The 144,179-nt window shown below is 49.5% G+C and overlaps 1 protein-coding gene across 5 annotated transcripts; it reads right to left on the reverse strand.

The window, feature by feature from the left end:
• Nucleotides 1–39,278: 39,278 nt before the first annotated feature.
• Nucleotides 39,279–116,564, reverse strand: PFKFB3 (6-phosphofructo-2-kinase/fructose-2,6-biphosphatase 3). Of its 5 annotated transcripts, none has more exons than XM_019972932.2 (16): nucleotides 64,821–65,042; nucleotides 57,774–57,899; nucleotides 56,694–56,790; nucleotides 56,015–56,081; nucleotides 55,504–55,578; nucleotides 55,096–55,152; nucleotides 52,401–52,525; nucleotides 51,735–51,942; nucleotides 51,020–51,166; nucleotides 50,795–50,899; nucleotides 49,298–49,427; nucleotides 48,686–48,748; nucleotides 48,508–48,572; nucleotides 46,694–46,867; nucleotides 45,184–45,206; nucleotides 39,279–41,791 (listed from the first exon to the last, which is right to left on the reverse strand). In XM_019972932.2, exons 1-16 carry the CDS (start codon nucleotides 64,894–64,896, stop codon nucleotides 41,785–41,787), a joined length of 1,545 nt encoding a protein of 514 aa, XP_019828491.2. In that variant the 5' UTR covers nucleotides 64,897–65,042; the 3' UTR covers nucleotides 39,279–41,784. The 5 variants fall into 5 exon arrangements, with proteins under 5 accessions (XP_019828491.2, XP_019828490.2, XP_070656868.1 ...); XM_070800766.1 differs by lacking the exons at nucleotides 39,279–41,791; nucleotides 64,821–65,042 and adding exons at nucleotides 41,802–42,985; nucleotides 116,434–116,564; XM_070800768.1 differs by lacking the exon at nucleotides 39,279–41,791 and adding an exon at nucleotides 41,803–42,985 and having other exon boundaries at nucleotides 64,821–65,228.
• Between the last annotated feature and the right edge of the window lie 27,615 nt (nucleotides 116,565–144,179).

A 144,179-nucleotide genomic window follows, 5' to 3' on the forward strand; every position in this document is an offset into this window, starting at 1 on the left:
GTCTCTGGCTCAGCTGGTAAAGAAACCACTTGCAATGTGGGAGACCTGGCTTCAATCCCAGGGTTGGGAAGATCCCCTGGAGAAGGGAAAGGCTACCCACTCCAGTATTCTGGCCTGGAGAACTCCATGGGCTATATAGTCCATGGGGTTGCAAAGAGTTGGACACGACTGAGCGACTGTCACACACACACACTCTATTCACATTCGGTATGTGCACCGTATCATTGCTTCCACGATGATCTTATTTTGGAAACTCTTCTGCAAGGTCACACAGCTAAGATGGTATTTGTGGCATAACAAGGAACAAGTTTGGTCTTTTTACAATTTTAATTTCTGGCTACACTGGGTCTACGTCGCTGCACCCGGGCTTTCCCTAGCTGCGGCAAGACAGGACTACTCCCCAGTTGCGGTACTTGGGCCTCTCATGCAGAGGCTTCTCTCCTTGCAGTTCACAGACTCTAGTGCTCAGGCTTTAGTAGTTGTGGCGCATGGGCTCATTCGCTCTGCAGCATGTGGAATCTTCCCGGACCAGGGATCAAACCGGTGTCCCCCGCGCTGGCAGGTGGATCCTTTACCACCGGACCACCGGGGAAGCCCCACTTTTGGTCTTTGTTTCCACTCCCGGGACACAGCCCCTAAAACCCGTGGCAAGTCCTGAGTGATAGGAGTGTCTTCTGTCATTCATAAGGAGCTCCCTTTGATCATACCTGAGTTATTCTAATGAGGAGACACCGGTCCGGCCCCCAGATGCCGACGGGTGGGGCTTCCAGGATGGGGCAGTTTCAGCCCTCCTGGGTGACCCTTGGGAAAGGGAGTGGGACTGCGGATCGAGCTCTATCAAAACTCTTAACAAGATGTGCTGAATTTCCTGGTTGGTGAACATGTGAGGGGCCAGGACCTCCATGCCCCCTCCGACAAATCTCGCACTGAGCCTCCCTTCCTTCTGGTGCTCCTGAGTTGCAGCCTTTATAATACACTGATGACAGCAGGTGAACTGTTTTCCCTGGGCTTTATCAGCCAGTCTGGCAGATTATCGGACTTCAGAGTCGTGAGTCAGAAGCCAGGTAACAACCTGGGATGTGCAGGCGGTGTCTGCAGTGGGGGTGGTCTTGCGGGACAGAGGCCTTAGCCTGGGGGGTCTGCACCAGCTCCAGAGAGCATCAGAGTTGAGCTGAAATGTTGGTAACCAGCTGGTGTCAGAGAATGAGCTGTTGTGCAAAAAAACACACCTGGTATAAGAAGCAACCTGGAAACAGACCAGAACCGAGCCAGGAGGGGAGCTCAGGCACGGCTGATTCAAACCCCGGGTTCCACCGGCTCTTGGTGCAGCCACCTGGTCCTGGCTTCATGGCTCTGAAAGGACTTTGGCTCCCCAGCCCTGCTCTGAGCAGTGAGCCAGAGGTGCAGGCCGCCACCCCACAGCCACAGCTGAAGCCTGATGGCTTTCTCTGGGCTCGCAGTCTCCCTACAGGTAGGCTGTGTTCTGAGTCCTTCAGGGGCTACAGGGCCTCCCAGGCTGATTCACAGGAACACAGAAATACATTAAGAGGCAAAACCGATGTTCAGCTCTCAGCCCCAGTTTGTCTGGAGTGTTAGACACACACCAGAAACAACGGTAGTAGAACCAGCCTGTGGCCTCGGCAGAGAAGCAAGAGCAGGGAGGTCTCACCACTTCCCCCAAACACCTGTGTCCTTCCCCTTCCCCCAGTGCCTCCTCACTACAGAGCCCACAATTAAAAAAAAGAAAAAAGAATGAAGATCAGAGATTTTTCATTCACATAGCCTAGCTTGGCGATTCCAGCCACTGCACTCCCACTGGTGTTTCCAGGAGGATCGGTTAAAATCCTAAACACGTTTTCTCTTGGCACTTGCCACCAGGTTCCAGACAGCGGGAGCAGTTGAATACTAATTACTTATAGACAAGGACATGAGAAGACCATCTTTCACTTTCTTCACTATTTAAACCATCTGTTCCTGGCGCTTCTTGTTCCGACCTACTTTCCAGAAAACAAGCGGATAAACTGGCAAAAAAATCTCTACTGAGGATGAAATTCATAAGATTTCTTTCCTTCCTTATTTGGCAAGTAGGTATTGGACACCTCCTGCTCCTGGGCAGCAGGCTGAATGCTGGAGAGACTGATGGGCAAACACCACACTGTCCCTACCCCTACGTGCTTAAGCCTGGTGAGAGAGCAGACGGGAAGCAAAGAATTACACCAATAAATGTAAAAGGACAAGTCTGGGAATCCTGCAGGAGAGATGCATGTGGTCCAGGGAGTGCATTTCACAGAGATTTGAATTGGTCATTGTATGGATGTGAGAATTGGACCATAAAGAAGGCTGAGCACTGAAGAATTGATGCTTTTGAATTGTGGTACTGGAGAAGACTCTTGAGAGTCCTTGGGACAGTAAGGAGATCAAACCAGTCAATCCTAGAGGAAATCAACTCTGAATATTTATTGGAAGGACTGATGCTGAAGCTCTAATACTTTAGCCACCTGATAAGAAGAGCCGACTTATTGGAAAAGACCCTGATGCTGCAAAAGATCGAAAGCAGAAGGAGAAGGGGACAACAGAGGACGAGATGGTTGGATGGCATCACCGACTCAATGGACATGAATTTGAGCAAACTCCAGGAGATGGTGGAGGACAAGAAAGCCTGGCATGCTGCAATCCATGGGATCGCAAAGAGTTGGACGCAACTCAGCTACTAGACAACTAAAGGATGTCTCCCCTGAGGACATGACCCCAGATGCATCAGGAGCTCCCTGGATGAGAGGGGGAAAGGGACACCAAGGAGCAGAAGCACTAACAAGGACAAAGACCCTCCAAAGGGCACAGACAAGGGACGTACAGAAAGTCCACCCAACGCTGGAGGAGCACAAGTTCTCAGATGAAGCCAGGGAGGCGGCTGAGGGCCAGGCCATCCCGTACATGGTGAGCTGTGCTTCTCAGCATTGTCATAAGCCCAAGAGCAATAGGAAAAGAAAAAGTGGTAGGCCTGGGAAAAGCCCCAGTGGAGGGCTTTAGTCACTGGGGTAACACAATCAAACAGTTCCGTCAGAAACGTTACTCTCGCTTCATGGTAGTAACAGTGAGTAATGTCAGCCATACTGCACTTTGCATACAAAATAGGAAAACGTATGAACCAATATCTCCTCTGGGGATGACAACATTGATACGCAGAAGGAAAGCAGCTCATGCAGGTCCTAGCGTACTAGAAGCCAAAGTGTAAGACCTGGGACTTCCCTGGGAGTCCAGTGATTAAGACTTTGCCTTCCGGGCTTCCCTGCTGGTTCAGTGGTAAAGAATCCTCCTGCCAATACAGGAGACACTGGTCGATCCCTGATCCCACCTGCCTCAAAGCCACTAAGCCCATGTGCCACAAGTACTGAGCCTGTGCTCTGGAGCCTGGGAGCTGCAACTACCGAGCCCACACCCCACAACTACCGGAGCCTGCACGCCCTAGAACCTGTGCTCCACAAGGAAGCCGCTGCAGCGAGAAACCCCTACGTCACAACTAGAGAGCTGGCCCCATTGGCCGCAATAGAGAAAAACCCACACACAGCAACCAAGACCCAGCACAGCAAAATAAATGCATAATTGCATGCCTGCTCAGTCACTAGTTCATAGCCAACTTTTTGTAACCCCATGGACTGTAGCCATCCAGGTTCTTCTGTCCAAGGGATTTTCCAGGCAAGAACACTGGGATGGGTTGCCATTTCCTACTCCAGAGGATCTCCCCGACCCAGGGATCAAACCCATGTCTCCTAGCATTGGCAGGCAGATTCTTTACCACTGCGCCACCCGGGAAGCCCACCCCAAGTAAATAATTACTTTTCAAAGAAAGACTTCCCTTTCCAATGCAAGGAGTGCAGGTTCAATCCTGGTCCAGGGGCCAAGATCTCACATGCCTTGAGGCTAAAAAACCCAAACATAAAACAGAAGCAATATTGTAACCAATTCAATAAAGACTTTTAAAATGGTCTACATAAAAAAAATGTTTTAAAAAATTAAAAAACACCAAAGTGTAAGACTCTTGTCACATGTTCCCAAGTCTCTAAACAGCCATTTTCAAAAAAGTAGATGAAAACTACACTGGTAATCACATTAGGTGACCTTCTTCTCTTATACATTTGACACACTGACTCTTAAAGTTGTGTGGGTATAAATGACTCTGCCAGTAGCCAGAAATACAAGCTGCATAAGCCCACCCCTAGGGATGGTTAAGCCTCCAACCGCCTCTCTCCATACACATCTCCTCTTTCTCCTCCAATTTCTCTTCACTAAGTCATTCCTAACTTTTTAACTGCAGTGGCTTTCCTCTGGCAAAGATTAGTTCACTGCCTTCTCAGCATAACCTCATCAGCAAAGATAAGAGAGAACCCAGAGTCCTGTAGAGGAAAATACAGTGTTATGTGTCACTGCCTAAAACAAGTCGAAGTCATCCTTGACCACTGAGTCTATAATTCAGCCTTAAATTTGTTTAGGGGAAGTTCTTTATACCAGGCCTCAGTCTTTGCATCTGTAAAATGGAAGTAAGACCTCTACTCTCAGCAGTGGAGGACAGGTCATTCCAACCAAACACCCTGCTGAGAACAAACAGTACAGCTAAAAATGTGAACAATGTCTACCGGGACAGAGCAGGAAGCTAAAAATGCAGTGAAGAATTGCCATCTGGAAAAGATAAAAGCCCAGGAGATAAGCCCATGCATGTGTAGAACCATTTTTCTCCTGGAGGCATCTGCTTGTTCCAGGGAGTTGACTGAGAGGCTGAGCAGTGATGCTGTAGTCTCACCTGGCTAAGGGCTTGGGGATTGGAGTCTAGGGACAGAATGAGGAGGAAGACATTGTGAAAATCCCTCACTTTAGATTGCAACCTCACAGAACTACATGGTAACAGGGTAGGGGACAGTCCCATAGGAAAATGATGCTCAGTTTCAAAGGAGCTGAATCACTGAAACTGGACTGATGTAATCAGACTGTTTGCACCCTCAGGCACCCAGCAGAAGAAAATGACAACATTTGGGGGAAGAGAGCAACATATGAATGACCTCTGCAAGTAAGTTCATAAGAATAATGCCCTGTGCACATCCAAAAGTAAGAAGGCACGTGAGGAGACAAAATCACATGATTAAAAACCTGCAGAAACAATAAATAGTGAAAGTTAACAAGCATAAATTGTTCCATGCTTAATATGTTCAATGAGATAAAAGACTAAGAATTTCAACAGAGAAATGGAAATTATTTCCTTTAAAAAGAACAAATGGAAATTCTAGAAATGAAAATAACCAGTATTAAGAACAACCCCATTTAAGAGTTCCCGGGACAGGTTTAAGAGAAAAATAGTCAACTAAAATATAGAAGGCAGGAGGATAATAAATGAAGCATAGAGTATCAAAAAGATGGAAAACACAGCAGAGCTGAAAACAGAAGTAGAACAAACATTGAGAATGTCTAGCATACGTGCTTAATAAATTCTTGAGGGAGAGAGGAATGGGGGGGGGAAGTGTAATATTTAAGAAATAATGATTGAGAATTTCCAAAAACAATGAAGAACATAGAATCCCAAATTCAAACCACTCTAAAAATACTGGAATGATAAATTAAAAAAAGAAATCCACCCCAGGTACATCATAATAAAACCACTGAAAATCAAACACAAAAGTAATATCTTGATTGCAGCAAGGGGAAAAAATGGCATATTACCTTTAAAACACCTAAAATGAAATGTCAGCTGACTTCTCAACAGGAAGACGGTAGAAGGGTATCTTCAAAGTGCCGTGAGAAATATCACATATATACAAGATCAAAAATTTAAAAAGGAAATAGCTTTACAAATCTTACAGACATTAAAAATACCCTAAGAAGGTATTATGAACAACTCTAGGAAAATAATTATGAAAAATTGAGATAGATAGTCAAACCACCAAAGAAATGAAACTTACCAAAACTGGCCTGATTACACAGAAAATTACAGTTGAATCCATCATTTCAAACCTCCCCAAAAGAAAGCTCCTGGTCCACATGGGTTCACTGGGAATCCTACCAAACACTCAGAGGAGAAGTAACGCTCCCCTTATACAAATTATTTTCAAAAAGAGAAATGAAGCCATCTCCAACTCAGTTTTCTGAGGCCAGCCTAACCATGATCCAAAACCTCTTAAGAACGTTATAAAGACAGAAAGTTTCAGGCCAATCTTACTCATAAACACAGACATAAAAATCTTAAAGCAAAGTGAGGGTAAACCAAAGGCAACAATATATAAAGAGGTGAATATACCCCAGAGAAGTCAGGTCTATTCCAGGAATGGCAGATTGCTTAATATTCAAAAATCAGTCAGAATCATGAGATATCTTACTAGCTGCAGAAAAGGCATTTGATAAAATTCAGCACGTATTCATCTCTTTTTTAAAAACTCATAAATATCTAGGAATAAACGATAATTCCTTGCTTTTATTTTTCTTTCTAAAACAGCTGCAAAAACTATAATATCTCTGGTGGAAAAGGAAGCACTTTCCTTCCAAGATCAGGAATGAGATGAATGTCCACTCTCACCAGTTCCATTCGACGTTTTACTGGAGGGCCAAACAGCAATAAAACAAGAAAAATGGAAAAGCATAAGAATTGGAAAGGAAGAGAGAAAACTGTCATCATTGTCTGACCTCATAATAGGTTTAGGTAGAGCGTCCAAAACAAACAAGCAAAACACTACAGGAAAACTATTAGAGCTAGTCAGTGAATGCAACAAGCTCCCAAGATACCAGGAAATTTTCAAAAACACAATTGTTATTCCTATGTAACAGCAGTAAATAAAGAACGAAATTTTGATGATGCCTTTTAACCTCTTTATGATCTTTGTAAATGTACCATTCAGTCCAAAAAAAAAATTGTGATGAAAGTTTTTTGTTGTGGAAAAAAAAGATAATTTTTACGACATCCTCAAAACACACACACACACACAAGATCCTAGTCTGAGATAACAGCAACCTCTTGAATTCAAAACTCTCCAAACAACCTCAAAAAAAAAAAAAAAGTAACCACCAAAGCCCCACACAACCTCCAAAACACTGCCAAAGATAAAAAAATAAAAAAGAACATTAAAAAAAATAAAGCTGAAGATTATCAAGGAGCAAAAATAAACCACAATGCTCTCAGCATCCCCAGGACAGAGAGGAACTGAGAATTATGCAGAGAAATATGTACCTCATTGCAACAAAGCTACTGCTGGAGTTCTGCTGTGTGTTCAGGTCCTTGGGAGTAAAAGTCTTAAGAAAATCTCCTAAAATAAGAGACCAGTGAACTATGCAGTCACACAGGGGCCCGTGCTCAGTAGGACGCTGTGCCTGGATTAAGGCTGTGTTCCTGCCATCGTGAAATTCTTAACTTTACCTTTGAACTGAGGTTTTAGAAATGAAGTCTGGGCCTTCACGTCTCCTTGGCCCCTTGGCGTCCTGCTAGACTGCAGGAGGGGTCAAGAGAGGGATTCTGAGAGTCAGGAGGAGCTCAGGAGCGGCTTCCTCCTTCCCACTTTGCAGTCTGGTCCAGAAGCATCTCTGGGCTGCAGCCCTTCACCCTCGCTGTCCTCTGTTCTAACCTCCAGCATCATTCAGCACACCCGGATCCAATCTCATCGTCCGCCTAGCCCCGCCCTCAAGCTCTCAGCGTCTATCCTTCTCAGCTGTGGGCATCCCCTCTCTGAGCTTCTAGGTTCTCATAACCCCAAGTTCTTCCCTTTGTTCCTCTAGCCTTCAAGGCAGCGCCTGTTCTTGGAAGCTATTACTCCCTGTTACCCGAAGGTTCCTTCTTGGCTTTCAGTTTCTGAAACCTGGGTAACCATGTCTCCTTATTCAACTCTTGAGATAATGTGATTTCTGTTCTCTCAATTCAGCATATATGTACAACACACAACACATATTCTTGTGACCTCAGGGTAGGGAAAGATTTCCTAAGCAAGACACAGAAGTGCTAATCAGAAAGAAAACATTTGGGAAGTCAGATTACATTGAACATATCAAAAGACAGCTTTTCAAGTATTAATAGGCAAGTAAGGGATATTTGCTATTCATTGAACACACACACACAAAAAGTAGGCCTTCTATCCAGGAAAAGACCCTGATGCTGGTAAAGATTGAAGGCAAAAGGAGAAGAGGGGGACAGAGGATAAGATGGTTGGATAGCATCACTGCCTCAATGAACATGAATTTCAGCAAACTCCAGGCGGTAGGAAGGACAGGGAAACCCGACATGCTGCAGTCCATGGGCTCACAGAGAATCAGACACGACTGAGTGACTGAACTACAACAATCCAGGCATAGAGAACTACAAGTCAAGGCGGAAAACCCAAGGAACAAAATATTGTAACTATATACAATTTTATTTGCCAATTACACCTCAATAAAATTGAAAAATATGAGCAGACTTCAAAATGTACTTTACAAAAGATAATATCCAAAAGTCCAATAAATGTATGAAAAGGCACTTGACTTCATTTGTCACAAATGGGATACAGATGAAAATCAAGATATCACTATACATCATCATAAAAGCTGGAGTTAAGACTGATAATGCCGTGCGCTGGTAGGGATGCATGCCTCAGACTCTTGTACTCTGTGGGTGGGGATGTGAATTAGTACAACCAGTGTGGAAAACCGGTTAGCATCACCTACCAAAACTGAACGCATGCCGATCACCCAGCAAATCCACTCTTATTTACATAGCCAACCGAAATGCATGCTCTTTGTCATTGAAAGACATATGCAAGGATGTTCATTGCAGCGTTTTCCTTAATAGTCCCAAATTGGAAAGACACAAATGTCCAAAAGCAGGAGAATGGAAAATAAATCGTGGTATATTCATAAGAAAATATTATATAGAAAATAAAATCAACTAAAACTGATGCAACAATAAGTATGAATCTTAAGAATTTAATGTTGAATTAAAAAAAAAACCAGACACCAAAAAACATACACAGTATAATTTTGTTTTTTAAAAAACAGCAGGCAGAACCAAACTCTAGTAGTTTAGGGACATAGGGTTAGATGGTAAAACTATAAAGAAAAGCAGGATCATCACATGTGTTAGAATGGTGGTCACTTCTGGGAGGCAAAGAGGGTGAGAATTAATAGGGGGATGAATTGGTCTTCTGGGTACTGGCAATGTTTTATTTTTAATCTCATTTATGGTTTTTGCTTTTTGATAAATTATAGAATGCTACTTCATTTTTAAGGACATTTTTTATGTAAGTTGTATTTCGTAAAAAAAAGCTAAACTGTAGATAATAATGCACATTTCTTAGGATCATTGTAAGAATGAAGTGAACTAAGGGGTATAGAAGGCTTTGCAAACTGCCCATCATGTAATAAGTATTTAGTACATGCTTGTTATTATTATCAGGTGTACTACAATTGAGAGACAGAAATAATCATGAACCCCTGGTTAGGAGAAAACAAAACGCTAACAAGAAGTTGTCAAAGAGCCTAACATGGTTTCCAGTATATACTAAAGACTAGGTACAGGGTGGAGGTGAGTTTTAAGTGTATTTGCTACAAATTAAGGGTTTTCCAGGTGGCATTAGTGGTAAAGAATGTGCCTGCCGATGCAAGAGACACAGGTTCAATCCTTGGGTCGAGAAGATTCTCTGGAGGAGGGTATGGCAATCCACTCCAGTATTCTTGCCTGGAGAATCCCATGGACAGAGGAGCCTGGAGGGCTACAGTCCATGGGGTCAAAGAGTCGAACATGACTGAAGCCACTTAGCACACACGCACTCTACAAATGAATGCCAGGAGACAAGGAACAGTGCCTACCACAATGTCTACTTTATAAAATTTTCTCAATAATCATTAGAATTACAGATGATGGATGGGTGTGTGGATGGAAGGGTGTGTGGATGGATAGATAGATGGACAGGTGAATGAGTGGATGGGTGAATGAATGGATGATGGATGGGTGGATGGACAGGTAGGTGGACAGATGGATGGATGGATAGATAAGGGGGGGTATGGATGGATGGGTGGGTAGATGGTTAGATAAACTTAAACAAGAGTTAGACTAATGTAAATTCTGAAGCTCCAAGAGGGTAGACTTTCTCCAGGCAGTTTTCCTTGCTTGGAGCTTAACACACATACAATAAAACTTTAGGCTTTGTGATAACAGGGAAATCGGTGACCATCTTTGCAGGACTTTTTTTGGTCTTTCCTGGCTGTTTACTAGCCAGGAAAAGGGCTTAGGATCTATAATATCTGCCATCAAGTGGGTAATTTATTTTACCTACAAATTAAGCATTCTGCCAGGGCTATCAATCTAGGCTGAAGGCAGACTATCCCCCACAGGGAGCAGAGTCTACACTGATGCTCATCCGATGCACCTGCATTTGCTAAGCTAAAAACATGTTTTCCGACAACAGCCCAAAATGACAACCAGGCATCCGGAATGGAGACCACTGAAGCCACAATTTCCAGACCAGTATTATAGGTAATTGTAGTCCTCAAGGTTCTGTTCATCACAGAGACAAGAAAACATCATTACATTCACCAAGCAGTCACTACCATGCTGTCTGGGTCTTAGAACTGCAGATCAAGAAGGCTGTTGAGACACAGGCTACAGTCACATGGCAGAGTTGTGTACATTGCATTTTTTCCTATTCCAATGATAAGGCATAATAGGCTCTCTCAGGAACCCTCAGTGTCTCCATCTACCCCTCTATCCCCAACCCCAGCCACTTCTGTAGTAACACAATTACAATTGAATCTGTTGCCTTCCAGACTTATTTCTTGCACACACATTTCTTTTTATTTTAAAAATGATATCCAACTATATATGTATAATCTGCTAACTCGTGTTATTTGGTCTCTGTCCCACGTTCCTGACACAGAGCTCCTAAAACCCTTGGAACTTCCTGAGTAAGAGAAGTCTTTTTTTTTTTTTATTCAAAGAGAGCCCTTTTTGATCATACCTGAGTTTATGCTAATGAGGCTATCAGGGTCTGGCCCCCACATAACCTCAGGATGGGGCTGGTCACTAGAAAGACCCAGCAACGAAAAGCTTGGAACTTTCAGCTCCACCCACTGACCTAGGGCAAGAGGGCAGGAGGACTGGAGAGTCAGCTTGGTAAGACTCTTGAGCAACGAGATGTGATGAGCTCCTGGGCTGGTGAACATGTGGAGGTTCCAGGAGGGCACACCCAGAGAGGGCAGGGATGCTCTGCGCTCTGTTCTGCATGCACACCCTCTGCATTTCTGCCATTTGTCCTGACCTGCTGTTGTTTAGTCGCTATCTCTGACTTTTTGCAGCGCCATGGGCTGTAGCCCACCAGGTCCCTCTGTCATGGGAGTTTTCAGGCAAGAATACTGGAATGGGTTGCCATTTCCTACTCCAGAGGAGTAGGGAACCAGGGACTGAACCCATGTCTCCTGAGTCTCCTGCGTTGGCAGGCAGGTTCTTTACCACTGAGCTACCAGGCTGTACCCTTTATAATAAACCTGTAACTGCAAGTAAAATGCCCTTCTGAATTCTGGGCCATTCTAGCAAACCACTGAACCAGAAAAGAGGATCCTGGGACCCCCTGATTTGTAGGAAGTCATCCAGAGGACAAGTGGCCCCTGCGTCTGGCACATGAAGTGGGGGGTGGCTTGTGGAACTGAACACTTTAACTTGAGGCATCTGACAGTTAACGCCAGGCAGTTAGTGCAGGGCTGCGTTAAATCTCTGATACCCGGCTGGTGCTGCAGAACCGATTGGCGTTGGGAAACACCCAGAATATACCCTCAGCACCTTGCTTTCTCTGCTCAGTGCTTCTCATAAACAGCTTCCATGGGAAGGGCTCTGGACTGCACTTCACTCTTTCCGTGGGAAAGCAGACACTCACCACAACCCCTTGGCTCCCTGATTATTCCAGCGTGTCTCACCCCCAGCTCACGGGTGCGTTCCTGCAGCTCCTGCCTTCAGAGCTCTCTCCTGAGGACTGCCCCATTCTCCCTGGAAGTATCGAGAACCAGGAGGGCCCGCAGGATTAAGAAGGCCCAGCACCAGGGCCTTAGAGAGCAGACATAGAGAACATAAGAGACATAGAGAACAGACTTGTGTACACAGCGGGAAAGGACAGGGTGGGACGAATTGAGAGAGTAATGCTGAAATGTATATTACCATATGTAAAACAGATAGCTAGTGAGAAGCTGTTGTGTAACACAGGGAGCTCAACCTGGGGCTCTGTGACAACCTAGAGGGGTTGGATGGGCTAGGGGGTGGGGAAAAGGTTCAAGAGAAAGAGGACGTATGTATACTGTGCTGTGCTAAGTCACTTCAGACTCTTTGTGACCCCATGGACTGTAGCCCACCAGGCTCCTCTGTCCATGGGATTCTCCAGGCCAGGATACTGGAGTGGGTTGCCATGCCTGCCTCCAGAGGGTCTTCCTGACCCAGGGATTGCACCCACATCTCTTGTATCTCCTGCACTGGCAGGCCCTTTACCATTAGTACCATCTGGGAAGTCCCGGACATACAGCTGTCCCATACCTACAGCTGATTCATGTTGATGTATGGCAGAAACCAACACAAGCAATTATCATCCAATTAAAAATAGATTTTTAAAAAACAGGGCCTAGGGCCTGCAGGTGGTACACTTTACACTCCGAGTTCCCCCACGGGGATCGGGCATGCACTGAGGCTTCATCTGAACTCACCCCCTGACCTGGTGTCTTCCCCCCCACCCCCTGCTCCTGCCCCACTTTCCTTTCTGTGGTTTCCTAGCAACACATCCCTAGTAAGTCACATCGCGGGTGTGTCTGAGTAAGATGACTCACCGCACTTACTATTCCACGTATGGGATATACACTCATCCACCCAGTCTCCCGTAAGTGGGTTTTTGTGTGGCTCCTGACTTTACCTGTCCCAGACCATACCATACACATATCTGCACACCCATCCTACAACAGAGAGCTTCCTTGCCCCCCGTTCCCCACCCCGACTCTTAGGAGCTGGCCAAGTCAGTGGCCTGGCCTCCCGTCATCAGAGTTTGAAAGACCAGAGGCCCCGGGGAGGCATGTGGCCCTCCTGGGGCACCCCAGCCCCGGGCACCCGCCACAGCCCCACTAGCTTCTCAGTCATGCAGGTAATGTAGGCACGCCTGATTTGTCTCCCAAATCTTTTTCTTTCCCTGCCGCCCTTTATTTATCAAGCACAATATTACATAGTAAAGGAGAACAAATAAGAACTTTGTGGAATTCCACCAGGGCTTTGCTAAGGATGACATTTGGAAATGAGAACAATTTTCTGGAAAATGCCAGCCACAGTGGCACTGTACACACACATGGCCCCCACACCCCTGGGTTGGCTTTTGGTTTTAGGGGGCTTTTTCAGGTTACAACCATGTCTGTATTGGTATCTTATTTGTTTCACTCTCAAGTGTATCATGGCATGTGTACAGATCTTTTTTGTTGTTGTTAATAATATACTAGGATTTGCTTAAAACACACACACACACACACTAACATAGAAACCCTTTTGAGTTTGCCCTAGAAAAAATGAGACTTTATTCAATTTCCAGAAAAAGAAAAAAGAAGATGTATCTACAAAACAGAAATAGACTCACAGACACAGAGATTAGACCTGTAGTTGCCAAGAGAGATGGGGTTACGGAGGGGTGGGGTAGTGAGCTGGGGTTTAGCAGATGCAAGCTGTTATACACAGAATGGATAAACAGCAAGGCCCGACTGTACAGCACAGGGAACTATGTTCAATATCCTGCGATGCGCCATAATGGAAACGAATATAAAAAAGAAGGTATACATATGTATAACACAATCACAGCTGTACAGCAGAGATTGGCACAACATTATAAATCAAGTATATATCCATTTAAAAAATAACATGAAAAGAAGGAGCCCACTGAGAAAACATAAGCATTGTAAACACAGCAGCAAAGAACCCACTACCAATATTAGCCGCTGAGAAGACAGGTGACTCAGCAAGCTTGTTTATTTTTCCTGGAGTTAAGTTAGGATCAGAGGACTCGGCCCACACAACTTCCGAACTGCTCGGCTCTCAGGTTCCTAAGTAATCAATGGTTACTATTACACACCCTCCCAGAGGCTGGGCCTCGTATTTCTAGATCAATGACTCAAGAGTCCTTTTGTCAGAGAAATTACAAGGTTTTACATCCCAGTGTCTAATCTCTTCCTAACACCTTGCTGTGCCATGTTAAGTGGCTTCAGTCATGTCCAATGCTTGGTGACGCCGTGGACTGTAGCCCACTAGGCTCCTCTGTCCGTGGATTTCTCCAGGCAAGAATACTGGAGTGGGTTGCCATGCCCTCCTCCAGGGGATCTTCCTGACCCAGGGATTGAACCTGCATCTCCTCTGTCTCCTGCATTGGCAGGCGGGTTCTTTATCACTAGTGCCGTCTGGGAAGCCCCTCCTAACACCTTGGATGGTCCCAAATGAAAAAAAAAAGATGAAATCCTGATGCTGGAGAGGCTTCGTTTATCAATGCAACTGTGAAATTTTCACAAGGAAAAGGCTCCAAGTGGGTTGAAAATTTCATTTTGAAACGAACAGCGAGGACATGGAAATCTATTTGAAACTCTTTTGTTTAAGAAACCTCTAAAAATGAGCTAAACTATCTTAGTCTCTGGGGAATCACTGGACTAGAAACTTCCTCTACACCGTTCTCTTGATAACAGAACCTAAGGCAGGAATCTTTGGATTCCTTCTTGATTCTCTCCTCGTGGGCATACATTTGATCTCTCAGTGTCTGAAAGGCCCCCTCTCATCTCTGGCTGTGTATTTCCACTCACGGAATAGTCCCAAGTGACATTTCATTCCGATGACAAATCTCTAACACGTTAAGTATACCTGCTAGTAGCCCCACCTCTTTCTTGAAGCTTTCGAGACAATTAATGAGGTCAGTCCACTTAAAACCCCGATGGCTCAAGAGGTAAAGAAACCACCTGCAGTACAGGAGCCACAGGAGACGTGGGTTCAATCCCTGGGTTGGGAAGATCCCCTGAAGAAGAAAATGGCAACCCACTCCAGTATTCTTGCCTCGAAAATTCCATGGACAGAGTAGTCTGGAAGGCCACAGTCCATAAGATTGCAAAGAGTCAGACATGACTGAGCGCACACACACACACCACTTAAAACACACAACCCCCATGCTAATAGAAGTGTTGTGGTTGCTGGCTCTGGGTTGTGTGACAGAATTTGAGAAGGTATTGAACACATAATTGCATTTCACAACTCTAGGATGAGAGAGGTCCAACCATAACCATCTCCTCTGTGTATTTTAGTCACATCCGGCAAAGACTCTTTTTCTTTTTTTCATAAAACAGGCTGACTCACCTAGACATCTCACCATCTCCTGCTGACACACCCCTTCCCATTCTGAAAAAAAAAAAAATCTCAATTAGTCTCTGGGAATTTACATCCTCTGGTGGGAGGTATACCTTCCAGGCCAAACCGTCCACAAAGAGGAGATGTTTTTTCAGGAGAGCATCTCAGTACTGATGCTAAGAACAAAAGACAAAGTTAAGTTCTGAGCACACAGGCGCTCAAGTCTTAGAGAGGGGAGGGACTCAGCTAAGAAGTGGGTGAGGCGAGTGGAATAACAGTGTTTCGGAGTTTAGGTGGTTCACCCCAAACCTTCCATCAGTGGCCAAGTCAGAGGTTGCAGCCAGTTCTCCCAAATCCTGGCCTGGGGTCTCTTTCCACCAAAATGTATCGCTAATGTTATTAGAAGCAAAGACCACAGGAGGGGACAGAAGGTCCACATCAAGGCTCCCATCACCTGCCAGTTACTTTTTAAATAATAATAATCATTGTTATTATAATCACAAATGTTGTCATTTCTGAAGAAGCAACTGTATCACTTCCCCAGCAGTTTCATCATCATGTGCCCCCCAGGCCACCCCTCTGGGCCTATGACTCAGAGCATCACCAGCCAGACAAAGCTCAGAACCCATAGCCTTCGCCTCCTGAAGTCCACACATCCCAGGTGGCTCCCCGCAAGGCCTGTTCATCCAACACCACCACTTACTCGGCCTGGTCCAGATCTGTACTCAACAAAACTAAGCCAAAAAAAGTACTCTAGGTCTGTCAAGTTTACACAGTCAGATAAGGGAGACACTTGCTGAAATTATCCAGAATATAGATATAGATATATAGATAAATATAAATAGATTACATTTTTGCATAAAAATTGATTTAAGAAAGAGAGGTTGAGTAAATTGTATTTCATTTGTATGTGGGTCAGAAAGAAATAGAAATAGATGTAAACCCTCAACATAATACTGGACATGGAGCCCAAACAGTATAAAATGCCAGGTTAATGGAAAACAATCATTTTCAATCGGTCTGTATTGGCACCAAAGGCATGGATGTGAAGACACTAAAACTTTCATTTTACACAGCTGTCGCTGATCTCAAAGTGCCAGGTGACCCCAGAGCTAGGAAACCTTCTCTCGGGGGCCAACCTTTGTCTCAGGTTATCTTTAGCAACTGCTTCAAGGAGCCACAGCAGTGAAGAAGGAATCTAAGCCCCAGTCCGGCTCCAGGTACTGGGCGTGGGTACCAGCCCTGAGGCTGGGTGCTGGGCCCCCTCTCCACACACCTACGGACTACCATGCCGGCCCAGGGGCTTGAATGGGGTGACCCAGGGTCCCTCCCGGAAATTCCACTCTTGAACTCCTAAATACGAAGGGAGCACATTGTAGATGGATTTGCTTGAGTGGATAATCAGAAGAAGATGAAGAGGAAAAACAAACCACCTGCGAGTATGTGAATTAAGATACTCTGCTCCTTGTCTCGCTTGAAGCCATCACCTTTCCATGTTGACTGCCCCAAGACTGTGCTCCTTCTCTGTCTCGATGGTGCACCGACTGCTGTCCTGCTCCCTGGACCCCCAGCGCCAGGCTGGGGCAGCCTTTTCGGTCCTTTCTCTACGCCAGCGACCAACGTGGGAAGACAGGCTGGGACCTGGGAGCCTCAGAGGCAGGGCTGCAGTGCCTGCACCTGGACACAACTTTCCTCAAGCAACAAAATACAAAACAAAACAAAACCCCAAACCTGCATGGGACTAAAAATAACCATGTGCATGCACAGTTGGGGCAAATTCTGGACCAAAAGATACAAAGAGACCAAAAACCCCAACTGCCACTTTTAAGGGTCTGGAACAAAAACAGGGGGTTGGGAGCAAAAGCAGGATACTGAGCGTGCCCCCTGCACTCAGCACTACAAAAGGGTGGGCAGATTACCTAAGCCACCCCTCCAGCCAGACCCCCAGACACACCCCTACCTTCACCCCATGTAAGGAACAAGCTTGCCCCCTCACCACAGCAGAGGCCCCAGTAAAGCATTGCCTGGCCTCTGATCAATATCTATTGATCGGGGAAGGCTGAGAACCCTGGTTGGTAACAGTAGAAGGATGTCGGAAGCAAGGCTGGGGGAGCTTTTTCTGAGCTAAGAAATCTGTCACAGAACACACGTCACAGTGACTGCTGGGTGATGACACGCTGTCACCCTGGCCTGGAACATGTCCGTGCCCCTGAGGGGACCACATCCTGCCACACACAGCCCTCCACCTCCACGCAGCGCAGAGGGCGACCTCACCGCGTAGGCAATTCGCCTCGGGGCAAACGCCCAGTTAGTTAAACTTGCTGCTACCGATTTAGATTTGTGGAAGAAAGGATAACATTTTTTTTTAACCCTGCAATAAGCAAGCAAGCTATAGGAGAAGGCACACACACACAGGAAGAAAAGGAAAAGTCAAATTTTCTGAAGATTTTATAATTTGTAATTATGTATGTAATAGAAGTAATTGTTCTCATTGTAAAAGAGTCAAACATAGAAGTTTATAGAGTAAATCATAAAGGTCCTGCTTTATCATTCCCACCCATTCTAACTTACCACTACTATCAATTTTATATGTATCATTCAAGTCTATTTCTATGTATTGGCATATAATATACATATAAATTTACACATTTTATATAATTGCTATATAGTTATATTATTAAATCATGTTTGTATAATTTATAATATATTTCATAATGTTATTAAATTATAATTATATTGATTAAATATAAATGATATATAATTAACATAACTATATATTTATTTTTGCATTATATAAAATATTTTATATATTATATATAATTTATGTATGATGACATAAGTGGTACCATACTACTACTAATAAGTATTAGAGACATTTTCAAAACTGTATGTTTATCTCACTATTTTTAATTGTAGCACGGTTTTCCATAGTATGATCATATAATTTTTTAACCAGTTCCATATTGATGGCCATTTAAGTTGTTTCAGATATTTTTATAATCATATATCCATGCATATGGGTATATGACATATATCATTCCTTAAGGTAAGACATTTCTATCATTTTTAAATTTATCCATGTTATAAATAACTTTCTGTACAAGTATTTGCATTTATGTCTTAGGGCAGATTTCTAGAAGCTGAATCACTGAATTGAAGACAAACTTTTAAAACAAACGTCTTACATGCTTAATTATCCAACTACCAATCAGAGAGTAAACAGCACTGTTGATCACAACACAACACATACACACACACAGAAAATCGACAGAGGGTGTTCTGGGTGTCTGTTATCAACTATACCATGAGTTTTGACATGAGTTTTCTGAGCCATCTCATTCATTCTCGTAAAACAAAGCTGAGTTTAGGAGTCCCAAGAGTATATCCTGCAAATACACCAGGACAGCAACTTAAGCCAAAGAGAACAGACTCTCTACTAGCCACACAGCAGCAGGAGGAGCTCCCTACAGCCAAATAACACGGGAGATACAGACCGGAGGTTCAGGTTTTGGAGTAAGACACAGATTTGAATCTGTGTCGGACATGGGCAGCCGTCTATGGGGTCGCACAGAGTCGGACACGATTGAAGTGACTTAGCAGCAGCTACAACGTGAAGCCTGTTCTCTCATGATACCTCCGCTCGTCAGCTTGTGTTCCCTTCTTGCCATAGCCTCCCCTTGCCTCCATCTTCTCCTAAACCTCAGTTCCTTTGCCTCTGCCCCCAGACCAACCTTCCCCTACACCAGTCCACATCCCTCCCTTCTAAGGGCTTCCATGCCTGCATCCCATTGGAACACAGAAGCTTGTAACAGACCATCACACCTACCCACAACACCGGAAAAAGGAGAAAACAAAAACTAAATAACAAAGACATATTTTTAAAAAGCTATGGGCCAGGGCTTCCCTGGTGGCTCAGTCGTAAAGAATTTGCCTGCCAATGTAGGAGGCAAGGGTTTGATCCCTGGACTGGGAAGATCCCACAAGCCACCGAGCAACTAAGCCCACGCCTGTGCTCCAGAGCCCTGGAGCCACGGCTACTGAAGCCAGAGAGCCACAGGGCCCACGCTCCACGAGAAGCCACCACAATGAGAAGCCCTTGTGCTGCAACTAGAGAAAAACCCACACAGCAATGAAGACCTAGCACAGCCAAAAATAAACAAATAAATAAAATTGTAAGAAAAAAGATGTTGGCCAGCAGAAACCAACACAACGTGGTAAAGCAATTATCCTCCTATTAAAAATTAAAATTATAATAGTAATAAAAAAGCTATTGGGAACCACAGATTCAAAAAAAAGTCTAAAGGCACTAAACTGCACAGAGAGCCAGGGGCTCTTCTCCGTGAGCGCAGATGGCACTTTGTTCCGGAGGTGATGGCTGGGTCAGGAAAGGTGGGAGGATGAGTCTGAGGGATGGGAAGTGGTGGATAATCCCTCTGAGGACTAACTGAGATCAAAGATACAAATGTACCGGTTCCCTCCCATCCCAGCCCTTGACCCTGGACACCCGAGGTGTACTAACATCCCTTCTAACTTTTGCAGTGAGAGCTGGAAAAAATAGTTTAGGTTATTCTAGTTGAAGGCTCTCAATTTTGGCTGCATGTTAGAATCACCAGGGAATTTTTAAAAATACATCTATGGTGGGGGCGGGGGAGGGGGAGGGCAAGGGGATGTCTGGACCAATTAAAACAACAGTTCTGTGGCAAGACCCAGACCACAGTGCTTCCTAAACTTCTCTAGGTGAGTCTGGGGTGCTGCCCATGTTAAGAAGCGCTGGTTTAATTCCACCTGCTTCTTTCATCCCTTAGACTTTAGATTTTCACATGTTAAACCATTTCATGTCTTTCCCACTGTTGAGGGCTCAGGCCACTTCTCAGCCACCTTTCTGTCTTTACAGCTTCCAGGGACTTCCTTGGTGATCCAGTGGTAACGACTCCCCACTTCCCCTGCAGGGGACACAGGTTCAATCTCTGGCTGAGGAACTAAGGGCCAATATGCAGCTTGGTGCCACCAAAAAGAAAAGGTTCCATGTGTCTCTACAGCACCCACCAAAGGGCTCTGCGTGCAGTAGGTATTCCATAAACATTCTCAAGGTGATGAATTAAACACACGCCCACAAGAGTTAGTCTTTAGGCACTCAACGTCAAGAAAAAATTGCATTTCTTTAAAAAAAAAAAAAAAAAGTCAGAAAGAGAAAGACAAACACTGTATGTTAATGCATATATATGAAATTTAGAAAAACAGTACCAATGATCCTACATGCAGGGCAGCCAAGGAGTCCCAGATGTCAAGAAGAGACTTTTGGACTCAGAAGGAGAAGGCGAGTGTGGGATGATTTGAGAGAATACCACTGAGACATGTGTACATGTGTATTACCATATGTAAAATAGATAACCAGTACAAATCCCATGTGTGAAGCAGGGCACTCAAAGCCAGTGCTCTAGGACAACCCAGAGGGATAGGGTGGGGAGGGATGTGGGAGAGGCATTCAGGATTCGGGGGGCACATGTATACCTGGGGCTGATTCATGTTTATGTATGGCAAAGACCATCACAATATTGTAATTATTCTCAAAAATAAATAAATAAAGCAATATATAAATATAAAAAAACATACATTTAAAATATTCATTTATTTGGCTGTGTCAGATCTTAGTTGTGGGATGCAGAATCTTTTATCACAGCATTTGAACTCTTAGTTGCAGTATGTGGCATCTAGTTCCCTGACCAGGGATCAAACTGAGGTCCCCTGCATTGGGAATGTGGAGTCTTAGCTACTGGACCACCAGGGAAGTCCCCCAAGTGCATTTCTTACAGCTTCAAATTGAACACTTCAAATATAGGAGAGGGAGAAAGACATTTCCAAGGCAGAAAAATTCACACCAGCCCAGGAAAGTGGAAGTGGATACATTTCCAGGGAAATCCCCTCAATGAAAATGAAAGAAAAAGTCGGTTTTCCCATCCCAAAAGATTGCTCCCACCGTTTCTTCTCTTTCTGGAAACTGACTTTTGTTTAATCAAGTTGGATCCAGAAAAATAACTAAGACATTGACCACTTGGTAACCACGATCAGCTGGTTTGACGCCCCCTCTAGCTGTAACCATCTGTGTGATTCAGGGCAAATTATTTAATCTTTGAGCCAGAGTTTTTTCATATATACTGTTAAAAGATAAACTGAAGCATATTAAATTTTTGAGTTTATTTGAGCAAAAACTGATTTGAATCAGAGTAGAGCCAATTTAGTGGAAAGAAAGTTGCCCGAAGAAGCTATGTGAAATGAAAGATTATAGCCAGAAGGGAGCAGAAACAAGGAAGTTATTCTAGGCAAAAAAAAATTGGGCTGGTTATTGCAAGGCTCCTTTCCTGCGAGGGACACAGGGGTCTATCAGGAGGTGACCTAACCAGAGCAGATAAGGTGTTTCCTGACTAACTGGTTTAAGACTCCATTTCTGGGACAGCTGAAACTGTAATTAAGTTTGGGTTTGGTGCTGTGGGGCTTAGCATAAATGATTCCATTTTGGACCTGTTGCCTTGTTTTTAACAATATAAAGTGAGAAATAAAACCCCCAAAGAACCAGCTTGTAAAGTTGTGGGGAAGATTCAACGCAATGTTCCAAATCTAAACATCTAGCCATAATGGGCATTCAAGTATTACTTCTTTGTATTCTTGGGGACCATAGAATATTACATGTCTTAAAAGTCAGTATAGTCAAAGCTATGGTTTTTCCAGTAGTCATGTACAGATGTGAGAGCTGGACCATAAAGAAGACTGAGCCCCAAAGAATTGATGCTTTTGAACTGTGGTGCTGGAGAAGACTGTTGAGAGTCCCTTGGACTGCAAGGAGATCCAACCAGTCAATACTAAAGGAAATCAACCCTGAATATTCATTGGAAGGACTTATGCTAAAGCTGAAGCTCCAAAACTTCGGCCACGAAGAGCTGCAAAGAGCTGACTCATTGGAAAAAGCCCTGATCCTGGGAAAGGTTGAGGGCATGATAAGGTGGTGACAGAGGATGAGATGGTTGGATGGCATCACTGACTCGATGGACATGAGTTTGAGCAAACTCCGGGAGACGGTCGAGAACAGGGAAGCCTGGTGTGCTGCAGTTCATGTATGGGATCTCAAAGAGTCTGACATGACCTAGCAACTGAACACAACAATATATGTTATTAATATTATGAATTATATATATATTATTATATATCTTCAGATAGCCTCTAGTAAGAAAATCAAGTTAAACCCTTGCCTCTAGTTTTGATTCCTGGAACCATCCAATGACAAACCTGGCCCCCAAAAGAGCTGGGCGATCCCCGCCATCAGGACTAGAGGGTTGAGTTAGGACGGGTCTGGAAGATGACACGTCACAGCAGGGGAGCTGCAGCCTGGACTGGCCAGGGGGAAGAAAGATGGATTTTTCCGTTACTGAAGGGAGAGCTGAACTCTTGAACCAACCGGATGTGTTTTCCTGTGTTTCGCCTTCCCCCAGACTCTCCAAAAGCAGTGGGTGGATGGATGTCTCTGCCGATTTCCTCCGGTTGTTTTCACAGACCTACACTTTGAGAGGCTGATTGTTGAGTCCTCATCTTTCTTCCCCACAAGAAGAGGGCTTTGTTCAGCGATTAAGTCAGGCTGAGAGGCAAAGCCTTCTTATTTTAGATCAAAGTTTGGGCCCCCAAGTAAAACAGCTCTCACCTCCTTTTCATTTAACTGACAATGTTTTCTCCCTCAGAGACTGAACTGGAGATTCCCACCAGACAGAAAGCCCCTGCCATGACTTGTATAGATGTCAAAATACCAGGAAGTGAGACCCCAGCTGCTTCCCAGGTGGCAGTGGTAAAGAATCTTCCAGCCAGTGCAAGAGATGAAGGTTCAATCCCTGGGTTGGGAAGATCCCCTGGAGAAGGGCATGGCTACTCACTCCGGTATTCTTGCCTGGAAAATTCCATGGACAGAGGAGCCTGGTGGGCTACAGTCCATGGGACCACAGAGAGTTGGACATGGCTGAATGCACACACACACACTCTGAGACCCCAGCTAGCAGAGGAGAGCATGAGGACACTCATTCAGGCATCTTATTTCTACTGCCAATGAAGGGGCACAAGCAAAGATCACCTTTGGTTCCTCTACACGATGACCTCAGCTCTCCCCCTTCCTCTGTTTTGGGGCAGATTGCATTTAGACTCGGGGGAGCAGCAGCCCTGCCAGCAGGTGGGTTCTGTGTGCTCACTGTCACCTCCTCTGGAGGTTTTCTCGGTGCCTCTCTTGGCAATACTGACGGGTTTTTCTCTGAAGTTCCAGAGCCATTGAGAACATCTCACTGTCCCTGTCTAAAACGATTGCCCGCTCTGAGATTCAAGGATTGTGCTCTGTGGCTTTAATCTCAGTATGAACGTCTTCAGTCCTTTCTTTGGGAATTGCTACCTGAATTTCTTAGTACAAGTTACACGGCAAATTCACCCCTAAAACAGGAGGTTCTAAGGACCTTGAGTCCATCAAAAAGCGACTCAGGAGAGCTCTGGGGCTGAGGGGAGGAAGGAGAAGGCTCAGGGACCCAGGCAGCATCTTTGAGAAGAGGGAAGAGGGTCAGTTTGCAGAAAATGAAGGAAGGTGTCTTCTCAGCCGTTAGTAGTAGAGGGGAGTAGCTGTACCTGGCAGCTTAGAGCTTTTTTCTTAATGCCACACAGAACTTCTGAAAATTCCTGGGGTACTGTTTTCTCTTCTCTCTCCTCCTTTCCAGGAAAGTAACTCACTGGAAAAAGAGCTGGGTCAGGAGTCAAGTTGTTTCAGTCCCAGCTACTATTATGCCTGCAATTGCTTCCCCTCTGTGAGCCCCCGTTTCCTCACCTGCAATATGTTAGGGTTGAACTGGAGGACCTTGAAGGGGGCCTCCCCAGTCACTCAGCAGTAAAGAATCTGCCTGCAATGCAGGAGACACAAGTTCGTTCCCAGGGTGAAGAAGATCCCCTGGAGGAGAGTATGGCAACCTACTCCGTATCCTTGCCTGGGAAATCCCATGAACAGACGAGACTGGCAGGCTACAGTCCGTGGGTTCACAAAGAGTCAGACTTGACTGAAGCAACACCCTGCAAAGAGGACCTTGAAGACCCCAGCTCGAGCCATCAAGGCTTCAAAGACTAAAAAGCTCATATGATGATGTGTTTATAATTCTCTTTGACAGGAACTAATGTTTTTCTCATTCATTTCCTATAAAAGTTTCTCCCAGGATTTAGCATGTCTTGGACCATAATAGGAACTCCATAAAACCCACTGAGTGAGTGAATGAATGAATGAATGGGCCTGATTTAAGCCAGCTCTTCTCTCTCCTGAGAAGCTCTGCCTCTGACTGAAGAGGCCCACGAGCAGCTCAATATGCTTTTGTCCTTAACTGCCAATTTCCCACTTCTCACTCACCTAATCCTCTGTGACCTGTGGGTTTAAAGACCCGGAATTACTTGTCCAAAGCCAAATGACTCTATTGGCAAAGTACACCAAGCTTCCGAAACAGAGAAAGAAGAACACTTATGTAATTTTTATAAAATGAGTATAAGTCAGGGTCAAAATCAGAAAAGAACAGTATAAGAAACAACTATTATAAGCCAGTTTCACTTCTTTGGATGTGGACAATTTGTAAAGTCTTCATTGAATTTATTACAATATTGCTTCTGTTCTATGTTTTGGTTTTTTGGCCATGAGGCATATGGGAACTTAGCTCCCCGACCAGGGATCGAACCTGCACCCCTGCATTGGAAGGGGAAATGTGAACCACTGGACCACCAGGGAATTCCCAATTTCACTTTTAATATACTGTGAGGCTAGGTTTTGGTTTCAAGACTGCCGAGAATGATGGCTGAAATCTAATTCCTGGTGACTTTCATTTCAGGTTCCTGCTGAATCAGTAAACAAAGAAAACACAAAATAAATGAGATAAAGACACAAGTTAGAAAATGGGTTCAGCTTCCCAACTCCTGCTGAGTTTCTCGGAGACATGCTTCCTAAGTTGTGTTTTCTGTTTATCCCCAACTTTTGTTTTCTCTGAAGAGAGGGCAGGATGAAAAGCCTACCACATCAAAGAGTTCAAGTCACCGGCTTTCTTCTATTTATGCTTTAGAAAAAGGAGAGGGGCCATAGCATCATCCGAGGGTCTCTCCACTACCATATAAAGCAATTCATTTTCCCACTGTGATGACCACAGTTTTGTGTCATCAAAACACTGTGTTTTCATTGCATTACTGGGTCCAGAGTAGGCTTGACCACAATCTACAGCAAATATACATAAAGCTCCTAAAAATGTCTACCTGCACATTGAAATCTACAATATATCTTAACACATTATTGACCGGGGGATATTTGCAGAAACTAACGCCTGTAGCTGGTGATTTGTTACACAAGTGAATATTGAAATGTCACCTGTCAATAATGTTCCAGGAACGAAAGATATGTTAAAATGTCTCTGCTCAATAAGCTGTTAAAAGTAAATAATGACCAGGTTGGGTATATCTTAGAAGAGGAGGGATGATATAAGATTGAAAGCTCCCATAATGTAATTTAACACATCAATAGATTAAAGGCCAAAAGGCAGAATTTTTGTACATGCAAAAAAAAAAAAAAAAAAACCCACATTCTCTTTAATCAACTCCAATTTACAATTTAACATTGAAAACTTACAAAATCAGAAAAAAAAAATTACTTGTCCAAATGTACTCTGCTTGTCATAGAACTAACCCTATTCCTGTGTAAGAAAGCCCAGAGTCTGGACTGGGCTTAGGTCCCTCTGACCCCAAGCCTCCAACCGAACACAGCTTTGGGGGGTTCTGTGCCAAGACCTGCTCTGAACTGGAATATGGTTAGTGACTTCCTAAAATGGGCTTTCTTGGTGGCTCAGATGGTAAAGAATCTGTCTGCAATGGGGGAGACCTGGGTTTGATCCCTGGGTCAGGAAGATGACCATTCCCAGTAAAGAATGGCTACCTATTTTAGCATTCTTGCCTAGAGAATCCCATGGACAGAGGAACCTAATGGGTTACAGTCCACAGGGTTGTAAAGGGTTGGACATGACTGAGCAGCTAACACACTTCCTAAAACACTGAGCAACCACATTGCTCCAGAGAGATCAGCTTCTCTCCAGAAAGTCCCTCTCTCTTGACCAAGTTCGTCTTCTCTGGCTGGTGGTGGTCGGACTGCCTTGGAGAGCAGAGGGTTTGATCTGCACTAGAGCACTTGATTCACACTCCCTGAGTACGTGCCTTCTTATCCTGGTAAGTAGTGGGTGCCATACTCTTCATTTGGCACCTGGGGGCCCAGAAAGACCCTGACAACTGAGTTGACAAGGCCACGATGTCCCCTCAATGGGCAGAGAAAACAAAGAGCTAATGTGTTTAACTCCAAAGCCTTGGAGTTACAAAATGACAAATCACAATCTGTCTCACATGCTCTTTTCCACTCCATCATGGGGAGATGCAAAGTGCATTAGAGGACAAGAACAGGCTCCAGTAAGAACAGCCCCAGGCCCCCAGGGAGCAGCTGAGGCAGACGTCTGCCTTGGGTGGCAGCTCAGATGGACAGGCAGATCAGAGGGACCGCAGCCAGAGGCTGGTCGGGCAGACACTGTGTCATTGCTCCGTCTCAGTGTGAAGGGGGGCTTGTCTGAAGCTGTCACCGTGCGTTTACTTCTCCTTCCATATTCTTCCCTCCATCCCTGTCATTCCTCACCAACTTCATCCACTCAGATGTTCTGGGATTTAATAACAAAGTAAAGAGTCTTGGATGGAATTACCCTCACATCTCAGCACTAGACCAAAGATGTGTTTGTTGTCCTGGGACCAACTGCTGCTCCACTTCCGGTCATGGCAGCGTGGTTTGTAAAGGAATCTTTTTCTTTCTTTAATGAAATAGTGAAGCTCCTGTCTGCTTCTCTATGCTCCCGCCTCAGGCATCCTGGGTCTCAGGACCTGGGCATCCCCAGTGAATGGATTAGATCTCTGGCTCAGAAAGGGTGCTGCCAAGTCTTAAAACGTTTTCTGTCTCTAATACTTAGAACAGTGACTTGCACATAACACACCTTCAGCAGATACTTGGGACATGGAGCTCTGTTCCGTGCTGTGTGGCAACCTGGATGGGAGGGGAGTATGGGGGAGAATGGATACATGGATACCTATGGTTGAGTCCCTTTGCTGTTCACTTGAAAGTGTCACATTGTTAAATCAGCCATACCCCAATACAAAATAAAAAATTTTTTTAAAAAATAATACTTGTTGAGGGGATGGGGATGGATAAACCCCTTCCAAGTAATATGTGAAAGCTTCACATTTTGGTGAATGAACCCTTCAAACTGCCCAGCAACTGAATCTGCTGGGGGAACAAAGAGAGACAAAGGGATAAATTGGGAGCTTGAGATGAATGGATACGCACTACTGTTTATGAAATAGATAAACAAGCTCCTGCTACATAGCACAGGGAACTATTTCAATGCCATGTAATAACCTATAACGGAAAAGAATCTGGAAAAGAATAGATACATATGTACATATGTAACTGAATGTGTATATGTATACGTATAACTGAAACCCTCTGCTGTACACCTGAAACTAACACAGTATAAATCAACTATACTTCAATTTTTAAAAAAAGAAAACAAACACTGTTTTCAGAGCATTACAGTGAGATTGTTCTCATCCTGCACGCTCCACACAACACCAGAAAGAAATCATCCAGAGCAGTTACAGCACACGAGTGAACCATGATGGTGATGCTGACCTCCAGGTTGGCATGGAAACTGAGGTCACCACCTCCATCCCAGGCAGGATTATCAAGTACCAAACATTCTGGGCAGTAGAAGGCAAATTGTTCTCAGAAATCAAAGAACTGCAGAGCAAGTAAGAAACTCAAAAACTTATCTGCAGAGGAGTATCTGTGAGTCCGTAGTGATATAAATAGATGATTGAATGAGTAAATGAATGGGGAGAAGTGACTGATTTTCCTTACAGGAGAATCACAAACAACAATTAGAAAGGAAGGAAATAGAAAGTTACCATCAGACATCACAGTAATAACAACTGCAAGGAAAGCACATGAATGGATGCTAATGTCCAGGAGTGAAACTTTAAGAAGAAACAGGGTATTTTGTTGTTATTGTTCAGTCACTCGGTCATGTCTGACTCTTTGTGACCCCATGGATTTCAGCATGCCAGACTTCCCTGTCCTTCACTATCTCCCGAAGTTTGCTCCAGACCGAAAACTGCAATCACAGAAATTAGTTATTTGTATATCTTCAAAATGTCTCCCCTCCAAACCTTGGTCAATTACTGTGGTGATTTTAACACATGTCCACAAATTCTTTAACACTCCTCCCTTCAGAGATGGAGATGATTCTCCTCCTCTGAATGGGAGCTGGACTATGACTCATTTCCAAAGAACTATAAATTGAAAGGGAAAAAATACCAACCCGACAATGGTTAGAACTGGCAGATAGCACCCTCACCAAATGACTGGTTAACACCACCGGCAACAAGTCATGTTGTTATTTTGTCCCCCAAAATGGTGTGATGAGAAAATCACTTGCCCACAAATGCATTATCTTAGTCCCATCGTGAGAAAACCTAAGACAAAACCAAATCAGGAGCCTTTTACAGGATACCAGATTAGCACTCTCCAAAAGTATCCAAGTCATTTTTTTTTAAAAAAGGAAAGACTGAGAAACTCACAGATTGAAAGAGGTTTAATGCCATCTGAGATCCTGAATGGGATTCTGGAAGTGAAAGTGGATATTAATGGAAAAACTTGGGAAATTCAAATAAAATCTAGTGTTGTTGATGGTATTATACTAATGTTAATTCTTAGTTTTGATGAGTGTATTGTGTTTTTATAAGATGTTAACATTAGGGGAAGCTGGGTAAAGGGTAGATGGGAACTCTCTGTGCTATCTTTGCAACTCTTCTGTAAATCTAAAAATATTCAAAAATGAAAAGTGTTTGTGAAGCTATCTAGTCTACTCCCTTCATTTTATAAGAAATCTAGGGATGCTAATGTGCAAATGTTCAGTATCTTCACACCAGGCACATGCTAAGTGTATGATAATTACATGATAATTACACTTACAATTACAAGTCCTTTAATTACACGGACTTGATCCTAATGGCCACAGAACCCAGATATCCTAGCCATCTAGTCCTGGGCAAGTCCCTATAGACATTGACTCTATAAAGTAATGATAATGTTAAGTTTTGCTTTTGAAAGATAAAACAGAAATATATAAAATAAAAATAGGAAGCAGCTCCATTCCTTTCACTAACCACCAAATTTAGACTTTCCCTATCTATATTTGTTGAGGCAAGGAATATGACTTTATTCTGAGAGCCTGCTGACCAAGAAGATAGCACACGAACGTCTCAAAATAAGCATCTTGTCAGAGTCTGTATCCCAGGCTCTGTTATAGAACAGAGATGGGGGAGCTGAGGAAACAAAGTAAAAAGACCATCAGTCTTGCAGATATTTCCTAGAATGGCAAGTCTCTGGCAGGGGATGTGTTAATTTCTTCCTGCTTGCCATCCACAGGTGGACAGGGTCCTGAACAAATGCGCCTTAGTCAGACAGAGGCCACAGAATTCTCTCAGGCAGGCCTTCATGTATAATTATAATAACAAAAGTAACAGAAAGCAAGTCAAGGAAAGTTCCAGCATGGAGTCAGAATTGGCTTTTCTCTGCTATGACATATTTTAGTAAAAGAGAAAGGTTAACATGGCTGAAATCTAATCTGTCTGGTGGCTGGCACATCATTCTAATTTTACCTACAAGGAGGTAGACTTCACTATGCATTTGAAGATAAAAGAAGGATTGGTGGCAATCAGAATAAATATTTCATGATACAATTTGATAGAATTGTATTGCAAAGAAGGAGCAAGTCTGACTCCATGTTGGAACTGTTTCTTTGACTTGATTTCCATTGCCTCATCTCTGATTCACTGGCCTGGCATGTGGCAAGCAGAGTGAGCTCAGACTCAATAACTGTTGGTTTCAACCTTCTAATTAAAAGACACAAGACTTTTTAAAGAATTCTGGAAATTCTTCATGAAGAAATTCTTTCACGTCCTTTACATGTTTCCATGCTGCTGTTCTCACTCTTTCTACTCTGTCAGAAGCACTGAAAAGAGTTTTTCTTTTTAATCCTTGTTAGACTACTGATTTCAAGAGGGGAAAAGAGCAACTCCTTAGACACTTCCAGATTTTGACTTTCTAGTAAAAATTGTTGGGATTCTTAGACCTTGACACTTCTGAAGATAAAATAAACATGTCATCTTCTATTTTATTTTGCTCAATAAAATTGTTCAGAATATCAAAAGTGGTAAAGACAATGCAAAATTTAATGTTTTGACATTGATGTTGGATATTGTTTAAGATTTTGGAGAGTACCTGCCCCTGACTGCAACTCGAGGAAATTGTTTTGCTAGTAATGTAATCAGTTTTTGTTTAATGACATCAGCAAAGATGTGTTTATTATTTTTTTAAAAAACACATGAAAACATATAATCTTTTACCTTTTTCTTTGAAAATAATTTCAAAAGTACAGAAAAGTTGCAAAAATAAGAATAGAACCAAAAAGACTGTATAACTTTTACCTAGGTCTCCTTATTGTTAACATTTTATTCCTTTTGCTTTATCATTCATTCTCACTCTCTCCAGGTAAATCTTCACTCAGCCATTTTTACAGTAAATCATAGGTATGTCGACATCACCCCCCTGAAACCAGGAGTATAAGAGATGATGTAGAACTTTCATATGTGGGAACTTTTTCCAATGTTTTCTACAAACTGTTTTAGCCCTAGAAAGCATTTCTGCTATGTTTTAAAGAATGTTTATGACAACCTATATTGCTGCTCTGACTTTTTAAAGGTATTTTTCTCTCCAGATGGAGAATATTGAGAATAATTGAAAATAATTGCTTATGTTTAAATTTTTTAATGTTAAGCACTCAGTATTTCTTACCGATAGTCTTTGCTTTGCACACAATGGACTGTTTTTCAAGAGGGCTGTATCTTGGATGGATTGCTGTTGCTGTTGTTTAGTCACCAAGTCATGTCTGAGTCTTTGCAACCCCATGGACTATAGCCCACCAGGCTCCCCTGTCCATGGGATTCTTCAGGCAAGAATACTGGAGTGGGTCGCCAGGCCCTCCTTCAGGGGATCTTCCTGACCCAGGGATAGAACCTGCATCTCCTGCATTGCCAGGTGGATTCTTTAATGATGAGCCATCAGGGAAGCCTGTATGCTTGGATACCAATGGAGAAATGAAAGAAGCCAAGACACTGAAATAAAATTATTATTTCCTCCACTTCCTTTTACCATATGCCATTCAGAATAATGTAACAAAATGAATCTCCTTTTAAAGAAATATCTATAAAGCAGAGAAAGGCAGGAGGTCCAGGGTTCAGGGTATCTTAATTAATAATTGATAAAGTCTTACTTTTTGCTTTGTGGCATAGAATTTTTTTTACGTACTAGGGCAATGCAGCTAGGTGAGATTTAACATGGGCAAGAGGCATGTTTTCAGACACATAACTTTTGCAAAAAAAAAAAAAACACATGAAATTTAAAGTCTTGGATCGCTAGATATGATCCTATTTACCTTACATGTTAGAAGGTCTTTCCTTAAACCCCCAGGGGAAACCTTGTGTACTGTTTTAAATATCACTGTCCTGAACAAGTCAAGACTCTGGCCAGAGAAGGTATTAAACTGGAGGAAGGAGGAAAATTGAATCCAGATTCTTGGAGACGAGATTAGGGAGATGGGCCTCCCTCATCACCACCCAACATGAGGATGAAAAGTCGAGATTCAGCAGATGGCCAATGGCCATGAAAAGGTGCTCAGCATCATTGATTACTAGAGAAAAGCAAATCAAAACTACAAAGCAGTATCACTTCAAGCTGGTCAGAATGGCCTTTATTAAGAAGTCTACATGAAATGCGAGGTGGCTCAGATGGTAGGAAATCTGCCTGCAATGCCAGAGACCCAGGTTCAAAACCTGGGTGGGGAAGATCCCCTGGAGCAGGAAATGGCAACCCACTCCAGTATTCTTGCCTGGAAAATCCCATGGACAGAGGACCCTGGTGGGCTACAGTCCATAGGGTTGCAAAGAGTCAGACATGACTTAGCAACTAAGCTACCACTAAAAAGTCTACAAATAATAAATGCTGGAGAAAAGGGAAATAATAAATGTTGTGGAGAAAAGGGAATGCTCCTACACTGTTGGCGGGAATGTAAATTGATGCAGCCACTATGAAGAATAGTATGGAAGTTCCTTTAAAAACTTAAAATAGAGTTGCCATATGATCCTGCAATCCCACTCTTGGGTATATATCTGGAGAAAACTCTAATTTGAAAAGATACAAATTTACAAACAGTTCATGTGACTTAACATCATCAAAACAAACAACCCAATCAAAACATGGGCAGAAGACCTAAATAGACATTTCTCCAAAGAAGACATACAGATGGCCAAAAAGTACATGAAAGGATGTTCAACATTGCTAATTATTAGGGAAATGCAAATCAAAACTACAATGAGGTACCAGCTCACATCAGTCAAAATAGCCATCATCAAAAAATCCACAAGCAGCAAACACTAAAAAAAGAGCCACCATATGATCCTGCAATCCCACTCCTGGGCATATATCTAGAGAAAACCATAATTTGGAATATCACTAACCCATAAAAAAGAATGAGATAATGTTATTTGCAGCAACATGGACGGACCTAGAGGATACTAAGTGAAACAGGTCAGATAGAGAAAGACAAATATCATATGACACACTTACATATAGAATCTAAAATATGATACAAATGAACTTATTTACAAAATAGAAACAGATCCCCATACATAGACAACAAACTCATGGTTACCAAAGGGGAAGGGGTGAGGGAGGGATACGTTGGGAGTTAGGGATTAGCAGATACAGATTATTGTGCGTAAAATAGATCAACAACAAGGTCCTACTGTGTAGCACAGGGGACTGTATTCAGTACCTTGTAATAAACCATAATAGAAATGAAAAGTAATGAAAAGCATATGAAAAGTAATATATAAAAGAAATATATATATAAATATATGGAAATACATATATTGAATATATATATGAATCCCTTTACTGTACACCAGGTATTAACACAATACTGAAAATCAACTATACTTCAATTAAAATTTTTTTAAACAACAGTTGCCGTTCCGAGGGAAATGCAGAGTTGGGTGGGAGCCGTTTTATCCATTGTCCATCCACCACTGCAGCATCTGATAAAATATCGTGTGATCAGAATGGCAGCCATGTGATCTGTGACTAATCAAGTGGAAACCAATTTGGTTAATAAAAGACAGAAAGGTAAGAAGTAACCTGAAGCAGAAGGGTAGAGTTCTGCGGAAGGGTCCCTGGCTTGGGGGCTCTGCCTGCCACGCTAATGTCCTGTCCCTTTTTGTGGGAAATGAATGGGTGGCCACTGAAAGGATTTATGCTCAGGAATTATCAGATTTCCCTTTAAAAAGCCTTAAATGATAATGCTTAGATATTTTCTCAAACATGAATGAGTGAGATTATCACTTTAAGGAAAACAACAGACAATATTTGTTGACTATTTTGAGTTTTCAAGTAAAAACTAGCACTGTAGAAAACTTGAACCCATCACTGTAAGGCTCATTGCTTTCCAATACTTTGAGAATTTTCTTTTAAAAAATTTATTTATGTGGCTGTGCCGGGTCTTATTTGCAGGACATGGGCTCTCTCATTGTGGAGCTCAGGTTTAGCTGCCCCAAGACTTGTGGGAGGGTCTCAGTTCCCCAATCAAGGACTGAACCCACGACAGGGATTGAACCTTCATCCCTTGCATTGAAAGGTGGATTCTTAACCACTGGGCCACCAGGGAAGTTCTTTTCTTGAGAACTTTTTGATGAGGTCAGAGGGAGATTAATCAATGTGATTTATTAAATATTGTGTTATGGAATGTGTCAATATTGGAAGATGTCCATAACTTAGTCCATATTTTCCAAATGGCCAATGTTGGATGTTACATAATCATGTGTGGGTGCAAAATCAACCCCAAAATAAGATCAACCAAATGAATTTTAATGTAACAAAGTATTAAAAGTTCACTGAGGTGGTCTGAGATTCAGCACTGCAACTAACTATAATTTGTCCAGTCTGGGACAAAAAGGAATCTCACAATTATTTGAAAAGGCTATTAATATACTCCATCCATTTTCATCTACATTTCTGTGTGAGGCTGGATTTTCTTCCCATATATCAGCCCAAGCAACACATTACAATAGATTGAATACCGAATCAAATATGAGAATCTGCAATTAATGACATATCTGAAAAATACAAATGCCATTCTCCTACCTAAATATTCTCTATTTTGAAAAATTAGTTATTTTGCATAAAATGTAGGTTAGTTATAACAGGTGAATGAGTTTATTATTTTTAAATAAATTACTAACACATGTTAATAGTTTTTTAATTTTGTAGTTTTCATTTCAAATACACTAAATATGATAGATATAACCTACATAAACAAAGGCTCTTGGGACTCTTTAATGATTTTACGAATGTAAAGGAGTCTTTTTCTACATGTATTTTTTAATATTCTTTTTTTTATGTTGATAATTTAAAAAATCTTTATTGAATCTGTTACAATATTGTTTCTGTTTTCTGTTTTGGTTTATTTGGCTGCCAGGCATGTGAGAGCCAGAGATCAAACCCACACCCCCTGCACTGGAAGACAAAATCTTAACCACTGGAACACCAGGGAAGTCCCTAAAGGTGTCTTAAGATCAGAAACCTGGAGAGCTGTTGCACTAACTTATATTGTGTTAACGGTTCTAAATTCAAAACATTCAAGAGTAGCTGAGTTTCACGTTTAACAGAAGCGAGGTAGGAAAGAAATCCCTGGAGGGCTGTAATGCCTGAGTTAACCGTTAAAGGAGGCTTCTCTTACTTGGGTGCCCTGCAGGTGTTTCCACTTGGGGTGCATTCATTGCAGTGAGTGCTTCTGGGATGGGAGAGGGAAGTTGCCTTTCTCTGCCTTGTCTGCAAAGTAGACAAAGACTATTTGAGAATCTAAGCAAACTCCTCAAACTACCTTGGAAAGGGCAAAAGTGGAAGTTATGGATTTGGAAAACTATTTGCCTAAAACCAAACCCTAATCTATGTAGGGGAGCTCCTGGGAAAGCCTTCCTGTACCCCAAGGACGGGGTACCCCAAAAGATGGGCTTGAGGCCCAGTTTAAAAGAGGTGGGGAGGGGAAAACACAGACTCTTAGAGACTGTACGTCCTAAATCAGGACCCCTTAAAGAAACTCTATTTTCTTTCTTTCATTGGAGTATAATTGCTTTACAATGTTGTGTTAGTTTCTGCTGTACTTACAAAGTCAAAGAGCTATACGTATACACACATCCCTTCCCTCTGGAGCCTCCCTCCCTTTAGGCATTTTTGGAAGCAGACAGACCTCTCCACAGCCCCAGGGACACAGAAGCCCATTTGCTAACTAACATGTGACTGACTCCCATTCCTGTGGCCCATGATTCATCCAGCAGGGTCTGGCTCCTCGGTGTGGCTCTTAGGCTGGGTGATCTGGCAGCCTGTCCCCTGGGGCTGATCCCCAGTTCTGGCTGGGCACAGCCAAGCAGCCTCGTTGAGATCCCCCAGTCTCAGAGCCGCACCTGTAAAGCCAGGATAATGGCCTGGACTTTGCATTCAAAGAACTTGGCACACATTCAGTTCAGTTCAGTCACTCAGTTGTGTCCGAGTCTTTTGAGACCCTATGAATTGCAGCACGCCAGGCCTCCCTGTCCATCACCAACTCCCGGAGTTCACCCAAACTCATGTCCATCGAGTCGGTGACACATTAGTAGATTAATAATGGCCATTTCAGTGCGCACTGTGTGCCAAGAACCATCAAGTGCTCTTCATTTATCAGATTTAGTCCTCACAAAAAGCCTGGAAACTCATGACAGTATTGCTTTGCTTCTAAGGAGACTTTTGGTCTACATTTGGGTGGTGGTTTAGTAGCTAAGTCGTGTCTGACTCTTTATGATGCCATGGACTGCAGCCCGCCAGGCTCCTCTGTCCATGAGAGTTCACAGGCAAGAATACTGGAATGGGTTGCCATGCTCCCTTCCAGGGGATCTTCCCCATCCAGGGATTGAGCTCAGGTCTCCTCCATTGCAGGAGATTCTTTACCAACTGAGCCACTAGGGAAGCCTGGTTTAACACAACAGAAATCGAATTTCATCTTGTATTGGTTGTGCATATGGTGCATTCTCTTTTGTACAAGAAGTTAGTAAACTCATAGTGTATCTTACAAAAACATGGTATGAGTCTCCCCATTTTATGGGTGGGGAACAAGTTTAAAAATAGGAAATAACTTGTCCAGGTCCACACATGGTCATGGTGGGACAGAGGTGAACCTAAGACCATCTTTCTCCTGCAGTGCAGGAGACACCGGTTAGATTCCTGGGTAAGAAAGGTCCCCTGGAGAAGGGGTAGAACAGGCTACCCACTCCAGTATTCTTGGGCTTCCCTGGTGGCTCAGACAGTAAAGAATCTGCCTGCAACGTGGGAGACCTGGGTTCCATCCCTGGGTTGGGAAGATCCCCTGGAGGAGGGCATGGCAACCCACTTCAGTATTCTTGCCTGGAGAATCCCCATGGACAGAGGAGCCTGGCGGGCTACAGTTTATGGGGTCGCAAAGAGTCAGACATGACTGAGTGACTAAGCAGATATTAATTATTATAAAATAATGGCTATATTCCCTGTGTTGTACAATAATATATCCTTTTAGCTTATTTATTTTATACATGAGAGTTTGTATCTCTTACTCCTCCATGCTTCTGTTATTTTTATGCAAGTTCTCTTTATCATGGGCTTAGGTGTACGTCAGAACCTATAGGTTGAAACCACTGCCTTCATATCAAGATTACCTAGGCCATTGGGGCTTCCCATGTGGCGCTAGTGGTAAAGAACCCACCTGCCAATGCAGGAGTCACAAGAGACCCGGGTTCGATCCCTGGGTTGGGAAGATCCCCTGGAGGAGGAAATGGCAACCCATCCCAGTGTTCTTGCCTAGAGAATTCCATGGACAGAGGAGCCATGGGCTTCAGTCCATGGGATGGCAGAGTCGGACACAACTGAGCACAGCAGCACACACCTAAGCCCTCAAAGCACTGGCTGAAGCCTTGACCCAGGCCGCTCACACTGTGTCAAAAACGTGAGCTCCAGACTTCCCTGGCAGTCCAGTGGCGAAGACTCCTTGCTCCCAATGCAGGGGGCCCAGGTTCAATCCCTGGTCAGGGAACTAGATCCCACATGCCACAACTAAGAGCCTGCATGCTGCAACGAAGATCTGGTACAGCCAAAATTTTTTTTTAAAAGTGAGTTCCAATTCAAGTTGATAAAACCACCATTAGAACTTAACCATAACAAACTTCAGTTGTCCTGTCTTTGAGATTGCCAAGGTTCACAGCAAGGATTAACTACAAGCCTTTGTCCCAGGATCTAGAAGACTTGTCATGTTTTTTCTTATTGCTGTGGATGTGTTTCCAATTTACATTTTAGAAAAATTGGGGGTTGTCTAATCTGTTGCAAATATCCACTAGCCTGTGGTTTTGCTTTTGCTCATGTTCAAGGTTTTTGATGACCTTTATTCCTAAGATGGAATCTCAGTATTTCCTTTGTAGTTTGTTATTGCTTTTAAGCTTGGTCTCTGTCCAACCAAAGTTATTTACCAATATTTTCTTCTCCTTTGTTAATAAGTTTGATGTTTTGTAAAACACTTGGATGGTGCAATTCTATGATTTGATTAGCTTTTTCATCCCAAAGAGTTGGCCGATTCTCCTGCTACAGCTTATTTAAGTGATGCCAAGTTATTAGCGTCTGCACTGAGCTGGTTGGCAAAGTGGAAGGTTAGCCGAGGACGAAGTGAAATGAGTATCAGCCTGCCTGGAGGCCCCGCCCCCTGCCCAGGTCCACAGGTGGGAACACCTGGCGTGAACGCAGGCACAGCCCTGCCCTCGAGATGCACGCCACCGGCTGTTTGCTCAGAGGTCACTTTGCTGCGGCAATCCTTCCTAGGCCCACCCACCCACTCTGACTCCGCACCGTCTCTATGACACGGTGCAATCTGCTGCCTCTTAAAAGCGCTTGTCAGCTTCTCAGAAGGACTTAAGAAAGGTGGAATCTGATTTTACTTAGGGAGTTCTGGAATCCAGACCAGGGCTCCCATATTGTCCTCACTGAAGAGGAGAGGCTAGAGGACAGCCTCTGACCTCTAGCCATGTTGACCACTAGCCAGGCCCCAAAGGGAGCAGGCTAGAGGACAGCCCCTAACCCCCAGCCCCGCAGGCAAGCAGCTTGACCTGACCTCTCACACTCCATTACCCTGGCGAGACCAAGAACATGCAGAGGGGAAATTTTATGATGGTTAAACACATAATCCTTAGAGTTCCAGGCACTTGGATTTGAATCCCTGAAATTCGCCCATTAAGCAGCCTTGGGGGACGTGACTGACCTTTGCTGAGCCTCAAATTCTTCATCTGCAAAGCAGGAGGACAGAAACAGCCCCCTCTACCCAGGGCACGCAGGATAAGGATCACGGAAGATCATTAACCCGTCCGCACTGCAGCTGTTCGATGGAATGACTTTATCTGCTGCAGGTGAATTTCAAGTCCTAGGGGATTTTTCAGCCAAAAGGCATGTGGGATCTTAGTTCCCCGAACTAGGGCTTCAACCAGTGCCCCCAGCAGTGGCAGCGTGGAATCCTACCCAACCACTGGACCACCAGGGAAGTCCCTGCACGTCCTGGTTAAAGGAAGGTGATGGGGCTGAGTGGCAGAAACTTGGTGGAGTGACCCCCAGACTAGTTAAAGTCTTCCTGTCCCTCTCCCCAAAAAAGACCAAGGGGTGCTTCACCTGTGTATTTCAACCAGGTATTTTATTGTTCTGGCAACTGCAAAATATACAAATTTCCGACAGGCTTTCCGTTTGAAAGCTGGCACAGCTTCATCTCAGGTAATTAACTCGGACAAATTTATAGAGAACACAGAGAAGTCAGAAGTCACACGTAAAAGGCCCCCAAGCCCACCAACCAACAAAACCCAATCTATACAGCTTTCCATCTTCAGGATCCCTTATACATATTAAATAAATAAATAGCACATCTGCTATCAAAATAATAAAAAAATAAATTTCAAGTATTAGAAACGAAAACGTCATTGGCGTGGTTCAAACAGTCTTTCTTCCCTACCCCCAAATGAAGAGCTTTTCTCAGGACAGAAGAAGGGGAGGGGCAAGCCCAGCCCAAAATGAATAAGCGAAGTTAAAAATATTGGTCCCAGAAGCTCCTGGGGGAGGGGAGTGAGGGCCAGCAGTCAGCGAGGCAGAAGCCCTGCGACCGCGGCTCAGACACAGCCTCGGCCCGCTCCTCCCTCCCTGGAAGTCCGGTCTCTGACCCCCGGACCCCCAGCTTCTGCTCTCTGCCTGTCCCCCACCTTCCCCCAACACTGAGGTTCTCTCTCCACATCAAGGCCCCTGCAAACCAAGGTCCCGGTCAGGCCAGGCCTCCTGTGTAAATGCACTGATTTTGGGCAGTCAGAGGCCAGGGCAAGCATTCAGATCAGCCGTCAAGAGTCGAAATTCAGGGTCCGCTCCAAACACCAGAGGAGGAGCCAGAAGGTGGATGTAAGAGCTGTTCGCAGGAGGACAGCAGGCCCCTCCGTCTAAACACGCACACAGACACACACGACAACAAGGCAGCAGGAAAGAGGGAGAGTAACACACGCCCTGCACAGGCACGTACAGACAGACAGACATCCTCTTGGGAAGATGGCCAGTGATGGGAAGGGAGGGTTTGAACAGCTTGATGTGAAACCCACACACCTGATTGTAGGGCCTCTGAATCCTGTCCCTGCTCCCCACTGAGTCCCAATCAGAGAAACATGCATTTTTCTTCTACAAGCTCCTCTCAAACAAAAAATACTAACAAAAACAGTTCCTCTCCCCACTCCAGGCTCCAGCTGTCTAAATGGCCCCCCACCCCCATGACTACTTCACAAGCTAAGAGGGGGAAGGAGCGGGGAAGGCAGGAAGAGAAGGTGACCTTTGGCACCGGCTTCTTGAGATTCTGAAAAGGGTCACTGGACAAGATCTACCTCAGTTCACACCGCTTCTCCTGGGCCTCGACCCCCTTGAGTGCCCGGAGGCCCCAGGAGAAGACCAGCAGGCAGAAACTACAGGTGTTCAGAACCACGTGTCCACAGCCTGCTCTGACCGCCCCCTACTAGAAATGCCGCAGGCGCCGTGAAGGCAGACGAGGACATTCTTTCCTCCGGACCCGCCCAGGGCAGCGGGCTCCGCGCTGAGGACACAGCAGGTCTCCTCACGCACACAGGGCGCTGCTCCACATCCTGCGGCCAGCCTCCTGGAGGACGCGGCCACGAGTGAGGCCTGGCTTGGGCCGCTGTCCCCACCCAGGAAGCACAGGAGGGGACGAATGTCCCGAAAGAGGGGGCCAGGTCGTTGTTTTGCATGCTGTCGCCCAGAGTCAGTCTTGCAACAATCCCAATGCTCCCTGCCCGGCCATTTAGGGGTGGGGGTATCCCCTCACCTCCCCAGAGGCACGCCCGGCTCCCACAACCTTCCAGAGCTCCAGCCCCAAGCATCGGGGTTTGGCACAAACCCCGAGCATCTTCAGTTGCCAAAGGTGAGATGTTTCAGGTCACAGTCTCTGCCGTTAACAAAGTGCGTGAGCCAGCAGGCCCGGGAGCCGAGGGAAGAGCTTGCGCTAGGAGGCGAGGCCCCCGGGGCTGTTTCCTCCTGCCAGACTGTCCCACGCCCTCCTCAGAGGCAGGACAGACTGGGAAGGGTAGGCGACATGCAGAGGGGCTGCTGCCTGGCTGACCAGCGGGTCCAGCGTGGGGCTCCTCTCTTCAGCTGCAGGACCGGCTCTCCTGGGTGAACCCCACCCAGCTCAAGCCATGAGCTTCCCTGCAGGAGGCAACGTCCAGGCCAGATGCACAAAGAGCCTCTTGGAAGTTTTCATTCCCTTGATCCTTAGCGGCTGAGAGCCTGGCCCCCCCTTAAGGTTAGGAGTCGAGGACCAGCATCACCACCAGCGGGGCAGGTACAGAACGAGATGAACAAGCCCACAGGGAGGTACCTGGTCCTGCCTCCTCTGTGCACGGTCCTTCCCGAGCCACTTGGGGCCCACGGGGAGAGCGGCCTGAAGGCTGGGGGAGCAGGGGCAGGCAGGGGCCCAGTCCCCCTGGAGCAGCAGCCCCTCCTCCATGCTGCCCTCCACCCTGCTCCGCTCTGCGAGACGTCCTCGGACGGCTGGCGGTGGGCAGACGGAAGGGCGGGATCCGGGTGTGGGGAGGGGGCGGTCAGTGCGTCCTGGAGGCGTCCACGCTGCCCGGGGAGCCTTTCATGTTCTGCTCTCAGGAGAGAAGAGGGGGAAGCCGGTTACCATTCCTGTTGACTAGGCTTCGCAAGCAAAGATGAAGTTTGCAACTGAGATGCGGGCCCCCTCTCCCCAAAAGAGAACACGGCCCGGAGGAGCAGCATCACCAAATACAGTGCGGCCCAGGAACGTGGTGGTGGACAAGCCTGGGGTCCCACGGGGAAAGGGGCCAGGAAGGGCCCTGACATGCGCCCGGAGGAGGCGGGGAGGGCGCGGGTGGGGACAGCGGGCAGCTCCTGGGGTCTGAGCTGCTCCCAGGAGCACCGGGTGCCAGCACCCAGGGCCCCTCCAGCTCCTGCCTCTTTAGAGCCCAAGGCTGTGCTTGTCCCACCCGGGGCACTCATGCTGGCCTCGCTACCAGGCAGGGGCAGTGGGGGATGGTTAAACCTGGAGAAGCACTAGGACCCTCCTCTCAGCCTGGCCTAAGCAGAGCTGTGGGCTCCTAACCTACCCTCCTTAACCTGCCCCGGAGAAAAGGGAAACAATTTCTAAAAGTCTTCTCCTCCCAGACTGTCTTAGCGAGGCGGCAGGGAAAGTGGAACCCAGGAGGACAGAAACACAAGCATCACCACAGCCCACTCCTCTCCCGCCAGAACCAAGAATCTCTGAAAGAGAGGCCCATCGCAGGGCTGGCGGCACAGAAGCTGGGGCCCCACTGAGCCTGCTTTCAGCCGGACTCAGGGCCCAGGCCACCGACCCGCTGCCCACGAGTGCATCAGACCACCCCAGTGAGCTGGGCGTCTCCAGCAAGGCCCCCGAAGCTCATAACCAGGGAGGCCTCGGTCAACCTGTGGGGTCAGGGATGGAGGTCCAGCTCCCACCCACCCTGGGACATCAGACGCCCGAGGCTGTGGCACCCACGAATGATGGTGATGCGATGAGGACACTGGAGACCATAGGCCACGTCATGCGCTCAGGGTGCCCAGGGCTCTGGACACACCAAGACATGGGCGCTGCCCTTTAAATAACACACATGCTCCGGGGCCTGGGTGAATGAGTTACAGACTTCACGATGGCCAGTGTCCACGCAGACCATGACGCCCCGAGGGCTGAGATGCCATGATGCAGAGAGACGTGGAAGGAACGGAGGCTGGCATGCAGGTAGCGTTTACCTTGCCAAGGTTAGTAAGGAGAGAACTTTGAGAAAATATGACAGACAGTTCGTCTTTCAAGCATAGAAGGGGGAAGGAAGAAACATGTTGGGAAAGAAAAACAAAACATCTTTAGTAGGATTGTCTTCTGAGGGCGCATTTGACATTTAAACGTCGAGGAGGCGTGGCAACCCACTCCGCGGTTCTCGCCTGGGCAATCCCATGGACGGGGAGCCCGGCAGGCTACAGTCCACGGGGTTACAGGACAGTCGGACATGACTGGGTGACTAAACAACAACACGGACTTGTCAGTTTCTGTTATGTGAGTACTATAAGAAGCTAAATAATTAAACACATTATTTAGGACTAAAAATAAAAAAGCCAAGGATGCCCTGTGAAGGCCAGACGGCCTGCCGGCCCCTGGGGAGCGGGCTGCAGGGTAGGCGCTGTGTCCCACCTATCACGAGCCTGCTTTACCAGGACACCAGCATCCTGGGGCCACCACCCTAAGACCCCAAGGGCACCCTGTCCCCAGTCCCTGAGGACTCCTGCTGCCCACGAGAAGGAACCCTCAGCCTGGCCAGGCCGCCAAAGCACAGGGCACGGAGCCTCCCTCAGGAACAGCTCTTGTCCACCAGGCACTGGCCCCGAGCCAGGTATTTTCCTAAGTGCTACACCCACATTCTCGTCATCAAGACACCTGAACGCTGGCACACCTGCATGGATGCAGAGAACACATTTTCACTGAACTGGAGGGATTCTGACCAAAGGCACCACCAGCCTTAGAAAGAGACACGTTCAACCTCAAAGGGTGGCTGAATGGCCCTCTCCCAGCAGGAGGATGTCCTTCCTGGCAACACTAGGCTGTGGATCAAAAGGAAGAGGACACGCACAGATGCAAAACTGTAAGGTTCCAAACTTCTAAGGCTGGTTTTCACAGTAGCACATTCGCCCCTGGGGCACTCTATGTGTCGCAGGGGTCACAGACACAGGACTGTTACTCTTACAGGCTGACTCTGACGGGCAAGCCCACCATTAAATAAACATGTCTCAGCCACAGGAAGCGGCTGCAAAGCAGAGGCTGCAAGAGCCAGAAAGGAACCCAAACTGCTCTGGGCCTCGCCCCACAGGCTGCAAACGCCAGGTGCCCGGGATGGGGAGGTGAACAGGACCCAGGCAGCTCTGGAAGCCAGCAGAGAGAAAGTAGCCAGCCTTTGGGACTGGAGAGCCATTCAACCACTGGTTCTGTTGAGGGCTGGTGGGGTGACTGTGGGCGAGGCCTCACCCTCATCTGGGAAGCGGGGCCAAGAACTGCCCTGCGACCTCCGGGGGTTATATTAAGAACTAAAGACTCGGGATGTGTAAAAGCTGAAAAGTGATGATGTGTATTTCTGGGCAGGTGATATCACTCAGTCCAAACACAACGCCCAGCGGCTCCTATTTTCCAAGAGTAAGCCACGTTTCTGCGTGGATTAGCCTAGCCAGTGAAGGGGAAGATGGGGCAGGTGTGACGCAAGGAGTTAGGGCAATGTTTCAGGATGTCTCTTGTTAAAATTTTGTGATATAACAGCCGCAGTTCATTCCTGTGGCTGGGGACCACCAGAGCAGAGGAAGCACTGAATTTATCCAGTGGAATTAAAACCAGCGCTGAATTAACCAGAAACTACAGAGAGACAGCCGCACCCCATCCTGGACGTGACCGTAAAGGCCGAGAGTGTTCTGATCCAGGACAACACGATGCAGAGCAGTGGTGTCCAGGCAGACCACTCCAGAGCGGGGGTCCCGGAGCCCTGGAAGGTGGGGGATCTCTGCAGGACAGGAGGGGTGCTCGGGTCTTCCACTGTTCACCGTGCAGGTTAGGCTCTGCGCAAACTTTGCGCAAACTTTCCTCTCAAAACGGTAGGGCTCTTGGGGGAGGCCCAGAACATAAAAGACAACATCAACAGGCAAAGACCCAGCTTCCTGCCAATGTCTGACGCCAAGAGGGAAAAAGCAGACCGATGTCCAGCCACTGAGAACCGCAAATACTAACAGTCACCCCGCCCCGAGAGGGAGCGAGGAGAAGGCGGCGGCGGCCAGGATGGCCGAAGGACGCACGGAACACCCACTCCCTGCGTCCTGTCCTGAAAATTCACGGACCCTTTCTCCTTCCTCCTTCAGATTTTACAAAAACTGCCGTGACCCTCACCGCTTCAACAGGCAGGAGGGCCAAGCTGACAAGCAAGGAGAAAAGAGATGCAAAGAACAAAAGAATTCAGAGAAAAATACTTACAAACAGGCTTTCCCTAGCAAAGGCTGCAGAGAGAAAAGGTGGGAGAGAGTCAGTGCGGGGAAGGGAGAGGGCCTGGGTCACTGGGGACCAGGCATTCTCTGTGAGATGCAGCCCTGGGCACCCCCAGCCTGGCCAGCGGCTTCCATGTCTGCAACCCCGCAGGACGGGCCCACCCCCCAACCCCCATCACCCGGGGCAGCACGGCCTTGACCGTCACCCAACCCCCGCCCGCGACTGTGACTGTGGCCCCTCAGCTTCCATCTGTGACCCCACCATTTACACCAACACACGATGTCACTGACATGCCACTTTAGCTCTAAGTTTTCACAAAATCACTGCTGAGGGTAGGCCCAAAAGGACCACTAATTAGATGTCTTCCAGCCAGTCTGTCTCCCTCATTTTAAAAAAACAGGGAGACTGAAGGCCAGGGAGGTGACAGAACGTGACCTAAAACCCCAGAGCTGGCACTAGGGTGGGACACGACCACAGACACACTCAGCACGAGTCTCCCCATGTTCAACCCGTGGCAGAAGCTGCTGCTCCCCCATCCCATGGATGAGAAAACTGAGGCCTGAAGCGGGCCAATGGCCTGCCCAGGGTGGCACGGCACCGTCACCCCTGCCCCCACCCCGGGCACACACACAGCACGTTTCCAGACAGCACAAGGTTTAAAGGAGTTTCCAGGAAACTCAGGAAGAGCCTGCGGGCCTTCAAATTCAGCTTGAACTTGAACCCATGATTTCTATGTCAGAGGGTGGCGGTTAGGGGAGACCCCTAGGTGGGACCCAAATCTGTCCCTGGGGACTTCTACATCTCACACCCCGGCCAGGATTCTCGAGTGTTGTTGAGGAAGATAGTGGTTTGCTGGAAACAAATTTTACGGCCCAACAGCCAGCATCTTTCAGCCTAGCATCACAAAGAATGAAATAATCTAAGAATTAATCTAGTTGGTTTTCTCCTTAGGGGTTTTTTCACTGTTATAGGAGAAAGTGTCTATTCCAGGTCCTTTGGCCCAGGTTCCAGTCTGTCCACACCAGCTCCAGACACATTCCCAAGGCCCCATATGACAAAGCTTTTCTCTAATAGAACAACGGTCAGGAAGGAAGTCAGGAAAGATACTCATCGTGGGGATAGAAGAGATGTCCCCAGGCCACACAGAAGCCAAAAGCCCTCAGCCAAATGGGGGCTGAGCTGGTCCTGAACTGAGGGTTGCCTTCAACTTTTAGAAGAAACTGTCCACGAATATGAATGGATCATGGACACTGGGCCATCTCTTTGCTTGGCCTGGTTCTGCCCAGGGAAGGCCACCTCCCTGGAAAGGGCGTGCCTGTGCAAAGCCAAGGTCTCAAGAATGGATCTGGGGGTTCCACACTCAAAGGGACGGTCCATGTCCTCTCCTCCCAGTCCCCAACCCCACGCAGGCCTAAGTCTGTGGCCCCTGCCGCCCTGCTGAGCACGCTCTCCCCACCCTGCACGCGACTCGACTCAGGAAGAAGGGGGGTCAACGCACTTGTCCGGGCAGCTGCGTGGGCACCTCCGGGGGCAGGCAGGTGGGCAGGGCAGCGGAGGTAGAGGCCACATGCTCCTCAAAGCTGTTGATGCGAGGCTTTTTGGTGGGCTCGGGGCTGGCTAGTGGGGTGACACTATTGCGTCTCATGAGCGGGTTAGGTCCCTTCTTTGCATCCTAAGCGAGACAAAGACAAAAGAAAGAAGGCGACAGTTACGAGGAGGGGGAGGTAAATAAGCCAAAAAAACCCCCAAAATCCGAAACCAAACCAAACACATTTCTCTGCTTCTGGATTTCTCTAAGACCACGAGACTGACCACGGAGAATGGCCCTGGGCTGCAGGGCCGCCGGCTCGACCTGCATCTCCCACTCAGCAAGAACAAGGGATGATCTCTCATCCTGAGCCCCCGCCCCGATCATTTCCAGACAACCACTCGACAGACACGACGTTCGCAAAGCAGGCAAGGAAGGAAGAGAGAGCGGGACAGTGATGCAGTGGCAGCATGTGAGAGGCGGGGGGAAGACCTGGCTGCAAGCCTCCAGGGACGCAGAGGGTGGGGTCCTGGGCTCAAGGCGTGGGCGGCGGGAGGTGTCGGTGCCGGTCCCCCTCCTGCTGACCTCAAGCTGGCATCTTCCCAGTTTCTGCTCCCAGGGAGCATACCCAGCCTCAGACAGGAAACGCAGCCTCCACCCCAGCCAGGGGACCACAGACACAGGAAACACTAGCTTTCTTCCGACCATGGGACAACTCGATTGGAGTGGGGACCTCCAAGGCCTCCATCAAGCCCCTGCCCTGCTCTGCCCGTCAAAGCTTTCAGGGGCCATCAGAGCCCAGTTCCAGTCTGCCCCCATCTCCCCGCTGCGGGAGGGTCCGGTGGGGAGGCTGCTGCCCCTGGAGGGAAAGCCAATGCCCATCCCACCACCCCAACTCGGGAGGCGCCGTCAGAGCCAAGGCATGCGGTCCACCTTCGTCTCGGTCCACCAGCCGGGCGACTGGAGGCTGGGATTTGAACGCCAAGATCTTCTGGCCACGCTCCATGAGAGCAGGGACAGGAACATGGGGATGTCACGCTCAGTGTCAAAGAAAGGGTTGGGTGGATGCTGGCAGAGCACTGAGTCTGGCCGCTGGGATAAAGTAAATTCAAACTTTCTTTCACAAGGTTCCTACGCCTGGGCAGAACTCTGTGCTGTTCCTGGGGGAATCCCAGCCAGGCTGACCACCAAATTCCAGACCGCCCCCAGGTGGTGGCGCATGCAGTCAGGCACTGGGCTTGTCCAGAGAATCATTCATTCCATCTGCCACATCGCTAACTCCCAGTTAAAGCTGTGCTTCCCTGGTCTTCATTCTTTATCATCTTTGTGAGAATTAGAGACGTGAGTGCACGTGGATGACACTGAAATTTGTGGGTCCCACTGCCACCCAGGACTCTGGAACCTGTGATCATTTGGCTTCCCCAGAGGAAAAAGCGACGGTAACCAGACCATGGTTACGTTTAAAAGAAGCTTCCTCCTCCACACTCATTTCTTGGGTCAAGAGGAAATGGGGGAAGAAGCACAGAAAGAAAGGAAAAGGAGGACGATGCCAAGAAGCCACCAGACAGGCAGGCAGGAGCACACGGAGCCGAGAAAGCAGGGAGGGGGTCGGGGAGGGCAGCCCTGAGGACCACAGGTCCAAGCAGAGGCAGGCAGATGCCACCGACCGACACAGCTTTTGCCAGCCCTGCCGCTGCGGGGTGTCCGAGGGGCTGGCACCCACGGGTCCCTCCCGGACAGATGACACAGCAGGGGCGAGGAAGGGGCGGCAAGCTCACACTCACCTCTGACCTCTCCCGGTGTGTGCTCACGGACTCCACGTTCAGGTAGATGGATTCTACTCGGCAACCTGGGTAAAGCCGGGGACAGGTCAGCTTCGGTTAAAGGGGGACCTGAGCTCACACCCCGGCCCGGCCCACCCAGGGGGGACCAGTCTCGGTGGGGCTGGGTCCCCACACTTACCATAAGCGATGGGAGTCAGCTTCAAGACAGCGTGAAGCGGGCACTTCAGGTAGGGCATCTCCTCTGAAAATGACAGAAGGGCCCATGGTGAGACGGGAGACTGGAGGGTGGCCATGCCCAGGCCCCTCACCAGAGCCTGTGCCGCAGATGCCTGGCTAGACAGGTGCATGGCCCCTGCCCCCGCCCCCGGCCCTGCTGCCGGCGGCAGGTGGCGCTGCTAAGACACCCAGAAGAACATGATCAGCGCTAAACCAAAGCCTCACGCAATGAGCTGGAGTAAGAGCGTCATTCCCCAAACACTTTAGGAGTCGGGATCCCGCTGGCCCGTAGGCAGACACACGAGTGTTTAGAGGTTGCTGGGCTGGGAGCCCCTTAGAGGTGGGTTGCCCCCTGCCCAAAGACGCACTGCCCCTGAGATGTGGAGAGACAGGGAGGCTGGGTTTCTTGAGGTCATTAAGCCCACCCAGCTTCAAACTGCTCTGATATCCTCTGGGGGCTGCACGGAAACACCTGGAGGGGGCTACCCCAGGGGCCCTGCCTCCTCGTGGAGGGGCTGGGACCAGCTTCCAACCCCGCCCTCCCCCAGGAGAGGGCGCGCTGCGGGCCAGGCACCTGCGCTCTTGTCAAGGAAGTAGGCCAGGAGGCAGCGCAGGACGGCCTGGTGGCAGATGACCAGCACGTTTTCCTGCCGCTCTAGTTCCATGATGACCGGCTCCAAGCGCTGCACCAGGTCCTGGTAGGACTGCAGGGCGGAGGGAGAAGGGGACACTGAGCTGGAGCAGAAGCCGGGCAGCCCTGGCCACACCCCGCCCATTGTTATAAACCAGAGACCACGCTGGGCACCCCGGGCCACGCCCTCCGGTCGTTATAAACCAAAGACCACGCCGGGCACCCCCGGCCACACCCCGCCCATTGTTATAAACCAGGAACCACGCCGGGCACCCCCGGCCACGTCCTCCCGTCGTTATAAACCAGAGACCACGCCGTCCGTCCTGCATCAGCCCACCACCCGCGTGCTGGTCCTGCATCCACCCCGGCCCCGGGGGACCCACACCACTGCCCTCTCCCTGCTCCTTCCTGACCCCTACCCTCCCCCGGGAAATGGAGCCCTGACACACAGCACAGCACGAAGGAGCCTGAGCACACTACACAGAGTGACGTCTGAGCGTGTGATTCCATTGACGTGAAACGTCCAGAACAGACAACTCGAGAGACAGAACACAGACTCAAAGAAGCCACGGGCCGGGGGACGGGAACTGGGACTGACTGCTGACAGGCTGGGGGTCTCTTTTGGGGCAATGGGGAAATGTTCTAGAATTAGTGATGATAGCTGCACAATACTGTGAATATACAAAAAAACCCACTGACGTGTACTTTGGCTAAAACAGTGACTTTTATATGATAGGAACTTTATCTCAGTAGGAGAAAATTGAAAAAGAAGGGGTGAACCTGTGACTTTCAAGACCACCACAACCCCTGGTCCCTCTCTCACTAAGGAAGTCCCAGGGAATGAGACCAGGGACAGTGCCCTGAGCTCCCGGGAACTGACGTGTGACAAACGCTGAGCAGAAGGACCACAGGCAGGAAGGACCCCTGCGGGGTGTCACCAGGACAAGCCTTCCGCAGACCTGAGAGCTCCGCCTGCACGGGACCCTCCGTGCAGAGCTCCAGGCAGCTGCTGGCTCAGCCCGAGGGCCTGCAGGGCCCAGGGGTCCCTCTGCCAGCATCCGTGGAGCCGGCACCAGGGACTTGCTGAACGCCTGTCATGATGCCCACAGTCAGCGGGGTCCTGCATCCAGTGCATCAGCAGCCAGGGCTGTTTCCCTTTCCTGAACTGTCATTTCCGTCACTGAAGAAACACCTCTGTCCCAGCTGCTGGGAAACACAGCAGTGCTTTCGTTGGAGCTGTGTGAGTGGGGAGGACTCTGTTCACCCGCGGATGGGCACGGGGCAGCGCAGCAAGGCGAACGCACAGGCCCTTCCTCCGCGGAGCCGCTCAGCCCCTCTGCGTCCCTGGCCTCGCCGGGTACCGCAGCCGCGGCAGGACCAGCGCTAGCTCCCCAGCCGCAGCCCCGCCGCCCGCCCTCCAGCGGCCCACCGCGCACGCACCTCCCCGGTAGGGTAGCGGTAGTAGTACTTGTCCTGCTCACGCAGCGCGTACTCCTCGGGGTAGGTGTCCTTGATCTCCTCGTAGGTCATCTCCTCACACACGCCCTGCAGGCACAGGCGGAGGTCGCTCGAGGGCGCAGCCCGTAGCCGCTGAGCTGGCCGCCAGCGTGGGAGGCTCGGGGGTCCCCCACAGCGCCTCGGGCAGAGGCCCCGGCCGGCACTCACCGCGTCGATCTCGTTGAGGGCCTTCCACTGCTCGTAAGGCAGCTGCAGGGCCTCGGCCGTCTGGATGGTGCTCTTCAGCTGGCTGGTCCACACCTTGAGGTCCTTCAGGTTCTGCTCCTCCACGAACTTGCTCAGGGCGTTGGCGAACTGGGGGGATGGGGTGAGAGGTGCGCACTTGGTCACAGGCTCCACCCGTCTGGGAGAGGAGGACCGAGCCCCTCTGGGAGGGCAAGGCTGTCCTCACTGCTGGGGAAGCGGGCCCTGCGCAGCCCTGCACACACACCCTCCCCTGAGGCGTGCACACGTGTGAGTCAGTGTCTGGTCGGCATACGCAGACACACACAGGGATTCGCACACACACACAGGGATTCGCACACGTACACAGAAGGGCACTGATACATACATGAGGACACACACATAAACAGAGGAACACACAGACACACACAGGGACACAGACACACAGAGGAACACACAGATACAGCAACATGCACCTGTACACACAGGGACACAGAGATACACACAGAAGAACACAGACACATACCCAGAGGAACACACACAGACACAAGGACACATGTACACACAAGGACACAGAGACACACACAGAAGAACACAGACACATACCCAGAGGAACACACACAGACACACAAGGGCACAGATATGTACACAGGACACATACGCACAGGGACGCTTTCCACCCAGCCCCTGCTCCCCCTACCTTCCTGCCCCGGCTGGACAAGCCCGAGTCGCCCCCGATCTTGCCCTGGAGGTTGTGCTCGCTCTCGCCATGCCGGCACAGGTAGATGGTGCGGGGCTGCACGTGGATGTTCATCAGGTAGTACACGATGCGGCTCTGAATGTGATCCTGCACACGGTTCACCAGGAAGCGCCGGCCCACATCGATCACCTTAATCAGCGACAAGTCCCTGCAGGGGGGGCCGGCCTGTCAGACGCAGCTGGTGCAGCCCAGCCCCACCAGGGAGACTCGGCTTGCGTCACTCCAGGGAGGCACAGACCGAGCCTTTCTGCTCCGAGAGTCAGGGGGGTCTGAGTCTGCAATTCCCACAGCAGAGTGGGGCTAGAGGGCCTCCCAGAGGATAGGAGAGAGAAAAGCAAGAGGATTGAAAGGAAAATAAGGGGAAAGAGCAAAGGACGGAGAGAGACGGGAGAGACAGGGCTCAGAAACTCACTTTGCACACAGCAGCAGCACACGGGGCCTACGATAGTTATACCGAATATATCACCAAGGATTTTTTTTTTTTTTGAGACATTTAAAAAGAGTGTATAAAAGTATCCATGAGCAAACGCTTCATGGGAATATTATTCATCAGGAATAATATTCACAGCCCTGAAGCAGGTGGTTCAGTCACTGCTCAGGAATTACCTGTCACATTTATCAGGGTCGAGGGGCTGGTAACTGGCCTCATAGCAGTTAATTCTCTTCATGAAGTCGTCCATAGCTTCTGCGGAGTTGCAATCTTTGTAATCCGGGCTAGAGATTTTCACTTCCTGTAACACCACAAAGAGGCAGCTGATGAATCACGCTGGAGGGCTTTCTGCTTAGAATGAGCAGGATTTGGGGCTTGCAAATTGGGAAAGGCATGGATGGGCTCAGAATGATGATGACCTGACCCACTGTTCTAAGAGGAAAACAAAAAGAGATATGGCTGAGCGTTGAGTCGCAGCCTGATGATTCCATGGGGAGGGCACCCATGGTAAGGCAAGGACAGGAAACCCAGAGGATTCTTTTTAAGTTTTTTTTTTCTTTTTATGTAGACCATTTTAAAAGTCTTTACTGAATTTGTGACCATATTGCTTCTGTTTTATGTTTTGGTTTTCTGTCCGGGATTTCAGATCTTAGGTCCCCAACCAGGGAACAAACCCACATTCCCTGCATCGGAAGGTGAAGTCTTACCCACTGGACTGCCATGGAAGTCCTACCCCAGGTGGATTCTAATAAATCCCTCTGAATGGGCCCCGATTCAGGATCATTCCAGTAGCCAGGTCACCACTAGACAACCTGGTCTTCAGTCTCCCTGAGTCCCACATAAGCACCTACCCAGAGGAGGCTGCCTGTCAGCAAAGGTGCCCCAGGGGGTGCTGGCAATGCCCCGCTACTGTGGGTACCCTCCAGGCGGAATCATCGGGTTCCTCCTGCACTGCTCACGGGCGGGGTGGTACCCCCTTGTCATTGGTCCCCAGTGGATGCTTCTCTACCTGGTCCCGACCAAGGCTCGCTTTCATGGGACAGAGACAGAGAAGAAATGCCCCTCGGGCCTGCCGTCCTCTAAAACTGAACAAGCCTGAGAAACCTGGCCGATTTCGGGGAAACTCAGAATCTGTTCACATGTGCTCTCTTCTTCCTCAACAATGACCACAGCCATGAAAGACAGGCGGGCACACCGCAAAAATCCAACTTCGGCGGGGAGTTCGTGTTTCACTGGGGCAGTGTTTTAGTCCAGGAAGAGGAAAAAGTTCTGGAAGTGGACAGTGGGGATGGTTTCCCAACAGGGTGAATGTACCGAGTGTCACGGAACTGAACACTTAAAAACAGTCAAAGTGGTAACCATTTTTATTAGGTTGGCCAAAAAATTCATTCAGGTGTTTCCATATGATGTTACAGGAAAATCTGAAAACCGTTTTTGGCCAACCCAGCTATGCATGGAGAAAGAAATGGCAACCCACTCCAGTATTCTTGCCTGGAGAATCCCATGGACAGAGGAGCCTGGTAGGAGACAGTCCATGGGGTCACAAGAGTTGGACATGCGACTTAAGAGACTAAACCACCACCACCAAAGTTATGTATATTTTAACATAATTAAAAAAAAAAAAAAACTCGGTTCACAGATCTCTTCCTCCAACACAGCCTCTTGCATAAAAAGCATGAGAGAAAAGTCTAAAAACTGCTAAGCAGCTCGGAGGCGTCATCAGAGAGAGAGTTCTGAACACGGAGGGTTGGGGAACAGGGATCCAGGGATTCACAGAGGACAAGATGGTGCATGAGCTTCTGGCCAAGTGAGTGTCAACTGCTCACCAGGGAAACAGTCGATCCTGCAGCTGCGCTCTGCTTCCCTACCCGGTGGAAATGTAGAACCAAACCAAAGAAATACAGCAAAAGCCTTTGTTTAGCCCAAGGCTACTTGTATTTCCTCATACTTTGAGCCTCCTCCTTTGGGGCCACTGAAACCAATCTGGACTGATTTTCCTACCATTTCAATAGCCCTTCCTGAAATATGAACTCACTGCTGAGAAATGCATGCAAATATTCCCACTGCCTTGGAGCAAAGGCCCACCACCAAAAACTAACAAACTCTCAGCATTCCTTTGAAGGACACACACTACATGGCCAAAGTCTGGCACTCCCTGTAGAAGGGTCCGACCAGCTTTTTGCTACAGGTAACATCTTACTCGGATGTATTTAAGCTGGAGAGAAAGTGACCTACAATAAGAGAAAGGGACTTCCAGTGAAGTCTTCACGATAACCTTTTCTGTTTACAGTTTATTGTTATCAAGTACAATTTAAGAAGACATCAAATTAAGCTGCCAAGTACCCTCAATTTACCCAGGTAACCCTCCCCTTGACACAGCAAGAGAAGCAGGAAGACAGTTTTACCACTCCCATTTTTCCCAAATTTGGGAATTCTGCCCTCTGTCTGCAGGGTCCTATAGGTTGTTGTCAACACATGACCATGCTTACCTACTGGGAAAACGTACCAGCAAGAGACCAGCCTCCTGTCTCCATTTCCATCCTCCACCCTAAGCAGCCCCCTCACCCGTCAGCGGCCAAGGCTACTGCCACCAAAACAGTTTCCCACCAAAACTGAGGTCCTCGACTTCTCTCTTACGTCCAACAGAGAAAGCTTTCTGCCAACCACCTGAAGGGCCTTGCTAAGATCAATTCTGGGTCGCAGAATGTGTTTCTAAGTTAAGTCCTGCTCTGCACTTCTGATCCGCCTGATTCCCCGCAAGGCAAAATCAAACCGCCAGCTGGCAGAGCCAGCTCATTCTCAAAGTTCTACGGCTTCTCCTGGCTGACCCAGTCACCCTGTTCTCAGACTGCCATGCTCTGGGGGTCTTACCATGATGTTGGAGGCAACGACTGTAGGGTCATCACACACAGACTCAATGAAAAACACCTGGAAGGAAACAAGACAGAAACGTTAGGAAACAACAAAGGCTATTGGGATCGCTGTGATGTCACCGCCGAACTGGAGCAGGAAGGACCCCACACATAAATGCCCAAATACACAAGAAAGAACCAGCCATCAGTCTCTGCCCTCCCACCAATAGAGGATGCTCCCCTCCTCAGTCTCAGGAACCCCTTAGGGCCCCCACCAGGAAAGCCCAATCTGTAGGCAACAACAGCTGGGCCGTGGCAGGGGAAGCCCAAGTGTGGAGCTCAGGTGCTCCAGACAAGGAACCAGTCAATCCCTGCGGGACCCCCTTGCTCCTGAGCGCACCGGGCCAAGACGAGAAATCAGGCTCACCTTGAAATCGTTTTCTTTGGCAAAATGGAGGATCATGTGTCTCCTCTCTCTAGTAGTATTGGTGGCATCGAAAACCTGGCCAGAGAAGAGAACCCCGTTGGCATTGAACAGTGTTTACTGCACCAGCAGAGGTCAGGTCTGCCACTTTCTGGGGCTCCAGGAGAAACTGCATCCTCCCAGGCCCCCCACGGCCTCTGTCCTGCGCTCAGGGACCAAAGGGGAGGCCGGGGTGGGAACAGTCCTTAAAGCAACACGCAGGGGAGGGCCACGGAGGGATACTGGCTTCGGGGGCCGCACCTCCCAGGTCCGATGGGCCGTGCCCCTCAGTCTGCCCCACCCACCAGCTTCCTCTTGGGTCCTGGGGCTACCCGCACCCCCTGCTTCCCTCATAGCTCAGGCCAGATGCCTGTCCCCGCCGGCGGCGTCCCCCCATGGCTCTGTCCACACGCCCCACCCTCCAGGGCACTGTCACGTGGCAGGAGGGGAGACGAGACTTATTCCCCAGACTTACTGCGATCTGGCCCCCCTCCTTCGTCAGGTAACTTTTGACATCTCTCAAGGCAGCCAGGGCACACTGCCTGCAACACGGAAAGAGACAGGTATATCAGAGTGGGTCCATCCTAGGGGACACCCAGGCACTACCACCCCCCCACAATGAGCAGGGTGACCTGCGACTCTGCCGCTAAAGTGTACAAGGTGGCTGAGACCACCAGGCCAGAGGCTCCCAGTCAGAGTCCCGCACATACGGCTGCAGCCCTTGGGGAGTGCTTGAGTGCGGCTGGCATGCCGAAAACTGCCCCTGGGAGCTTCCAAAAGACGGCTGCCCAAGTCCTGCCCACGGAAGCCCACTGTACCCATCCAGGTGGGGCTGGCACTGGGGCAGTGCCCCGCTCCCAGGTGACTCTCAGGTCACACTTGGGAGCCCTGGTCATTTTAGGCTAAAAAGGAAATCCTTTTCTGGGGTTAACAGACAATTTTGCAGGGAACGATTTAGCTCGTGCCGAGTGAGATGATCTCGCTGGTTTGCATCATACCAGCGGGCGCAGGCTGCCTGGAAGCGGAGGACAGCGGTGAGGCTCAGAGGCCGAGAGGCTCACGTGCTGCACATGGAGGAGCTGGCTGCCCCCCTCCCTCCCAGTCTAAGGCCACATAGCAGACAGAACACCCTGCACCCACAGCCGGGGCCTCACTTGCGGACTTTCATGGCCTCCTCGTTGTCAGGGCGGAAGAAGTTGTAGGAGCTGTACTGCTTCACGGCCTCCCGGCGGTACTCGCCCACGTTGAACACTGCGTGAAAAAGAACAGACCCTTCACTGACCATGCTGACCGCCAGAAAGATCTCCCAGGATCCCTCTTTCCAAAGAAGGAAACCAAGCTGGCGCACGACTTGAATAAGATCCCAGGAAAGCCAGAAACCAGGCAGTGGGGGCTGTACATCCTGCACCTGCATCGCTTGATCCGGAAGGCAGCCAGGGTTCCCCAAGACCCAGCACTGCTCACAGTGCCCCTGATTCTCTGGGGTCGCCTCCCACAGCCCAACCTGGAAGCTAGCCTTTCAGGGCCGGGGCTGGAGGCTGAGCCTGAAAGCACGTGGTGGCCACGTGTCTAGTAAAAACTGGGGCCATGACTCCCACCAACACGGTTGAGAGGGAGTGCGGACTCACATACATGGCTGGATCCACAGCAGCCACTTTGTATACCAGCAGCCCACGCCCAGGATGGGCACTGGGTGCTGATCGGGCAGTTTGTGTATGAAGCACTGTGCTGGGCACAGGTTGGAGTGGGGGTGGGGGTTGGGGCAGCAAATGTGAAAAATTAGTCCTCGTGCTAAAGACATTCCCCGTGTCAGTGGGAAGACCAGATAAAAAAATATAATCAATAGCTCAGAAAGAGTACTTTAAGACAGCCAGTGGAGGAATGTCACAAACAAGGACTCGGGGAAGATCCGCACAGACTGGGGTGGTCAGAGAAGGCTTCCCGGAGGGGATGAGGGCTGAGCTGGGGAGGACACAGGGCAGGGAGAACCAGAGAGCAGCCAGTGAGCAGAGACTCCCATGCATACAGCAGGGCGTACATACAGGGTGGTGGGTGACACAGTGGAAAGGAAGGGGTGACCCCCCCCCACTACAGGGAAAGCCCCTTAGAGTGGTCCCGCAAAGAGAGTTTCAGCAGCTGGAGAGGGAAAGGCCATTCTTTTCTGGGGGGATTGGGGTCGTGGCAAGTAGAGTGTATCCCCAGTGTGACAGCTCCGGCTTGGGCTGCAGCCTCACCTTTCGTGGGGACACCAATCCAGTTGAGGTAGCGGGTTAGCTTCTTGGAGATGTAGGTCTTCCCCCGGGCAGGGAGCCCCACCATGACAATCACTGTCGGGGAGTTGGTGAGCTTCGGCCCACAGGCTGGGGAGAAACAACAGAAGGGCCATGAATAAAGCAGCCAGCGCTGCCCACAATGGGCTTTAAAGAATCCCATGGAAACACAGCTTTCATTCCCACTTGGAAGCCCCTGCACTTTACAATCCAGCAGGACTGGGCCCCCGACAGCCAGAGCCCTTGGTCACACGGCTCCCTCTTGCTCTGAGGTCCTCATGGCAGGGACCCCAAATTCCCAGCCTGACACCAAAGGGCCCCAAACCTAGCCAGAAAATGATGACTAACCCCAGAGGGGAAAGTAGCCCTGGGGTGTAAGGAAGGGACTTTCCTGCACCAATAAGGGTGAGGTCATCAGTAGGAGAGGCTGTCTCAGATGCAAGGTAACAGGTAAATAGAGGTGGCAGGTAAGAGCCCCGGGAGGTGGGGCTCCAGCAGCCAAATTACAGATAAATTTCTGCACCTCCACGCACGTGGTCTGCATGGCCTTCCTAAAAAAGATTATTTTTAAAAGGCAATTTTCACAGTAAGAGTTTATGAAATGGGAGTCGGTCAGGGACCAAGAAGCTGACCCCACAAATTCCACTGCCCGTGCCTGCTCCTCCTTGTCCAAGTTCTGGCTGCCGCCAAGTCACAAGGGCCCCAAGCAGGGCTCCCAGAAACCCAGAGGGTCTTGCCTGTGCAGCCTCTCCTGGCTTCTCACCCATATTCCTTGGAATCTCAACAAAACTCCAGGGAGAGACGTTTTCACTAGGTTTGTAGAAAGCAGCCCAAAGAACCCTGCTTTGGACATTCCAGATGCAGTGTTTCCTGAGAGTCTCTGGCATCAGGTGAGAAGTGCTCATGAGCCCAGGACCGCCCATGTGGGGCAGAAACCGGCCTCCTGCCCGCTCCCCACCCAGCAGCGTGTGAGGCGCTCACTGACCACCACGCAGCCCCGCTCCCTGGGCTCCAGCTACAGTGCAGACCAAGCGACTCAGACTGCACTATGGAATCTAGGTTCTTTCCTTCTAAACAGGCGAGTGTCAGATGGGAGGGTTGGGGGCCACCAGGCCGCCGACAGCACAAGCTTGTGTATACCCCTCCTCTCAATCTGGACACCCCAGCACAGCCCCATGATGCTGGGCCTGGTGGCCAAGTACCAGCCACGATGCTTAGGTTCTGCCTCTGGGACCTGCAGCCTAGGGACACGGGGCAGCAAGCGCCACACATGGACACTGTTTCTCCTTTCATGTTTCTAGACTGTCAGGGACAATCTGCAGGAGAGCCAGGAAGAGGAGGAAAGGCTGTTAGGAGGCCAAGGGACACTCAGGAGCCACAGACACCCTTGGCTGGGATTCCCCAGCACCCAGGGGCTGGGAACAAACAGGCTCCTAGAAAACAGAGGTGTCTCGTCCTGTGTGACCACGGGACTGGGGCAAAGATGCACCAGGGGACTTTCTGGAGTCCCTGAGGGGCAAGCGGAGAAAGCTGATAGCCTCCTCAGAGACCAGTGAGAATAGAAGACACACCTATCAGCATGTGACAGCTACAGATGACACACAAGAAAGTGAAAGTGTCCTTGCTTGCACCCGGAAACACCCGCTCTGCTGATCCTTCCCCCAACCCATTGGTTTTCCCCTGGTCTTATCTGATATCCCCACCGTGTCTCTGCTCCCAGGAGCATCAACACACACACACACTCATACACACACACACACACACACTCTTGGCTGTGCACATGCATGCAATACTTTTGTTGGACTCATGCCAAGGAAGCAGAGGCAGATGCTGACTGATTTATCAAATAGGGGATTACTTCTATATCCACTAATCGTATGTGCAAATCTCCTCTGGCAATAGATACTTTGGGAGGAAAAAACAAAACCCATAAAGACATGGCAGCATAAATACCTTAAACCCAAAATTCAAGCTGAATCTCAAAACCAAATAAACCATCCCTTGCTTGTCTGGAGAAGCAGAAGTCATTCCTTGAGTCCTTTGGCTTCTTGCACGAGATTCAAAGAGCCGCCAAAGGTGTCTGCTGCTGCCCATCCGCCCAGGTGCTCAGGGGTCCCCGAAATGACAAAACCTTACCCTCCCTCCTCTTTGTTAAACTCACAGCACATCTCAAGTGCTTTCCTGGTCCCATAATCTCCTGCCTCTGTCTCAATTCCACTCTGAACCTCTTTTTCTCTACTGACCTTTTTAACACTCCCACCTCTCGTACCTTCCTCCCTGGAGCCCTGCCTTTTCATCTTCCTCTCCAATAGCTCAGGAATAGGGAAGATAAGTGTATAGCTTAACGCTAGGTTTTCCCCAAAGTACTTGCATGTAAGGGGATATACCAAGGTTAGAGGTAAAGAAGCAACAGTCTGAAGTCCCTGGAAAGGGGCTGCATTGGCAGATTCCAATTCCAGTCCTGCACCCTGACTGAGCAGCTAACCTCTCTGATTCACATTTTCCACTGCCTCAAGCAGGCAGGACTGCTGTCCTAGCTTACCATACTGATGCCATACTGCAGGCTCAGAAAATAAAAAAACCAATGGAAGACACTTTGCCATTGCTCCTGTAGGCTTCCCTGGTGGCTCAGCACTAAAGAATCTGCCTGCAATGCAGGAGCAACAGGAGACACAGGTTCAATCCCTGGGTCAGGAAGATCCCCTGGAGAAGGGCATGGCAACCCACTCCAATATTCTTGCCTGGAGAATCCCATGGACAGAGGAGCCTGGTGGGCTACAGTCCATGGGGTCGCAAAGAGTTAGACATGACTGAAGTGACTTAGCACGCACATACTGCACCTCCTGTAAACTTCCTGCCACCCATAGGCACCCCGAAATGTTAACCTCAAAAGATGCCACGTCACTCATGCTCTTCTCTTCTAAGTAGGTAGTCAGGCTTCAACACCAAGTTTCAGGGGAACTCATGGAAGACAGACGGGTGAGCTGCAGATGTAGACCAGGCCAGTGCCCAGCGGGCCTCATGCAAATTCCACAGCAGAGTGTCTATGGTAACCATGGCAACCTGCTCCCCCATCGCTGCCAGGCAAGGGCAAACGACATCACCTGAAAAGGGCTCTCTGGGTAACAGGACCACACACTCTGCCCTGGGAGAATGGAAGGTAGCCCCAGAAAGCCACGGCAGACACCTGACTGTGGTCTATTGGACACAAACTTTCTCCTGGGATCATTTCAGCCCAGAGAGTCTGCCTGGTCCCGTGTTAGGAATCGACAGGGAAGTGAGCTTGCCCCAGGGGGATGGCAGGGGTGGGGGCGGTGAGGTGGGCCGAGGCTCTGCAGGGTGGGGAGACCCCAGCTCAGCAAAACCTCTTTCCTAAACTCTTCTGGACTGTGCAGTGGATGTTGCACTCATTCATTGCTTTGCACGCACATTTTAATTCAATGCCTAATTCTCGTCCAGAGAATGGCCCTCCCACCCCAACAGGCTCTCTGCCCAGCAAGGGAGGGAGGGGCATTTCAGGGAATCAGTTGACAACGCAGGAGCACGGTGGCTGAGAGGGCCCGGAGCCAGGAGAGTTCAAAGCCAGCACTGCCTCAGGTCCCGGACGAGTTACCAAGACTTTCGGAGTCTTGGTTTTCCCTGTGTGTGAAATGCACGGATGTTTCACAAAGGTTCCCGGAGGGTGAAGCAGAAGGTAACGTGTAGGATACTTGCTATGGTAGCCTCCATCAGCCTTTGGGGCTTTCTTCCATTAAGGCCAGACACGAGGGAACCAGGACCCACAAGTGAAGGAGGTCCCCTGCATAAGCGGTGAGGGACAGACCTGGGGTTCACCTTGGTCCTTCTCACCTGAAACCCCTGAAGTGCTCCTTCCTCAAAAAGTGGTTCTCAACCAGCGACTGAACCTAAAAAGCTTTTAAAACCAGGATGCACAGGCTGCACCTGTAGCAATTCTAACTTGGAGAGGGGGTACCAGCGTGCATTTTTTCCAAAGTCCCCCCACTTGATTTAAATGTGAAGCCAGGGCTGAGAATCACGACTGCAGATTACAGTGGCTGCCCACATGATAAGGTCTGTAAGGTTTCCCCGATCTTCCGTCTTTGAGCCGGAAAACCATCAATGGGGCTAAAGCCTCTGTGAGATGAAACCTCTCAGCAGACAGTACATAACCTGCTTCACAGATGAGGAAAGCGGGTTCTGAGTAGAGAAATGATACATGAGTTGGGACCTGCACACATAACTCTTTCCGTGATGAGAAAAAGGATCACTAGTTCTTGCCAGTCGAGAGTCTACTTCCTTGTCCATTCAGCTGATTCACCAAGTCGGTAAGTCTCCCTGAATTACAGTCTGCATTTGAAGGAAGCGGCAGGATTTGTAAGAAGCATTTACCACCATGAAGTTGTAGCAACCAGGCCCTGAAATGATGGGCTTCAGAGGTGGAAGTGCCACCAAATGAATCAATTTGGGGCTTCCTGTGGCTGTTTAACCATTCCTTACAGATCCACAGTCGTGTTTTCTGTGTCCTCTGTTAGTTAACACATCTCAGACGGGTCTGCTGTGACCCCCACTAGGACAGCACTTAGAAAGACTGAAACAGGTTCAGGAGGGAGAAAAATCCACCCAGTTCCCAATGCCATTAAAGAAGGGGGGAGGGGCAGGGAATGGGAAAGATGCCAGGAAGAGATACCCTCTCTCCACGATGGGAGGAGACAAATGTGACCATATAAACCCAGAAAGACACTGTTACTTAAAATAACGGCATGCAAGCAATAAATACCCAGGGTGCAGATAATCTTCTAAGAAAAAAATGTAACCCCACAGCCACACACAGGGATTGCAGGAGTGGGCGGAGACAAGGGACTTAATCCATCAGCTTTAGCAAACCACCCCACCACCAGCCCCCCACCCATCAAGCTGCAAATTGTTCCGATAGGGATTTTCAGGCAAATATCTCATCTGCGTGTGAGACGTGCAGGCTGATAGGAACTAATGGATGGATCTCTGAAGCCCTGAAGAAAAGCGTGGCCACACACTTGTGTCTGTCAGAATCACTCAACAAGCGGATGCCAGCCCGCTCAGAGTCCCCCCTCCCACCCCGCCCTGCTGTGGCCAGACCTCCCAGTCCTCACCCCACCGTGAACCCCAGAGGACATGAACCCCAGAGGACGACTAAATGTGAGTGTGCATTTCTGTGTGCACACATACACCTACAGGTGTTGAGAGAACCAATGTATATTTGTGTGCCCCAGTGTATCAAGTGTTCTTTTATCAGCATCTTTTATTCAAAAGTCAAAAAGGGGTGGGGCTCCTTCTGTATCTCCCTCCTGATTTCAGGTGGGGCATTTCTCACCACCACCAAGTTTTACAGAAATATAACCAGATCGCGGTCAGCCTGTTCAGTGGGCTATTTAAGATTATACCTGAAAGGGCTGGGGAGCAAGACACCTGTAAGGTTCCCCAGCACCCAGCTACCTTGCAAAGAAGCCTAGTTGTCTTTCTGTGGCCGGCTGGACCTGAGGGATCAAGCTGGTGGAGGAGCACTCTACTCTACCCCACCCCTGCCAGCATGGGGAGCACCTTGCCAGGCTCCCATCACCAGGATGTCCTAGGAGCACCCCAGGGCCAACACTCCTCACCTCCTGGGGCAGGTCTGAGGACGGGGAGGTAACTCACACCTGGGCAAAACCTGGGGAGAGGAGCTGTCACTGCGGCCTTGGTGACCAGCCCCTGAGAAATGTGATGGCAGAGAAGGCCCACGGGCCACCTAGCTCGGGGGATGCCTTGAAGCCACTTGGGAGGGTTTGCACCTGGGAGCCAGTGTTTACCTCTCAGGCATTCTGACCTCACCTGACCTGGAGCAAAATGCTCACCACTGTCTCAGCCTGTCCACCTGACAGGCCCCTTGGTGATTTTGCTGGTTCCTCTGGAACCACCCTTTTAAGAGGTGGCTCTCTCCGTGGCGGGGGACAGAGCCCAAGGTAAACCTTCCCAAAGCCTTTATGAGCCAAGACCCAACAGGGCGGGAAGGTGAACTGTCAGCAAAACTCCAAGTCCAGAGAGAGAGAGAGAGAGAGAGAGTGTGTGTGTGTGTGTGTATGTGTGCCCGCGCGCGCCGGCTCGCACACGTGGGAAATGCTGCCAACTGTGTAGTCCCCACCCGAAGACCCTCCCCAAAACGTGCACAAAGGCTGAGTTCCAGACAACTCTCCACGCCCCTGGCACAGAGGGTAGAGGGGGGCACCGGGAAAGGAAGAGAGGAGGGAAGCAGAGAGCAGTAAAGACGGCGAAGGGAGAGGGGAAAAAAGAGAACTAAAGATAGGAGATTAGAAATACATAGAAAGAAGGAGAAAAAGATAAGACGATGTAAATACATAAAGAAAGAGAAACACAGAGACGAAGGATGGAGTGGGGGTGGAAGCAAAGAGAGGTTGAGAGAGGAGATAGAAACACGCGGTGGGGAAGAGGAGGTGGAAAGCGGAGAAAAGGAGGCGGGAGGGAAGGAGGGGAAGAGAGGAGAGCGGAGGTAGCGATCGACACAGAACGGCGGCTGGGACCCTAGGAGGCGCGGCGGGCGCCCCGGAGAGGGGCCGGGGCCGCGGGACACGCCGGCGTCCCTTCCCAAGCGTCCCCGAAACGGAGGTTCCCGGCGGCGCCCGGCGCTTCCCGCTCAGCGCGCGCGCCGTTTCCGGGTCCCTCTGAGCTCCCCGCGCGAGCCGAGCCGAGCGGAGCCCCCACGGAGCCCTCGAGCCGGGCCACAGCGCCCCCGACGCCGGCCAGGGGAGGCGCAGCGCCGGCGCCGTGCCCGCCCCGCGCCGGAGCTGGTGGGGAGGAACGGGGGGCGCCCGGGCCGGGACGCGGGGACGACGCGGAGGGCGGCGCCCGGCCGGCCGAGCGCGCCGGAGGAGGGGAGCCGGCACAAAAGCGCCGGGCCGGCGCCCGCCACACAATGGCCTCTCTCCGCACACGGCGCGCCCTCCCCGGCCGCCCGGCCCCGCGCGCGTCTGCACTCACTTCTGGGCAGCGAGGGGCGGTGGTCGACCGGGATCCAGATCTTCTGCACCCGGCTCTGAGTCAGCTCCAAGGGCATCTTCCCAGCCGAGGCTCGGCGGCCCTCCACCCCTTCTGAAGAATTCAGACTTGGGGAGGAGAGCGGCCTGGCGACCCCCGAAACAAAGGGGGGCGAGGGTGCGTGCGCGAAAGCGCGGCTTTTTGGAAACGTGCTTTGTGCTAAATCACGGGCGCTCGCCTGGGGCGCAAGGCTCCCCAAGCGCTGCGAGAGGGACGCGGGGCTGGGGAGGCACCCACGGCTTCCGCGGGGCTGGGATGCTCCGAGCGCAGTGACAGCCACGGTCCTCTTCCGCCGGCTAAAGCCCGTGCGGTGCTCGCCCGCTGGCCTCCTCTCCGGCTCTGCTGGATGCCCAGCGCGCCGCCCCGGCTTTTAAGACAGCCACGCACACGTCAGCCCTGGGGCGGGGACGCATTCCTCGGGTTCCAGCCCCCTTTCACGTGGAAGGAGAGTGGCCCAGCCTGCTGGCGCCCCCTGCAGACCGGCGACGCCGACTCAGATAACGCCCTAAAGAAGCCCTGGCTGAAGGTGCCACTTCGTGAGCCTCCTCCTGTCATCCCCTAAAAACGCCCCGCACAGCTTCCCAGAATAACCACTGCAGCTGTGCTGGGAGGAGAGAAACAGCACCGTCCAGTGTGGTCCGTGGAGCCCTGCAAGCGAATCACCTGGAATGCTTATTGCATCCTAAAGACTCGGCCTCTTTGGGAATGGGACCCAGATACTGTGCATTTTTTAAAATATAAATTTATTTATTTTAATTGGAGGCTAATTACTTTATGCATTCCGGGCCAGGCACGGTCACGGTGAAGACAGGGGTTTCGGGTTAAAGGTTGGGAGAAAGTTAAGAGGGGACGGGGGTGTGCGTCTCTGCTACCCTAGAGAGAGGCCAGAAGGTCGCTGAGAGCGCCTGTGGGGTCACTCCTTGCCGGAATTGCTCCCTAATAATATCCGTGAGTCTCAGCCGCCACGGCCCTGGAGCCACCCCAGGGGAGGGGGCTTCCTTGGCCCTTGGTCCTCACTCTGCGCAATTTCCTGAATTCCTTAGAAACCCTGACCTGTGCTGAACACTTCTCCCCAAAAGCCAGCGCCTAAGACCTGGAACCCGGGGTCCCCGGAATGGTGGGCACAAGGAGGGGGCTGGACCAAAATGGAACGTGGCATCTTGGTTTTCACGGTCACCGTTTACAATATTTTCGATATACTTTTATTTCTTCTAGTAGAAGAGTAAATAAACCTCGATCCTATTCTGATCTGAAATTGATTACCTGACTGAAAGTCCGGAATAACTATTGGGAGGCGGCACCTTGATTGTGCAAACCCCTAAAATTCGTGCCATTTACCCGCACAGCCCTACTGCACGTCTTCCTCGCCAATTTTTGCTGTGTGTGTCCCTCCGTTCCAGGGTTCCCGGGGCTTTGCATCAGCTGGGGACATGTGGCAGTCGTGAGGTCAGGTCCGTGGCCGCCCTGTGAAAATCTGGGGTGCGGAGAGCGGGGGGATGCCTCCCTAGCAGGGCATTCACTTGGATGTGATTTTGGCACGCGACGCCTCGGTGAGCAGCGCTGCGCTGCACAGGCGCATCCCTCCGCTGGGGCTGCGCGGTGATTGGAAGGAGGCGGCGCTCGCCGAAACCCACACTGCCGCGGAACAGTCTGCGCAGAGGCTGCCACACGTCGCTCACGTACCGCATGGCTCGGCTGGGAAGGCGCCCGCTCCCTGGCGGCAGGCAAGCCGCTCCTGCCTGCCCGCCCCGCCCCGCCGCGCCTCCCCCTTCCTCGCACCCCAGCTCGCCCGGAGGCAGGAGCTCCGAACCATCCCCCAGCCCGACGCCCACCCCCATGTTGGGCACTCCCCCAGTCCAGGCAGCCCCCTCCTTCAGCCCGCCGGGGGTCGCAGAGCGTCCAGCGCTACCCACCGTGTGGGGACGTACCCTCAACACCCCTCCCTTCGCGCACCGACCCCCACTGCAGGATCCTCACCGAGCCCAAGCATCCTCACTTTCCGCCACCCTAGACCGCCCAGGGGTCCGGATCTCCCATTGTCGTCCACCGGGGGGTACCCTCGACCCCTTCGCCCCTGCACCCCGATCCCCACTAGGGGCACCCCACTCGCTTGGACGTCCCCCACTCTCCCCGCTCCCCAGCCCGGGGAGGAGCGTCGCCCACCGAAACAGCGCCCTTGACCGCCTCCCCCCGCCCCGCCCCCCTCCTCCCTTCCTCCGCTTTGCTGACTGCCTGGTTTCGGAGCTTGGGCAGCTGTTCAGAAACCCGAGTGCGTTGCATTCGGACTTGTTTTTCTGCACTGGGAGCAAATGCCAGAGATGACACCCTAGATCGCCCCAGGGAGAGCCCCACTCCACTCCAGAAATAAGAGCGGGCTGACCCAAAGAGGAAAACAGCGGGGAGGGCGCACCGGCGGCCTGACCCCAGCTGCTTGGGTCCGGGGCGGCTCGGCTGCACCCCTGCATGTTTGCACACTCGTCTCTCCCTGAGGACTTAGGGTACCTGTGTGCCTGCTATTGCCCACCGATTTTTTTTTGCACAGGCTGAAGGACAGGGCAAGGCTGGGGAGGCATTCTTCCACCCTCCAAGCTTACAGGCGACTGTGTGTTTCCGAGCAGGCCACAGAAGTGAACTGACAGTGTATCTTTAATTTCCCCGTCTGGATCACGTGTCTGACCAGGGCCCAGCTCGGCGGGCACAGGTAGTGACAGTCCTCAGAGCTTCTAGCTGAGCACTCACCACCCAGACCTGGCACCTTCGCTGCCTGGGTGTCCATAATGCCTTAGAGCAGAGACTGAGTTCTAGCTCATCATCACCTCCCTCACTTGATGCAGGCCAGCAAAGGAAGTTTCGCGTAATCCTTCTCCCACTTCTTATATATAAGTGCAAAGAAACTGGGAGAGAGTGAGGGACTAGGTCGAATTCACACTTTAAAAATAAGGCTGGGGCGGGGGGTGGGGGTAGGGGCGGTGGTGTGGGTCATGAGACAGCCAGACCTGGAGCAGTCCTTGCAGTCCCCCCAGTGCGGTACATCAGGGTAGTGTTCTTCTGGAAGATAACGTTGCTTCTCTGCAAGTCCATTTACACACAAGCCTAGCGTATCTGAACTCCAGAATGGACTGGTCCAGAGGCAACTGGTTTAGACATCCACCTGTTTCCCTAGTTCTGCTAACAACCTTATCTATATCCAGTCATCCATGGCTTTGACCCACCCCCAAATCTGGCGATCAGGGATGCCGTCCTTCAGAAAAGGCAGCAGAGAATGTAAAAATCCCTCTAATCCGATGATATTTTTACAAACAGGAAAGCTTCAAGGATTGGGGGGGGGGGGTGTAGAATTTTATGACCCATGGTCTACAAGGAATCTTCCAGATTATCCAATCATCCTTTTAAATGAGTAAAGTGAAGTTTAGACATTAGAGGAGTCAGAACCGGGCCAAAGGTCAAGGACCACAGCCAATTAGGAACTTTTTTCCCTTACTTGACATAGACATTTCCCCAGGGACTTGTGATGGCCACAGCCTGACACCAGGGTGCTGAGCAGAGTGATGATGAGGGGAGTAGAGTGCATTGACTCAGATTGTCTCACCCAGAACACAGCTGAGAAAGCCCTTCATGTGTGGTATGGCCTATTGCGGTGCTTCTTTATAGAGGAGAATTCCTTTGCTGGGTCCAGACTCAGTGGGAGTGGTGGGGCTGGGTTTTCTCCATGACCTCTCGCTTCTTGGTTCCCTCTGCCAGCTAAGGTCATCTAACTACCCCCCAACACCCCCCACTACCACCACCCCAGACACTCCTGTAACTACAGCAAAAAAGCAACCCCATTTGCACAATGGTGAGCCACTGAACCAGATGTAAACACTGAAATGGTGCTAGAACCCACCTTCTCCCCAGCGAGAGGAGACAGAACAAGCCCTGGCAGGTGGTGAGCAATCAGATATTGCTAATTAGACACAAAGTGTCATCATTTGCTCCTGCGAAAAATCCAGTGTCGGAGAGAGTGAAGAGAGACACCAAATAAGACTGAAATCAGCCCTTACCTCACCAACCATCCAAAGAAAGGGGAGAGGACTTAAAAAAATATATATATATATAAAATGTCACTCATACATGAATAGGAACACAGATACAGAGATCCACATGATGCAACATCAACGAGCTGAAAACCCAGTTCAAAACCTGCACATGGAGGTTTATAGCAGCTTCATTCAGCATCGCCCAAAGGTGGAGGCAGCCAATATGTCCATCAGCAGGTGAAAGGATAAATAAACCGTGATGCCTCCAGACAATGGGGTATTATTTACTGCCAAAAAGAAAAGAGCTGTCAAGTCATGACAAAGACATGGAGGAACGGTAAGTACATATTCCTAAGTGAAAGAAGTCAATCTGAAAAGGGCTACAGACTATGGTTCCAACTCTATGAAATTCTGGAAAAGGTACAATTACAGTAAAAAGATGAATGGTTGCCAGGAGTTAGGGAAGAAAGAGTGATAAACAGGTAAAGTACAAGGGATTTTTAGGGCAGTTACACTGCTCTGTATATTACAGTGATGGATATGTGTCTTTATATATCTGTCCAAACTCATTTAATATACAACACCAGGAGTGAACCCACAGTAAATGGTGGACTTTGGGTGACGATAACGCCTGCCACTGCAGGAGACACAGGAGGTTGGGAAGATCCCCTGGGGGAGGAAATGGCAACCCACTGCAGTATTCCTGCCTGGGAGAATCCCATGAACAGAGAAGCCTGGCAGGCTACAGTCCGTGGGGTACCAAAGAGTCAGACACGACTGCGCACACAACGGCAGCAGCAGATGTGTCCGTGTGGGTTCAGCCTCAGCAACCACGCGCCACCTGGTGAACGACGCTGATAACAGCGGACAGTGTGCACGGCTGGGGGTGGGGGTACCTGGAAAAAGCCTGTACCTTCCTCTCAATTTTGCTGTGAATCTAACACTGCTCTGAAAATAAAGTCCAGTTTTTAAAAATCATTTATTTTTCTACAAATGTCATATAGATGTTTCTCCAAATGAAGGGACTTACTCATCTCATTATGAGGTACCAGGACACTTAAATGTGGCCGCAGCCTGGCTCTTGGTGAAGAGTCACAGCTGAAGTCCTACTGAACCAGCAAGTTTCCTTTCCTTCTGCCCAGCCCTTGTTCCTCCACTTCCTGCAGGCCTTTCCTCTTCTGAAGGCACACCCGTGACCTAGGGACCACACTCTTAAAACTGCCCTGGGTGTTTCAAGCAGGCATTGCATCAGGCTCCTGCTCTGAGAGTGTCTGACACTCCCTGCCAACCTCTTCACCCAATATCGAGACAGATGTTATGTGTGTGTGGAATCTGGAGAGATGGTACCGATGAACCTGTTTGCAGGGCAGCAATGGAGATGCAGACACAGAGAACAGACTTGTTGGGGGGGAGGGGGGCGGACAAACTAAGAGAGTAGCATGCAAACAGATTCATTACCATATGTAAAATAGATAGCCAGCGACACACAGAGCTCAACCCAGGGCCCTGCAACCACCTAGAGGGGTGGGATGGGGTGGGAGATGGGAGGGAGGTTCAAGAGGGACAGGACATTTGTATACCCGTGGCTGATTCATGTTGATGTGTGGCAGAAACCAGCACAATATTGTAAAGAAATTATCCTCCAATTAAAAGGTTTTAAAGCATTCCTCTGTGTGTGCTTTTAAAAATCAGATATCCTGTGGTCTGTTTCACAGTCTGGTACCAACGATCAGTTTCCTGACTTTGATATTTTTCTGCCATCATAGGAGGTGTCACCATAAGAGGAAGCTGGGTGAAGGGTCCATGGGACTCTATGTGCTATTTTGTAACTTCTCGTATTTCAAAAGAAAAAAAGCGTTTTAAAAATACCCCAGATTTTAAATTGGTGATCAGTGTGCTCAAATTCTGGAGAAAAAATAAACAAAAGCATAGACAGTGTGTGCTCAGTCGCTTCAGTCGTGTCTGACTCTTTGCGACCCCCTGGACTGTAGTCTGCCAGGCTCCTCTGTTCATGGGATTCTAGACAGTACAGACCGAGACATGAAGGGAGAGGGGAACTGGCAGAAAGGGAGCCAAGAATCTGGTGATTTGCATGTGTTCCTAACACCTTTGCTTCTTGCAAATGACGCACATATACAAACACAATTTGCATGAATCCCGCACCAGCGGAAAAGAGGAATCAAGCTCAAACTGTTTTACTTTGGTGGAGAGGGGCGATGATTCTGTTTACGGGCTTTGTGTAGATCTTCGGGAGAGTATTAGTGGGTTTGCGGTCTTTGCAGGCACGACATGAAATAAAGACAAGACCCATGCAGAGGTTGGCTGAGGGCTCCCGACGACCGTGCCAAACCTGTTTTTCCTGGAGGAGAAACCAAACACAGAGACCAGCATGCAGCTCACTGTCCATCTTCTGGTACATTTAACAGATGCTCACGAGCAGGAGCTGCGAGTCATGCACAGAACAGGCTGCACTGGAATCACAACCATCTCGGATCCAGCCAGGAAGCAGCAGCAGGTGATCAACTAGCTCATCACAGTGCTGCGTGCTCTGTCTCACACCAAGTATGACAAAGAAAGATCTCCCGTGCCCAAGAGCTTGTAATTGAAGACCAGAGTGGGAAATGGCCACGCAATAGAATGCAAGTAGGGAACGGAGAGACAGGTGTTGGGTAAGGTAAGATCACGCTGAATGCAGGCTCAGGGTAAAAAGTTCATGTTGGGAGAATACGGAGAGTTTGCATGGACTTGGGGCAGATGGGCTGGGAATTTCGTATCCATCTCATTGTCCTACAGCGTTTCTCTGCTAAGTCCAAGAGCACCCATCGAAGAAAGTCAGTATCTCTCGTTTCTTCCCACAGGAAACAAGCATTCACTAACAGCAGCTGTCCTGGGGGCGCCAAAGTCAAATGAGACATGGTCCTTGTCAGAAATAAGGATTCATTTTGAATTTCATAGTGTCCCCAACACACACACACACACGGACAGACACACAGAAACACACAGACAGAAAACTCCTACCTTTTCCCCTTAGAGTTAATGAAACCGAGGCTCACCAATATGACTTCCTTGTGATCACATAGCTATTAATAATAAGCCAAGGAATAAAAAAATATCTGGCTAGGCTGGTATTCTTTCAAGTGTCACCCAATTAAATTACTTTCCAACTAGAACATTCAGTTTCCTTCTCAATAACAATGCCAACAACAAAACTCTGGATCCAAGTGGTTTCTATGACAAATGTCTACGTTACCTACTATTTGGATATAACGAGGAAATAAGAAGCGTCTTAAGAAACTATTATGAAGATTAATAACTAAAAACTTCCAAATAAGCCTACACTGTAAAGTGCTCCTTAGCATATGAAGACAGAGAGTCACCCCGCTCCAAAGAGTCCCAGCACTCACATCTAACAGTGTCCCCTTCTTAAAAGGCTAATAGTTGCCACCACAGCAGAGACAATTTAAAAAGAAATAACTATTTCATGAAATCAAAGTGAGTCAGCATTAAAAAATTCTTTTAAAGAGGTGGTGGAGGGAGGCTTTGAGCTCTTTGTGTACTTCTCAAAGGTTTTAAGATGTCCTAATAAAAGCAAAGAGGAAAAGAAATATCCTACTTCTCGAAAACTATTCTAACTCTTTGATGAGCTCCAAATTTCTATGGTTGATAAGGTATCTTTGTGGCCAGACTGTCAAGAGCATGACATCACTGTGGCTCCAGGGCAGTGCGGGCCCACAGGAGCAGCAACCGTGGCTGAATGTTTTCCAGTCGTGAGAAAAACCAAGAGGAGCTAAAGGCAGCGCTGGGTCCCAGTTAACCTCATGTAGTGCAGACACCGTCGCTTCAGCGCATTGTGCTATAACAAGCTGGCGGACGTCCATGTTCCGTGTCGTATCCTGCATCTTCAGTCGCCCTCCCAGGTTTGTGGAGTGAGAAGCATCCAAGTGGAGGCACAAAGAGGAAGGCACTGGGCTGGGATCCAGATTCGGGGGCAAGGCCAGTGGGTGCAACAGACAGCCAGGTGGGTAGAGAGTGGGGCGCGGGGGGCAGCCAGGGGGCACCTTGTGGACCATCAGGACAACTAGTTCCTGTTTTAAAATAGAGGAAGACCCCAGTGGGCACCGAGAAGGAGCAGCAAGAAGATGGGAGGGACCTTCCTTGTAATCCTGGCTGTTTCCACCTGGAGGGGCTAGAATGCAGCCGGGCTGATGGCAGGTACCCACCGCACTGGCTATCTGCATGTGCACTTGGTGAAAGGCTGGCCTCTGGATATAGTGTTAAGGACAAGTTATAATAGGCAGGCAACAGTCTTAGGACCCTGAGATAAGGTTCAGAGTCTCTGCTCAGGGTTTGTAAGGAAGATAGGGTGAGAGGGAGCTCAAGAGACAGGGCCCCCTGCGTAGAGAGATGATTTCAAACGACTTGGTTCTCAATTTCTCCTCCACTCCTTCCCCAAACAGCATTTATCCTAAGAGAAGGGCAGGCCAGAAAACTTTTTTTCTGGAAAATTCATCTCAAAGGCATGAAAACAAGAGGCGGCGGGGTGCAGCAGGAAAAGATCGGGGTGCTGGAACCCTAAGTGGATGTAGGGACCTGCAACCATACCATAGGATGCAGGTTAAAGGGTCCTCACATCCTGAAAAAGTTGCCACCTGCAGTGAGGAGAATTGATGGGTAATCCTGGAGAATTCCATGGACTGTATTGTCCATGGGGTCGCAAAGTTGGACATGACTGAGCGACTTTCACTTTTGACTGCTGGGAGCCTCATCTAACAGGCTGCCTCGGCTCTGCGAGCAGCCATGACAGAGACCCTTCAGGCACAGAACGCCTCCGCCTCCCCTTCCCTTCCCTCACAGACAACCCACTGGTGAGCAGACCAGAACGTTCTATCCTGCCCAGCAGCTGTGGTCTTCCTGGAAATGTACCAAGTGAGCAATCTAGTTTAAAGACCATTCTCTCACCAGTTTGGTTTGTGACTTGGTCTCCCTAAGCTCCACCACCACTGGCTGCACTAACATCCAACTTCTAAAGAGGAAAATCTGGGGCCCAGACACTGGGCCACAGGGAGCCCCCCACCCACCCACACACACACACACAGGGCTGGCCACCCATTTCCCTCTGACATCAGCCTTGTTTCTTTTCATCATAATCATGGAAGCGTGCCCTGGAACACTTTGTGACTATTTCTTGCCAGAAGAGTTTCCCAATGACAATATTTTATTAGACACAAACACAAAACAAGGAGAGGTCAAAGAAGCAAGCCAGAAGTGTAGTAAGAGCCAGATAAACTGAGGCGGCAGCTCTGGGTCAACTTGCCGTGGAGCAGGGGAAACCACAGCAGCTACTTATCCCTAAGTGCCCCCCCACCCGGATGTCTCCTGAGGGTCTTCTAGGACCTGCATGACACTCTCTTCCAAATCACAGATGGAAAAGAAACAGGAAAAACCCACCTGTGCCATAAGAAAAGGGCTGGGTGACTTTCGGTAGGTGAAAGATTTCCAGAACACATCACTGGATAAACTGAGGGTAAGTTAGACAACTCGGGATTTTTTTTTTTTTCCCTAGTTCAGGCTGTTTCCTCATCAGCAAGAAAGCAATCACTTGGCTATTAGTCATGGTGGATGAAGAGGCCAGACAGTAGCCCCCACTCACTGAAACTAGAGAAAGCCTGCACACAGCAACCAAGACCCAGCGCAGCCAAAAAGAAATAGACCGTTAAAAAAAAAAAAAAGACTCAATCAGTCTGGCAGCCTTGACACATACTGCAACATGGGTAAACCCTGAGGGCATTACATACGTGCTGCTGGTGTTTAGTGGCTATGTCGTGTCCAACTCTTTGAAACCCCATCGCCTATAGCTCGCCAGGCTCCTCTGCCCATGGGGTTTTCCAAGTAAGAATACTGGGGTGGGTGGCCATTTCCTTCTTCAACACATGTGTCTAGGGGAACTCATATGAGTTTTTGTGTTCCCCTAAAACTCACCCTGCTTATTTAACTTATATGCAGAGTACATCATGAGAAACACTGGGCTGGAAGAAGCACAAGCTGGAATCAAGATTGCCGGGAGAAATATCAATAACCTCAGATATACAGATGACATCACCCTTATGGCAGAAAGTGAAGAGGAACTAAAAAGCCTCTTGATGAAAGTGAAAAAGGAGAGTGAAAAAGTTGGCTTAAAGCTCAACATTCAGAAAATGAAGATCATGGCATCTGGACCCATCACTTCATGGCAAATAGATGGGGAAACAGTTGAAACAGTGTCATACTTTATTGTTTTGGGCTCCAAAATCACTGCAGATGGTGATTGCAGCCACGAAATTAAAAGACACTTACTCCTTGGAAGGAAAGTTATGACCAACCTAGATAGCATATTCAAAAGCAGAGACATTACTTTGCCAACAAGTGTCTGTCTAGTCAAGGCTATGGTTTTTCCAGTGGTCATGTATGGATGTGAGAGTTGGACTGTGAAGAAAGCTGAGTGTCAAAGAATTGATGCTTTTGAACTGTGGTGTTGGAGAAGACTCTTGAGAGTCCCTTGGACGGCAAGGAGATCCAACCAGTCCATTCTGAAGGAGATCAGCCCTGGGATTTCTTTGGAAAGAATGATGCTGAGGCTGAAACTCCAGTACTTTGGCCACCTCATGTGAAGAGTTGACTCATTGGAAAAGACCCTGATGCTGGGAGGGATTGGGGGCAGGAGGAGAAGGGGATGACAGAGGATGAGATGGCTGGGTGGCATCGCCAACTCGATGGACATGAGTTTGGGTGAACTCTGAGAGTTGGTGATGGACAGGGAGGCCTGGCGTGCTGCGATTCATGGGGTCGCAAAGAGTCAGATACGACTGAGCAACTGAACTGAACTGAACTGAAAACTCACATGCTGAAGCCCTGACCCCCAGTGCCTTTAAGTGTGACTGTATTTGGACATAGGGTCTTTAAAAGAGCAATAAAGTTAAATGAGGCCATTAGAGTGGACCCTCATCCAACCTGACTAGAGTCTCTATAAGAAGAGGAGTTTGGACATCCAAAGAGAAACCTGGTGTGTGCCCACAGGAAAAAGGCCCTGTGAGCGCAAGGAGGCCTCAGGAGAAACCAAACCTCCTCTCAGATTCCAGCCTCTGGAACCGTGAGAAAACAAGTGTCTGTTGTTTGAGCCGCCCCATCGGTGGTATTTTGTTATGGCAGCCGGAGCAAACTAATACAATTATGCTCCATGAAAGAAGCCAGACACAAAGGGTCGTGCCATGTATAATTCCATCAGCGGAGCTCTCCAGAACAGGTGGACCCACACAGACAGAAAGCAGATGGCTGATCAGCAGGGGCTGGAGAGATCTGGGCTGACTAATGGGGATGCAGCTTTCTTTGGGGGTGGCGATCACCTTTCGGGACTGGATGGGATGTTCGTCTCACTGCATTGTGAACATATTCTACTAAATGCCACTGGACTGTGTGCTTTACAATGTTCATCTTGGAATTTCCCTGGTGGTCTAGTGGTTAAGACTCTGTGCTCCTAATGCAGTGGGGAGTGGTTTCCATCCTCGGTCCGTAGAGCTAAGATCCCACATGCTGCGTGGCATGCCCAAGATAAATCTCGCTTTAAAATCGTTCATTTTACATTGTGTGAATTTCAGCACAATTAAAAAAAGAAAAAGACAGCAGATGAGGGCTGATGGAGAGAGACCTGAAAAATGAAAACATTAAATCTGTTAAAGTTACCACAAGGTGGTCAACAAGACAGAGGAGAAGAGGATGATAGAGAGACCAGGAAAAAGCAAGTTTGGGAGAATGGAGACGAGCAGAAAGGGTCAGCCCAGAACTCTGCGTCCACAGCCCGGTCTGCACCCGCCAACTGGTAGCCTTCGCCCTTTTGCCCCCTACCCAGCACCCCCATCTTCAACAACATGGGGAGGGGAGAGGAGAGAGCAGAAGGCTGAACAAGTTGTGAGCCACTGTACCCGAGTGGGCTTGCTTCGCGGTGCCTCAGGGTCAATGCTTACCTAAAGCACGGGGTTTTCATAGGAACAGTGCACAGCAGAGACTCGGCACACATCGGGCTCAGGACCTCCCATGCTGAGATGGGAAGAGCTCTGTGAAAAGTGAGCCTTCCCCTTTTTCCAGACCCTGAATCTCTCCCTGAACTCTCAGCCAGGGGGTGCCACCTGAGCCAGAGAACGGGTTTCCCCAGCTTCTTCGTCTTCCCCACCCCATCTGACTCAGCGACATCCACCTTGCGGCTGGGAGGTTCTGCGACTTCTTGTAACAGTCAAGGTTCTCCTGAGAAACAGATTTGTACGTATGTATGTGTGTACGCATGTATGTTGATACGTGTGCATGCGTGTACGTATATGCATAGGTATGTATGTGTGTAGGTAAATGTGTGTGTGTGTATGTGTGTGTCAGCGGGGCGGGGGGGGTCTTCCCAGGTGGTGCTAGTGGAAAAGAACCCGCCTTGCCAATGCAGGAGACATAAAGGGTTGCGGGTTCCATCCCTGGGTCGGGAAGATTCCCTGGAGGAGGAAATGGCAGCCCACTCTAGTATTCTTGCCTGGGAAATCCCATGGACAGAGGAGCCTGGTGGGCTACAGCCCATAGGGTCGCAAAGAGCCGCACGTGATTGAAGTTGACTTGGCACACACTTGTGTGTATGTAGGTATGGTTGTGTATGTATATGCATGTATGTAGTATATGTGTGTTTATGTATGTATAAAAGGAAACTCATTACACGGTTTTGGAGGCTGAGAGGTCCCACCATCTACCATCTGCAGGCTGGAGACCCAGGAAAGTAGGTGGGATTCACTCAAGAACCAGGACCTCTGACATCCAAAGTTCAAGGACAGGATGGACATCCTGACTCATACCAAGAGACTCATACTTCACCCTTCCTCCATATTTCTGTTCCATCCAAGCCTTCACCAGACAGCATGGCACCCACCACCTTGGGGAGGCCCATCTGCTTTCCTTAGTCCACTGAGTCAAATGCAACTTCTCCAGAAACATTCATACACACCCAGAAATCGTATTTTAACAAGCTTCCAAGGCATCCCTTGGCCCAGTCAGGTCAAGACATAAAATTAGCTGTCACACACCCCAGGAGCCACTCTGCCATCATCCTTCAAGGCAGAACCCCCATTTTAGCTAAACGATCTCCCATCTGAAAGATGGTTTTCAGAGGAGCAGGTGAGCTGAGGCTGAGAGGTGGAGGTGGGGCCACTCCACCGCCCGCATTTGGCACCACCCCCCCTCCTTCTGTACAGCTCCCCTCCCACCCTCCACACCCTGCCCTCCAAGGCGCCTAGCCGCTCCTGCACCAAGTCCAGAAATCCTGGTGCCCTCCAGCGAGCCCTCAGCTTGAACCTGTGGCTTCCGGCTGGTAGTCCTATTATTAGACGAGCTGCTGGCCAGTCATTCCGTCCGCCCAGCCAAACATCCTTTCCTGCCACTCCCGCCCCGGTTCTCTCTGTGCCGCCTGCCCCATCCTCCAGAGCAGATGCCCGCCCACCCTCCAACACAGACGAGCAGCCAGCGCGTTCCCATGAGACGCACACTCCTTAGGTTCAGAAGCCCACTCCTGGGCTTCAGAGCAGTGTGAACACTGTTTTCCACGGCACACAGCAATGTCGACTGAAAGACCAAACTGGTCCCAGGACGTGAAAGGAGTGGGGTTCTAGGCAGGAGGGAATGCTGAGTGACACCGTAAGACTTAGGGTTAATACTGCAGCCAGGCTCTCAAAATGACTGGCAAAAAGCAATTCTGGGAAACCTGCGGATAAGCGAAGTTTGGATCTTCAACCATGTGAACCAGCCCTTTGGATAAGGTCTCCGAAGCTTATCCTGTGGGAGTGAGGGGCACAGAAGAGACTGCGGGGGTAGGGGGGATGGGCTGGGGGCTGGGAGCCTGGATCCCGCTCCGAACCTGTCTGTACCGGTCATGGCACTGCTCTCTCCAGACCCCAGTTCCCTCCTCTGCCCATAAGCCGTCGAAATGGCCTCAAAGCATCTCCTCCACTCCTCCAAGGATTCTAATTGTTCTCAATGAAACACAGATAAACTCGATGGTAATTACTAGACTAGAAGCACTTGAAAGAGGGGCAGCTGTGCAGGCGTGCAGCACCAGAGCCTGCCACCGCGTCAGGCACACAGGGCATCTTCGTATGTTGGGTGAAGGAAGATTGGATTTGCAGTGACTCTTCATGGCTCACATCATGGGGCGGAAGTAGCCTCTGTAAATGTTCTGGGAACCCCAGCTCAGAGCGGGCCAGAGCACCAGTCACCCTGGCTCATCTGGAAAATGAGGATAATCGCCGCCCGGCTACTGCAAGAGGTGGTTGAGGGGATCAAAGCAGATACGACTAAACGTGATTGTGCAAACACCGAGGGACTCAAAACAAAGATTAGCATTTTCTGAATCATCCAGGCCTAACCCAGGGTGGTGGTTGAGGTGTCTGAACAGACTTCCTCTGCTCTTGAGGCTCTGTGATCTGGTCTCCAACCCCTGGTTTCCTTAACACACACACTCACACACACACACACACACCCACACACATACAGTCATACACACATACCTTATACACACACACTCAAATAAACTCATACACCCACACTCTCCCACATACACACACATTCACATACTTACACATGTACACTCATACACACACACATACACCCATACACACATACACACTCTCTCTCTCTCTCTCTCACACACACACACACACACACACACACACACACACACACACAGACATGGCAGACAGCTGAAGTCAAAACAACCAAGGTACCTGACCCGTAGGGAGCACAGACGCTGAGCGGTGCCCACCTGCTGCCACGGGGGTGGCAGCACACTGGGAGGAGTGTGGGGGCTGGGCCATGTCATGAGCCCGCTGACGCCCTGAGGTGCGTCCTGCTCTGCGACTGCCAAGTCAGAGCTGGCATCCCTTCCCTGCTCTGCTCCCCCTCATACTTCTTCCTTCTCCTGGGGGAAAACACCCTAAAAATAGAGCCAAATCAAGCCAAAAAAAATGTTTAAGTGCAGGTTTCGGAAAACAATGCTGACTAGATGTTGGAAAGCCTACCGCAGCTGGGCTGTGCTAAAGCCTTGCATTCAAGTTAGAGAGGCGGGTGGTCTGTAATCACCGGTGCTAAGACCACACCGCACACATGTCCCGTGCTGGGTGATGCCCTCTCAGGGAGCGGTGACAAAGTCATACACATGAAAAGACAGGCCATCAGGGTGCCCCAGCCGTGGGGAACCACACTCTCTGAGGGCTAAAGAGCAAGCTGATGAGCTAAAACCATGGCCAGGCGCAGCACAGGGGAACCTGCCTTGCGTCCCACTGCTCCCGCGGGCAGAGGCCGGAGCGCCAGCTGGAGGCCGCGAGGACAGGGCCAGAAAAGAGCAGTGACACAGGGTCTGCGCCACCGTGAGCCCCAGCCCGGCTCAGCAACTCGGTGGCGCGGGACAGGGCACAGCGGCACACCGGAAATGCGCAGCGAGCTCTTGATCTCAGGAGCCCTGTTCCGTGGTGAAGCCTTCAGAACCATGATACTAAGCACATCTGGTTACGAAGCTGCCGACCCAGCATCTAATCGTGCATTTGATCACACTGGGTAGGCAAGGGGCCGGAGCCACTGATTGGGTGGAACATTCCTTTAACAAGTCCCTTGGAATGCAACAGCCCTCCGGTGATCCCAGCTGACAACTCATTCTTTCCAGTCACGAGCTGGGGCAACTAGAGACCATTATAGCCCCTCTGAACCAATCAGAGACGCCAGCTCAAAACCCCACATAAGAATGGAGTCAGACACCTAGATCAGCATGTCCCATCTAGCGATGACTGAAGCCTCAGCGAGTGGCCAATGGGTGGGAGCCCAAGATGTTCACATCCCAAGTAGAAAGAGTTCTGTTTCAAATTTCTAATTTTTGAATCAATAAATACAATCTTTAAATATATTTCCTATGGCAACCTTAGCAGCATGCCCCTCAGATCTCCCTGTAAGAAAGAACCTGTTTGTCAGCTTCAAGGAGTGGGGTTAAACGAGGCTCCAACTGCAGTACCTGGGATCCATGGAGGCCCCGGAGTCCGACCATGCCCCTCCCTGCAGCTCCCAGGCAAGGGCTGAGCCCAGAAGGGCACGAGGGTCTGGCACTTCTGCCCATGATGGGCGAACTATGCACTGGAGCTGCCCTTGAGGCCAGACTTCTCAGAGATGCCCTCCATCTTCCTGGACCCCCTCCCCTTCATTCATATGTACTCATATCAGGCTCCTTATTTCACAAGCATTACCCCCAATACATCTCTTACACTTCTGACTCCATCCCACTGTCTGCTTCTCCAAGGCTACAACCAACACATGTGCCCAAAATAACCAGAGAGTATCCGAGTGTGTTTGGAGTTCGCAGAAGCAAGGGTGCAAGATAAGTGTGCTTGCAATGCTGGGCTGGCTTATCACTCAGACAAAGTATCAGCAGCCGCCTTGTGGGTTTGGACACCATACAGCATTAGACAGATTTCATGTATACTCCATGTTGATGACTACGTAAAAATGAACAACACAAGAAACACCGATGCTGGGACTTCCTTGGTGCTCTAGTGGTCAAGAAAACACTTTTCAATGCTGGGGACACAGGTCCAATCCTAGGTCAGGGAACTAAGATCTCATATGCTGGAAGACAACCAAGCCGTGCACCCCAACTACTGAGTTCATGTACTGGAGATAAGACCCGAGGCAGCCAAGTAAATAAAGTAACTTTTTTTTTTTTTAAGAAACACTGATGTTGACACGTGACTTCCTGAGAAAGTGATAAGGAGATGTTAAAAAAGGAAACAAGGACCTACTTTAAGAGGTTCCACTGGCCAAATCTGGTAGGAGCTGGGCAAAAAAATGAATAATGATAATAGATCATAACCCTGAGAAACACTTGCACCTTGGAAGAAAAGCTATGGCAAACCTAGACAGCATATTAAAAAGTAGAGACATTACTTTGCCAACAAAGGTCTGTCTAGTCAAAGCTATGGTTTTTCCAGTGGTCATGTATGGATGTGAGAGTTGGACCATAAAGAAACCTGAGCACTGAAGAATTGATGCTTTTGAACTTGGTGTTGGAGAAGACTCTTGAGAGTCCCTTGGACAGCAAGGAGATACAGCCAGTCCATCCTAAAGGAAATCAGTCTTGAATATTCATCGGAAGGACTGATGGCTGAAGCTGAAGCTCCAATACTTTGGCCACCTGATGCAAAGAACTGACTCATTTGAAAAAACCCTGATGCTGGGAAAGATTGAAGGCAGGAGGAGAAGGGGACGACAGAGGATGAGATGGTTGGATGGAATCGCCGACTCAATGGACATGAGTTTGAGTAACCTCTGGGAGTTGGTGATGGACAGGGAAGCCTGGCATGCTGCAGTCCATGGCCATTGCAAAGAATCAGACATGACTGAGTGTCTGAATTGACTGACTGAACCCTGAAAAAAGTGAGAATTCCAAACCCATTCAACTGTAAATAAAACGATGAATAAATGGGTGCAGGAGATGAGACAGCTTCTCCTTGCACAGAATGCCAACAAATAAGTGTAAAAGCAATAATGAAACTTGTAAAGCACCGGTTGGTAATAATGATTTCAGACAAGAGTCATCGAGTGGATGAAAGTTTGGCAAGAAAAAGGATATTTGCAGAGTCTCAGAGTATCTGCCCACAAGACACCTCTTAGTTACAAAGGAGAAATAGTAACCTCACAGTAGAGGAAGTTGGCAGATGCCATCCAGAACAAGGGATCAAAGTGAACATGGGCACTTCCCTGCTGGCCTAGTGGTTGAGAATCCGCCTGCCAGTGCAGGGGACAGGGGTTTGATCCCTGGTCTGGGAAGATTCCACATACTGTGGGGCAACTAAGCCCACAAGCCGCAAGTACTGAAGCCCTTCTGCCTTAGAGACCAAGACTCTGCAACAAGAGCAGCCACCACAATGAGAAGCTGGTGTGCCACGACTAAAGAGTGGTCCCCACTCACTGCAAGTAGAGAAAAGCCTGTGGGTAGCAAGGAAGACCCAGCACAGTCATAATCAATCAATTATTTTAAAAAGTTAATATGGGCAAGAACGGGACAAAGACCTACCACGCATGTCCTGACATGATGCCCCAAAGACGTGGCACTGCTCCCCTGGGTGCTCCTGCCAAGGTGCAAAGCCTGGGTCTCATCATAAAGAAGCAACTAGCAATTCCAGCTCGGGGGGTGGGGGGTACTCTAAGAAGTAAATGGTCTGGATCCCAAGGCGGTATTTGCACACCCATGTTCAAAACAGCATTATTCATGGTAGCCAAGAGGTGGAAACAACCCAGATGTCCAACCCAGATGTATCTAAATGAACGTATACACAGAATGTAGTCTCTCCACATAGTGGAATATTACTCAGTCTGTAAGTAGGAAGGAAATTCTGACATCTGCTACAACAGGGATGAATTGTAAAGACACTGTGTTGAGTGAAAAAAATTAGTTGCCACAAAGACAGAAATATGGATCAATGGAACAAAATAGAAGTCCACAGATAAATCCATGCAGCTATGGAAACACCTTATCTTTGACAAAGGAGGCAAAACTACACAAGACAGTCTCTTTAACAAGTGGTGCTGGGAAAACTGGCCAACCACCTGCAAAAGAATGAAACTAGAACACTTTCTAACACCATACACAGAAATAAACTCAAAATGGATTAAAGATCTAAACGTAAGACCAGAAACTATAAAATTCTTAGAGAAAAACATAGGCAGAACACTCTCTGATATAAATCACAGCAAGATCCTCTATGATCCACCTCCCAGAGTAATGGAAACAAAACCAAAAATAAACAAATGGGACCTAATTAAACTTAAAAGCTTTTGCACAATGAAGGAAACTATAAGGAAGGTGAAAAGACAGCCCTCAGAATGGGAAGCAAAACAACTGACAAAGAATTAATCTCCAAAATGTACAAGCAGCTCATGCAGCTCAATACCAGAAAAATGAACAATCCAATCAAAAAGTGGGCAAAAGAACCAAACAGACATCGCTCCAAAGAAGATACACAGACGGCTAAGAAACACATGAAAAGATGCTCAGTACTGCTCATTATCAGAGAATGTAAATCAAAACCACAATGAGGTATCATCTCATGCCCATCAGAATGGCCATCATCAAAAATCGACAAGAAATAAGTGCTGGAGAGGGTGTGGAGAAAAGGGAACCCTCTTACACTGTTGGTGGGAATGCAAACTGGTACAGCCACTATGGAGAACAGTGAGGAGATTCCTTAAAAAGCTGGGACTAGAATTGCCATACGAGCCAGCAATCCCACTGCTGGGCATACACACCGAGGAAACCAGAACTGAAAGAGACACGTGTACCCCAATGTTCATCACAGGACTGTTTATAATAGCCAGGACATGGAAGCAGCCTAGATGTCCATAGGCAGACAAATGGATAAGAAAGTTGTGGTACATATACACAATGGAACATTACTCAGCTATAGAAAGGAACACATTTGAGTCAGTTCTAGTGAGGTGGATGAACCTGGAGCCTATTATATAGAGTGAAGTCAGTCAGAAAGAGAAACACAAATACTGTATATTAACACATATATATGGAATTTAGAAAGACAGTAACTACGATCCTATATGCAAAGCAGCAAAAGAAACACAGACATAAAAAAATGATTTTTGCACTCTGTGGGAGAAGACAAGAGTGGGATGATTTGAGAGAAGAGCACTGAAACATCTGTATTACCATATGTAAAAGAGATGATCAGTGCAAGTTCGATGCATGAAGCAGGGAGCCTAAAGCCGGTGCTCTGGGACAACCGAGAGGGATGGAGTGGGGAGGAAGGTGGGAGGGGGATTCAGGATGGGGCACACATGTGTACCCATGGCTGATTCATGGCAAAAAAACCATCACAGTATTGTAAAGTAATTATCCTCCAATTGAAATAAATAATTTTTTAAGTTGGTCACAAAAGAACAAATACTATATGATTCCACTTCCATGTCTGCTCAGGTTAGGCACTGTGGATGGGTAGAGAGAAAGAGACAGGCAGGCAGAGGAGTGAGGGAAAGGGAAAGAAAGAGAGAGAGACTCAACCCTCTAGGTTGTCACAGGGCACAGGATTGAGCTCCGTGAGTCACATAGCGAATTCCCACTGGCTACCTATTTTACAGACAGCAGTGTATATGTTTCCATACTACTCACCTAGAGGGGTGGGATGGAGTGGGAGGTGGGAGGGAGGTTCAGGAGGTAGGGAACATGTGTATACCTATGGCTGATTCATGCTGATGTAAGGCATGAAAACCAACACAATATTGTAAAGCAATTACTCTTCAATTAAAAATAAATTATTTTTTAAAAAGAAACAGAAAAAAAGAAAATCAATAAATTTTTAAAGTTAAAAAAAGAGAGACTCAGAAATCAAATAGGGTAAATGTGAACTTTTGCAAAATCTGGGTGGAGGTTATCTTGGAAGGCTTTGTGCTATTTTTGCAACTTTCATGTAACTCTACGATTATTTCAAAACAAAAAATTAAACTCGAAAAATTTTTAAGTTCACAAAGGGCCTAAAATGGTAGCAATTCTGCACATTCACATTCACTTCAAAAGGCTCTTCCTCAGGGTTGGAATTAATACACATCTGATCAAATCAAGGCATCTCCCATAGGTCAAAACCTAATGGTTTATTAGGTAAACCTATTATAAATTATAAAACATGTAATTGCAATTACATTTAATTTGACTTTTCACTTGTTGACAACAAGAGACCTGCCACGCAGCAAACAGGTAATTTGTGTAGAAGCTGCCTAGAACAGTTGTTGCCTAACATCTCTCTCCTCATTTACCATATTTTAAATGGTGTAACCTAAGCCACGTCATATGTATTGCGTTATATTGAACAGTGTAACATAAGCTATGTCAAGGAACCAGAGATCAAATTGCCAACATCCGCTGGATCATGGAAAAAGCAAGAGAGTTCCAGAAAGCATCTATTTCTGCTTTATTGACTACGCCAAAGCCTTTGACTGTGTGGATCACAATCAACTATGGAAAATTCTGAAAGAGATGGGAATACCAGGCCACCTGATCTGCCTCTTGAGAAATTTGTATGCAGGTCAGGAAGCAACAGTTAGAACTGGACACGGAACAACAGACTGGTTCCAAATAGGAAAAGGAGTACGTCACGGCTGTATATTGTCACCCTGTTTATTTAACTTATATGCAGAGTACATAATGAGAAATGCTGGGCTGGAAGAAACACAAGCTGGAATCAAGATTGCCGAGAGAAATATCAATAACCTCAGATATGCAGATGACACCACCCTTATGGCACAAAGTGAAGAGGAACTCAAAAGCTTCTTGATGAAAGTGAAAGAAGAGAGTGAGGAAGTTGGCTTAAAGCTCAACATTCAGAAAACGAAGATCATGGCCTATGTGTGACTCTGGTTAAAGGGGGCAGAGAAAGCGGGAAAGACAACGGATCTGGGGTGAGGGTCTGCCGTGGAGCCCCCGTGTCACCCGGAGGAAGGGCTCTCTGTGGTCAGCAGGCCTCACCACCTCTTCTCACCTATTTGCTGATCCTGGACCGTTTTCCTGGAGAAAGATAAAGACTCATTTCTCCGTCTGACCTTCGGTGCAAAAGTGGGTTGAATAACACTTGAAGAAAAACAATGGATACAGTACAGGACTAGCAAATTAGCAAGCAGAGATGAGGGCGTCTTTTGATTGCCTCCTTCCTGGTTTTTTTGGAAAGGGAACTCAGGAGCCCCAGGTTGGAGGCTGGAGGTGTCAGAAGGAGATGAAATCCCTCAACCTGGCAGCTTAGCTGTGGGGCAAGTCTGGGACAGAGCACGGCTGTGCCCAACAGGGATTACTCCGACACTTCCTGCGATGTGTTAAACTGTGTTGACGTATCACACAATACTAAAAGCAGCCTTCTTTTGAAGGAGTTGGAATGGAGAGGCCGCAGACCACCCCCCCACCCCGTGTGTGCCCCCAGAACAGGGGCCAGGGTCAGGCACGCACACGTCCGGGCACTGTGGGCAAGGGGGCTCCCTGAAGAAATAGCCCGGCCTGCCCCCGATGCTTCGTCTGTGGACTGCAGGTTGAAACAGAGACTGTTTCCACGATCCTCACAAAGCAATGAGAGATCAACTCAGGATGGAAAGACAGAACTGGACAGCCTCGTGGGCTTGTAAGTGATGGAAGGCCGCTTCAGCAGGAAGCTGTCCAGGGCACAACCTGGTCCCCCAGGCATTTCTCCCACCGGAGCCTCATGCAAAGCCAGGCCTCAGCCTCCTGGCTATTTCCATCGGGTTCCTTATGTCCTAAGTTTCAGTAACTTGCGGTCTCAGGCTGCTAGGCTGGATAATCTGGGGGCGGGGGGTGGTGCGGCAGGGAAGGAGTGACCACACAAAACTGATCACTGAACCTGAACCATGATACAGATCTCTGGTTCTCTGCATCAGGAACACACGAAAACCACCCAGAGCACATACTTTAAACATCTGATGTGTAAACTCCGTGCTAGACCCTTTTGATCAGGGCTGCTGGGTGGGGTTTAGGCTTTGCAATTTTTTAAAGCCTTTCAAGTGATGCCCGGGTCTAGCCAAATAAAGATTCCAATTTGCACCACACCTAAGCAGCCCCGTGCCAGGTTTCAGGTTGGGGCCACGGGACTGGGAGAAGTCGGCGGCGTCTGATCACACATGTCTCGTACTGTGCTCAGGAACCAAGCGTACATGCATGGGAAGAAACCAGTAAACACAGTCCCCATGGAGTCTGTTGGTGTTCTGGAGACTCGTGAGCAAAAACATTTAGAACAAGAGAATTCCTGAGTCTGTGTTTCTGCTGTACCTACAGCCCTATCTCCTCCATGGCCAATGACCATTTAGCAGCTCAGAAACCTGTTCTTATGTGTTTTGTTTTGCTTTTGAGGATGAAGAACTGGGTTGACCTTCTCCAGGAAGGCTGGATAAACTCTTGGGATACTAAACTACTAGGTGCTTTCCAGAGAAAATTTCCTCTGGCCTGCTACGCTAGACGAGAAAGTCCCCCGAGAGGCCATTTTCCCACGGGGTCTGTTCACCCAGGAGAGATGAGGAGACTCTCTGGGAGCCCCACCCTCACCCGCTGTGAGAGCAGCAGGGGTGGCAGGCATGGGGATGAGCCGGGGTGTGTGTGTGCACGTGTGCGTGTGTGCGCGTGCAGAGCTCTGCTGCTTCTCTGCTGCAGGGCTTGGCCACGTCCATTTTCTGAGGTCACCAGGGTGGGTCCATGGGGACAGCCGGACCCTCTGGCTGACCCTGCAGTGGAGCAAGTGGGGTCCCTGGGGCAGTGGTAATGGTGTTGCACAGTCTGGCAGACTTGGCCCCCTGTCCCCGACCCTGGACTGGACGACAAACTTTACCCACACTTGGGCATCCATCAATGGGCACTTTGGGCTGCTTCACCCTTTGCACTACTGTGAATGAGCCTGGGTGTACAAACATCCATTTGAGTCTCTGTTTTCACCTCCAGTTCTAGTTCAAACCTGTGAGGATCCGTCTCAGTATTATATGATCAGGATGTGCCATAGTTTGAGGAACACATGCAACAATCTTCATTTTCCAGAGAACTAACACACAGAGTAGACCATCTTCATCTGAATTCTTAAAAGGAAGGCCGTCAGGACTTCCCTGATGGTCCAGGGGTTAAGAATCCACCTGCCAGTGCAGGGGACATGGGTTCGATCCCTGGTCCTAGAAGATTCCACATACCGAGGTGCCACTAAGCCCATGTGTCGCAACTACTCAGCCTGCTCGCCCTAGAGCCCGTGCTCTGCAACAAGAGAAGCCACCACAGTGAGAGGCCCTGGCGCTGTAACTAGAGAGCAGTCCCCCACTCACTGCAACAAGAGAAATGAAGAAAGAAAGTGAAGTCGCTCAGCCAAGACCGACTCTTTGCGACCCCATGGACTGTAGCCTACCAGGCTCCTCTGCCCATGGGATTTTCCAGGCAAGAGTAGGTTGCCATAAGCCCATGACAAAGACTCTGTGGAGCCAAAAATAAAATAAATAAATTTATTAAAATTTATTCTTAAAAGAGTAAGGCATCAGAGTACAAATTGCATATACCCCATGATTCACTTTTTGAAAAAAAGGAGGAAATTCCCAGAAGTGATAACAAAGTTACTTCTGTGTTATGGAATTATGGGGGATGCCTTTCTTTCTTTGCAGTTTCCTGCCCTTTCTACATGAGCCTGTCCTATTGTTATCCTTAAGGGGAAGACACAGTACTGTGTTTGTCTCTTGGTCCAATTTCCTTAGGACTGCCTTCTGTCCGGGAGTCAACACTGACGTTCGTATACATCATTCATTCATTCAAACTAATGCTAATTCCAGAGATTTTTAGAAGCCGGTTACTCTGAATGGCTGAGTGCCCACAGTCCACTCATTTCCATGTGGTCACTTAGCCTGATCTCACTCTGCAGCTGTGAAAGGATGTGCCCAGGCTGGAGCTGGTCATGGGCCTCGGTTTTCACTTAGGGGCCCAGTGGTCATCTCACAACTCACGAAGCTGGAAGGTGCCCTGGGTTCCAGCGCCACCCCTGCTGGCGACCTCGGCTGAGTCTGGCTCAGGTGCCCATCTCTGTATTTTTATACCCCATCCCTCCTGTACCCACTTGCTCAGACAGCAGGATTCCTGCTGGCTCCTGGGGCGCCAGCGAGTTCACCGTTCAAAAATCCAGCCCATTGGAACTCAGGGTCCCTTCTCTTCCCCCACCTTCTGCCTAGTGCCTTCCTGAGTCTCCACACCGTCCTTTGACAGCCCCCACTAATGGTGACACCCCAGAGCCGAGAAAGAAGGAATGGGAAAATTCCTCCAGCTCGGGGCCTCCTTGCCATGCCCCAATCCTCCTTTCAGCACCTGAAGGAGCAAACTGTTAGCTGATAAATGATCAGAAAGCTTCCAGCAAAAACGGGATTTGGACAAGGAGCTCAGAAGCAGCATAAGGTCCCGCAGGTTCAAGCTTTTGCCTGCTTCACCTTCATCTGCTACTTCTCCCGGATGGGAACCAGATGGCCTGGGTTCAAATTCACCATTTACCAGCTGTGTGACTTTGGACTGAGAACTTAACCTCTCTGCACCTCAGTTTCTTCACTGGTAAAACAGGAGCAGTCACAGAGCCCAGGAAGCATTAGCTATGTTTATTCTTAGCCAATAAATTCATCACAGCTCCCTTTTACTGAAGCTACCAGGCATTGTGTTCAGTACTTAAAAGAAATTATCTCTCATCTTTGGAACCGACCTGACCAGGTGGGAACTAGCTACCGCTATATCCTGGCTATTCTGGAGGTTAGGATGCAATCTCAGAGGGACTAAATAACTCGCCCTAGGACACGGAGAGGTAGGGAGGCCCTTCACAGTGGTCACCGGGGTAAGGAGGAGGAAACAGACTAGAGACCATTTCCCAAGGCAGTTTCAAAAGTGGTGCCAGCAGCAACCAAAGTCTGTCATCATATCCCACTGGCCTGCTTTGCAGAAGCAGAAGTGCAGGATGCCCGCTGGGGCAGAGGTGCAAGCTGGGGTGGGGTGGGGGGAGGCGGCTAGACACATGCAGGGGCCCTCAAACACTGCTGCAGGCCTGGAATTGCTCCAAAAGCAATAAATACCTGGATCCAGCAAACAAATTCAAGGCAAAGACGCCCAATCCCTGCCCCCAGGAGAAATGACACCTGACTGCATTCCAGGGTAATCTCAAGGCACCTGGCTCTGGGGAGAGTCCCATCCACTTCACAGTTCCTGCTGCTGCCCTCCCACCCCAGGACCCCTGGCCCTCACTCCCCTGTCCTGCCAAAGTCACTTGGTGATGGCCCCCACCATGATTCAGCACACACACCCAACACTTCACGTCCCTCTTCCCTGTTTTATTTTCCGCCCCTTGGCACTTATCACCCTTAATGTGCTGTGTTCTGTTATCCTGTTTGTTGCCTCATCTCCCCCATGAGGGCACAGATTTTTCTTTGCTTGTTTCTGCCTCTGATGAAGCCCCAATACCTAGAATGAAGCCTGGCACCCAGTAGGTGTCAACATCTGATGAGTGGATGGTACTGGCTTTGCTGGGCAGCATGTGCCCACAGGCTCACACAGGCCAAAAGCAACGGGGCTTGGATGGATGGGGCGCTTTCTATCTGAGTCTGAGCATCGCTGACACTCGATTCCTCATGTCCCAGCTCCAGTAGACAAGGAGCAGCCATCGCGCTTGGCTCCACCCCGCTCCATGCTCAGCTCAGCCCTCTGCAAAATGCGGTGGGGATGCTAGGATCTCACTCAGTGAGCTTGGTGTGCACACACACCAACGCCCAGGCCGACACCCGCACATCCTAAATGCTCCATGCATCAGGATTTTTACGACGACACCCAGTAACGTGCCCCTGAAAGTGCCTGCAACTGCAGAGAAAAAGGGCAGAGGGCATGGACCAAGACCGAGAGGACATTTCACAATCAGTCGGCAACTTATTGTCTCTTCAGTGGCCTCTTGATTCCTCCCACAGAAAAGAGAGACATCCCTCGTGCGTGAAACCGGAGGAGAGGCGATGCAGGGATTTGAGAGGAGAAGCTGGGGCCCCACCGTCACCAATGAAAAGAAACCAAACAACACCGTCCGTGAGGCTTGCCGGGACCCCAGGTCCAGGCATCAGCCACTGGGGCTGCAGAAGAGGAGCTGGGAGCCCAGAGCCGAGAAGATGCAGAGCCCACGGAGCACAGGGCGGCCCCACACCCACCCTTCCTCCCGCCTCCATGCTTAGTCCCAGGCTCGCCTGGTCGGTCCGACAGCTGGGTCCCGTCTCAGCCTCCTTAGCTGGGGCCTCGGGGCAGCTCTAGGCAGCAGGCCCAGAATGTCAGCCCAGGCTGTGGCCACCCTCGCTCGTGGAATCTGAGCTGCACCCTGGGACACCCTGCCTGGGCAGCCGGGCCAAGACTGGCCAGGTGCTGGGACCCTGGACACACGGGGAAAGCAGGGACGAGGTCGGAGGGAGGCGGGGAGCGGGCTGCTGGTAAACAGCCCGGGTCAGTGAACGATGTAAACAGCAGGTCTGTGCCAGGAGGCCAGGTGAATATGAGTCTGGGATGAATCCCAGCTGCAGCTCCCTGAGGGTACAGACAAGGAAACTGAGGCTCAGGAGTTTGGAAGACCAGCCCACTGGTGGCCCCTGACCCGGCTTCTGACCGCAACCTGCAGCTTCCCTCCGAGCCCCACCACTAATTAGTCACCAAATCCTATTTGATGTAACATCTCTCAGACAAGTGATCTGTGTTCCGCCTATTCCTACCACCTCCGGTAAGCCTGAGCGTAGGACACTGCTTCCAGTTTCCCTTGGCCTCCCTTGCCACGCAAGCCTCCCTATTCCAGTCCATGGCACACGCTGCTCACACGTTCATCTCCTAAAACAGTACTTCAGCTCTGCTCTTCCCCTGCTCGGAAACTACCACTGGCTCCCTACTCCCCGCGTCCCCTCCCCCCACCCAGACCACTTCTGATTCCTCTGCCTGCACTGCAGGACCTCTGCAGCGGCCTCTGTGCTGATGTGTTGACTTGGAGACCAACCTTGCTCTCAGATGGTGCAGTCTCAGGAATGGATGTTCACTCTTCCCATGCCCAGGGCCAACCCCTTCTACTCCAGGACATGCCAAACCTGACCTGGCCATTACTCCAGGACGTGCCAAACCTGACCTGGCCATTACATTTGAAGCTTTAGGGAAAGTGTTAGAAATTCTGTTTTCAAAGAAACTCTTCTCATGCTGTGTTGGGAAGCTCACCGCACCCTCCAAGTCACCATAAGGCTGGTGTTGAGTGTGCGTGCCCTGCACAGACAAAGCCCATTGTAAGCTGGTCAGCAGTCCAGGAAGGCTTCATGGGGGAAGTCGGCTTTTTCTGCCAGAGAGGGATTCAGGGGTAAGGTGGAGCTTCTAAATGGTGGGACTTGGGTATAGGGTGGGCAGAGGGGCGCCTGGGCTGACTGCTCACAGTCAGCTCCTTCCACAAACCTGAAGACCAAGCTCCAGGGGCTCCAAACGCAAGGTTGCTGACTCCTGGGCCGACTGCTGGGGAAATCTTCAGAGCCAGCCGGCCAAACCTGATCCAGACTCTGGCCCAGAACAGACTGGAAGCAAACCCTCTGGCCCTGGGGAACTTTCTGTTCTTGTGCTTGAGGACAGTTGATAGTTACATTAAACGTACATGGCCTAAACACTACTTAAAAGACACATCACACTGGATAAAGAGAAAAAGCAAGCCAGACGATAAGAAATCCAGCTTAAATACAAAGATGTGCGTTGTTAAAAGTAAAAGGCTGTGGGAATTAAAGCAGGCAGACACATGTCACCAGAAAAGGGAGTGCTGTATTAACAGCAAAGTAACTCTCAGAACAAACAGTATTCCCAGTGTTCAAGAGGGGCCTTCCAGGATGATTAAGTGGGTTGAAGACACAACAAGCAGCCCACTTAGGATTATCACTAATCTAATGACTTAGACAATGACTTAGGATTATCACTGTTAGGTTTCAAATGTATTATTAATCACCATCATTTCTGTTTCGGTTGAATGGAGGAGAAAGCCCGGTGTCCACATGCTGAGTCACTGGTGCTGGCGCCCCCACCCCCGTCTTGCTGGATATTCACTCTCAGGTCTCAGCCGACACACCCCGCCAGACCACCTTCCCTGCTGCCCCTTCCATGGCTATGGGACCCTCCAGGGGCACAGTGACCTGACCCCACCGCGGCACCCAACGAGCTGGTAGACTCATCTCTGCTCCTCTGTCTCCCTCCTTAAGGCCAAGGACTGCCTTGTTCATCCCTGAATTCAGAACACTTAGGTCTAGACACATTCTAGAAACTTTTCTGATGAATGAACGAATGAATGGGACTTGAAGTCCTCAAAACCGCAAGCCTCTTAGCTCTCTTGGGCTCCCAGCACAGAGGTGGTCTTCAGCCAGACAGAAGGAACAGGGAGCACACGTTGGGAAGGACCCTCTCTGCTCCACTGCACCCAGCCCTGCAATCTCACATGAGTCACTTGACCACTCAGGGCCTGTTTCTTCATTTGCAAAGTGGTAAAAAGAATTCCACCAGTGACAGAGGAATGGATAAAGATGTGGTGTGTATATACAGTGGAATATTACTCAACCACAAAAAGGAATGAGACTGGGTCATTTGTAGAGATGTGGATTGACCTAGAGTGTACAGAGTGAACTAAGTCAGAAAGAGAAAAAAAACAAATAAGGTATATTAACACATATATGTGGAATCTAGAAAAATGGTACAGATGAATCTATCTGTAGGGCTGGAATAAAGACGCAGCCGTAGGGACCGGACATGCAGACAGAGTGGGCAGGGGAGAGAGGCATGAATTGGGAGGTTGGGACTGACATCCGTAATACACTGCGTTGTGTTGTGCTTAGTTGCTCAGTCCTGTCCTACCCTCTTTGCGACCCTACGGACTGTAGCCTGCCAGGCTCCTCTGTCCATGGGATTCTCTGGGCAAGAATACTGGAGTGCGTTGTATTGCCTCCTCCAAGGGTCTTTCCAGGGATCGAACCTACGTCTCTTATGTCTCCTGCATTGGCAGGCGTGTTCTTTACCTTTAGCGCCACCTGGGGAGTCCATACACACAGTACCATGTATAAGAGAGCTAGTGGGAGCCTGCGGTATAGCACAGGGAGCTCAGCTCAGTGCTCTGTGATCACCTAGCAGGTGGGAGGGAGACTCGAGGGAGGGGATGCACGTATTGGTATGGCTGATTCACTGTGTTGTACACCGGAAACTAACACAACACTGTAAAGCAATTATACTCCAATTTAACTTTTTAAATAATTTTATCATTTATTTATTTAGGCTATGCTGGGTTTGTTGCCGCAAGGGCTCTTCTCTAGTCTTGGCCAGCGAATGCTACTCTGTAGTTGAAATGCGTGGACTTCTCACTGTGGTGGCTTCTCTGGTTGCGGAGCACAGCCTTCAGGAGCTGCGGCAAGTGGGCTCAGCAGCTGGGGCCCCTGGGCCCTAGAGCACAGGCTCAGCAGTTGTGGCACACGGGCTTCAGCTGCCCCATGGCACGTGGGATCTTCGTGGACCAGGGACTCTCCTGTGTCTCCTGCATTAGCAGGCAGATTCTTTACCACTGAGCCACCAGGGAAGCCTTATACTCTAATTAAAAAAAAAAAATAGTAATAACAACTCTGGGCCTGGAAAGCTATCATTTTTAAGCAACAGTATTGAAATGTGCTTTGCAAATGTGAGCTAAGTGTTAGAAGCAGAAGGTACCATGTCACCCGCATCGCAGAGTGCCCAGATGAAGCCAGCAAAGGAAGGAAAACACCAGGAACCACACGGAACAAGGAGCGGCAGCACCGGCTCTCACAGGTACACCTGTCCGCTCACCATCTCCCTCTCTCCCCCTCCCCTCCCCCGTCCTGCACACCGCAGAGGGTCAGGGCCATCTGGCCCAAGAAGCAAAGCAGCATCACAGTGTCATACGACCCAGGACACTGACACATCCCTGATGGGAATGGATCCCAGGACCTCTGTGACACCGACCACATGGGGACTTCCTTGCAGTGTCCGGGGTCAGGCTGGGACATTCCAGGGAGGAGGCACCACAGTATCCTGTTCCGACCCCCCACTGGCTTTCCCTCAATGACTAAAACACCAACTGGAACACCACTGGAAAAAAAAAAAAGGCAGGCAGAGGGACCACTATTTCACTCCTTCTGAGTCAGCACTCCAATTGCAGAATGTGGGGCTCTAGCACAGACGTCCTGAACACAAATTTGCATTTCAGCAACAAAGTATCCAATGAGTCAGGAGCATTCAACTTTGCAGAGCACTGGTCTCTCCCTGCTGCTGTCATCATTTCTGAGCAGTGACCTCCCAACTCTTCTGATGGCAAACCACCACCTCCCAAGAAGGTATGTCTTTAGTGGTAAATTATATACACATACCACTGTGCTGATAATATTATGTACATTATAAAACCTGCTTGAAAATTAGAAATGAAGAAGGATGAGTTTGCAGTAAGTAGAAAGAGAAGTTGTGGTATTTTCTTCTGGCACTTGAAGTCATGCTTTGGGGGCTGAGGAAGGACATGGCGTGCCCTGCCTTTCCCAACAGCGAGCTTAAGGGAAGGAAGCTCGGGGTCCTGGCATACACAGGTCATCTCCTCCAGCTTCTCACTCCCCTCACCCCCCAGTACACTCTGCTCCTGCTTGACCATCGCCTCCATACATTACCCACCTCCACTCTTCTTAATCTCCCCTTCTGCACCATCCACCGCCCTAGGAATTTCTGTGGCTGAAAGTTTCTAGTCCCTTTCAAACATTAAGTCTTTCTGTACTTCGTTTGTTACAGGGACAGGAAGGAAACCACAGGAGGCACGGAGGAGGGTGGGAGTGAGCTTGGAGAACAGATCTCTCTTTTAAAGTGAAAGCCATCCGTCCTCTTTCTGATTCCTAGATCACCAAACAATCTAAGCTGTCTCTCCGGATAAGATGAGGATCAAAGTACAGAGTTTTTTAAACTGCTTCTAGGCTCACAGCCTCCTATCTTGGGATAAGGATCTATGGCTCTTTTTGGAGCTCCAGTAATGGTAAACTTGGTTCTCCCACTGAAAGCAAACTACAGTCTCCTCATTAGAGAGCCAGTGGGTGGGCCCCCAAGGCACATCCCCCAATGCCGAAGCTTCAAAATAACCACAGACAGAAGTCCAGGAGGTTGGATGCAAAGAAAAAAAAAAAAAGACTCCCAAAATGTTACTAATTTAAGGTTTCTACAAACAGGGAAGAGGAAAAGTCAAGTCATTCCAGAGAGCACACAACCAGTAAGAGCATCAGTCTTTCCAGTGCAAACCCAGAACCTCAGAGATGCTGGTGGAGGTTCAAGGAAATGCACATACAAAACTGAAATGGAAACTATAAAAACACAAATGTGAGAGGCAGGGAGGGGCCAGTCCTCCCTGGGGTCTCTGACTCTCCTGGCAAATCCTGTAGCAAAGCCCAGGAACTGGAATTTCACCCCAGGACATACACATTTAAGGATGCCACACCTTTTAGGGGGGCTTCCCAGGTGGCGTAAGTGGCAAAGAATCTACCTGCCAATGCAGGAGATACGGGTTCGATCTCTGGGTGGGGAAGATCCCCTGAAGTAGGAAATGGCTTGTCTGGAAAATTCCATGGACAGGGGAGCCTGCTGGGCTACAGACCAGGGGATCACAAAGAGTCAGACACGACTGAACACGCACACACTTTTTAGAAGGATTTTTAAAGATTCTTTAGACTTTGAGCCTCTCTCTGGAGCTCAGAAAACTGCCTCTTTCTCACAGTTCCTCCCCCACACCCACCAATCAGCAAAGGCAAGTTCACTTACACACTTAAACACACACACACACACACACACACACACACACGTCACCCCACCCCCACCCCCAGCCTCCTGGCAACCTTAGGAACAGACATAAAGGTTCAAGATCAAAATAAAAAATCCCGGGGGAACACAGTCTGCTCTGTACCTACTGAGGATGCCTGTCTCCCAATAGCTCCCGTGACTGGCCGCGGGTTGAACCCTCTTCATTGTTCTTCCCACTAAAGCTAAGATGCGTGTGGCCACCAGAGACCCCATCACAGCCCCACAGGCTGTGCGAGTGAGGAACACAGTCCTTCTCTTCCCCAGGTGCAGGGCCCACCCAATTGGCTACACCTGAGAAAGCAGATGGTGGTCCCTGCCGGAGAACCTGAGGTGACAGGAAGGGGGTCATTCGGCCGAGGACCCCTTCGGGAGGTGTGGTCCTGGGTGGATGGATCTCTGGCAGTTTCCTGGACACAGCACCACAGACAGCCGCCTTTCCACAGGGCAGGCCTGGGAGTCAAGGTCAGGCGGGTCTGGAAGGGCACTGAGCCCTTGGGGGGCGGCAGTGCTGACCACCTGCCCCTCTCCCTGTCGTCCAGTGCCTAGACAGCAGTGGGCGGCAGCAACACCCTCAGAGCTGGCATTACTGGGCAGAGGGCACCAGCCACAGATTGCCAAGCACATGCCAGTCCCAGACCGGGCTGCTTCTTGCTTCATCCTCACAACCACCCCACAAGGCTGACAGGTGAGGAAACCCAGGCAGAGAGGAAGGAACTTCCCCAAGGCCACGCAGCTGGTGTGTGAACCCAGGATGCGAGCCTCCAGAGCCTGCAGCAACATCCCACCTCTGCCTCCAGCACAAAGTCTGAGGCTTTGATCTCACTGACGGAATCTCTTATTGAATGAATTGTAAGTGAACAGTGAAAGACAGCTGGCTGGGGAGCGGAACCTTGGCTCAGTAAGCAGGAGCAGAAATGGGGACCTCATAGTCTGGTGATCTGGGCCCCACCCCAGCGGTCCTTCAGGGTGAGTAGGCTAGGGTGAGAAGGGGGCAAGCTGGGAAAAGAAGGATGTGATTCAACCTTTGCCCCCACCCTAACCCTAGAATGTTCATCAATAAAAATGCAAACCAAGCTACTATTGTTACCGAGTGCTAGCTCTCTCTCGGAGAAGGAAATGGCAACCCACTCCAGTACTCTTGGCCTGCAAAATCCCATGGACAGAGGAGCCTGGTAGGCTACAGTCCATGGGGTTGTGAAGAGTTGGACACGACTGAGCGACTTCACTTTCACTTTTCACTTTCATGCATTGGAGAAGGAAATGGCAACCCACTCCAGTGTTCTTGCCTGGAGAATCCCAGAGACAGAGGAGCCTGGTGGGCTGCCGTCTATGGGGTCACACAGAGTCGGACACGACTGAAGCGACTTAGCAGCAGCAGCAGCAGCTCTCTCTGCTTGCTGCATGATGGGCCAAGGAATCCAAGAGATGAGGAGTTGAGGCAAGGGAGACACTTGAATGGGTAGCCAGCTGACGGAGAAGATGGCAAGCTAGTACCTCAAAATAACCATCTGATGACTGGGGGGGCTGGGCGGGCGGGGGAGGGCGGCGCCTGTATTCCAGGTTCTTTTATAGACCAGAGATCCCAGGAAATGAGGAAGCAAAATAAGAAGGCCATTAATCTTGCAAATATCTCCTAGAATGGCAAGCCTCAGGCAAGGGATGTATTAATTTCTTCCTTCCTGCCAGCCACAGGTGGACAGGGTTCTGAACAAAGGCACTTTAACAGTCAGGCAGAGAGGCAGGATACTCTGAGGCAGGCCATTCCGTATGATTATAACAACAAAAGCAACGAAAAGCAAATCAAAGAAACAGTTCCAACATGGAGTCAGAATTGGCTTTTTGCAACACTATCCCTTTAGGATGATGTCCATGGGGACTTCCCTGGTGGTCCGGTGGTTGAGAGTTCACCTGCTGATGCAAGGGACACAGGTTTGTTCCCAGGTCCATAAAGATTCCATATACCGCGGGGCAACGAAGCCTGTGCATCAGCACTATGGAGCCGGTGCTCTAGAAGGTGAGCTGAAACAGGAGAAGCCACTGCAATGAGAAGGCCAAGCACTGCAACTGCAGAGCAGCCCCTCGCTTGCCACAACTAGAGAAAGCCCATGCACAGTAACCAGAGTACACAGAAATAAATAGTAGATAAAATAAGAGTGCAGGAGAGGACTTGAGAGATAGGAAGTAACCCAGGGAGAAAGAGGTCAGAAGGAGGCAGGCAGACATATTTCACTCTCTGTGGTGCTGTTCAGGGCTGGACTGGGCTGCCTGGGAGATGGCCAATGTCTTGGTACCTGGAGACGGGAGGACCCAGGAGGTTAAGGATGAATAATCAGCAAACTTACTGAAAGGAAGAAGAGTGGACATTCAGCAACAGCCATCTGGAGGTCTAAAAACTGTGCAGGGTGGATGCAGCCGCAGGCAAATTCCTCTAGGGGAAGAGGGCTCTGCCTGGTTATTTTCTCCCTGGGTTATTTTTATAAGAAATTGCAATCAGGTTCACTAGAGATCCAAGAAAAACCAGATTCTGCCTCCTATGTTACATGCATTTCATACCCCTACCTTCCTCCCAGGGGTGCTAACATGAGAAATACTGAACAATATATACAGTGGAGACAAAGAATGACTCCTTAAGTGCTCAGCTTTTCAGAAAGCTTGAAGATATTAACTCATAAAGTGAATCCAAGACCTCAAAGAGGGCCACTTCCTCTATGCATCTACTCTAGAGGCTTAAAAGTGTGAACTCTTGAGGCCCTAGGGGCCACAGACTGAAATCCAACCAGCCTGGGCCCTCCCCTCCTGACTTTTCATGGCACTGTGACTCATGCTGCCTGTAGGGCTGACATACTCAGTCCTACTTGCTCCCCCAGACCTCAGCTCTTACTGTTAGTCCCACGTGTACCTGAGTCTAGACAGGTGGAGTGCACAAGGAGCAGAGTGTCAGATGCAAAAAATGGGTTGGGAGGTTGTAACAAAGACTGATGACAACTGGACCCTGTTACCTCATTTGTTAAACTCAAAGCCAGGACTGTTTCAACAGGTGAGAGCACTTGCAGGGCCAATGGAGCAGACATGTGCCCTGGTGGAAAATCTGACTTGCTGGTGAAATGGGGGGGGGGGGATCTCTTCCTTCCAAGGTAGCCCTGGTATCCTTGTTTGGCCCAGGACAAGATCCTTCTCCATCAGATACAGAAATCAGTGACACGGCTTAACAGACCTGGCTGAACCTTCCAGTCCAATGCACTCCATCATTGCAGAAACACTTTGGCACTGTCATTACCCACAAAGTAACCCATTGCATTAAAACAGATGCATCATGAAAAATGAAAAGGCTCTGGAATCTGGTAGATCAGAGTTTGAATCTAAGCGCCACCATTTTCCTACTGAAACAAGTAAACACCTATCTGTACCAGGTTCCTGGATAAAACTCCAGCAAGGTTCTTTGCTGCCCCTTCTCCGTAATTGACCTGAAATTCACCTGCCATAAACATCCCCGTTCTGTCCCCTCAGGCAGCACGGTACCTGAGCAATCCAAGAGTCCTTCACATATTTGTAGCTGCGCTTGTGTGCCCCAGGGACCTGTCTGGGCTAAACACCCCAATTCTTCAACCACTCCTCATGTGACTTGGTTTCCTGACCCTCCACTAGCTGAGTCACTCTCGAAAGTTAACTCCAGAGCTCCACAGACCCAACTCATTCTAGGCTCTGAGTGAGGGTGAGGGGCTGGGGAAAGAGTTGTTCAGCTAGGGGTCGAAGCTTGAGACACCTAAGCCTCAACCCATGGGGGCTAGGAGAGCTCGCACGCACAAGGTGGCCGCGGTTTCCTGGGGCCACTGAAGCCCCCGACCCTGTGGAGGCGCCCTCCAGGGCAGGCTGTGCAAGTTGTTTACACCGTGTCACACGGAACACCGCGTCCACGATCAATTTGGTACATCTTTTGGTATATGTTTCGGCCGGGCAGGAAAACGAAACGCAGACACTTGCACTGTTTACTTCCCGAAGATAAAAACACTGCACGGGATTACGCAATCTCCCCGTCCGGGCTCTTTTTAATGCCTCCCCGATCCCCTTCCTCTTCTGCGCCGCGCCCTCCTGGCCCCGCCCGAATGGCAAACCACCTGCCGCCCTAGTTCCTCTGGCGCTTTAAACAAAATACGGCCACTCCCGGGCCTTCTCGGAAAGAACCCTAGGCCGGAACATGAAACCAGGCCGCGGAAAGGCTAGGCGTGGAACTCGAACGCGGCGCCTGCCGGTACCGCGGACTGCACGCCACGCCGCGCCCACGTGCAGGACCCGTGCAGCTGAGCCGGGTGGGGCGGAGCCACGTGAACGCGGCGTGCGGCGCACCAGGGCGAGGCGGGGCGCGCGCTGATCGGTCCGTGCTCCGCGCAGGCAGCCAATCCGCGCGCCCATCCGCGCGCTCGACCCCGCCCGAACCACCGGGCCCCGCCCCGCCCCTTCCTGCCCCTCCCGCCGCCGCCGCCGCCGCCGCCGCCGCCTCTTGTCCCGGGGTGACCTCTCCCGGGGCAGCCGGGCTCAGCTGACCTGCATGCCCATCGTCAACCCAGGGAGGGCGAGGCGGTGGCCGCTGGGGCAGGGCTCCACCTGCAGGCTCCTGCCTGGCCTCCCACGGCGGAGGCCCCGTGGACACCTGCCTTCTGCCTGCCCCTCTTTCTCCCCCAGCCCCTGGGCCACCTCCATCCCCGCAGCCTGGCTCCAGGAGGTGTATCGAGGGCGGCAGAGCCTGCCACCCTAAAATATGCCTCCTGGCTTAAGGATTATTTTGAGCTGGTTATTTTAGAGAGACGGCAGAGGAAAAGTTACCCTTTTTATAAGAGAAATTCACATCAGAAGGGGTCCTGTTTATGGGAGACAGTGCTTCTTCACCGACCTTTCCTTCATTCTGAAGCCCCCAGACCCTCATCCCTTCCTTAGTTCACTGCCTGGCAGCCTTTTGAGTCTCATATCTTTGTGGGTATATGTCTGTTCATCATTTAAACATTTTTTCCTTCTATTGATCTTTTTATGAGGGGAGAGGCAATCTTCATCGAACATTTTTCTTTCATTTCCTTTCTCCTCCTTTAAATGCCTGGTAGTCCGAGCTGCATGTTGCTTATCTGCTTGTGGCCGTGGAGGAGCAGGCCTGTTGCCCAGAGGAGTTGGGAGCACTCAGACAGCAGGTGCGGGAGTGCCACACCCCATCCCCTGAACTTTACGGTAAAAATTCTGTTAAAGTAAAACACATGCATTGTGAAGTAACTGGCAGATACAGAAGGAACCGAAGTATTCTTGCTTGTGGTCTCCTTCAGACCTCCTGTCTGCAGATATTTTTTAAGGCCCCAGAAGATAGGACAATCAGCCCCCACCTGTGCACTGAATTTATGATCCACTCAATGCCATCGCTCATGGGGAATCAGATATTCAGCACAAGGAATTTTGGATACCAAATTAATAATACCAGGAGTAAAGGAGAGTGAAGATTAAAAAAAAAAAAAAAAGGCTCACTGTGCAGCTTCTGGGATCTTAGTTTCCTGACAGGATCAAACCCATGCCCCCTGCAGTGGAAGTATGGAGTCTTATCACTGGACTGCCAGGGAAGCCCCAAAATTAAAAAAAAAAAAAAAAAGATTCCTGGGGAAAATATAAAAGGTAAATATGCAAAATTGGGAGAAAGGAAAGGAAAAGCTATCTGGTATTGGGCCAGAATGAGAGCAGTATGAATTTATATTTTTTTAAAGCATGTTTCCTAGCTCTATCCACTGAAAAGTCCCCAGAAACAATGGTAGCCCATGAGCAAAAATCAAACCAGAGCCCAGGTCTGACTTATAACCACCATCCTCCAGTGAAAGAAACCAGGGCTCTTTGGAGCAGCCGCTGATCCCAAGGCTGAGACAGGATGAAAGCACCTGGTGGTGACAGAAAAATAAAGAAGAGCTCAAAAGGCAAAGGGAACGTGTCAAAAAGACATGGCAGCTGACTTGAAAGGGTGTCTGTTAAATCTGGGGCGTTTTGAGCGTTAAAATCCATCAGGTCAGGACTGGATTCTAACACATGCGATCATCATTGTAAAAATCCTCAAATCCATGTGGATAATTTAAGAGAACATTCTTGATTTGGGGAGGAACACGCTAAAGTATTCAGGGATGAAGTGTTAAGATGTCTGCAATGAAGTCTCAAATGTTTCAACAACAACAAAACACCCTGAGACAATACACATTAAAATGCAACAACTGCTGGGGAATCCAGGCAATGCGGGTCATCCCCTGTGCTGTGCCTGCAACTTTGCTAAATGCTTAACATTTTTTAAAGTAGAAAGCGATACAGACAGAAATGGAAAACTTCCTCCAGGCAAGGAGTATCACTCATTGCTGACACATGCAATGAATGCTCGTGGACCTGAGAACTATTTTCTGAGTCATCAAACGTAAATCAAACATCTTATGTTCGTGTAGACACACAAATAAAATACACACGCAGTGAAAGGGACACGTCTGGGGCAAACGAATCCCAGGTGTTTTGTCCAACGTTCGCTGCAGAAAGGTTTCCATCTGCTCCCAGGCCGCCTTCTCAGCAGGGCGGTGTCCCCCCAGGGAGGCCCACGTGCTCAGAGGGGGCCTCTTTATAACGGACTCTGAGGAGGGCAGGTGCAGATCAAAGAGTGATGTGGACATTGATAATTAAGACGCACACGGGGTCACTGCAAAGGTCTCCTGAAACCAAAGTCCCCCCTTTGGCCAGTTGTGCTGGGACACATTTCTGCTGTCATTTAAGCATTTTATGTCTCCTTCATTACAGGAGGTCGGCCAGGCCTGTGTCATTCATTCATCACACACTTGCTGCCGTGGTTCTCAAGCCTTTGGGAGGAGACCCAGGGCGGCCTGAACTCTGTTATCTCATGTTTCAGGGCCCTCCTCTCAGGGGTTCTGATTCATTCTGCACAACCCCCCAGACACCCTGTGTGAATGGGACAGCAGGTGTCCTGGCTGGAATAACTTAGGACTTCAATCTAAGCAGCTTGAAGAGGACTGTGTCTAACTCAAACTGGTCACCCTCTGAAAAAGAGGCATTTGACTTGTTAACCAGACAGAGCAATGAAGGAGAGGTAAAGGCAGAATAAAACCTACGGAAATGCCCCTCAGAGAAGTCATCAGAGCGGTGTTACAGCATCAACAACACACGGAGGCTGAGGGGCTGCGGGCTCCCAAGCCAGGGGGCTACAAAGCCCGGAGGCTCTGGACACAGCGCTGGCTCAGCAGCCTTGTGTTCCTTCCCGTGAAGGTCAGGCTCCTCTGTGTGGACCTTCTGTGCGATCACTGTCAGGGGCTGGGAGACGATTCCATTAATAAGTTAATCAAGAAGAAAGAAAGACCCTCAAGTCAGAGAGTGATATCCTTTGAGGCCTGAAGTATTAATGTTCCTACTAATTCTTTAGTTAATTCAGTATATGGCTATCAATCATATCAGGCCCAAGGCTGGACAAGGGGACACTGCCCAGGAGCTTACGGTCCAGCTGGGGAAATGGAGTGAACACACATCATGGCACAGGAACCACTATTACCTCTGGAGAGAGAGAAAGGGCTAGATCTTGCAAAGTAAAGAATTGCTCCTAATGTCTTAGTGAATTCAACACCAATAGACGTGTAGAGACTGATCGAGATTTGAACACTTCTCGTATATATGTTACACCTCAGCTTAAAAACACATAAAATGTAAGCCAATGATAGAAAAGATTCACTTAGGTCTTGGTGTAAACCACATTTTTGTAATCACCAAAGGATCCCCAGATTAGGACAAGATGACACTTCGGAGCAGGAGAGACTGTCCTGTTTTGATTTGTCCAAGTTGCCTATATACCAGCTCTTAGTGTGACGCACACTTTGTAGAGGGGATGAAGAAGAGGGGTTAATGGAAACGGAAAGACCTTCGGGATACCCATCGAGATAACTAAATATACTACATGTATTACCAGTTAAACGTAGGAATCATTACTGTAGCCCTTTGGGGACTAAAACTCAAATGCATATTGAAGAAACCAACCCTAACAGCATGAGAGATGAAAGAGGATCATTAGAATCACACAGTGCGCTTGCTGCCAGAGATGACCCAGCCAATTCCTCCTTTTATAGAAGAGAACAAAAGTCCTGAGAGATGAAGGGACCATCAGAGGCCCCCCGACAGAGAGAGACATCACAGGACTGGAATCAAGTCCCTCCTGCCCACCCAGTATGCTCTCCCACGCCCCCTGAGGTCGCCTGGGGCACCCCCAGGCCAAGGTCCATGTCACCCCTGCCCAGAACCTGGCACCCTCGGAAGAAGCAGAAAGATGTGGCAGGCGGGCAGAAGTCCAGACGGAGACTGGAACCCAGCACCAGCCTCGGCTGTTCCTCCTGGTCATCCGTCACCTCGGCAGGGTCTGTGAAATCTTTCTTTCTTCTCATCCAGGAAGTGGAGACAAAACCTTGCTTCTTGAAGGCTGAGAAAGCAGCTGCCATGAAGGCGATGAATTCTTTTTGTTTGGTTTTTGGAACGGCTGTCTTGAGTCATAATTCACCCATTTAAAACCAAGCAACTGTAGGACTTCCCTGGTGGTCCAGTGGCTAAGCATCGAACTCCCAACTCAGGGGGCCCGGGTTCCATCCCTGGGCAGGGAACTAGATCCCCATGCCAAAACGAGGATCCCACATGCTGCGACTAAGATCCAGCGCAGCCAAATTAATTATTTAAAAAAAAAAAAAAAGCTATAAAAGGGAATGAAGTTTTAAAAAAGCATATTGCTTAGATTTTGTGGGTTTTATTTTTTTAAAGCATCTGTATCCAATGTTTTGAGGGTTTTTTTTTTTAATAGTCATGGGCAATACTGAGTGTAGCTGTCTTCAGAGTGCAGCTCATTCAGACGGCCACAGAATACTCCACTATGGGGCTATACCAAGAATGAACTCATGCTTCTGTTCATGTGCTTTCGGGGTGTTTAAAGGGCTTCCTAACAGAGTCTCAGTGGACACCAGCTGTCCAGGAGTGTGTCTCGGTGACACACCCAAGAATGACCTGGTGACAGGATGTGTGGGTGTCCACTTTATAAGACAGCCCCAGACTGCCTCCCAGGCCCTCTGCCAGCTCACTCACCCTCCAGCAGTATGTCAGAGACCACCCTTGTGGTCCTTGTTCTACCCAGCACGCCATGCCAGCCTTCCTGTCTGTCAGCAAAGAAGGGGAAAACGGTGCCTTCCACCACGCTCTTCACCTGCATTTTCCTGAGCGGTGAAGAGGAGGAATTTCTTTTTCTCCTTCATCCCATTACACACTGGCTCATTTCTAAAAGGTTTTCCCAGGCTCTTTGGTTATTTCTAACAGCAGCCAGAGAAAGGAACACAGCCACAGAGACACACAGGCCACCCCGCTTGCCTGGCACAGCTGGTGCTCCTGGAGTGCGGATGACCGGTTTGCCGTCATGCCCCGAATTACATATTGGGAGCCATGCACAAATGAAATCTGTAGAAGTTTTATAACATGAAGAAACCAATTTCCTCTAGAGCAGCCAGTGACCACATGACCTTTCCCTGCATTCAAATGACTTTATTCAAAAAAGCTTTTATATCATCTGGGATTTGCACCAAACATGATTTCAGCTTGAAGTGGGTCCCGTGCTTCGTTCCCCATTTTTACGTCTGGGAAATGATGTCATGACATCATGACTCATGGTAAAGTGAATGCTGACTGACTCACTTTCGTGAAAAAGGGATGACATTTGAGTTTTAGGTTTTTCACGCAGAAGCCAGGCAATTTGCAGATTCAGATTCCTTTGCTGTTATTACAGCAAGTTGCTGATAACATTCTTGTTCTGATTTTCTACTGTGTCTGCTGACAGAATTGCTTTGAAACTTATCTTCCATACTTTCCAGCCTGTAACCCAGGGCCATAAAAATAACTTGGATTCTATTTGTTGCTCCAATATGGAAGTTTTCAAACCTACTTCTCCAACAAGAGGGCATCCAGGGGTCATCAAGCCCAAGGCACGAGGGCTGGCGGAAGGTGGGTCAGGTATCCACCATACCAGTTTGCTTGGGATGAGGAGGCAGCTGACTCTGGGGACTGTCAATGCTAAAATGGGGATATCTCAGGGACACGGACTCGACTCTGGTCAGGGAACTAGAAGACTGGCAAAGACTCTTGAGAATCCCCTGGACAGCAAGGAGATCAAACCAGTCAATCCTAAATGAAATCAACCCGAATATTCACGGGGAGGACTGATGCTGAAGCTGAAGCTCCAATACTTTGGCTACCTGATGCGAAGAGCTGACTCATTAGAAAAAACCCTGATGCTGGGAAAGACTGAAGGCAGGAGAAGAGGGCAGCAGATAATGAGATAGTTGGATGGCATCACCAACACAATGGACTTGAATTTGAGCAAGCTCCAGGAGAGAGTGAAGGATAGGGAAGCTTGGCGTACTGCAGTCCATGGGGTTGCAGAGTCAGACACGACTACGGGACCGAACAACAGCAGGTACCGAAGATTCCAAATGCCGCAGGGCAACTAAGCCTGCGTGCCGCAACTAAAGAGTTCGTGTGCTGCAATGAAAGATCCTGCGTGACACAACTAAAATCCGATGCAGCCAAATAAATACTTTTTAAATAAAAACAACGGTCAATGCTGATTTGACTTGAAAGCCAGTTTCTTCTTACAAAAAGTGTCTGTCTGGAGATCAGCCCAGAGCAAACTGGATCTCTGCAGATGTCCGCTTGCCAAGTCCCAATCCTCCTGAATCCTCTCACGGTTACTCAGCAATCACTGAGCCCCCCAGCCCCGCTGTGACCTGCCCCCTCTGCTGACCATGCAACTGTTAACAGTAACGTGCCCAGCATGTCCACAGGTCAGCCGGGGGCAGTCGTGGGAGCCGCCCCAACTCTCTCTCCCTCCACATCCGATCCATCCATAGACCTGCCATCTCTACCTCCTGAATACATCACCTACAGTCTGGTCCCAGGAGGGCAGCCATGTGCCAGCCTGAGGGTTTTATAATATAGTTGATTTGTGCCTGCCCTCCACCAAGTCCCTCCCAGGGCCTCCCATCCCATTGCAGGGAGGAGGCCAAGGCCTTATAATGGCCTTGAGGGCCCACACCACCCACCCACCCCTTCTGAACCGTGATCCACACCCACCCTACATCAGCCCCTCCCACCTCCAAACTCAGCCCACAACAGCCGCAGGGCCTTTGCATCTACACACCCCCCTGCCAGACACTCTCCTAAGAAACCACGTGGTTCACTCCCCACTCCCTTCGGTCCCTGCTCAAATGTCCCTTCGGTGACCATCTATTGCAAACAGCAGCGCCTCCCCCGCCCATACAGCCTTCCCTCGTCTTTCTTGCATTATTTTTCTACCCAGCGCGGATACCCCGTGGACAGGCGCTGTGCTCACTGACTCGCCTGTTACCGTCTGTCTCCCCGTCAGAATGGAAGCCCACGAGGACAGGCGTCTGGCCAGTTCCCTGCTGCACCCTTGGCGCCTCACCCAGTCCTGCTCCACGAGGCAAAGGACAGACGTGTGCCGTGCAATCGAAGGACTTCTGGAGGCGACTGAAGTAAGCTCACGGGGTCGGGGTCGTCCGAGGCAGCCCATCCAGCCTCCCAGTGCGTCTCCTGCCTTTTCTCCCACGTTCCTCAGCTGTAACCCTCTCTTTCCTCGTGTTCCCCAAACATCTGTTTTCTGATGTTTCCCCAGAGAAAGGTGGCCCTTGCAGATGGATGGCTGCATGGTGGAGGCCTCCCTCCTTTGAGGCAGATGCACAAAGCCCCCCACCCTACTGAGTTTGGGAAGGTCCCTTGCACCCCCAGACCTGCCGGAGACCCTCAGTCACACCCAGAGCCCAAGCGGCAAGAAGTCTGGAGGCGCCGTGAGGGCTTCCTGGTCCCTGAGGTGCAACGAGAGCGTTCTTAGGAGTGCTGGGCTCTCCTTGTTCATGGCCTTGAAGTGGGTTTGCTGAAGCCTGACCAGCCTCCTTGTTAATGAAATGGAACTGACTGGAAATGTCACCGTGTACCTGTATGCTAAGGATGAGACTGTTTCATGAATCTTTCTGTCCAGGCATCAACCCAGTACCATTAAATCAAAATTTCTGGCACATCAGACTTTTTTAAAAAGCCCCCAGTTAACCCAAGTATGGGCTTCCATGGTGGCTCAGCTGGTAAAGAAATCCGCCTGCAATGCAGAAGACCTGGGTTCAATCCCTGGGTTGGGAAGATCCCCTGGAGGAAAGCAAAGCAACCCACTCCAGTGTTCTTGCCTGGAGAATCCCCATGGACAGAGGAACCTGGCGGGCTACTGTCCATGGGGTTGCAAAGAGTCAGATATGACTGAGCAGCTAAGCACAACCCAAGTGTGTGGCCAGAAATAAGACAGACGGTGCCCCTGGAGCCCCGTCCCCGGCCAGCACCTGCTGTCCTCGGACCGTGGTGCCAGGGGCCAGGCCTTCCTCGGGGTTCTGCTTGGGTCTGCTGCCCCTGCCGTCCTGGGGCCATGGTGCCAGGGGCCGGGCCTTCCCGGGGGTTCTGCTCGGGTCTGCTGCCCCTGCCATCCTGGGGCCGGGGTGCCAGGGGCCGGCCTTCCCCAGGGTCCTGCTCGGGTCTTTCTCCCTCTCTCTTCCTGCACCTCGCTAAGCTCCTGTCCACCCCCACGGGCTGATGGAACCTTGCTCTCCCTCTGACTGCACTGGCCCAGGTCCCCAGGCCTCTGGATGAGCCCAAGAAGCCTCAGGGGGAGGCCTCCCTGAACCCTACTCTAGGTTCAGCAGGTCAAGCCCACAGTCAAAACACCAAAGCAGTAGTCAGTCCTTGGAAAGAACACGTTTGTTCCCTCAAGAGCGTCAGTGCCCCTGCCCATCCCAGCAGGGGCAGCCAGGGCCAGACAGTCCCACACCCTCCTGTTGCTCACACATCGCCTGCCTGGCCCCTGCCCAGAGTTTCGACATGCCCCCCACCCTGGCTGGGCCCCCCTGCTCAGTCCCTGGACACAGATGCAGCCAGTATCCAGACGGGCCATCTCAGGCCAGTGGGATAAGGATGTGCTTCTCCCTGGCACCCAGGACACCTTCAGTTGCCACTCTCCTAAGACTTCAACCTGTCCCCTGGAGCTGCTGGGAGAGGCTGTCCAGGGTGCCCAGGACAGAGTCCCTGGAGGACACAGTCCAGTGGGCCCCCCCGCCCCCTGCCTCCCACAGCCCAGCTTAGCTAAAGGAGCTCCAAGGGGCAGACAGAGCAGGAAGCGTGTGTGACGAGCGTCCAAGCCGGGGGGAACATCGGTCCCTGGTCCGGAGCTGGAGCAATCTCAGGGTGCCACCTCCTTGGTTCCAAATGGTCAGCTGAGGCCGAGGGCTGTCCGCACCTCCTGGGACCCATTGGAGATCAGGAGGAAACAGGAAGGCCACCCACAAAGGAGCTGGGTACTGGGAGACAGGTGATGGCTCAGGCAGGCCTGCCCTGGGAAAACCCTGTGAAGTTCAAGGAGAGACTCATGTCCCCTGCAGGGGAGGGTTGGGGGTGGGTGGGGTGCCGGAGGCTTGGACACTTCACGGATCCACAAATCCTGAGCACATGTGAGCAATGGGCGCTTTTAGCTCCATAAGGAGAAGAAAAGAGCGTCTACCTGCATGGGGCCCCCAGGTCTGAACCCACCAAGGTGCAGACCACACAGGCGCACAGCATCAGGTGCTGTTGTTAAGGACCTACTGTTTCACCCAGAAGCATAAAAAAATAGGGACCATTGTCAGAATCACGTGTGTCTGCCTTGCTTACATTTATGGCTTGGTGTTGTCTTTCTTTTAGATTACACATGGGAGCATGGCCGTAAATCTTTCAGTGATCAGGGAATCTGACAGTCTTACCTCGGCTCTACAACTGCTTACCGCAGAGGAAAATGGAGTTTTGGACAAACTAACCAGACACAAGGATTTATGGAGCACTTGCAACTACGTGGCTGGATAGAAGTATGAGATCCAGACCCTCCCCAAATCGAGGGCAAGCAAACTGAGCACAAGTAGGCATCTGCAAGAGCCCAATCTGCACAGAATAGATGGAAAACAGGGCAGAGAAGACTTGAACTTGAGCAGGGCCTTAAGGCAGGACCAGAAGCCTGTGTGTATCCACGTGTGTGGATGGTACATCTCCCCCTCCCCAACCCAGGAGGGGGCGGTTAGCTCTCCCAGGGGAGCAGATGCAGGCACGGAGCCCAGATGTGGGAGCCTGGGGGTCCTGGGGGCCACCACGGGATGCTGAGGACATGGACCACAGCAGAGGACATGCTTTAAGGGAACAGGAAAGCATTAGAGGGGCACAGCTCAGGGGTCGAAGGCCTAGGAGGACAAAGCAGAGGATCCTGTGGGAACAGAGGCCCTTAAGGAAACGAGATGGCCCGGCCTGGCTGGCAGGTGCTTCTCTGGGGCAGAGTCTCTGAGATGGAGCCTCCTGCCCAGCAAGCTGCCCCGGACCCAGAGGAGGAGAGCGCCCCACGACATGGCCTGCCTGCACCAGGGCAGAGGGTGGTGCTGGCCCAGCACCAGAGCACTGGGGCTGATGGAGGGACGAGGGACCAGCCCAGCCTTCTGGAGGGTAGAGCCAGGGTCTGCTTTCTGCAATCCTATTGGGAGAGAAAGGAAGGAGAGGGCCTCAGCTTGGGTCCAAAAACCCACTGCCCGCAGCTCACCTGCAGGAACCCCTCAGGGGCCGCCTCTCCTGTGATGGTGGCACTGGTCCATGCCTCCACTCCCAGCAGGGGCCGGGGCGGCTCCCTGGGCAGCTGTAGCCAATCATCTGGCCAGACCAGGGCACTGAGTCCTGCCCCTGACAGGTGTGCCCTCGGGGCCACGGGAGAGACAAGAACACGACTTGCCTCCACATGCAGCCCCATGCCCTCCTCGGGCCTCCCTCAAGGACTCAGAAGATTCAGGCATCTAAGTTTCTCTCTGCTCCTGTCTAATGTGGAAAACGCTGCTGGTCCATAACTGCAGACTTTTCACGCTGTGCAGTCTCAGCCTGATGCACAAAGTACCAAACACATCCCTGCCTAGCCTACCATCGCGGGCAGAGCTGGAAAGGCAAAGCCTCGGTCCGGCTCTGCTCAGTGCCTGAGCTGACTGCTGCATACAGAGCCTCTGTCCTTCACCCTTGCAGTGGACGGAACAGTCCTGGGGTGGTTGAGAGGGTAAGTGCACACAGGCAGAGCTCTCACCCCAGGACTGGAAGGTGCTCCCTAAGTGTGAGTTTGGTTTCTCACTGTTATTATCAGAAACTCACCCCTCTCTCCCCTTCCCTTCTGAAGGTGGGATGTGCAGGAACACCTAGGACTCCACCATCTAAAGACATTTTTCCAGCTTCTCCACCTGAGAGAGTCCCAAGAATTTGGTCCAAGCCCCAGACTCGGAATGGAGCACCCCTCCACCCCCTAGAAAATCACCATCCAGCCTGGCTTCAAAGTCCTCCAGAGGGGGACATGCCAGGTTCACAGGTTTAATCCCCCGATTCACCGCCTAAGTTTTGGGTTAGGCTCCTTCACTCATTCATTCTTTAGATCGAGCGTCTGCTGTGCGCCAGGCACGCTGGAGGTTCTCTACCTGCAGTCACACCCCCCGGGCGTGATCCACCTGCCGTGATGGGTTCCCACCTAAGTTTTTGCCACCCACTTTGTTCTCACGATTTTCCCCGATGGTCCACATCAGGGTGTTTCATTGTCACTCTAGCCCATCTCAAGATTCCAGCAGTTCAACCAAGGGTCCCACTCTGTTCCCCCAAAACAGCCACCGGCACCCTGAAGCCACCAAGGAAAGAGGCCAGGGCGGGTGTGAACATGGTGAACAGCATGAACATGGTGCTGGCATGTCATCCCCTCAGCCGGCAGGGAAGGTCATCGAAGGTTTCTGCCCGCCACCCCAGCCCCACCGTTCACCCCATTCGGGCTACATGGTTCCTGCTGCTGTCATCACGGCAGGTGGATCACGCCCCGGGGGGTGTAACTGCAGGTAGAGAACCTCCAGCATGCCTGGCACACAGCAGACACTCAATCTAAAGAATGAATGAGTGAAGGAGCACATGAATGAGCAAGCAAGCAAGAGGTGTGCAGTCACAGAACTCTGTCCGCATTACATTCAGTGCCATCGATCGAGCCCCTCCAGAGGCAAGGCACAGGCTGAGAACCAAAGCCTGAGTGGCTATCTGTTTGTCGCCCCAGACCCACTGCCAGGAAGGGCAAGGCCAGGTCCCAGCAGGTTCGGGTCCCCACAAGTTGACCCGCATGCACACAACGAGCTTCCTGGCCCTCTGCTGCCAATGCCCTAGGGTCAGAGAGAGGGAGCGGCAAGTGGTCTCTGCAGGGTCACGAGCCACCAGCATCCTCCAGAGAGGGGCAGGCCCCATCCAGCCACCAGCTCCAGTGACTGCTGGACCTTCAGCGCCCCCGTCCTGGGGTGGGACTGCCGGGGCTTCTGTAATACCCACCGTGGTTCTTCTCTCCCCTATCCTGCACCTTTGTAATAGGACCTTCACTAAGCTCTTCTCAGCTTGCCTGGAATGAGCGGGTCAAGTGCTTCCTGCCAGGCCCTGACCCAGCTGGTCCCTGAATCTGTCTTGCAAGACACAGAAACACAGCCTAGGAGACACAGCGGTCAGTTAGCCTTCTGGATGTGAGCCACAAAGGAGCCCTCCATCTGGCTTCTCGTTGTTTTGCAGGGAGAGAAGCAAAGTCTTTTCATTGCCCATCTTTTTAGTTATTTTAAAAAAATAATTAATAGATTCAGATTCAAATTCTTTGAAGTATGAATGAGTGAAGATGCTCAGTCGTGTCTGACTCTTTGCAACCCTATAGGCTGTAGCCTGCCAGGCTCCTCCGTCCATGGGATTTTCCAGACAAGAATACTGGAGGGGGTTGTCATTTCCCAGGGATTTCCCAGGGATTGAACTCAGGTCTCCGTCACTGCGGGCAGACTCTACCATTTGAGTCACCAAAGAATCTCCCCTTTAAAGTATGAAAGAGTATGTATGTATGTATATATATATATATATATATATACACACACACACTGAAGTCTCAGTATATATACCATGCATATATTCTGTGTATATGTATATATATAGAAATCTCTAGCCCCGAGATGTTTCCCAGGATGGAGTGCCGCAGCCCTTCTCACAGGCTGACCTTTCCACCTCCTGACAGGTCCAGATGTCTCATCACCGAACTGGACTGAACGTACCTGGTCTGGCCCTAATTTCCACTCACTGTGTTTATTTCTCAACAGGAGGTCCCAACCCAGTCAAGTGGAGAAGTTCTGCTTGGCCTGCAAGCCCGCCGGAGCCCTGCCCTGGCTCACAGCAAAGCTGAAAAAGCCACAAGGGCCGTCTCTCACACCCTGGACCCTTCAGGAATCAGCATTCATGGAACAGAGGGGCAGGGTTCGCCTGTCCAGGCAGCAACATTCTTCTCTTTGGACTAGGGAGAAAAGTCAAAACACCGTGGGCAGCGTGAGGACAGAGGTCTGCTGTGACTTAACGAGGCTGTCACAGAGGGAAACCTCCACACGTGAACATCAGCTCAGCTGCCCAGGGACCTACTCCTTCTTGGCAAGGCTGGCTCCCTCCCAGTGAATGGCGGCTGTGCCTCCCAGGAGTCTGCCTCCAGAGACCACACGGACGCAGTAGATAAATGACCATTCACGCTGCAGCAACATGAGGTCAGGTGGGGACTCTGGGGAGTGCCCAGAGGCATGGCAGCCCCGTTATATGGAATAATGGAGCCATTGAAGCCAGCCACTTTGGGACCATGCGCCATCAGCATCAGCCAAGGACCTGACTGAACCCTCAGTCCCCGCACTGAGCTGCCACCTACCTTCTCAACATCCCCACAGGCCGGCATGCAGACCGTGCCCCTTCACAACCAGGACCTCACAGTGGCACCATAGCAACCTCCGTTTAAGGGACAAAGGCCAACAGGGTAATCGGGGCAACCCTAGCATTAATCTGACGATGAATCGAGATGATGAGAGAAGTGTAGAGACGGCCAGAAAGGTGGGTAGAGGCAGCGGGAGGAAGCCACGCAGCCAGTCCTCAGTCCCCAGGTGTTCGAGAGGGAGTCGCTGGCCTGGGTCACTGGTACCCAGGTGGGCGTGGGGAAGCCTTGGGTCCGAGTGACAGTGGGTCCCCGAGCCCTTGCCAACAGAAATACAAAAATCAGGAGTCAATCAGACTGCTCTGTTTGGAAAGTAAACCGAGTCTCCTCCATCCATCCATCAAGGCGCCAACCTGAGGATGGCGCATCCTGGCCCAGCTCTGCAGCGCCCTGGGCACAGCAGGGCCTCATCACCCCGCCAGGAAAATGGGCCATGGGAGTAGCTGGGGCTTTTCTGCAGAGGAACAGGGCCTGAAGGTGGGCCCGGTGGGAAGCTCCGTGCAGGCTGCCGGGCACAGGGAGGCAGATCTTGCCTGGTAGGCGGGCCGCTCCTCTGCCAGCTGCCCCGCGCGCCTCTCACCAGTCCCACACGTCCCAGCTGACGCGCTCCTACTGCGGATGAAGAAACCGAGACTCCGGTCGGCTAAATGACTTCCCGAGAGTCCGAGGGTAAGTAGAAAAGGCCGGAGGCAGGACTCCCACTCGGATCTGCTTTCACACCTGCGTGCTCCCCCGCCTGTCTCTCCGGGAGGCTCGGACGGCAACCAGAGCGCGCCGCCGGGACCCCACGCTGCGAGCCTCTCGCCACCTCTGGCCGCCATAGAACACTCCCTTCCCAAATCTTCAGCCCGCCGGGAGAACCCGATTCCACCTGCATCTCAGAACTTGCTGCGGCGCGATCGGGGTTGGTCCAAGTACCGCGACCCACGCTCTGCGCGCGGCCTCCGCCGCGCACGCTGCACACCGGCTCGGGCACGTCGGTGTGAGCCCACAGGGTGGCCGGAGGCGGCGACGCGGGGTCGGAGGAGCCGCGCGGAAAGAGAGGGGCATTACGGGACCGGCGGGCACACCGAGAAGCCCGGGTGCCCGAGCCCTACCGGCCTCCCCGAGCACCTGGCCGCTCAGGTCTCCCGCCCAGGCCCGAGCGCGCTCCGCGGGGACCCCGCCTACCTTTTCGGAAGGGCATCGCGGAGAAGTGCTCCCGGGACACTGAGGCCGAGCGACGTCCGAGTGCCAGCCCCGTGGCTCGGGGGCGCCTGCGGGCGCCGGGTGTCGGGCGAGGGAGGGGAAAGGGACATATTTGGGCAAAGGCCGGCGCGTCACCGGCGGAGGGAGGAACCGCGGCGGAGCGGGAAGCGCGGCCCCAGGGCGGGCCTCGCGGAAACCGTTTAACCCTTGCGCTCCCGGCCGGCCGGCGGCGCCGGCGGTCTCCCAGCTACTGCCGGGGCCCGAGTCCCGAACTCCCCGACGCTGGCCTGCCTCTCCTGACGCATCTGAGCGGAAACTCCTGATCGGGAACAAAATCTACTCCCTTATCAAAGCCTTCGGGCTGCTCGGGGGGCTTCATCCCTGGAAGTGTTGGGAGAACTTTATTGGATTTTAATCTTTTTGTCCTCAGGCCCAGGATATGGCTCCAACGCTGGCTGAACTGATTTGAAATTAAATGAGGGCTGGAGGGAGCAGCCACACACACACAGCTCAATAAGTATGTTAAAAAATAATGATGGTAGTGGGACTTACGGAACTGTAACCCAGAGAATTGGGGGAGGGGCGTTGCCCCTCACGTTACTGGTTTGCTTGCGAGACCAGCACCTGAGAAAATGCTTTATAATGTGATGGACTCAAAAAGCCTCGAAGGCAGGTCATCCTTCCAGTCAAGTAGGAGTTAATTCCTGTGACAAGTGCTATTTCACGTTACAGTTTGAAGATGTTAGCATAATCTCCTGATCTAATATTTAAAGCATCCATGCAAATAGCAGTTGGCATTTCTATGTAGTGAAAACTACCAACCAGGTGAGGTGGAAAAGTCAAAGCCAGTAGTGTGGTTTTTAAATTTTTTTTTCTTAATCAGAATCTGAACCATTACTGCTTAACAGTCCTAACTACCTCCTCACCCCCCCCACCTCCCCCCCACCTCCCCCCCCACCTCCCCCCCCACCTCCCCCCCCACCTCCCCCCCCACCTCCCCCCGCCCCCCCCCACCGCACCCTGTTTTGAAAAAAGGAAGTGGTCATTGGGTCAGACTGTCAAGGGCCCTGGTGGAGCCTTCTAGAAAGACAGTGTTACATGGACCCAGCTAGAGAGTCCGGAGAAGGCAATGGCACCCTACTCCAGTACTCTTGCCTGGAAAATCCCATGGATGGAGGAGCCTGGTGGGCTGCAGTCCATGGAGTCGCTAAGAGTCGAACACGACTGAGCAACTTCACTTTCACTTTTCACTTTCATGCATTGGAGAAAGAAATGGCAACCCACTCCAGTGTTCTTGCCTGGAGAATCCCAGGGACAGGGGAGCCTGGTGGGCTACCGTCTATGGGGTCGCATTGAGTTGGACACAACTGAAGCGACTTAGCAGCAGCAGCAGCAGAGAGTAGGCTAGTGAGCCCTGGTGAGTGTGGGCGTCAGTCTGCCCACAGGAGCAGGAAGTGAGGGACAGTTGGGAGAGCCCCAGATTCAATTCCATGATCAGCTCCCTCTGCCCTTTTCTCCCACCATGAGCATAATGCCTGGTGGCCGTGCACTTTACTCCATGGTCTGAGCTGCCACGGAAGGCAATTTTTATCTAAGTGCACAGATAAAGTGCACAGGACCGCACATCACAGATGCAGACTGCTCTGAGTCACTGAAGCCAGAGGACGTGCACTTTGCAATGACAGCCCTTTTGTCCTTCTGGTTGGCACCTTTACTGCTCTTTGGACTTGAGTGACTATGAAATACAATAAGAAATCTTTGGTCTTTTGTACCGGTTCTCGGCACACAGCTCCTAAAACCTTTGAAATCTCTGGAGTGATCTTCTGTATGCTAGTTAGAAGAGCAGTGGCCAGGAGCCCCTCGATAGTTTCGGGATAGGAGCCGGTGGTCAGAAAGACCCAGTGTGATTAGAGGACTGGAAATGGAGCTCAATCACCAATGGGCAATGATTTAATTAATCATACCTACAAAATGAAACCTCAGTCAAAACCCCACCATGGCAGGGTTGGGAGAGCTTCTGGATGGTGGGCATGTGGAGGTGCTGGGAGGGTGGGGCACCCAAGGAGGCCTGGAGGTTCTCTGCCCCCCTCCCCTCTCACCTGCCCCCTTCATCTCCTCTGCCTGGCCGCTTCTGACTTGCATCCTCTACATTAGCATTAGTTGCTCAGTCATGTCCGACTCTTTGCAACCCCGTGGATTATAGCCCACCAGGCTCCTCTGTTCATGGAATTCTCCAAGCAAGAATACTGGGGTGGGTAGCCATTCCCTTCTCCAGGGGCTCTTCCTGGCCCAAGGATCAAACCTGCATCTGCTGCATTGCAGGCAAGTTTCTTTAGTATCTGAGCCACCATAATAGCAGTAAAGTAAATACTTTTCTGGCTTCTGTGAGCCTGTCTAGCCAATTATCAAACCTAAAAGGATGGGGTTGGAGGAACCCCACACTTTGCAGCCAAACGCGACAGAAAATGGTACCCTGGGCAGTACTTGTGACAGGTGTCTGAAACAGGGCAGTCTTGAGGGACTAAGCCCGTAACCTGTGGGATATGGGCTAAACCCAGGTAGTTTCAGAACTGAGTTGAACTTCAGGACATCCAGTGGGACAAATGGCTGTTGGTGTGGAAAACCCACACATTTGGTATCAGAAGGGCTGAGTAAAACCAGTTCATATTCATGCAGCCTGAACTCTCCACTCTGAGTATAATGCAGCATAGGAAACAGGACCCCTTACAATCTGGTTTCCCTCCCATTTTCAGAGAGCAGCCCTCTCCGATTTTTGTGGTGTCTGTTTAACATCCCTGAGAACATTTGTTCTTTCATCACCAGTCAGAGGCAGCCAACAAGGATTGATGTCAACATATAATAACAGAGTGCTTCTGCTTGTCCCTTGCAGAAGGGAGCAAATAACCCAGGCAAGTTCCCACAAGAGGTAAGAGTGTCATGGACAGTGGGATTTGCTGAAGCACTAACTTATCACAGGCATTGCTGGTGGGGAATGGGCTGGGGTGGTGGGTCATGGTCCTCTGGTTTGCAGATGTGGAGGAAAAGTCGGGAGCGATTTGAAATTTAGAATACGTTCCCAGGCCCTGTCACCAGTGTAACAGGAGTCATAAACTAAGTCATGTCATCAGTGTTCAGCAGATTTAAAGTGTGTCAGCTGACATTTCTGTCCTCAGTCTAATGGAGTATTGATTCAACACTTCTTCTCTACTAAGGAGCTCTTAGTGCACCGAAGTGGCATTTTAAAAACCTACCCTAATTTCTAGAACTGTGAGGAAACTCCAGGGCCTCCCCTAGTCCCCAGTTGATCATCAGTTTAGGATGGTCACCATTAGCAGAATCATCTGAGGTCCTGTGGCCAGAGGCACTCAACTTGCAGGCAGAAGAGGAGAGGAGGCTGGAGGGCTGCTCATACGGATCGCTGGGCCTCAGCCCTTGTTTCTGATTCAGTCTGGGGTGGGGCCCAGTAACTGACCCATTTGTCAAGAAGCCCAGGTTATAAGGATGCTGCTGGTTCTCCTGGTTGAGACTGCGCTTAGAGAACCAAGAGGAAAGTGAAGCTTAGATGGGAGGCGGGGGACTGGAGGAGCCAGATCCAGCATCTCTGGCTCTGTTTCCCCAGGATGTGAGCTGCCTTCTCCTGGCTTTGGTGCCCTGTGCCCAAGCTCTTGGCAGGAAGTGCCCAGGGCACAGCCTCTGATTTTTTCTCTGCAGGAAGAAAAGGGTCCCCACCCAGATTTCTTTTCTGATTCATAGGCAGAAGGCTCTCGTGTCCTCTCATAAGGATAGGAACACTCAAATAGGAAGAAAACTCACAGTCTTTCCCCCGGAAACTCACCCATCCCACCTGCAGCCTTTCCTTCCCCAGGTATTTGGGCATCTGCATTTTCAAGCCTTGTCTCCCTGATCATAGAACGTTAGGCTTTGTCTCCAGTGAAGAGTTCCCAGGCCAAAGAAGGGACCTGGGAAATTTTGATGGGGGCCGAGAACAGTGGTAAAAAAGAGTATGAAGGAGGAAGGAAGAGGAGGGGCCCAGGGGAACGGCCCCACCCCACCTCCGCCAGACTCCCAGGGAGGAGAGTCCAGGGGCTGTCCCCACTGTGCTGGCTCCCACGGCCTAGCTGCCCCTCACTCTTCCCGGCTCCTGGGTGTCTGCAGACCCACAGTCTGCACAGGGGAGGGCGGATGCAAAGAGCAGAGCTGAAGAGTGAGAATCCCCACTTCGTGCTTCCTAAGCTGGGTGACAGCCCCCTTGGAGCCTGTGTGTCTGGTCCATAAATGGGGAAGCTTCCTTCTTCGTGGGTTGCTGTAAGGATTTGAACTCATGTTTGCCTGGAGCACAAGTGCCCAGTAAGAGGTATTAATAGTTATCAGTAACATTAATAATAATAGATCTGAAAGTGGAGAGAGGCTCCTTCCACGGTCACTGAGTGGGAAGGGTCCCTGAAGAGGAGGTGAGTGATGGGAGCGCCTGGGGAGGCATGGGGTAGGCGCACATGGCTGGCCCAGGGAACGTGGCGGGTGAGGTTCAGGGGGGTCAAGTGTAGCAAGAGGAGTCCAGCTGCGGGCGGATGAGCTCCCCTTGACTCTGCGTTTTACCAAAAGGTGAGTGTGTGTCTGTGTGTGACGATGAAAGGGTCAATGATCCACAGTATCAGAGCATGACCATTAAGTGTATTTCTATGGAAATAGCCAAGACATGCATGGAAACAACAGAAATGTCCATCAACAGATGAATGGATAAAGAAGATGTGGTACATATATACAGTAAACTATCACTCAGCCATAAAAAGAATGAAATAATGCCATTTGCAGCTACATTGATGAACCTAGAGATTATCACACTAAGTGAAGTAAGTTAGGAAAAAAAAAGACAAATACCATGTGATATTACTTATATGTGGAATCTAAACTATGATACATATGTACAAAATAGAAACAGAATCACAGATATTGAGGACAGATTTGTGTCTGCTAAGGGGTAGAGCATTAGGGGAGGGGTGGACTGGGAGTCTGGGGTCAGCAGATGCAATTATTTATAGGATGGATCAACAGCAAGGTCCTACTGTAGAGCACAGGGAACTACATTCAGTATCCTGTGATGAACCATAATGGAAAGAGTATGAAAGAGAATATATATGCATATAACTGAGTCAGTTTGCTATGCAGCAAAAATTAACACAATGTTGTGAATCAACTATACTTCAATAAAATTTTAAAAATGAACAGTCCTGTGGACATGTCTATATACTCACAGATCTTGGTTTCTAAATACCAATCTCTGAATAAAGGACCCAGGAGACCTTGGAGTATTGGAGCAGGAAAGATGAGGGTGCCAGGAAATCATGAACCATTACACCGAGGTATCAAGTGACAGGCGCATGTCCAGAAGACCCAGGGGCCAGCCTGCAAGGGCTCCTCTGGGGCAGTTAGGGCAACAAGATAAATCATGGTTGTAATGGGTTCTGACCCACAGAAGAAAGAAAGATTCCCTGAATCCACATTAAAATAAATAGGTAGGTGAGTAAACAAATGGGACTGGAAGGAACACTCTTCCTCACAAATTCTAGGACTTGTAGAAATTTACTGAAATTATTAGAATTCTAGCTAATAAATGTAGAAGGAAATTATAGAACCAGGAACTTTTTGGCAAATCTCACGGCAGTAATTGTTTCACAGAATCATCGGTGATTGCTAAAATCATTGAGCAAAAATACGGTGAGAAACAGGATACCAACAGGCTCACAGTGTTTCCCACAAGGTAATTATTCATGAGAAAGGGGAAGAAGGCAGCTTTACGATGGAGAAAGCAGGCAGCTGCTTTGGCCAAGGGATCAACACGAACGCCTTCCATGAGGGACCAAATGGGGCCTCTTGACACAGTGCACCGAGAAGGACACAGCGTCACATCTTCTATGCTCTTGCCAAAAATCCGTACTCTGAATTTAATCTCCAGGAAAAAACAGGCACCTAAAATAAGGGGCATTCTACAAAATAACCAGTTGATACTTCTTCAAATACATCAAAATCACGAAGACGAAGACTGAGGAGGTGTTCCAGATGAGAGAGAGGGCTGACAGCTTCCTGCACTGCAACTGGACCACAAAGGGGACGCCAGCGGGGCGGCTGGGGGATGTGTTCACTTCCAGACTTGAATAGCTGTGCTGTGTTTATGCAACAGTTGGGGGACTGCAGTGAAGGGTTTTTGGGAATGCTGTGTACTGTGTACAACTTTTTTGTGAGTCTGAAATTAATTAAAAATGAAATGGTTTAAAAAGTCAAAACATAATTACAGATGCTGGAGAGCTCACTAAATGAAAAGACTCCCAAACTGACTTGGCCATGTGACCACCCGCTGCTTACCCTAGTGACTGGAACTGCCCAAGGGCCGGGTGGCCCGAGTGCTGACAAACCCAGTGCCTTATCACTGCCCATCTACTGGGCCACAGTTCTGTAGGTCAGAGGTCACACAGCGGGACTGGGCTCTCTGCTCAGGGTCTCCCGAGGTTGAACCACGGTGTCAGGTGGGCTCAGGTCTCACCAGGAGGCTCTGGAGACAAACACGCTTCAGGGCCCTTTCTTGGAGGCAGAATTCAGTTCCCACGGCTACAATAGCAAGGTCCCCGGGTCCCGCTGGCTGTCCGCGGGCCACACTCTGCTCCCAGAAGCTGCCTGTGTTGCTGCCACATGGCCCCTCCATCTTCAAGACCACGAATCCTTATGCATTGAGCGCTGACATCTGGGACCAGCTGGAGAAAACTCTCCACCTTAAAGACTCGGTCCCACTCAGATAATCGCCCCCTCTTAAGGCCAGCTGGCTTAGGATCTTAATTCTATCTGCAGTTTCCTCCTTGGCCGTACCTAGACTCACGTTTGCCAGGATCGCCGCAGAGGTGTGTATAGAGCAGAGCCAGGGCTCTTGGGGGCCACATGAGAATCCTGCCTACCACGGAGAGTAACCTCTTAAACTGAACACATATGTATGAACTGGCATGTGGATGGGGGAGCGGACTACCCACAGTGAGGACTACTCACAAGTGAGTCTGACCCACCTTGGCCATGGCTGATTCTCAGAGGGGACTCCTTTCTCTCTGAGCACTCCTCCTGCTTCTGCTGCTTGAGCATGACGTTGATCATGTCATCCGTTATCCTCTCTTCTTCCAACTGGAGTTTCAGAAGTCAGAATTTAGTCTCTAGGGGACAGAGCCTTTTCAAACCCTTGATTAATGTCCCCAAGGCAGGCGAGCACCTTTGTATCTCTTGCTCAACTGTGCCTGCAGCTTTGGGAGCAGTTACCGCTGTGCCTGCTGGGAACATGCGCCCCGAGGCCAACCTGCTCCACTGGGGACAGTCACCCCTTTCTTCAGAAGTAAAGACTAGCTGAAGTGAGGCTCCAAAGTTGTGGTTGGCCTTTTTGAGCTGCTGAGAGTTGAACTTGGGCCTTTGAAGCCCGCGGGGCCCAGGGATGGGTTTACCTTGAGGAAGGAGCCACTGAAAACGTCAGAGTCCTAAAGAACTCGGAGCGTAACCAGTCTGCTGCTGGGAAGCCACTCCTGTGTCAGTACAACTAGGCTTTTATTTAATGTTACAAAGGGCTTTCATGTGTTTTTTTCACTGCACTGACAAGTTTCTGATTCAAGCAGCATCCAGCATTCACCCCGTTTCGTGAATGACAAAGCTGGCCCCATGGGGGAAGTGGCTTGCTTTGGTGGCTGGGCCAGACCAAGACAGACTAGAGACCCGAATCTCCAGGGAGCTGGGCTCTCTCTTGCCGTCAGTGTCCTTGGGCGGGATATCAGGATCCTCTGGGGGTTAGCTCAGCCGGGAATCGGGGGCCATTCAGTCTTGGTGTATTTTGTCTCGATAACCTATTTATGGCTGAGTAGCCAGGATGCCTCTTTCCCAGAAATTAGGCTAAACCTCTCGGGCCAAGTGGCGGCTTTCCACCCCATTACAGTTTGAGAATACACTGCTGCCTCTGAAGGGGAAAATAGGAGTCACTGTGATTTCAATTAGTCACATAATCATTTCTGGGGGAAAAGGGTACATGTTCCTTACTAGGGGACACTTCACTTTTAATAAAGATACTCGGGTCACAAGGTAACTAGCAGCAACAAGGGCGCTGGGCAGGCTGGCACAGGCGCAGGCAGCGGTCACACAGTAAACAGCCTAGAGGAAGTCAGGCTCTGGAGAAAACGATGCGGGCCGAGGGAAACGGCCTGGCCAGATGCAACCCTCATGCGAGGGAGGGGACTTGTGGCTCAAGTGTTGCTGGAGACCACCGGTCACCCTGCAAGGACAGCCGACCTCTCATGCTATGCCTCCAGCTGGGTCCCCTACCCCTTGTTTCATTCCTTCCTGAATCTAACTTCCGGCACCTGTGGTCCTATTCAAAAGCAGAATGACTCCGTAATCCTGTTTACTCTCCCCTCAGTTTGAGCTCTGAGCCTGCCTGGTACATAGTAGGTGCCTAATGAACATTTATTGCATGAATGATGGATGAATATTTAGAAGATTGTGCTCCTAAAGGCTTATAGCTATGACATTCATCTCTGTATCTCCAGCTCCAAGAGCCTGGTTCACTGTAGGTGCACAATCATTGTTAAAGGAATGAGTCAGCTGATCACAAAGCTACCCTTGCTGAATATGGATTCTTATTTCTGTCTGGCTTGGACTCTAAATAACATTTTGTCCTCTGTTTCACTGGTTTTGCACAATGTATGGCATGTGGAAAATGCTCAGTAAACACAGAAAAGTGCAATTTAATAAATAATACCTCCTAAGTTCAGTTCAGTTCAGTCGCTCAGTCATGTCTGACTCTTTGAGACCTCATGGAATACAGCACCCAGGCCTCCCTGTTCATCACCAAGTCCCGGAGTTTACTCAAACTCATGTCCATTGAGTCAGTGATGCCATCCAGCCATCTCATCCTCTGTCGTCCCCTTCTTCTGCCTTCAATCTTTCCCAGCATCAGGGTCTTTTCAAATGAGTCAGTTCTTCCTATCAGGTGACCAAAGTATTGGAGTTTCAGCTTCAACATCAACATTCATTGTGATTCCAATGAATATTCAGGACTGATTTCCTTTAGGATGGACTGGTTTGATCTCCTTGCACTCCAAGGGACTTTCAAGAGTCTTCTCCAACACCACAGTTCAAAAGCATCAATTCTTTGGCGCTCAGCTGACTTTATAGTCTATATCCATACATGACTACTGGAAAAACCATAGCCTTGACTAGATGGAACTTTGTTGGCAAAGTAATGTTTCTGCTTTTCAATATGCTCTCTCAGTTCAGTTCAGTTCACTCGCTCAGTCGTGTCCAACTCTTTGCGACCCCATGAATTGCAGCACGCCAGGCCTCCGTGTCCATCACAAACTCCTGGAGTTCACTCAAACTCATGTACATCCAGTCGGTGATGCCATCCAGCCATCTCATCCTCTGTCGTCCCCTTCTCCTCCTGCCCCCAATCCCTCCCAACATCAGACTCTTTTCCAATGAGTCAAATCTTCGCATTGAGGTGGCCAAAGTATTGGAGTTTCAGCTTTAGCATCATTCCTTCCAAAGAACACCCAGGACTGATCTCCTTTAATATGCTATCTAGGTTGGTCATAACTTTTCTTCCAAGGAGCAAGCATCTTTTAATTTCATGGCTGCAGTCACCATCTGCAGTGATTTTGGAGCCCCCCAAAAATAAAGTCAGCCACTGTTTCCCCATCTATTTCCCATGAAGTGATGGGACCAGATGCCATGATCTTCGTTTTCTGAATGTTGAGCTCTAAGCCAACTTTTTCACTCTCCTCTTTCACTTTCATCAAGAGGCTGTTTAGCTCCTCTTCATTTTCTGCCATAAGGGTGGTGTCATCTGCATATCTGAGGTTATTGATATTTCTCCCAGCAATCTTGATTCCAACTTGTGCTTCATCCAGCCCAGTGTTTCTCATGATGTACTCTGCATATAAGTTAAATAAGCAGGGTAACAATATACAGCCTTGACGTACTCCTTTCCCTATTTGGAACCAGTCTGTTGTTCCATGTTCAGTTCTAACCTTTGCTTCCTGACCTGCATACAGGTTTCTCAAGAGGCAGGTCAGATGGTCTGGTATTCCCATCTCTTGAAGAATTTTTCAGTTTGTAGTGATCCACACAGTCAAAGGCTTTGGCATGGTCAATAAAGCAGAAATAGATGTTTTTTCTGGAACTCTCTTGCTTTTTTGCATGATCCCCAATGAATGTTGGCAATTTGATCTCTGGTTCCTCTGCCTTTTCTAAAACCAGCTTCAACATCTGGAAGTTCACAGTTCATGTACTGTTGAAGCCTGGCTTGGAGAATTTTGAGCACTACTTTACTAGCGTGTGAGGTCAGTGCAATTGTGTGGTAGTTTGAGCATTCTTTGGCATTGCCTTTTTTTGGGGATTGGAATGAAAACTGACCTTCTCCAGTCCTGTGGCCACTGCTGAGTTTTCCAAATTTGCTGGCATATTGAGTGCAGCACTTTCACAGCATCATCTTTCAGGATTTGAAATACTCAACTGGAATTCCATCACCTCCACTAGCTTTGTTCGTAGTGATGCTTTCTAAGGCCCACTTGACTTCACATTCCAGGATGTCTGGCTCTAGGTCAGTGATCACACCATTGTGATTATCTGGGTCATGAAGATCTTTTTTGTACAGTTTCTGTGTATTCTCGCCACCTCTTCTTAATATCTTCTGCTTCTTTTAGGTCCATACCATTTCTGTCCTTTATCGAGCCCATCTTTGCATGAAATGTTCCCTTGGTCTCTCTAAATCTCTTGAAGAGATCTCTAGTCTTTGCCATGCTGTTGTTATCCTCTATTTCTTTGCACTGATCACCGAGGAAGGCTTTCTTATCTCTCCTTGCTATTCTTTGGAACTCTGCATTCAAATGGGTATATCTCTCCCTTTCTCCTTTGCTTTTCATTTCTCTTCTATTCACATCTATTTGTAAGGCCTCCTCAGACAGCCATTTTGCTTTTCTGCATTTCCTTTTCTTGGGGATGGTCTTGATCCCTGTCTCTGTATAATGTCACAAACCTCTGTCAATAGTTCATCAGGCACTCTATCAGATCTAGTCTCTTAAATCTATTTCTCACTTCCACTGTATAAGGGATTTGATTTAGGTCATACCTGAATGGTCTAGTGGTTTTCCCTACTTTCTTCAATTTAAGTCTGAATTTGGCAATATCATAATCTGAGCCACACTCAGCTCCTAGTCTTGTTTTTGCTGACTGTATAGAGCTTCTCCATATTCAGCTGCAAAGAATATAATCAATCTGATTTCTGTGTTGACCATGTGTAGAGTCTTCTCTTGTGTTGTTTGAAGAGGGTGTTTGCTATGACCAGTGCGTTCTCTTGGCAAAATTCTATTAGCCTTTGCCCTGCTTCATTTTGTATTCCAAAGCCAAATTTGCCTGTTACTCCAGGTGTTTCTTGACTTCCTACTTTTGCATTCCAGTCCCCTATAATGAAAAGGACATCTTTTTGGGTGTTAGTTCTAGAAGGTCTTGTAGGTCTTCATATGCTGAGTCACTTCAGTTGTTTCCGACTCTGTGCGACCCCGTAGATGGCAGCCCACCAGGCTCCCCCATCCCTGGGATTCTCCAGGCAAGAACACTGGAGTGGGCTGCCATTTCCTTCTCCAATGCATGAAAGTGAAAAGTGAAAGTGAAGTCGCTCAGTCGTGTCCGACTCTTATCGACCCCATGGATTGCAGCCTAACAGGCTCCTCCGTCCATGGGATTTTTCAGGCAAGAGTACTGGAGTGGGGTGCCATTGCCTTCTCCGGTAGGTCTTCAAAGAATGGTTCAACTTCAGCTTCTTCAGCATTACTGGTCAGGGCATAGACTTGGATTACCGTGATATTGAATGGTTTGCCTTGGAAACGAACAGAGGTCATTCTGTAGTTTTTGAGAATGCACCCAAGTACTGCATTCCAGAATCTTCTGTTGACTCCATTTGTTGCTCTCCATTTTGCTGCTCCATTTTGTTGACTCTCTTGTTGCTACTCCATTTCTTCTGAGGGATTCCTGCCCACAGTGATAGACATAATGGTTATCTGAGTTAAATTCACCATTCCAGTCCATTTTAGTTAGCTGATTCCTAAAATGTTGATGTTCACACTTGCCATCTCCTGTTTGACCACTTCCAATTTGCCTTGATTCATGGACCTAACATTCCAGGTTCTGATGCAATATTGCTCTTTATAGCATTTGACTTTGCTTCCATCACCAGTCATATCCACAACGGGGTGTTGTTTTTGCTTTGGCTCCGTCTCTTTGTTCTTTCTGGAGTTATTTCTCCACTGATCTCCAGTAGCATGTTGGGCACCTACCAACCTGGGGAGTTCATCTTTCACTGACCCATCTTTTTGCCTTTTCATACTGCTCATGGGGTTCTCAAGGCAAGAATACTGAAGTCGTTTGCCATTCCCTTCTCCAGTGGACCACATTTTGTCAGAACTCTCCACTATGACCCATCTGTCTTGGGTGGCCCTACATGGCATTACTCATAGTTCCATTGAATTAGACAAGGCTGTGGTCCATGTGATTAGATTGGTTAGTTTTCTGTGATTGTAGTTTTCATTCTGTCTGCTCTCTGATGGAGAAGGATAAGAGACTTATGGAAGCTTCCTGATGGGAGAGACTGACTGAGGGGGAAATTGGGTCTTGTTCTGATGGGCAGGGCCATGCTCAGTAAATCTTTAATCTAATTATCTGTTGATGGGTGGAGCTGTGTTCCCTCCCTGCTATTTATCTGGGGCCAAACTATGGTGGAGGTAATGAAGATAATGGAGACCTCCTTCAAAAGGTCCCATGCAGGCCCTGCTGCACTCAGTGCCCCCAACCCTACAGCAGGCCACCACCGTCCCATGTCTCGGCTGGAGACTCCTGGACACTCACGGGCAAGTCCGGGTCAGTCTCTTGTGAGGTCACTGCTCCTTTCTCCTGGGTCCTGGTGCCTTTCAAGAGCCTATTTCCCAGTCCTGTGTAAGGTCAGGCAGCTCTATCCTCCAAGAGGGCTTATGCCATACCCAGGTCTACTGCACCCAGAGCCCCTGGCCCTGTGGCAGTCCACTGCTGACCTGTACTTCCACAGGAGACACTCAAACACAGTTCTGTCTGTCTCTGCGGGGTGCCTGGGTCCTGGTGTGTACAAGGTTTGTTTGAGCCCTCTGAGTATCTCTGGTGGGAATGGGGTTTGATTCCAAACGCAAACTCGCCCCTGCTACCATCTTGTTGGGGCTTCTCCTTTGCCCTTGGGTGTGGGGTGTGGGGTAGGTGCCGCTCCAGGACCTACCGTCTTACTGGAGTTTCTCTGATCTTGGATGTGGGGTATCTCCTCACAGCTGCTCCAGCACCTACCGTCTTACTGGGGTTTCTCTGATCTTGGATGTGGGGTATCTCCTCACAGCTGCTCCAGCACCTACCATCTTACTGGGGTTTCTCTGATCTTGGACGTGGGGTATCTCCTCACAGCTGCTCACTCCAGCAAAGCACAGCTGCTGCTCCTGTTTTGGTTTTTCACAGTCCGTGCACTGACCAAGTTCTTTTCCCACTATCCACAGGCTACATTTTCCATAGTAAAATGTATGGAAATAAAATGTATGGCCAGTGACCTTGCCTCTGGCCCAAGGGAGACAGGCCTCCTAATACCTCCTATACTCTATATTAAAAAAAAAAAAAAAAAAATCCAGAGAGCTATTAATTTCAGATCTCTAACTCTGTACCATTCTGGGATTTTTCTAACTGCAAGTTACAGAAACCTGGGTCTGCTGGGACTTAACAAGAAAAGCTTCCTCTTTTGGGGGGAAGAAGTCCAGAGGTGAGCAGTTCAGAGCTGGTGATGAGTCCACAGGTTCTGCTCCGTCAACCACGGCAAGTGAGCTTGTTGCCCACAGCGCAGCCACTGCTGCACCTCCGGGCGCTGGGGCCACGTGGCACAAGCCACAACAGGGACACAGGGTTGCACCAGCTAACCTTTCCCCTTTACCAGGAAAGCAAAAGCGCTGCCTGGAGGGCCTAACATGGTCCTACTTTCATCTCGTGAGGCAGGCTTAAGGCTTGCTGCTGGGGAAGCAGAAAGTGTGTCTCCTAGGGTACAGCAGGTGGAAAAAGGAAGGCCAGGGGACAGTGTGTGACCCCAGTGTGTGGGGAGGAGGGCATCTGGAGGCTTTTCAGTCTTGTTCAGGGTCGTGAGGGGAAGCAGGCTCTGAGGATATTCAAGGCTCTTCCATTCCCAGTCCTGAGAACTTACTCAAAGCAAAGATTCTAGATAAGCACCGATCATGGACCCAGGGTTTTAAAACATCTGACTAAAATGAACTAAAATGGGCTTCCTTTGTGGCTCAGCTGGTAAACAATCTGCCTGCAATGTGGGAGACCTGCATTTGATCCCTGGGTTGGGAAGATGCCCTGGAGAAGGGAAAGGCTACCAACTCCAGTATTCTGGCCTGGAGAATTCCATGGGGTGGCCACGAGTCGGACACGACTGAGCAACTTTTACTTCACTCAAAACGAACTGATGTCCATGATCAGCTTGGAATTCATGGTTGACTTGCTGTCTCCTAGGTTAAGTCAGTGTCCTCATCTTTGCTAACAGAGGACGCTGAGCAGCCCATGTCTGGTCAATGGACTTAGAACTGAACACAGATGAGGATGTGGAACTAAAGCCCTCATCCCCCTCTGTTGGGTGGAAGGAGTCTGCCTGCCTTTCATGGAAGACCGACGAGCCAAGTAAACACTGAAGTTTGGGCATGGATGACGGCCTTTCAGTGGCTTTAGCAAAGGGTTCGTACTTTGGGATTTTTTGTTTTAATGTACTCTAATGTTTTATCAGAAGCAGAAGATATTAAGAAGAGGTGGCAAGAATACACAGAACTGTACAAAAAAGATCTTCACGACCCAGATAATCACGATGGTGTGATCACTGACCTAGAGCCAGACATCCTGGAATGTGAAGTCAAGTGGGCCTTAGAAAGCATCACTACGAACAAAGCTAGTGGAGGTGATGGAATTCCAGTTGAGTATTTCAAATCCTGAAAGATGATGCTGTGAAAGTGCTGCACTCAATACGCCAGCAAATTTGGAAAACTCAGCAGTGGCCACAGGACTGGAGGAGGTCAGTTTTCATTCCAATCCCAAAGAAAGGCAATGCCAAAGAATGCTCAATCTACCACACAATTGTACTCATCTCACACGCTAGTAAAGTAATGCTCAAAATTCTCCAAGCCAGGCTTCAGCAATACGTGAACCATGAACTTCCAGATGTTCAAGCTGGTTTTAGAAAAAGCAGAGAGAGGAACCAGAAATCAAATTGCCAATATCCGCTGGATCATGGAAAAAGCAAGAGTTCCAGAAAAACATCTATTTCTGCTTTATTGACTATGCCAAAGCCTTTGACTGTTGTGGATCACAATAAACTGTGGAAAATTCTGAAAGAGATGGGAATAGCAGACCACCTGACCTACCTCTTGAGAAACCTATATGCAAGTCAAGAAGCAACAGTTAGAACTGGACATGGAACAGACTGGTTCCAAATAGGTAAAGGAGTACGTCAAGGCTGTATATTGTCAGCCTGCTCTTTTAACTTATATGCAGAGTACATCATGAGAAATGCTGGGCTGGAAGAAGCACAAGCTAGAATCAAGATTTCCGGGAGAAATATCAATAACCTTAGATATGCAGATGACACCACCCTTATGGCAGAAAGTGAAGAGGAACTAAAAAGCCTCTTGATGAAAGTGAAAGAGGAGAATGAAAAAGTTGGCTCAGAGCTCAACATTCAGAAAACTAAGATCATGGTATCCGGTCCCATCACTTCATGGGAAATAGATGGGGAAACAGTGGAAACAGTGTCAGACTTTATTGTTTTGGGCTCCAAAATCACTGCAGATGGTGACTGCAGCCATGAAATTAAAAGACACTTACTCTTTGGAAGGAAAGTTATGACCAACCTAGATAGCATATTGAAAAGCAGAGATATTACTTTGCCAACAAATGTCCGTCTAGTCAAGGCTATGGTTTTTCCAGTGGTCACGTATGGATGTGAGAGTTGGACTGTGAAGAAAGCTGAGTGCCGAAGAATTGATGGTTTTGAACTGTGGTGTTGGAGAAGACTCTTGAAAGTCCCTTGGACTGCAAGGAGATCCAACCAGTCCATCCTAAAGGAGACCAGTCCTGGGTGTTCATTGGAAGGACTGAAGCTGAAGCTGAAACTCCAATACTTTGGCCACCTCAAGAGAAGAGTTGACTCACTGGAAAAGACCCTGATGCTGGGAGGGATTGAGGGCAGGAAGAGAAGGGGACAACAGGATGAGATGGCTGGATGGCATCACCGACTTGATGGACATGTGTTTGGATAAACTCCGGGAGTTGGTGATGGACAGGGAGGCCTGGCATGTTGTGATTCACAGGGTCGCAAAGAGTCAGACACGACTGAGCGACTGAACTGAACTGAACTGAATGTTTTAATGGTGCTCTAAGAGCTGGAAAAGGAAAAAAAAAAAAAACTCTTCTAAGCTCTGGGGTTTTTCAGGCTAATTATACCTTCATCTGTTTGTCAGCATTATGGTTTTCATATTTTAGAACTGTATTTGTTCCCTCATTTTCAATGTGGATTTGGGACAGCTGATAAACTTTTTAAATTTATGTTACTGCCTAACAGAATGGTAAGCAATTGACAAATACTTACTCAGAGGCTAACTGGTATAAAGATACATGATTTTCCTGAATACATTTTTAAACCTGCCCCAATAAACAAACAAATTATGCAATTTGGCTTAAATGACTCCTCTGTGCCAATAAGCAGAGAGATGGCATCTTCCAACACTGGGAAAACCAAGTTCTATCACTCTTCCCTGCCTCGCCCAATACTTTTCAAGTTGACTTGTTTCAAAAAGAAGTTAAACATCTTACTCTAGCCTGTTCCTCCCTCTAAGCCCTGGGAAGACAAAATGTTTCAACATAAACTGGATAAGAGCCATCAAATAGTACTGTAGTGGCACCACCCAGCTGGCAATGTTATTTCAGTCTCTGGACACAACTTCTGGGTCTGTCCCCAAGGGCTGTCATTAGTAGGAAGGGACCAGCTATTCCGAACAAGAGGTGTGTGGGTGATTGGTGGGAAACCTAAAAGGACATGTGAGGAGGAAAGTTTATTTTTGTCTGAAAAATACGCATTTGTCTGATCGCCTGGAGGAAAAAGCATTGCTTTTAGTCCTGCAAAGTCATTGTTATGAAACTAACACAACTGGTGAGATGTGGCACATGCGGAAATTATACACCAGCCTTCTTGAGTTTTATAAGCAACTGTCCACTCTGAAGTGCTCAGACAATCAGAGAAACTGTCAGCTCTCCTCTCGAGGAAAGGAATGGAGTCTTGGACTAGAGGGCTTCCCTGGTGGCTCAGCGGCAATGAACCTGCCTGCACTGCAGGTGACTCTGGTTCAATCCCTGGGTGGGTCAGAAGATCCCCTAGAAGGGGAAATGGCACCCCACTCCAGTATTCTTGCCTGGAAAACCTCATGGACAGAGGAGCCTGGTGGGCCACAGTCCATGGGGTCGCAAAGAGTCGGACACGGCTGTGCATGCACATACGGCCAGCTAGAAGTGCTCAGGAGGAGGCCGTCCGGCCGGCATCAGGCCCTGCTGTTGGGTTGGCAGGACTTTGTGCTGCAAGAGCAGGCATTCACCAGAAGGTGGAGGCGCAAGGGTGGGCTCAGGGCAGGAGCCTGAGGACGGCAGTGCCCTCCGGCCTGTGCACTGTCCCCATCTGTGGTCCCAGCTCCCATGTCACCCCTCTGCCCACACCAAGTCCTGCATTTGAGCTGAGACGTGACCAAGCCCTTCCTCCATCTCGCTCACAAGGGGCTGTGTGTGCACGTGCATGCATGCTAAGTCGCTTCAGTCATGTTTCACCCTGCTACCCTATGGACAGTAGCCCACTGGGCTCCTCTGTCCATGGGCTTTCCCAGGTAAGAACACTGAAGTGGGTGCCATTTCTTCCTCCATGGGATCTTCTGATCCACCCAGGGACTGAACCCACCTCTCCCACAGCTCCTGCACTGCACGAGGATTCTTAACCGCAGAGCTACTGGGGAAGTCCAATGGGGGGTGGGTGGGGGTGGGTGGGCAGTGACAGTGAAAGAGAAGACAACTGTGAGGAAAAGCTTGAGAGGACCACGACATGCACAGACAGGATGCTCCCCTCAGTGGGAACACCGGGAACAAACTGACAAGAGACCAGCAAAGTGAGTCAGAGATCTGAGTCAGCGAGAAAACGATGACTCACTGCACCAGGCACAAGCGAGGCAACAGAAGTGAGAAAACTCTCCTCCTCCACCCTTCTCCCAGCCTCCCTCAGGCTTTCTATGGGACCAAGGATGTTATTCTTAGTGACCGCCATGTCTCCCCTTTATCTGATAACATCCAGACTTAAGAAATCGTTGCAAGAAACCTTAACTTTTTTCATGCTTTCAGGGGCTTAGAAAAGCCCCCAGAGGAGGGAGCATGGAGAACACATCTGGAAGAACAGCGAGGAGGAGACTGCGTGACACCCGGATATGCATGCAGGAGCAGAGGGCGCCACTCTCTGTGCACGAGGGCAGCCTGGGCAGGGATGGGGGCTTGCAAAGGGGCAGACATGAAGCACCATCACTTCCCTTAGCTTCTCAGGTAACCAACAGCCTGCATCTTATTTATTTATTTAAGTCATCTTTGGAGTTCTTCAGTTCTTCAGATGACTGAAGAGACTATATTATCAAGACATTTAGAAAATCAAATTAAGAGACTATATTATCAAGACATTTAGAAAATCATTTAATAAGCACAATAGGTTTTGGAGATAAACTTAAGAAACTACTTCTTACATATCATGGGGAGATAAAGACAAGCCACCCTGACTGTGGAAGATTGTTGTTTGCCTACTTAATACCCATTAACCCTCTTTTTCTCAGAAAGAGAACTTCCAAGGTTTAGCAGGACACAAAGCTGTCTGAAAAACGGTTACATCCGCAGCCTCCTTTTCAGCTGACCCTGCATCTGACAGAGTTCCATCCGATATAACACAAACCGAAATAATGAACTGTTTCTCAAAGAACAGATGGCACGTGCCTCTGTAAACTCTTCATCCCCTCTCTTTCCTGCAGGTGGGAGGCAAATGCAATGGCTGGAACTTAGGCAGTCTTCACAGACCATGCGTAGAAGGCATGTCTGAACATGGTGGGGCGATAAGATAAGCAACCCCTGGGCTCCTGATATTCTCATCTGGGCCCCTCAAACTGCTTGTCTTGGAACTCTTCTATGAGAGATGAAAACACGTCTTATTTCTAGCTTATTTAAGCTACTGTACTGGGGTGAACAGTATCCCCCAATTTATGTCTACCCAGAACCTCAGAATGTGACCTTATTTGGAAACAGGCTCTTTGCAGATGCAATTAGTCAAGATGAGAGCAAACCAGATTTGAGTGACCCTAAATCCAAGATGACTGGTGTCCTTGTAAGGAAAGAGATACCAAGACAGAGCGCCACAGGATGGAGGTCAGGAAACTACATGATTGGCCACAGCCGCCAGAAGAAAGGAAGAGGCCGTCTGAGAGAGCTCAGCCCTATTGACACCTTGACTTCAGACTTGTAGCTTCCAGAACTGTGGGAGAAAAAATGTCTGCTGTTTTCAGCCCCCCAGTTTGTTGTCATTTGCTGCGGCAGCCCCAGGAAACCAGTACAGCTCCTGTTGTATGTTTTATCTTTGTTACGCAAGGCCTAGCCCAACCCTCTGTATTAACCTTGCAGAACCACGGCTTTTTTCATCTCCATGGCAACATCACTGTTCACTCAGGGACGGGAAATTCTGTTGGCAAATGGCTGATGGTTTCCACTGACTTACAGGAGACGAAGGTTTTATTACCAGCTCTTCTTAACTCTGCCCGAAACTTCCTCCCTGCACCTCCCACTGGGACTCAGCAGTGCTCTGTGACCAGCTTTCTGCACCACTGATAAAAAAATGCACGACGGTTGGCTCTTCGTATCCACAGGTTGCACATCTGCGGATTCAACCAGCTACAGATGGAAATATCTGAAAAAACTTCCAGAAAGAGTTCCAGTAAGCAAAACTTCAATTTGCCCCATGCTGGCAACTACACAGCATTTACATTATTAGGTGTTATAAGTAATCTGGAGATGATTTAAAGTATATGGGAGCATGTGGGTAGGTTATATGCAAATTCTATGCTATTTTATATAACAGACTTGAGTATGCTCAGACTTTGGTATTCTGGGGGTAGGAGGGGGGTGTGTTTGCCCTGGAACCAATGCCCCTTGGATACCGAAAGATGGCCTTAGAGGAAAGGAGTGCAGAGTAGGACAGCTGCTCAGTTAGGAAGGTCACTTAGAGCTTCCTCTCCAACATTCAGGTTCTCTTCTACGCTTGTGCCCTCGTCCCTCTGTGCCCTCTCCTGTCCTCCTCTCCCTGAGCCATCCCAGACCCAAGTCACAAACTGCTAACTGGGAAGTACGTTCAGACCCATCTAGAGGAGCTGTGGTAACTAAGTCTTCTATGCCCAAACTTCAGATTCATAACTGTACTAACTCCAAAAATAAAATACAATGACCAGAATCTGAGCTGGGTAACTGACATGTTAGAGGCGCTTTCTGTGCAAACTGCGAGATCCTTAATCAACTATACTCCAATAAAAAACAAAAGGTTAAAAAGTTTCCTTTGGGTTTATTGATACACATTATCAATTCCCTTAAAACACCACAAACCTTAACTTACTGATACAACGGGGGAAAAAGTCAAGAATAATTGTCCAAAAGTCACACCAAAAACGTTCAGAGCTCAAAGAAGTTGTCACTCCTTCATTAAATACAGACTAGAGAGCCTACTCTGTGCCCACTGATGCCTGGCATGTTGGCAGTGTGGACACTTTTTGCACAGTCTGGGGCCTGTGGGGTGCAGACTGGCAGCCACATGGGCTCCATAACAAACTAGTAACAAGGTCCAGAAAGAGATCCAATTAAAGAAGGGGAGGGAATTATCAAAGCAAAATGATATGAAGAATTTCCAGGGTATTAACTCAAAGGACATGAATTCCAGACTGAGAGTCCATCTCTGACACCCAGCACATGTGTGAACACAGACACATCAGACACACAGTTATGACACTTGAGAACAGCGGCTCCAAAACCTTCCAGAGAAGGAAGACAGATCAAGAACGGCACTGCCTCTCTCAACAGCAATGCAGGAAGAGAAGAGTGTGGCAATGCCTTCAAAATTCTGAGGGAAAATGGACTTTAATTAGAAGTCTATATTTAGTCAATTACCAATAAAGTATGATGACAGAAAGATACTTTCAGAGGCAAAGTTTCAAAAAAATGTATCTCCCCAGTCTCTTTTCTCAGGAAACCACTAGAGAATAAGCTCCATCTGAAATAGAGATGATATCAAGAAAAAGATCCAATACAGGAGAGACAGAGACAGAATTTTAGTAATCCACTGACTTTGTAGCAAACAAAAGAGTCCAGCCTCCAAACACCCCTTCTAACTCTCTCTGCTCATTCCTTCAAGTTAGTCATAAAACATTAAAAACAAGTCAGAAATTAGTACTTCTATTTTTAAGACATTCTGTATATTGCTCTCAGTGGAGTCAACCGTATACAGTGACTAATTTTCATTGTTATACAACTTTTCCTGGACTTAACTGAGTCAACTTTTTCCTGGAAGGGAGTCAAGTTTGTAGTAAGTCCATTCCATTTCCCCCGGGGAGACACGGGTCTGAGAGCCCTGCTCCTCCTGCTCCTGGGGGCCTGAGCTCTCCAGGCTGTCTGCACATCACGGCTCCTGGGCCAAGCCTTCCTTCCCCTCATCCCGGGGACAGCCGTCCCTCTCCTGTCAGGTCCCCTGCTTCCCTGAGGCAATGTCATCCTTTCTGGATTTACTCCTTGGGTTATAGTGGGAATTAGGGAATTGGAGACTACTGGCCTTAGATACCTGCTCAGGGAGAGAAGGATGAAGAAGGCGGGCAATGTGTGTGTGGCTGGCGGGGGAAAGCTTCATGAGGGTGCATTTGGAAACACGGAGTCAGAAGCCAGAAGCAACCAGCTGAAACTGTTAAAAGTAGTGACCGCATGAGAGGTACAGAGTAGAGGATGGTGGTTTTCCATTATAAGCCTCTGGTGCATGAGTAGCAATCTGCTAGGGGCAAGATAATTGATGGAAGACTAGGGGAAAGGTCCAGTACTCCAGGTAGAGGGAAGAACGGAAGCAAAAACCCAGCCAGTGTCTCTACTGCTAGAACTGAAGGTGAAGGTGTGGCGGGGGAAGCGTAAGCATGGGGTAGGGTGAACTCCCCAGTTTAGTCGCTTACGGAGTGTAGACGTAGCTATGGAGAATGGTCACAGACTCTAATACACGGGGGTAACATGAATAGCTGGGGCACTGTTTTGGGAGATCAGGGAAGAGGATTAGAGCAGGGAGTCTAGCTGGAGACCAGGGTCTATTACAGGCAAGAGATGATGAGGGTCTGGGATCAAGGAGCTCCTCCAGGTTAACGTGAGAGATGAGAAACAGAATCCACAGGTCTCAGTGACAGACTGGGCTGGGTACAAGGGGAAGGCAGGGACCTAGGATGGTGCCTAGGCTTCTGACTTGGGCAATGCTTTCCCCAAAGTAGAGACCCTGGCCAGCCTGAAAGTGGAAAAGTGAGCAAAGTTCAGGACACGTGTTTGGGATGGAAAGGGGTCACATAACAGGTAGTTGGATACAGACCTCAAGTTTCACAATGAGGCCTGGTGGTAATAAAAATGTGTGTCAGCCACAGAAGAAACTCCAGACCAGGAGAGGAGCTAAGAACACCTAGGAAGAGGATGCAGGGTAAGAGAAAGGGAAACACTAACAGGAAGAGTGGTCACCGGCCTCAAGGAGTGGCTAACGGTGTCAGATGCCATAAAAGGTCAAGGAAGAGGACAGAGCAAATCCCGTGAGACATGGGACACGGTGATCTGCAGCAGAGTGGCCAAGAGGAAGCCTGGTGAAAACAGAGGTCTATTTTGTAATAGTCATAGCCCCCGTTCCCAGAGTGTGGGCTGAACTGAGGTGGTGATAAAAGGAAGGTGGCAGCAGCAGAGGGCAGGCGACTCTGTGAGAAGTCCGCTGTGAAAAGAAGGAAGAGGAGGGGCGCTGGGAGCAGCAGGGTGAGTTAAAATAAAGGGCTTCACATTTTCCCCCTAAAGAAGGGCGAGATTTGAAGATGCTTATTTGAGTCAGAAAAGCAGTCAGCACAAGGAGAGTGTGCAGCACAGGAGAAGCAAAACTGAACCGCCTGCCATGCAGTCCAGCTTCACACTGCCAGGCATTCCCCACACTAGTACACAAACTTACGTGCATGAAAAACCCACACACTAACGACGTTCATGCCATTATTTAGTTATTCGTAATCGCCCAGACCTGGAAGATGTCCTTCAATAGGAGAACAGATAAACAAACTGGTACATCCAGGGGACGGAATAAAAGATGAGCTATCCAGCAACAGAAAGACACGGAGGACTCTGAAATACACCATGCTACCTGAAGGAGGGCCAGTCTGGAAAGGCTGCACACCATATGATTTCATGACTTGATCTTCTGGAAAAGGCAAAAGTAAGGGGACAAGAAATAGGGCAGTAGCTGCCAGGGACCAGGAGGGGAGAAATCTGAATAAGCGCAGCACAGGGCATGTTTTTCAGGGCAGTGAAACGTTCTGTATGACAGTGTGATGGTGAACACAAAAGATCAAGCACTTGTCAAAATCCATAAAACTTTACAGCCCAGAGAGTAAGCCTTAATGTATATACATGTTTAGTAACTCATTTAACAGGCTGGGGGATCCTAGGATGAAAAGTAGAATGTGGCAAATAAATCTATATGTATTACAAATACATAAGACAGTACTGCTGAAGACGGGGCGGGGAAACAGTGTTAAGTAACTGTGGAAACACACGGAGTCTGTAGGCCAAGGGCACGGTAAACGGTGCACAGAGCACTGGACTCCAGTTGACAGGGCCGCTTCCCACAAGGGCATGGACTAACAATTCTCAAAGTGCTGCGTGTGTATACTGGAACTGCACCACTAAGTAGATGGCAGAAGTGGGAGCTTCTCCCCATGGCACTGGGGGTTACAGCTGAGCAAGTGGAGGAGGCTAGAGTGACCAGATCAGACATCAGTATGAACTTGTGTTCACCTTAATACACACACAGGTGGTCACATATCCATCCACAAATACTTCCTTGCTCTATTAGCTGAGAGGGCCAAGTCACAATGACATCCCAATAGCAATAAGCACGCCTGATGCCCAGATTATGGATCCTAACCCCACTCTTTAATAAAGGAACCATGGCTGATTCTAGGACTGGGGCAGGAAGTAGACAAGATGAGCCTGGAAGATCTTGCAATTCCAGAAAGTGAGGAAGTGCTAAAGAAACAAACACCATCCAGCAATGGGATGTCAAAGCCACAGGGGTACAGATGCCAACCACAAGAGCTTCCAATAGCCAGGGCTGAACCATGTGAGCAATACCACAAAGGACTACTGGATTATAACCCAAAGTGTAATCCATGTGCTCATACTGATATAAATGGCTGAATAGGTAACAGAAAATCTTCCATGCAGAGCTCAAAAAAGCTACTCCGCTCTAAGGAGGTGGAACACACTCCTACTCCTGAAGCGTGGGCTGGGCACAGCGACTTTCCTCCAGAGGAGCAAAGGAGAGAAAGGAGTCACTTCACAGTGGGGAAGCCTGACAAGCACAACCTCAGCCAGGTGATGAAAACAACATCCTCAGGGCAAGTCCTGTTCACAGTGTGCACCTCGATACAAAGTGACGGGAACACACTTCACTTCCCTTCCTCCCCCGAAACATCGCCCCAGCCTTAACCATGAGGACACTCAACAAATCCCATTTGAGGGGTGATCTATGAAACACCTGACCAGTACACCTGACCATCAAAAAACAAGCAGAGTCTGAGGAACAGTTGCAACCAAGAGGAGCCTAAGGAGATAAAACTGTTAAACATAATGAGGAATCCTGAACGGGATCCCAAAACAGAAAAAGGACTTCAGCTGAAAACTAGAGAAACGAGTCAAGTACGTAATACGCTAATACTATGTGTTCTACAAGTACATGCTAATGTGTCCGTATCAGCTCATTAGTCGTGACAAACAACCCACACTGAGGTAGGCTGCCGTTGACAGGGGAGCGAGGGGTGCAGAAGGGAACTCCACTACTGTCACAGTAAAGTGTGCATCTGAAATGAAAGCTGTACCCTAAAAACCATGGCGGGACGTGCCAGCAGAACTAGCCTTGGGTCAGCAGGCCGCAGCGAGACAGGCGGGGTCGCACTGTCCCTCCTCCGTCCCTCCCCTGCAGTTCTGCCTGGAAAGCAGCCCCCTGGCCTCTCCCCGGGGCAATGCCTCCTCTGCCTTCAGCCCCAGCACACGTCCCCCTCGTGTTTATGGCCATGCTGCACCTAACCACGCCTAACAGACCTGCTCAGTCATCTGTGACCTCGGTACTCTACACGCAGGCAGCGGACTCACTGCTCATTTACTGTCTACCTTGTGCGTGCCAGACGCTGGGACTGGAGATAAAGTGCCACTGACCCCAAAGAGCTCAGTCAAGGGACATCTCTCACATTAGCCTGTTTCACCTTTTACCTTGCTTTTGCTTCTCTCTCTAGAACAAACTATGAACTCTTTGAAAGTATTATTCCCTTGTTCATTTTTTTCATTCTCAGTGCTAAAAGCAATTAGCAATATATACATAGCAACTCACAAATGCTTGTTGAAACAAAATGAAGAACTGAATTCTCCTTTAGGTATGGATGACTAAGAAGGCAGACTATAAGTAAGTCTGCGAGGTTTTATACTCGATAGTTTTTTATTGTCTACAAAGTAATTTCCCCCAGCCTTTGAATGTATCACACATTTTGGGACACACACAGACTATGAGCAAGAAGTGAATCTGCCTGCAAGCAGCTGAGAGCCCAAGGGTCCAGGGGTTCCCTCCGTTTTCCCCGAGACCTGCACCCAGGACTGTGGCAGCCCCTCACTGCCTGTGACCAGGACTCCCCTCCCCATCACGCTTAGCATGTTGGCCTCAAGTTCACTGAATGGCTGCCCTGGTTTAACTGGAAATGTGAAAAGCATTTCTAAAACCACCTCAACTGCCACTTACAGCTCACTGGCCAAACACAGGGCCACCCCTAGTTCCACGTTAGAAGTTCAGTCTTTTGGCTTTTAAAACAGAAGCCTAAGAATGTGAGGAGGAGCTTGGGAACAGGTGCTGTGCTGGACAGTGTCTGCCACAGCCGACCTTTCTGGCTCTGCACAAAGCACACGTCCGTCCTCCCACACTGACTTAACAGCACTCACCCTGGGCTGAGGAAGATGACCCCAGTCTCTTGCAGTCGACTTCAATGCAGCTTCGGGGTGAGGCGTCTTCTTGGGGCAGACGTGGCCTCTGTGCTGCAGCTTCTGCTACAAAGCCAGCCCAGCTGCCCTGGACACAGACCCAACATGCCATGGCTGGAGAGGACCAGGAGAGACCTCACACCCCAGGCCTGCCTGAGCGACAAAGGGCTTCCCTGGACAAGCTCTCATCCAAGTGCTCTGTCTTACAGCAGCTGATCCTGGGCTGTCCAGTTCCTCCTGGACCTCAGTGGCCAGTGTCTTGGGGCAATTCAAACCATCGCTTGAAGTGGGAAAGAATGCCTTTAACCCCAATTTGTAAGACCACACTCTCCAGTCTCAATTGCTACGGCTGCCAGCTGCTGGGCTCTTGGTTGAGGCTGTTCTGGTACGTTTTCCCAAACCAACAGGACTCTAATCTTGCAACTCTCAACTGACTCGGACTGCAAGCCAGAGTCTGGGAAAGCTTCTCTTGGCAAGGCCATACTTTCTTCTTCACCCTGCTTTCAAATCAGCTCCCTTCAGTTTGACTGTCAAGCTCTCGCGCAGGGCTCTGCAGCTCCCCATGTATGGCTTGCTTCACCTTCCTGACAACCCTAAGAAGTGGGTATGATCAGTCACTTCTGTTTTGAGCAGAGCCACCTGGTCAACACACAGAGTGACCCCATGAGGCCTGGCACCACCACAACTGCCTCAACAGACGATCAGCACAGCCACACCCAGCAGATTCCCTGTCCTTCAGTCAACGCCGGTCCAGTCAGGACCTTAAAGTACAGTAACAGTTTGGCAAAATGTTTTGCTACTAAATAACTAAGTTCATCAATTTTTCACCAACTAACCTAGGACAGCAGGCCCTCCCCTCTCTGTCTTTTAAGATCTGTCACTTTCAGTTCCAGGTATCGACTTATTCTTGGTTACAAGTGAGCGCACTCACTCTGACTGGTTTAAGCAGAAAAAGCATTTACGAGAAAAACAAAACCTAGACAGCAAACGCAATCTCCAGACCAGCTCCATTCACGCCTGGAGGCTTTACATAAAGAAATCACAAATCACAGCTACAAACTGCTCCAAAGACTGCCCTGACACACAAGAGGCCCTGCCTCAAGACAGATCTCTGCCCCCAAGGCTAGACAACACTGGGCCTACCCGCACCAGCTGAGGACGGCTGACGGAAAGAGCCAAGGGCCATTCTCCTGCCTCGAGGGGCTCGCAGACAGGCTGGGAGAGTGCACTCGGAGTCTCTACCTCAGGGAGGCAGGTGAACGCAGGGGACC

Source organism: Bos indicus, chromosome 13 (assembly GCF_029378745.1).
Source record: "Bos indicus isolate NIAB-ARS_2022 breed Sahiwal x Tharparkar chromosome 13, NIAB-ARS_B.indTharparkar_mat_pri_1.0, whole genome shotgun sequence".
Taxonomy (NCBI): Eukaryota; Metazoa; Chordata; class Mammalia; order Artiodactyla; family Bovidae; genus Bos; species Bos indicus.

Coding starts and splice junctions, on each gene's coding strand:
- PFKFB3 (XM_070800768.1), bottom strand. CDS start 64,896: ATGCCCTTGGAGCTGACTCAGAGCCGGGTGCAGAAGATCTGGATCCCG. Junction 56,791..57,773: donor GATTGGTGTCCCCACGAAAG/GTGAGGCTGCAG, acceptor TTTTTCACGCAG/TGTTCAACGTGGGCGAGTAC. Junction 51,943..52,400: donor GACCCTGATAAATGTGACAG/GTAATTCCTGAG, acceptor CCCCCCCTGCAG/GGACTTGTCGCTGATTAAGG.